Below are 141,970 nucleotides of genomic sequence, written 5' to 3'. Positions count from 1 at the left end.
GACATCACTTAAGTAGTACTGTGTGGGAGATTTCATGGGCAGCTATTACCAGCACTGCCTCATGATTTCTTCTGCCTCACCAGCTTTTAGTCTGGATGTTGGCAGAGGAAAAAAATTAGTATTCATATTTCCTTTCTCCATTTTATTGAGATCCGCCCTTGCACCGTATCTTTTCCCTTTTCCTGCAGATCTGACAAAGAACTTCTGCTCATTAATAGCAACAGCCTCAGGACGCCAAAGTCCCAAGGCTACAATTTATTCAGCAAACCCCTTCACCACAATGTCTGAAAGGATCCTGGATGCTTAAATGCAAGAGGATCTGATTATACCAGACACCTTATTGCCACCTAGTAACTGGTGGGCATTCATTCCATCTTGCTGGTGTTGAGCAGTCCTTCCCATAAAATATAAACTTATGTAGTGTGTATGTGTGTTAGCTAGGACTCAATAAGGAATTTCCCCTCACTCATGGAAATCCAGAGCTTGCATTCATCTCACTCACCTCACGCAGAGCAAAAATTCAAGCTCGTAAATCAGAAACCTTGTCCCTATCTCTCTGGGTCGTCGGTGGAGAGAAAGAAGCATAGGACAATCTGTTATATATCAGTGCAACACTGATATAATCCCCTGGCACAGCCCTGCTGTTTTCAGAACCTCGAGTACATGCATCTACAAATCAGTAGGCTAAATTCGAAATTAATGCCAGGTTAAGCATCTGGAGAGATGACCCTGTCCTATGTTTAATACACATGCATTGACAACGACTTTCAGTCCACAGAGTTCAAATGGATCTTCACAGAGCAATGAAATGCATTGTCATAGTACTTAGCAAACGCAGCTCAACTGTTTTATTTCACATGACTGTCCCCCAAAGACAGAAAATACATGCACACTTATTTTCTTTATTTGACAAGTCTTTAATTAGAAAATCAGTCTTTTCTTTATTATAAAATTTCACAGGCTGATAAATCTTGGTAGGTTATAGAGAGAGTATTTTTTCCATGAACCTAATATAAAAGTTAAAATAAATAACAGCATTCATCAGATTATCTCTCCCCCCACACTAGGTTACCTACTACAAAAACCCCTATAATAATCAATTTTTATTTTTAAATCATAGATGTATATTGCAGTCTTTTATGACCCAAAAGGATGACATTAATATTTGATGATTTATTGATTATTTTCTGTGACTGACTGGCAGGAGTGGCAATGCAGCAGGCTTGGACCTAAACCCATACATGGCATTTTTGTGTTCTAACCTCAACAAAAACAACTATCAGCAGGGGAGCACGCAGTCAAATGTAATGATTATAACACTGCCTTTTAAAAAAAAATATCCAAGTATTAATTAGCTTTTAAACACTAAAATCGATTACACAGTAAAGCTTGTGATTTTACATACAGTGCTGGTGTGTTATCTATGGGGTGTGGGCATGCCTATGAACCAGGACTCTCCAGCTGAACACCGTAGGGCTTCCATTCACATGAGGCTGGCATGAAAAGACTTCGCTTAAAGGTGCAAGACTGTAACCTGGACATTTTTATAAAACTGCATTAAATGACATGATCACTACTTAACTGAACCATGCACTGACATGCGAGGGTAGTAGAAAAAAGCCTAAATTTTGTTTACAGTATGTTTACAAAGCAGCTGCTTCTCTGGAAAGAAGCGTCCGAGCAATGAAATGAAATCTCATGTGAAAAATGAATATACAGTATCTACATTAACTTACGTTTCTCATTAAAATTATGAACAGTTTATCATTCATATCTAATTCATAGAACAGAGACTAAAGTCTCAGATTTTGTGTCTATTTTGCATAGTCCATTTAATACCCGGTATTTTCTTGCTTGCATGATTAGTGTCTTAGAGAAACAGTTAAATAAATACACAATCATTTACATAATGTCACAGTTTATTTAAAGCATTTTGAAGCTGAAACCATGAAAAGAGGACTGTGTAAATTACTTGGCAAACTGCACATAATTTATTACTACACTGAGTAAGTATATTGCACTGTCTAAACCAGTCACTGTTAAATTACCAACTTTTAGACACTGTCCATTATTTTCTGTGGTTTTGCCCCCACCCCCCATCCCCCCCAAGCTACAAATAAATATACAGCTTTCAGGCTGGATTTTAATGGAATCCCTACTGAAAATAATTAATTATTGTCACCCCAAGGTCAGGATCAGCAATGAATACAACAATAATGTAGTCCTTGTTGTTAGACACTTCATTGCTGATTCCCCTGTACGTATCCGTACCTCTTCTGGGGTGCATTTGTCAACACATTCTCAGATTTTACTCTCAGCAGGCTTGCTCCAAAAAGCACACTGACGCTCATCAAAATACTCTTCTTGTTGCTAGGCTTCAGGCAGGTCTGTCCATGTGCCTCATCCTAACCTTTGTAGTTTTCCTGCTACTCCTGGGAATAAGTTTTGCTAAATATTTGGCTGTACCCATTGTTCTGTTGGCTGCCATCCTCAGAGGAGACGTACTCCAAAGAAATCCCTTCAGAATTAGAGGACTTACTCACCTCACCTCACCTCTCCAATGTCAATGTCTATGCCTGAACTAGACCTCCCAAGCTTCCTTCCTCATCAACAGAAAGAAGTAGGTACTTTTAGGGCACAAACCATTTCTCCCATTTTTTTCACCTTTGTTAGGATACAGTGGGTTGTGCCGAGGAAATGCCTACTTCTGTCTCTTGGCCAAACATGGGCTCTAAAAATATCCTTATTTTGGTCAGAAGAATCCCAAACTCTCATATTGGACTCTTGGTTCATACTTAATATTCTTGGGTTGCAAGTTTTAAAAGCAGTCATTGTTTACTTGTCAACTCTGATCAAGGCCAGGCAAAGTTTAACTGCAGAAGTCAGTGAGGTTGTTTAGCTCAAACATACTGAAAAGTCTTATTTTAACATTTTTCAGGAAACTGCCACCTTGAAATTCTACATAGGTTCCTAAGCACATCATTTGCTGGAGGCTGAATTTGTCTTAGCTAAGAAAATACAGTTGGGTAGGAGATTCCATCAAGAAAATAGAATGAATTTGGGATCTCTTTTTGCTAACTAATCACTACCAAAAGAACATTATGGTGTGCAGGTGGTTTGGCTAAACACATGGATGCATTTGAAGCTCTTCCACATGTTTCAAAATGCTGAATGTTTCATAACTAAAAGTACTGTATACTTAAAAAAAATGTAAGATAGACACATCTTACAGATTGGAACTTTTGATATTAATGAGACTGAATTTTGGGCTTCGTCGTGCTGGTGTTCGATTTCAAACATGAAATTGAAGAGTTTTGAGTTCAGAAGGTAACTTCACATAATAAATGCAACATAGTCTCCCTTCCTAAGTCATGTCCTGAAATTCAAAAAGAACAAGGAAAGGTCAAAATAAAATAGATCAGAAAGCATGACATTATCTCCTCTTTGTCCTGAAAATACCACAACAGCTGAATGGATATTGGGAATGATTTGGACTCACTGGTTAGTGGAAACGATATTACCCTGGGGATTATGCTAGCATTTGTCCTTGTATTGCTGTTCAGTCTATCTACATCTGTATAAAAGGTTGTGGTCACTTATATTTCAGTCAAGTAATACCAACAATTTTTGGAAATAGCCCACTCTTGTCCTCTCTGCAGCTGATGCAAAACCTGCTGAAGTCAACAGGAATATTTCCAATGGTTTCAGGAGGCTGTGGATCGGTCCCCAGTGCAACCAAGTGGAATACAAATCATGACAGAATGAGCAGTAAGTGGGAGTCTGTGTCCAAAATGACTCCAGTCTTAAAAGCTATCATGTAACTAATCCTCTCATAAGCTTTCCAGGACTTAAAACATTTGATGGTCATATATTCTAGTGATGGCCATGGCATGAAAGCACGCATAGAGCCTCATAAACTGCTGCTCAACAAGGACTAGACACCCTATCCTTGCGAGAGTACAATCTAAATGATTTTCCTGAAACACTGGACATTTTAATGCTCAGTGGTAATTAATATCAGGAGATGCTGAAAACACAGAAAGAGAATATGAGGGGTTCCTCCTTTAAGATGTGCATTGAATGATTCTGCTTGAATGATGCATGAGATGTCACATTTTGCAATGTATGTGCTGAGAAAGCAGAACCATTTGCTGATTCATACTGTAAATTTTCATCTTCACGGAGCATGAGCTAAACTCTGGGTCATGAGCTAGTAGAATCTATCATTTGATTACAAACAGCTGTTTAAATGTATACATATACATATACAAAGTAAATGAACCATTTATTTACATTTGGCAATAAACCATGAGGTTGCTCACCCATTATTTATCCCTGCAGTGGAAAACAAGAATAGGGATCTTAAATTTCACTGAAACTTCTCTTGCTTGTGCTGTACAACACTGTGTTCTGAAACAAAATCCCTCGTGTCCCTCCTCCCTCACATTCTGATCCACAGCAATCAGCAAAACTTCTGTGCAGACAGGAAAACACATGCCACTCCTTGACCAGGCTTTCAAGCAGAGAAGAAATGGCATCTTGCTCCTTTATTTTTGCTTTTTTTTTTTTCTTCTTCAGTATTTTGTTGAGCATGGTCTAATTCCACTTGTCACAAGAGAAAACCTAAGACAATTATAAAAGTAAAAGGGAGATGTGATGGTTGAATCTCTGCTCTCCCCCCAAGTAAATCCATTGTAAATCTGTTAACTTCAATTTTACGAATACTGGGGCGACATCACTGAAGTAGTGCTGTGTGGGAGATTTCATGGGCAGCTATTACCAGCACTGCCTCATTATTTCTTCTGCCTCACTCTGTGTGTCTTTACCCATCTGCCCTCCTCAGTGTTGTAGCTGCCTTGCTGCAGTCTTTGGGTTTTTTTTATTAGTTTCAAGAAAGCCTAGACAGCAAAGCCTTATGAGCTCTGCTGCACAACTAATGATTCAACACAAACCAGTTTGTATTCTTTGGAAAATGCTGTCTTATCAAAACTTGCTTTCTTACAAATTGAGTGAGCAGTTGGATTTTAGTATTGCTATTGTTATTTACTATGCAGTAATTATTATCATTATTTTTGTTTTTAAATCCTGAAAGATGCGGGTTTATAAATGTTTATAAATGTATAAAATGCTATAAATTTCGGTGTGTTTGAAATGAGATGCAACATTTTAATATTTCTGCCTCACAATATTTTGTTGCAGTTTGTTGAACTTACTGGAATTCAGTTCTTGTCCTTGGGACACTAAACTATATTTCCCTCTCATGTCACACTGCCTCCTCTTAGGCATGATAGTTTCAGTATCCTGACTGGCTACCTTTCCCACAATACCAACAAGATTCACCTGGGATCCAATGCTCCTGTGACCCCTTTCTTACAGGGGATTTATAGATACACCACCTTGGCATCTCACAAGATGTGCCGTTTGGCTGTAGAGCCTGGCCAATACATGGTACAAATTTGTACAATAACTCTTACAATGCAGTAAAAATCATCAGCAAATGGGGTTTAACGCTCAGCTGATGTGGAGGAGATGGGTTCCTGCATGTAATTTGGGAAATCTTATCGGCTCTGCTCATGGTTAAGAACCTTGACTAGAGCAGAAACTCCACTGTTGCCTCGAGAACTTGACAACAGCTCAGCCAAAGAGTCTTCCCACCTGTGGCCACGCTATTCAGTATGCGATCTTTGTTCAAACTTTGCACAGAGAAAACTTCGTAGGTTGTGTTGCTGAGTGCAACGTGATGTAAGACATACCTGCAATAAATTAAAAACTTGGCTCTTGGCACTTCTTTACACAAAGGATTGGCCTTGACTGTGCAAATACACATGCAAGACATTTACACACCCCTCTCAGGGCAAGAGACGTTTGCACTGCCAGCAGATAAATGACTGTACCCTTCTTTGCAGAAAAAAAAAAAGTTTTTGACAGCTACCAAGGCAAACCCGCTTTGTTGAGGAGAACTCTGTTTCAGAGTTAAGCAGAGTATTCATACATGGCTCTGCTTACAGCCATGCAAGAGAGTTCATGCAAATGTGGCACCATGGGCAATGTGCAAAAGCGGAGGGATGTGCATGTTGAGGAGCACATGAATACCTTTCAAAAAGGTGTAATCTCTCACAGGACAAAATAGTTTGGTGTACTCAGCCCAACTTGTACAACTCCTTCAAGAAGCTGCTCATGAAGATTCACAGTCTAACAATGCCCTCTTATTCTGTTGCTATCTACTGTATCTTCCTTCACCTCTTCAATACACTCTTTATCTAGCATTAGATACTGCATTATCTAGCATTTCACGCTTTCTCTCTGCTCTGGGTACATCAAGGCATCATGTTTCTAGACTGTCAGTCCATCAGTTTTCACAACTACTAAGATCACATAAAAAGAAGGAAATTTCTGATATGCTGTCATCCAAAGCATCAGATCTGGCTCTTCACACATTCTAGAACTTTTGAATTCTTTTGTTCCTATTGATCTTAAAGAAACTAATATTATCTGGACATAAACCAAGAGCAGTACACCACATCAGAAGTTTTCTCTCTGCCATTCCTGATGAGCCTGTCGATGTATTTATTGTGTCGTCAGATTTCTGAGGTCCCTGTGGTCTGCACAGTCCCCTCACTTTTCAAATATTTTTGTGTATGATGGAAAAATATATTCTTGATAGTGGCTGTTGGCGTAGAACTAGTTTTTCTCTTTTGCTTTATCTAATAAAAAAGTAAGCTATTTTGCTTTGTTCTGCTTAAACTTTATTGAGTTTCAGGTCACTGAAAAATTTACTCCATTTCTTGGCTTGCTCAGCTAAAAGGTATTCAGTGACTTGACATTCTTTGTTCTGTTCTTTTTTATGTGGCTTTCAGATTTTGACGTCAAACATTCAGATCCAATTGCTCACAAACTTAGAAGTCAGAGGCACAGATCATATGAGGGCACAGTTTTACACCTAATCCCAAATTCTGCAGTGAGTGAAACCAAATCCCCAGGCCCAGACTTCATCAACTTGGGAATGCTCTAAATGCCAGTATGGTTGCGATTCACTTCGCAGGTAAGTGACTCCGTAATTTCAAGGTGTAATCCAAAGTTCATGCCTGCATGCTGGGAGCTTTTATGTCATCCGTGAGATCTCTGAAACAATTCCTGATGACCTGAGACATGTCAGGACAGTGCAGGCCACCTGCAGAACAGAGAGGTGGAGGGTAACGTGCTACCTTGCTACCTGAATATTAAAAACCTTGTGTTTGTAGGGGTTCTCTGCTTTAGCTAACACAAGAGGGGCTTTTGTAAAGAGAATTTAATTCCTCCTCAACTCTGCATGCCCCTTGCCTTTGCTCCACTTACATGCAATTTCCATAGACATGTTCTATCCATTTGCCAAAGCATTTTCATTTTGAGCAGTTAGGCTGCAATGTAATCAGGTTTAATGTTTTTGCTGGGATTTATCTTCCAGAGTACAGACCTACTGTTTCTGAGTAGCTGATCATGGAAGTGGGTCGGATTGGGTAGAGCTCTACATAATGTGACTGACTTCAGTGAGTCTGTGTCTGGATCTAGGGAACAGGATTGAGCTTTTCCTTCCCATTAAGTCAAGGTAGAGGGCTGAGACATCAATGGAATTCCACCAAGATTTTTTAAAAAGCCTCTTTAAGCTGACTTTACCTACCTCAGTAGTGGAACCTATACCTTACATTATTAAAAAGGAATGAATTTTGAAAAATTAATGCATTTTCCACTGGCATTGCTTCCCATTTCCTTCTGCAACACACTCTTCAAAAGCAGTCAGACTAATTTGGTCTATTTCCGTTTTATTTCTAGGCAATTTCACATTTTTGGGGTTCTCCCATTAACACTAAAATGGCCAAGATATTCAAGCATATCTAAGGATTTTTAAGTCCTTGATTAGATAGCCCTTACTGGGTACAAAAGTGGTGAAAGTATAAGCTCTGAAAACTGGGCTTCTTGAAGCTCTCAGTCTGGGGTGCTCCACTAATGAGGCAATCTCAAAGGTGCTCTGCAGCCAGGCTTTTCAAAGACTTTAGAATGATAAAAGTATGTTTCTGCTAGATTTTTAAAAGCTAAGCAGTAAGCCCCAATGGGAGCTGAGCACCTTCTTTAGGTATCTCTTAAAAAAATCTACCTAATTTCCTGACTTTTGTAGATATTGGCCACCTTGGGTCATTAGTCTTTTATGGAGGTTGCTTATACTTTTGGCAGTATTTCAAGGGGGGTTCTGTTACATTACAACTTCTATTTTGGTTCAGCCACAACTATTTTTAGCAAGTCAACACATGAATCACATTTACAGGAACCAGCTGTCAAGGGACAGCTTGTTAGGCTTTATGAGCAGGAGATCCCTTACACTTCTGCAAACTTCAGAGAATTATTCCTCTGGGAATTCCTCAGAAAAATTAAAAATAGAAACTTGTCTAATTGAGAAGATAAGTGCAAATTTATGCTAAGGAGATGAGCTATTTATAACAGGACGGCCAAGATGCCATGGAAAAACTGTGCTGTTTATGAGCCTTGTTGTTAAATGTCCCAATAAAGTCTTAAAGAAAGAAGGACCACCTATGTCTGAATGCCAGGGGGTGAATTAAATGCTTGAAAAATGAGAAAATAATAATGTACAGAAGTACACAAAAATCATATCCTACCAAGCTGTCAGTTGTTACCAATTATACTCTTTTTGTTTTGAGGCTTTTCCATTATAAGGATGTCAGAAAGAATTATGAAGTCACCCTTATTTGTATTCCATCTCTGTACAAATTGATTTGGGGAAGATTTTTAATGTTCCAGCATGTTATAGACAGAAATGGATACCCTTTCATTTAGAAAGTTGCCTCATCTCTGCAGCTAAATATGGATGGGAAATATGTACCAGTGCAACTGCATTTTTATGATCACAGTTTTAACCCTAATTTACAGCAATAGCCAAATCATTGCTGTTAGCAGGAAAGCTGATTTCAATGAAAGACTAATTATTTTGCCTGGTGGATGTAGCACAGTACCTCCCAGATGCATCTCTGAACTGCCTGTAAATATCAAAACTTGAATTTAGTGTCATTCAGAGCTCTCAGAGGTCAAGCCCTGCTCTCTGTTGACCTAAAAGCCAAGGACAATGTTGTGAATGAGCCTAAGCATTACTAACCATATCACGTACTGTAAGAGATGTTCTTAGTGTTGCCTTTCTTACTTCCAGTCATATTTCATAACTGATCACATAGGATATGCCTTGGGGGAAAGGGGAAAAGAAGGCTGAGACAGTAAAATGAAGTATGCAGCTCACCTACTGAGCTAGGGAGTTGAAACAACCTATACATCTCCATCCATCACAAGCCTGTGACATTTTCCAGAGAGCACAGGGGTTATGTGGGAAGGGGTGACTTGACTGGTTTGGGGTGTTTGAACCTCTGTGTAGGAGGGAAAGACAGATAGGAAGTCTGTAGAAGGCACCAGGAAAGTGGAGATATAAACCAAGACTACAGCCAGACTGGGAGCATGGGTCTGAAAAATGGCGATGGGAAATGTCTTGGTTTGAACTGGGGGAAAAGAGGGGGACTTTGTGAGCCAGAGAAGCTGCTTCCTCCTGCTGGGAGGCAGTGTCTGTCACATGCCTCATAGGTGAAAGAGGAGGACACTGAAGAAATAGCTGAATTCTTTATCAATTCCTCCTGCCAACAGAAATGACTACAACCTCCAAAATTTGGATAATTACTAGGAAGAGGAAGAAAAAAAGCCCTGAAGCTCTAAAGATAGATCTACTCCTCTCAATTTCTATTAATCTTTTTGTTGACTGGTGTTAGACATTATATATGTAGAAAGGGAGTGAGTTTTCCCTTGCCTTTTGCAGTTGTAGATTTACTAATATTCTGAGGGCTGTGGACTCCTTCGGAGATGCTCTCTTTTAAGATGTACTCTGAGAAAATGATGAAGACTGTGAACTTCCAGCCATTTTTTGAGAGATATTTGCAAGCATCTTTGGAAGAAAATGCTGCATAACTCTGAAATCCTCTTTTCTGAAAATGCTAGACCCTGGAGAGGTTTTCTAGAGTAGCAGTTCTGTATTTTCACAGGTGCATATTTTATTGACTAGTCCTATGAGAACAGATGCTTAGCAGTATTTTTCAGGGATTTGTTCAAACTTGTTTCTGCTGACACCATTACCTTCAAACATAAATAATTGTTCCTTAATAATTCCTATCATGACTTTGAGCTGACACAAGAAAGCATTGGCTTCCCAAAATTGCATGGCCTGTTGGCACAGAAGGAACTAAGCAAGTCAGGTAAAATTTGAGCTGGTCCACACACACACTCAAGGGAGCCTATTTTCCCAACTACTTAGAACAGACTGTGATATGTACAGTTCAACAGAACAGAGGCAGAGAGATATGAGCCATATTCACCTTATCTGCAGATAGAAGAAATATGAGCCTGATGTATATGATCATTTATAAGTCATAAGCTTCAAATGTATAGTCGTAGTTACTCAGTCATTATCTTTGACATTATTTCCTTAGGAAGAAAACCCCTTAGATACAAGTTTTCAAGTCTGTCTGAAAGTCCAGTAAAACAGGCTCTAGCATCACCTGAACTGAAAGGAAGGCACTTCAACAAATTCTGATTTGTTCTGAGTTATTTCTTCAATTTTATCATCTGTACCCAGAAACATCTAGTCTTCTAACAAGAAGCCAAGAAAAACAGCAGCATGGCTATGATGTGATTGCTTCTTTGCATTGCTAAATTTCATTTTTAGCTTTACAGGTTTTTTTCCTCAAAAAAGAACAAAGCAAATCCCATTTGCAACTGGTCTTTATTGCTGCCTCAGAAGGAATTAAATATCCAGCTACTTACAGTTCAATAAACTCCCCAAATCCTCCATGAACAAAATGAACAAAGCTGTTAAGCCCATGCTTCTCTCCCACAGACACCAGTGAGATGTGAGTCTGTGCTTGAAAGATATGAGCAAAACTGGGAATATTTACACTTGTAAAGCTATGCTGGGTTACAGATACCAGTGCTACTTGTAGAGGATCTGCCTAAAGATACTAGTTTGGTTTGGAAAATGACATAGTTGTATTGGTGTGATGTTGCTCACATGATAGTCTTATTTCTGAGCAGGAGTGATGAGCTCCAGCACTGTGCCATGCTGACACAGCTTTGTATCTATGCTTGCAAAGCTGCTTTCTCATCATTGCAGCACTACTCAGCATACAAGGACTCTCTGCAAGGCTCTAAGTTTGCACTGATTGTGGATTCAGTAAATATATTCCCTTGCACAGCGTAGGATGAGTCTAGGTAAACTATGCTTATATTAGTCAGTGTTGTTCTACTTTATGCCCTGATTTGGCTATTTCCAGCTTTGTCAAACTTGTATCTAAGGCCAAGTCATTGCGGCTAAAGTCATAAGCAGCAAACCAATTGGCCATGCAGTAAAGAAGATGTTTCAGGACCTTGGCATCAAGTTTTGATAACTATGAAGAGTTACTCCAGGGAAGCAGCAGTGCTGGGAAGCCCCTGAGAGCAGCTGCAGGAGCTTTCACGGAGTGCAGGGAAAAAGCTGCTGTAAGCTGTGATACGGCACTGATTGCAAGAAGTAACAACTGCTTTGAGAGACTGAGCTGCTCTACTTGCTCCTTCAGCCCAAGGGGACTGAAGGCTTTGCACACCACATCAGTGATTAAGCTCTTAAAATGCCATGGATCTGGAAATGGAGGAGCAATGATTGCCTTGGCTCTTTCCTTCCAGCCTCTCAGTACTCTGGTATCCAGTTCTCCCAAATCACACCAACAAGAGCATGTATAGGGTGAAAGTAAAGGGCTCATGCCCTGGATCTTGAACTCAGTATTTCTGTGTTCCCTTCTCAAGAACCAGCTGGGTTTCCAATCTCTTCAGCTGAAGAGTGAAGGAGATTGCAATCGTTCTGAATGAAAATGTAGTAGACGCCCAATAAAAGCACAAAAGAAGTGGATAACATCCAGAAGAGAGATGACCTCCTTGTCAATCACGGTTCAAGAAGCATTATGGGATTCCAATTTAATGTGATGAAATGTCATCACAGACATGAAATTCTAAAGCTATCACTCAATGATTATAATTACCCCATGGCAAACTGCTGTGAATACTAAAGGAAGTATAAAAGGTGAAAATTCTCTTAATTAGCAAAGATGCAGAAAACGTGTGAGACTGACTCATGGCTGGGAAGGCTCCAATTAACCTGGCCCAGATTGAGATGATTAGGAGGGCAGCTCCACTTGTGTGAAGAATGTAAAAGCTGCTAGTATGCTATTAGGTCTTTATTTTTCCTATCCTAGGCCTGTTCTTCAGTGCTACCTCCAGGCACATCATCTGTTAACATAAAATCGTTTCTTGAACTGGCTGCTGAAAAACAGACCTAAATCCAGCAAGCCCTGATGTTACCCTGCAAACCTTTTCAGATATTAAGTGTTTGAATGACTCTGATCTGTACAGCAAATTTTTCTGCCTGGATGTCACACAGTCCTGTTCAAGCTGTTGTTCTATACTGTTGCAGGAAAGTTAGACCAAAAGGATTGGTAGAATTACCACCGCAGTCTTTCCATATAATGGCATTTTGTGGTCACACCACCTCACACTGATCATTGCATTGTGGTTGAAAACCTGCTTAGCCTGGATTGATCTTACACCTAACAAATTCAGTGGCTGCTTCTCACGGACTTCAGTGAAGGAAGATCAGGCCACTTGCTTCAGATTCAGACCAGGGCAGTACTGACCTGTCCTGTCCTGCCAACCACTGCACAAAACCCTACTGCTGCAGTGTCACAGTTTAACCCCAGCTGGCAACTAAGTACCACCCAGCCGAAACCGGGACGTGCAATGCGTGTGAGAGCCACAGTTTAATGAAGTTTTAACAGCAATAGCATAGTTACTACTGATAATGGGGGCAACAGGCGTTTCTGCACAAGTCAGTGACTCAGGTATTTACTTGGCTTCTCAGAACTGTTTTGTTTACATCCCATACTCTAAAACTCAGCTGTGTCTGTACGAGCTGCAGTCATATCTCTGCGATGCATCTTAGGAAAAAACACGAAGTAGTTGTATTCTTTTAAAGGAGAAATGGAGAAATAGCCATCAGCACAACTGCAGCGTTCCCAAGTCAAATGCAGATTACAGCTAGAAATCTAAATGTGATCATGAATGAGGTGGGCAGAGTAAAATACGCTAACCTCTTTCCCTATTTCTATTGCTTCTACATGCACCCAAAATCAGCCAGGATATAGGTCAGCTCCTTGCAGATGATACATTTCTTATAGCAGCACCACCAACAATATTTCTGAAACATTTCGTCTGCTGAAAAGAAACTATGCCAAACCTTTAGGCTGCAGGACCATGTACATGGTTTTGTTGCATGCCATGAGCTCGTAGAAAATTCAAATGCTCACAACTACTGCATCATTTCTCTGTATGCTGCCATGAAAATACCACCCGTATTTCACACTATACACTGATTTCTGATGTGCATGGGAGAGAATCAACAACTCAGAAGAGATCTGAAGCCCATCAATCAACACACCACCAAAATCCATACAAATCTAATGTTGAGAGTACAAGGCAGTTATTTTCAGGAATAACAACAATGAAAATAGATATCTTTTTGGCAGAATTAAAACTAAAAAGTCAATCTCTATTAAAAAAAAGTAATTATTTGAAATTGGTGGCAGTTTAACTTTAGTAGGTCCAAAATTATCTATTGTTTTTTTTATGTTCAAATCCATGTTACCTTTTGTTTCTCACAAAGAATTGATTTGCATTTACTTTTAGTTTTTTAAAAAAATACAAATAAAAATAAATGGAACTATATTATTGTTATTTTTAGACAAAACCTGGATAAATTCTGAAATGAGAACTGCAGTTTTCAGTATGAATTGAGCAAAGACTAGAAGTACGCTGTTACAAAAGATGAGTCTATAGGTTGGAACAACTGTCTTTATCACTGGAGGGCAGTATAAGTACCAATATAAGCTAAAATAGCAAAACCCCAATATCTTCAGCTAAGTGACTTTATCTATTAGAACAGTAATTGCTGCTTCTTTATAGGGACCAGCTACAAACAAAAGATCCTGCAGACAGCAGGTCAGACCTGCCACTGAAAGACAGAAAGGCAGTTTTCTTGACATCAATTTGTCTTTATTGTTAAATTTTCCCAGACCAGACCCAACTAGGGAGGAAGAGAAAATTTCCATGGCCAGAAAGCTTCTGGAAGTGATATTTGTTTGCAAAATTTGTATTGAGTGTTGTTGTGGCTTAACCCCAGCCAGCAACTAAGTACCGCAACGGTTGTGTACTCACTCCCCTGCACCCCAATGGGATGGGGAGGAGAACTGGAAAAAAGTAAAACTCGTGGGTTGAGCTAAAAACACTTTAATAATTGAAATAAAGTAAAATAATATAACTTGTATTGAAAAAGGCAATAACAAAAAGAAAAAAAAGAGAGCAATAAAATCAAAGAGGTATAACCGATGCCCAATACGGTTGCCCATCATCTGCTGAGCGATGCCCATCCAGTCCCCGAGCAGCGATCAGCCCCTCCCGCCCAGCTCCCCCAGTTTATATACTGGGTGTGACCGTCTGTGCTATGGAATATCCCTTTGGCCAGCTCGGGGCAGCTGTCCTGGCTCTGCTCCCTCCCGGCTCCTTGTGCCCCCCCTCGCTGGCAGAGCGTGGGGAACTGGAAAGCCCTTGGCTTAGGGTGAGCACGACTGAGCAACAACTGAGCCATCCCTGTGTTATCAGCGTGGTTCTCATGCTCAGTCCAAAACACAGCGCTGGGCCAGCTACTGGGGAGAAAGTTAACTCTATCCCAGCTGAAACCTGGACAAACTTTTCTCTAATTCTTATAGCAAATATATTTGCACAAGCCCTCATCATGTTATGGCTGCTATGAATGCAGTCCTGAACCTTTGGGGTATCTCTCTTATAGCCAGGTGTACACTACCTTTGTTTCTTGGACCTCAGCAGAGTTTAAGGGCTTGCTGGTTGAAATGAGACTAATTTTTTCATTTGGAATACGCACAGAGAACTTTGTCAAACTTTTCTATATCCTCAGCAATGAAGAAGAGAATTCCATGCCACAGTTCTCTGCTACCTTTTCTTAATCATAGCAATCTATGAACTTTCTGGACTAGCCATTCCTTAGAAAACAGTGAAAAAAGCACTTTAATTCTCTAGGCTACTGCTGTCACTGTGGGTCAAATCTGCATCATCCCTCATGGAAATGACACTAGCAGAGAATCAACACAAGTAGAATTGGCAGCACCTAGAACTAGCTGCCCTAGTTCAGGGCAGATGAAATACTGTTGACTTTTTCTGGTTTCATGCAAAGCCAGAGCCTCTGAGGCAACAGTAGCTCTCTGCTTCACTCATCATGGCTGGTGTGACCATCTAGTCCCAAGTGTAAGTAGCTATGATACAATCAAGGAAAACTCTTTTATGTTTTCACTTCAAAAAAATCTGTTGGAAGAATAATGGGGAAAATCGTGTACTTTACACCAGATTAGTTAAAACAAAAAAAGAACTGGAAGAAAAAGGAAGAAACTCTTATGGCAATGTTAGCAAATTGGTTGGTTAAACATTTCTGATACAACCACATGAAGTCAGACACAGAAACTTGAGGACAAAGACCTCAATGAGTGAGGAAGTGTGCTTCACTTGCAGCTATACCGTTCAGGCTGACTTATATCAGCTGAGATTCTTGTCTGTTACATGCAGGAACTATTCTGATAAGCTAATTATCTTGATTTCCAGAAGAACCTGCACAGTGGATTGAAAAGAGGGCATCTGACATGGGACCAGCACTGATCTGTTGCTACAGCTGAATATCCATTGTGCATGTTGCAGTGTTTGATAGTCCTGAATTTCTAGGCAGAAGTTGGTAAATTGCTGTAGTATTGCTAGTGATTTGCAACATGAGCTGCACAATTTTGATGACAAAAAATATTTCAACTGAAGTAATTTCATGCTTCTTGGAGTTCTGCTGAACATCTTCAGTATTATTCTATTGGCATTTGTTTTTTGCACTCGATATTACCTGAGTTTAGCGGTGGAGATGTTTGCAGCTCAAAGACGAAACAGAGCTACGATCACCACGTGAGATGACAACTAGCCACTTTCACCAAAGAGAGTTTCCTCAGCAACAACTAGCAGAGGTAGTTTTTTAATAGTGTTCTTTTTTCAGTGCCTTTTGGGTCCAATAGTTGGAAAACTCGCCTGGGGAAATGGTGATTGATTTAGAAATGGAAAACAAGTGTAACTGTGGAACATAGCCTGACAAAGATGGACAGGCCTGCATCCTGGGTCAGATGACCTCTCCAGTATGACTGACAAGGTTGTTCCATCTGATCCTGCACCATCCTCTCCTTTTTATTTGAAGGGAAAACAGGTCCATGGGTAAGGATAGACTTAGTCCAGTAGGTTCCTTCTAGACAGGGTACCAAGGACCAGGACTTCAGGATACAGCCAGAGACTTCAAGGCAAAACCCAAAGGTTACCAGTTGCACTTGATGGGAGAAATGTGAATGAATGTGAAATATGTGATTTAATGTGTCCTTCTAAGCTTACTATTTACTCTAGGGCACGAAAGATGCTCATGATAGTACCACCACCATAAAGACCAAGGAAAGTGATAGCACAGAGGTGGGGGCAGATCTTATAGCTGTGGGGCAGTGCTGAGCACAGGTGGTCAGGTTCCTTTGGGCTTCCCAGACATTGTCAGAGAAATCCTGAGAAAACCATGCCCTATGCCTGTGCATTGGAAAGGCTTGACATCCCAACTCTACCACTGTGGGAAGAGGAGCTGAGAGCTGCCAGGGTTGTGGAGGAGAGAAGCCTGAATGTGAAGGTGAGGGACAGCTTAGTGAGAAAGGAGCTGTTGGTATGAGTGGTTGGTGAAGAAAGGAACTGGATTCTGTCCTATAGAGACCATTATCTAGTCAGCTCTCTCTGGGAAACTTAAACATTTGGTAGCATTTACCATAGCTTCAGGGCAGCTGAAAATTAAGTGAGGGACCATATGCCAGCTCAGTATTGCCAATTCCCTGACTCTGAGCCACTTTCCCAAACCCTGAAATGCCCTGCACCTCTGGTGAAGAAGGAGGTGCCAGTTCCTGGTGCTACCCAAGGTCTTAGCTCCACATTTGCTCTTAAATAAAAACCCTGTTCAATTCCTCTACAAATGAATGTAAGTTAACAGGTGCCTGACAAAATGATCCTGTAACGTGCATTAATAGTGAATATCTTTCTCTTAAAGAAAGGGAAAATTCTAATATTTAAGAGTAATATATTTTATTGAAGATTTCAGTCTTTCAAAGACATAAGTATTTGGTATAGAATTTCAAGCTTAGTAAAAGGCTGTTATACAAATATGGTCATGGCACAATCTTGAAAAATATTAACAGTTTTCAGCAACAAGGGAGCCTTACGAGGGAGGAAAATCAATATTGATTACGGTGTTTATTTGTAGCATTGTAAAGTTGCCTACACCTGAGAAATCCCAGTAATTAAACACCTGATGCTAAATTCATACAAAAAAAAAAAAAAGAAAAAAGGTTAAGCAAATTCTGCAACTTAAAGGGAGATAGAAAAGCTGACCATTACAAGCTCAAAAAAAAAAAAAAAAAAAAAAAAGAACAAGCATTACATTAAAATAGAGTGCAAATGGATGTAAGTAACAGTTGGAAAAATGGCCTTCATCTTCCCTACAGTACTTGCTTCATGCAGTCCTTTTTGCAGTAACTTTTGGCGGCTCACAGCTGCACTGTTGGTAATGCTCCAGTCACTGGGATGCAGTTACAATGAACAGAGATGCCTTGGAGGGATTAGTCTGACCCCACTTCAGATGGGTGCTGTCAAGTGTATGAACGAGTTATCCCAGGCGGTTCCCCAGCTCTGGTAGCTGCGGTCAGATGCGTGCAAGGGCCCTTGTCCTACAGTAGCTGAGCTAGATGGTTGCAGTACCTGTTTCTCTCCTTTGGCTATAGCTTAAGAGGGGAAGCCTTTGATATCTGATTTTTACATGTCCCTTTCCATCTGGTCATGTACTTGCATAAAGTATTGGCTACAGACATCAACAGAAGGCTTATTTCATGAAAAGACACTACTTGTCATCAGGCTTTTAAATGCTTATAGTGTCTGTGTTTCTATTGAGCTTATATTTTAGGGCAAAGTTTTAAAAAAAATCATTGTTCTTGGTAAAAAACAGATCAGTAAACTGAACCTTTTTAAGGATGTTCAGGAAGTGTCTGGCTTAAGACCCTCTGTCTCCTTTTCAGATTAGAATATCTGGTTATCCCAGTCCTCAGACTGTCAAAGACTTACGGGCATGTAGTTATATACATGCTGACGGCTCTACTGAAGCCAATGGGATTATTCACAATGTTTATGGCTTGGCAATTGCATCTGTTTTTGCAGGAGTAGCGACCTGGTTTCTTTTCCTAGTGTACATAAACATTGCTCACAAGATGCAGCCCAAGGACATGTATAGTGTGATTCTCCACTTCTGCCCCATTCCTGTCACCATTCACATTTAATTTAATTAAAATGCAACAGGTGATGTCATGGCAAGTTTTACACTAGGCATAAAGCCTTTTTTTTTTTTTTTAATTGGCAAAGCTGATCAAGCAATTCCTCTCTTATCTGTAATAGAGACACATCCAGCACTTCTTCAGCATATCTCTTCAAAGAAGTAATGAGTTACATTAAATGAAAGGTTTCATTTTTTTCTTTTAGAAATGAGCTTTAACACCATAAAATACTATATTTTCATTCTGAGTCAAATAAGTTGTTATTTTTCCAGGAAAATTGCTCAGCAAGGTTTTGTTCTTGTTGTATGACTGTAACAAATCACTAAAATGTCCCTGAGATGTCTCGCATCAGGGAAATTGAAACCCTGAAAAATATATGTGCTTGGCACAGTCTTTCTACATATTGTGAAATGGCTATTATAATTGTAGGATTTAGTATGTTATGGGGAAAAGCCTTTTTCTTTTAAGGCCTCTTTTTCTGCAAAGCTCATATTTAACTTGAAGCACAGAGGTAAGTGCATCCTTATTTAGCTCAATACTTAAACACATGCTTAAATTTAAAGGTGTCCCAGTCCATGAGACATAAGAATTTGATTGAACTAAATAATTTACTTGAGTGCTTTGCCAGATTATGATCTTCAGAAGTAAAATACCAGTATGAACATAGGCTGCATGGGTGTCTGAAATTTTAACTTTGCTAGCAAACCAAGCAATGCTAGGATTGCTCTGTGACCCAAAGGAGGCTGATGTGGTCTGTCGATGTCCATAACTATTAAACATTCCTGCAGTGTAAAACCCAGGTGACTGTAAACAAGCTGCCTGCTGCGAATGGTCCCTAGGCCGTGCCAGTACCCAGACTGTGCCCAGGAATTGCTGGGGAAAGAGCTGGATTTCTGGACCAAAATTGTGCCAGGGACTTCCCTAGGTATTTAATAGTTTTGAAGATTAAATTCCAGTACCTTTGTCATTACAAAACCTAGAATCACCTCTAACAGTAACTGCCTTGCCCTTAAGTGGTTGCACCCAGTTCTGTGCTTCAGCTGACTTTATCCTGCCCAGGACTTTGGTCAGATTTCACGGTGCTGTTCAGCTGCAATTTCTATACACGTGGCTCTCCGAGGTAGTGAGAAGAGAATGAATTCTTGTTCAGGGCTAGATACTGTCACTGTTTAGGCTTTCACAGCTAGATGAGTGCTCTCTGAATTTCTCACATAGGTACAATAACTGCAGCTAGCCTGGTACCCTGGTCACTCTTTGTTTTTCCACATTATGGTACAAAGCTGACCTGGCCACAGAACCAAATTTTCCAACTGCCTCGTTCTTCTCTTTCAGTAGAGGCAAAATCACCCCCCCCACAAATCTTACATATTTAGTGTTTGGGTCTACACATTGGGAATGAGGACCTGTGTTTGAATAGGTACATTCTAACACTGCTGCTGTGCCAGATGCTGCAAAATCTCCCTGGAGGCGGAGTTGAAACCAGTGAGGTTTCCCCCAAAAGAAAGTCTGCTTCTGGCAGATAGGATGTTTTCGTAGGTCAGGGATTAACTTCAGTGTGATAAATGAGAAAAAAATTCAGTCCTTACTGATGAAAGGAAATAAGATTAGAGAAGTATCATGCCAGAATTGCAAAAGAAACAGAAAAAAAGAAAAAAAAAAAAAGAATAATGCTTTGGACCAAGATTTTTCTATTCCTGGAGGCTTTAATTCTCTATTCAATTAATACGTCTATTCAAATTGCCATGTAAAAAATTTCTCTCCATGACTAAACCTAAAATATTTCATGTCCTATTCTCAAGTGGCTTGTTGAAAGAAAAGTGATACTGTTTGTCCTTTACAGAGGAACTCAGGGCGACATCCAATATACAGCTGGGAAACTGAGAAGCAATCTTAAAGGAGAAGGCTGCCATGCTGCCTTACCTTGGGAAACATCCCTTCTCCAGCAAAATCTGTGCTAATCCATTCATGATTTTAGCACATAAGCAGGATGGACTCTGAGGTGTGCTCAGGAGAACCATACAGCTGCTACTGCCAAAATAGTGGTGTTGCAAGTAATTAATGGGGAGACCGCTGTCAACCTGTGTTAGAAATACTGCCTGGAGTATCCAGCAGGCTGATGCAGAGGGGGTGAAGTTAAGCACAACACCGTTGAGGTACCGATAAGTTTTCTCTAGTTAAGGCTGTATCAGCATTTCCACTAGAATTCTTGTTTCCAGAGGCTTGTATAATTCAGCCTGGAAAATGTGCTCTGAACAGAAACTTGGCACAAAATGTTCCAAACAGGGGCAGTATTTTCTTTTTGAGGGTGTGAAGAAATGACCGTTTATTTTTGTTGCTGAGACACAAAAGCAGCAAAAAGCTAGTCATTTCTATGATAAAAGCATGCTGGAAAGAGGAATGCTTGCAGTAAAAAGAACCAGAAAGAGTAGATTATGAGATAAAAAGTGCAGAAAAATGGAAATTTAGGCTTAATTATTTTCTGAGTTTTCTTACAGACACTTTTCTGTCTGAAGAAAGTTTTTAGTTATTTGGGTGCTGTTATAAATTAGGTGGTTCTGTACCAGATGCACTTTGATGCATCCAAGCATCTTCCATTTATTTCAACAGGGTTATGCTCTTAGGGTTTTCAAAAATAAATAGGAAAATTTTGAAGAGGTTGAGAGCACACACAGAAGATTAAAGTACAAAATCAGTTGAGCTGTAAAGGAAAGATAGCCTCAGGGTACGGGAAAGAGAAACTTTATTTTCTTTAATGAGGAAGCAGGAAGAAAATGAGAATAGTGTTGTGGGCACATCAGTATGTCAGAGAGGAAACAAAACAAGCAAGGAAAGATGAATTTCAGAACTGCTTCACATTTACTTGTTTTCAGCAGGATTTTGATTGCCTGTCTGGGCAAGAAGGCCAGATCCCTACATTTGGCCTGAAAACCCACAACCCATCTCAACCTTGTGGTTAAGCAATGGCATTTCGCACCAATATGGGTAGGATGAACATCCAGGTTTCACAATGGATCCTTTTCTTTTTAGCCATGAAGGAGGTAGAAACAGCTGGGGAGGAGAAGACCTTGAAAATTAAAAGGAAAAGCTTTCAGAAAAGTTTCTCCTACTTGACTGATGTGTCAGAAGAAACAATTGCACCTCTCCAGTGCTGGGCAGGTGACGTGATTTGTGGGGCTCTGTAGTGGTAAATGGGGATCTCTCAAAGAACACTTCTGAAAAAATCCCTAAAGTCTTCTTGGTCAGAGGTGTATGACTGTGAGCTGCTGTGATCCCAAATTCTGGGGAAGCCATGAATGCAGACACTCAGTACCAGGCAGGTACATCTAGTACCTCCAGGAGGTGATGGTGTGTTGCTGCTCATAAGAAGGCAGAAAGCAAACAATGGGGGGCGTGCAACACCTGTGTGTGCAGCGTGGTGTGCACCTTTTAGCTCTCATTCACGCCTCTTCACCAGCTCTGAATCTCCTCCCCAAGGGTCTGTGAAACTAAGACAGGATCCCTTTCTTGCTGTACATGGAAAACAGGTCATGGAGGGGCTCATGCCAAGGAGCACAATCTACACTTACTTGGTCTGTGACATCGCTTTATGCAAAACTGCAGTGAGAAGAAGCATTTTAGCTGATGGATTCTTCCCATATTTAGTTTCCTTCCCTGTTCTTGCTTGTGTAAGATAGTATGGAAGAAGAATCAAAGTTTTAACTGTCTATAATATCATTACAGCACCCTCTAAACAATGTTTCACTTCGTTTCCACTTCACCTTAATCTTCTGAGATAGCGTGAACAGAATTTTTTATTTAAAGCCTTGTTGGTTTTAGATAACGCAGCAGGATAAGCTACCTGTTTGTGAAGAATCCCTTTCCCCCAACACTACAATGTGTCTCTTGCTCACTAACTGCCTAACTTTGCTTCCTTTCAGTGTTTCCTAGGACATCAAATGAGAGCTTGAGGTACTCAAAAAACTAGTGTTGCAATGAAAAAGAACGTCTTAAAGTTTATAATTACAGAGAAATTAATCAAAGAGACTTAGCATGGTACTTGCATAAAGACAATAAGCCAAGCTCTTGTCATAGTGAAATATAGAATAACTCCATTGAAATAAATCTTAATTATGGTAGAGTCACTACTCAGTGTGACTTAATTAAGAGTAGAGGAGTGAAAGCCTTTTGGGAGAAAAGAACACTGATTACACAACTACTTTACTGCATATTTCTTCCCCCCCTGCCCAGTTCTTTTCCTTCCTACTGGAGACAATTTAAAACCTAGAGCTGTTCAAATGAACTCAAATAGATATTAGCATGTGGCAGATTACATCCTAAATAGGAATTGTTTGAAGTAAAAGGCTGAGAACAATAACCCTGAAGATAATCTCTAATTTATACATGCAAGGTGCCATGCATCCATACCTATCTTGGCCATAAAGAGTGTGTTGCTTTGTTAGGTAGTAAATTTATGAAACATCAAGTACTGGACTACAGAGGTGAAAACTCAACTCTAATAAAAAAGACAGAGGAATAGATTAATTAAGGTAAAAATAGCCTGCATGGGAAAGTGTAAAGAAAAATATTACAGAAAGAAAATATACCTTCACTGCAGCCTCCTGAATGCAGCATGCAACAATGGCTGTATAGACAGATATATTGTACAACAAGCACATCAACAATGTAAGCAGTTCATTCGTCATGACTTCACTTCTTACCAGATGGCAAGCATGCAAAGCCAGATATATCATGGCAATAAATCTGTTGACTTCAACAGAGTTATCTCAACAATGAATTTAAACCAATATACCTTGAGGGATGAAACCAAACCAAGTAGGAAATGCAGACAGGGTTCTTGACAGCTTATGCAGACCATATATAAAACCAGGCATTAAAGGAATAGGTACAATGTCCCAGGGGACTTGTGGTAGCTGGAAAAAAAGTGTGCAATGAACATCCAATATGCATCATGTATCAGAGTATCAAATTGCTTTGCATGGGCTATGTCCTTTCTTCACAGGTGCTAATGTAGCTCCGGTTGAGCTGAACAGGTGCTGCAGAGAAGGGTAGAATTTTTTGAAAGGGACTGAAAGCAATAAGCAAAAAGAGGAGAAGGAATTAAAAAACATGGAATCCTCATCCCCAAATAATTCCAGTGTGAACTGAATTATAGAAGAAAATAATATTTTTGTTTGTTTGTTTGTCTTGAGATGAAAGTTTTCCTTGCTCCACAGAGACTGTCGTATCTGCAGGAGCAACAGCTGCAATGGCCTTCCTTGGTGGATCTGGAAAATGGTTGATAAATAAAGTAATAAAGCTACATCCATGGAAGATCTGGTTTGTTTTCTGCTCTGCTTCCACGTTGACACAGAAATAAAAAACCCCTTCTAGTCCCAGAGTGTATTCTATATATCTCATGTTTAGTATATACAAGTGCTACTGCCCATGCATGATATTGCCAGAGAAGCTAGTTCGACATCTCATCAAACTCTAGCTCATTTGTGTGAGCCCACCTTCAATGTTGACGTCTTCTGATGTCTTAGCTCACCATTCTCTGCTAAGGGAATTCCAGTGGCAATTTTTGAACGATCTGTTCTGTGTAAAAGCCTCACAAACCCAACAAAATTTGTGCAGTTACTCCTGGGATTTATCCTTAAAACAGATGCTTGGGAGGCAAAATTCTAAATTTTTTTTCTTTCCTTTTTCATTTCATATTTGGTAATTGTAAGTGGGGCTGATCCCACCCAATCTGGGTGAGTCTGCATTGCCTGTGTTTGTCTCAGCTAATGTTGCTGAGCTTCCTTTATCACCGATGGACAGAAATATGCATTTTTTGAAGGTGTGACTCATTTACTCCTAATGTAACCTGTAAAATGGGTCAGAAGTGTCTGTCCCTCTCCTACGGCCATAAAGGAAGTTCAGATATAAATATCTACATTGTCAATGTCCAAAGGTAGATTAGATGAGTCCTGGCTTTGATGGCTTTTGAAAATGCTACTTTCTTCAATACAAGGCATGACAGAGATCCCTGGGATACATCTGGGCAGTACAAAAGAAGACGAGCAACTTCCTCTGTGACACCTCTTGAAGTGATACCCAAGGGTCACAGTGCTGTAAACAGTCCAGGTTTTGCATGGACAGTGGAGGAGATGTAAAAATAGGTATGGAAAGCCTGACATTCATATCCAACTGTTCTAAAAAGGATGGATATTGCACAATGTGTTCAAGATGCAAATCAAGGTCAGTAAGTACTTCCCAACCAGAGACACATCTAAGCCATAACCCAACACTAAAACATCCCCACTCCGAAATCTTACTAAGCTATTTAGATCTCAGTTTTACAGTTGGCCCTTGCATATCTTGGGTCAAAGCAGTAACCTTGATCTAGCTACACCTGAAGTTTAGATCTGGGTTCAAACTTTGGAAGCTTTGCTTATCTAAAAAGTTCATCTTTACCCAAGACCTGTTGCACACAAAAGGTTCCTTGAACAGTCAACAGCTTTGACCACTCCTAAAACACAGAGGTCATTTTTGGCAAATGGTAATGGCAAAGTACAGAAAGTATAGAGAAGAGGTGAAACTGCATTCCTTGGAAATAGAAGCAGCTAATGAATGTTAGAACTGGCATTCAAATGGCTTTTTGTACTGCAGGTGATTTTTTTCTGACTCCCCCTAACCAGAAACAGTAGGAAGAGGTGAGACATGTCACATAATAAAGAATCGACTTCTTGCAGAGAGCTTTGTAGTAAAACATATGTACACACCCTCATTAGCAAACTCTGCAGGTTTGAGACTGAGTTAACCAGCCACAAATAGACATGTATACACATTTTGGAAGGCAAACAGCTTCCAGACATCTTTTAAAGGTACCCACAAGTAATACAAAGTAGACATAAACACTTCATATAGTGATATCTTTACATAGTGTCCTCATGGATACTATATATTCAGGAAGACATTGCTCATGTAGGTGATGCTATTCCATATTCCAGAGAGTAGAAAGCAAGCCCTTTTAAAATACTGAAAGGAGAGATGGACATGGCAAGCTCCAGTGCAGAACTGGGCCAAGAGCAAACCGAAATGGCTAGACCTGTTTTCAACCCTTCTCTTGGGCTACTAAGCTGTGTAGTTTACAAAGCAGAGACAGCCATTCATAGCTCTTTACAGTACGATTTCTAGTGTCACATTGTAACTGCGAAATTACGGCACTCTCCCATGAAATTTCAATGGCCATAACAAAGCTTTATGTTGCAGATGATCAACACTCAAATATTTAGGAATATTAATAACAAAGACATTTCGCCTTCCCCTCCCCTTCCCACAGGGGACCGATCTGTCTTTTTACAACTAGGGGTTGATTCAGCCCTGTGCAAACCCTAACAAGCTCTTTTTTTTGTGTGTCTGTGGCAAGTATTTGACTGACATTTTGCTTAAAGAAGGGGAAAATCCCACTTCTTGCAGCATATTGCAGGGACCAGCAAACATATCCCTTTGCCTGTTGGACCAAATATATAATGATAACACGGTGCGGGTGCTCCAGAGCTGACTCAGCTGTTACACGATCGCGTTGTGCCTGTGATACGCAATCCATCATTATGTTTAAAGTGCCTGCTTGATTAATATTCAGTATTTAATGTCAACACTGAGAAATCACAATTCAAATGTGTTACACTTCAGGAACTGCAAATACTGCTGCAGCGGTAATGGCCTGGGTTAGTTTCATGAGATCTGTCAGATCAAGGGGAATTTCACGATTCAGAAATACCGGAATCTATGTATGGTATTAATTACCAGCTGTGACCTGGAGATAAAGGTCGTGTGTCACATTTAAAGAAACTAAATGTTAAATTCCCAAATGGCTATGATTCTTTCTTCTTCTCTATAAACAGTACCTCTATCCCTTAGCAGTGTAGCTTTGCCATCCATATTCACAATAACACTCTAATTGTGGTGTTACAGATATACATGGTATACTAGAACTGGGAAGTACTTTGGCTTAGATTGTTTTAAACATTTACTTCCCACGTGCATAGGTTTCATCTTAACCAACTTGATCAAGAAAATAAGAAAAAAATACCATGGCATTTTTTATCTCTTTTGGTCTCGTTCCCTCTTTTCATTTGATTTTTTTTCCCCATGGACAATTTTATCAAACAAATCTGCCTTTCCCCCTACTGTTTACTTAATGGTAACTCTCTTTGTAACCTTTGCTTCAGTACTACATACAACAGATCAAGCAATACCCATCAGAGCTACAGTTTGAGATTCAGGAACACTTAATGGCCAACAGACTCTTCCCTGGTGGAGAATGAGGATTCAAAGCAAACATTTGAGATTATTTTTACTTTCATTATTTTTGTTAAAAAAAGTTTGCACCTTGATGTGTCATGAATACCCCTTCTTGATCTTCCTTTGCCTTGTCAGACCTGGCCAGCACAAGCAGCTGAGATCTTTGCTCTATTTTCCCTGCATCTCTGTGCAACGCTTTTTTAAAAAGAGAATATACTATTATTTTTTTCTAATCCTTTCAGACTGCTGTAACATGATCAGGATTCTCCTGAATCTCTATGCATTCGATCTCTTCTCGTTCCTTCCTTTTGGCTCGTTTCTTTTTCTTGTGGTGCTTTTTGGAAGGTGGGAAAAAGGTTAGAAAGACGGGCAAAATAACAAAACAGTGCAGAAGTGTGCAACTGCCGGCAAGCAGCAAGCATTTGAACAGTGTGAAGGTCAAGTTTGAAGGCACAAAGAGAAGGGGGACCAACCCAATAAGAAAAGAAGAAACGTTCTGCAAAATGGCTGTCCCATGCTCTTGGAGTGAATTCTTTATACACTGAGTTCGGGTGTGCTCAGTAGCTAGTACAAATGTATAAAGCAGGGGTGCACAGTGATCTATGGCAAAATTCAAAGTGTAGATAAGGCACAGTATAGAAATGCAATCCATGTCTACATTCCATAAGGTCATCAAGCCAAGGACACCCAGTTCTATTGAGGTGACACTGAGAATTAACCAGAAATTTCCCAGAGGATGGATAACCAGGAAAAAGGTCAGTATTAACACCAGCAGGATGCCAAAACCAGAAATCAGGACAGGCATAGTTACTGATAAACCATAGTGGTCCATGAAAACAAAAGTAGGATTGAACACTATGAACTTGATGCTCTGTATAAGAGACAGTGGCCTTAGCTTCTCCAACAATTCTACCGCTTCCCTCTGTGTGTTTTCACTAGTCCTGGCAACCAGGTACAAACGAGAAGCAATTATGTTGTTCTCATCTCCAGCTTTGGAGAAAATGATGTCATTTTTGAAGTGCTGGAATTCTGGCTTTTTTAAAAAGGAGCTCTGGAGGATGCTGATAAAGTCACTTTTGTTGGTTGCACTGATGTTACCCACGCGAAGGTACTGGTAATACTGTTCAATCCAGGACACTGTATTGAACCCCTGGCTTAGTGTTTTTAGGTCTTCTTGCACAGTGCCATTCCAGTACTCCAGAGGTTCGTAAATGTAGAAACCTATCACTGGGCTGTAGTTGCTGAAATACTTTTGCTGTATGAGGGCATAGGAAACGCTTGGAGACTCACTGGCAAGAAGGTTGATAATGTTGGCTCCATCATTAATCTGTAAGCACCCCATAAAGGAGAAAGAGGCATAGATGAGATACAGTATCACCACAAATGGCTTGACATAGATGTTGGTAATCCACTCATTGTAATGCTCTCGGAGGAAATGCTGGATAAAGTGATGCTGGTACGGGTTGGTCTCATGATGAGAAGTATGCTGATGCCCGTCGTTCATCATGGTCTGGAACCACACAGGTTTCCGGTCCAGGTATTCTGCTGAAGGGATTTTACAGCAGAAGATGCTGTGGTAACGGTTCTGCTCCAACTGGCCAGCAAAGACCAGACAGGAGCCAAAGAAGGAGAAGATATAGAAGTAGTTCAACAGGATGGAGACACACATGTTCTGGCAAAAGACTTTTACAGCTTCAATGTTGGTGAAAGGGCTTGCACCCATGCCGAAGGCTATGAAATACAAAGAGCTTGTCATTGTGTAGGAGACCATGACATCTGAGTAGGCATCTGCTACTCTGTCCTTGAATGGCAGATTCTCTCTGGTTCGACGCCATCCTGAAAGAAGTTCAAACACTCCTTTTGTTCCATGACCTGAAATGAGAAAACAAAGTATATACATGTTCATGTATAAAGGGGGTGCCATTGTCCTCCAGGTTTTTCATCCTCCAGCAGTCAAAAAATTTTGTCAGCTAAGTTTTGTTACAATTTTGTCACTAGTTAAACAAACAGATAATTGTGAAGTGTCTGTCTAAAGCTACATATCAGAATTCATATGCAGGTGCTTAAATTAACAGCCTGATACTGTTGAACTCTGTGCTCAGAAATTAAGTGATGAAATACCCTTTAAAAGACACTCATTGATTTTAATGTTCATTGAGTTACTTCCCAAACAGACTGCATATATAGGACAAAGGAGAACATGAAGTTGAGTTCAAGTCTGGGGTTCATTCTTGAGATTCCTTGTGGCATCCTACTACATCTTTCAAGGTTTTAGGGATTCAGTTTGAAACATTTACAAAAGCAAGTAACATCATCTTCCAGAGAGTACAAAATAAAGGCATTATTTGAGAAATTAGTAGATCTGACTAAGAAAGGGACATATTGGTTCTTCATGCTGAACAAAGGAAAGAATACACTGCCATTAAGTACAAATAACCACAATAATTTGTATGATGGTTCTCTACCCACTGAGTGACATTGGAATTCCTCAGTGACAGTAAACAAGTTGCCACACTATATGAAAGCCGGCATGCTGGTGGTAATGATAGAGTCCAGTACTGGCTAAATCATTGGTTCATATTGTCTAGAAAACATATGGGTTGGTTTTTCATTATTCTGTCTCCTGTCTCTTTCTCTCTCTCAGCTAGCCATATCTCCTCCTGGTGAGAAGGAATTCCCTTAGCTCACACGAGAGGACATTCAGAAAAGTCAGATGTGGTCAGTGCTCCATTACAGGTCCTTACTTTACATTCCACCCTGAGAAGTATTTTAGGGGTATGATTTTTAATAAATTAAACCTTCATAGTCTTACTTTCATTTTGCTCATCACAGTCACAGACCAGGAAGTCTACAGCTATTAAACTTTGGGACAGAATTATAAAGTTGAAGCTAATCTTACTGGAAAAGGTGTAATAAGTAAAAGTTATTTATTATGTATACTTATTGATATAAATGTGTCAAATATATATATACACATATTCTTTTATTTCCCATTAGAGTATTTGAAGTTGGGGGGAAATATAAAATCTGACAATATAAAACATGTCCAAAAGAATGTGGCTTCCAAATAAAAAATTTAGTCAAAAATTAAAAATGGTTTTGGTTTGGGTTTGGATGAGAAAGTGGAAATTTCTCTGCACTTTGGATCAAGTCCTGGAAAAACTTCTGGAAAATATAAGGAAACACACTATTGAGCCGAGAAAACAGCAGAAGCGGATTGCAGATGCTCCTGCCTCTGTGTGCCTTTGCTCTCTGCAGCAGGAGAATTACATGCAACAAAGCATGCACGAAGGTAATTTTCTTGTAACAAAACCAGAAATATGACAACAGGATGTTTGCAAATAATCAAGTGTGTAACAGTGAACAAAAATTCTATTGAGTTTGTCTTTTGATTAAAATTATTTGGATTCATACAGCTGCTTATGTTGCCCAAAGCAGACTCCTGACAGCAATTCCGGAGAGGGAAAATTACAGGATAAAGTGTCAATTTCTGTGAATGTTACCTGTTTTACTGCAAATCGGTGTCCCCAGTGAAAAGTAAACATACAATATTATAGAAGTCTTCCAGTTAGCAAAAAACCTGTGTGGAAATGCTGCTCTCCTATGAATCAGCGTCTTGGTTCAGGAGGGACCTTAAATTCCCTAGTAGATTTAGGGTGAGTCTATTCAAGTTCTGAAGGCACAGCTGTCTTGTACACCGACACTTTTGGACATTGAGCAGGAAGAATTGGCTCCTTGGGCTGAATAAAGCTGCAGAATCCAGTGACTTGGATGCAGTTCTATATTATGCTTAATGCAAATGTGTAAAGTACCCTGCAGGGTGTGGACCAGGTTAGCTGGTCATCACTTCCAGTGTCAATGTCCTGGTAGGGCTTAATTGAATGGTATAGGAATCATAGAATAGTTTAGGTTAGAAAAGACCGTTAAGATCATTGAGTCCAACCATTAACCCAGCACTGCCAAGCCCACCACTAAACCATGTCCCTAAGCACCACAGCTACATGTCTTTTAAATACCTCCAGGGTTGGTGACTAAACCACCTTGCTTGACAGCCTGGTCCAGTGCTTGACAACCCTTTCAGTGAAGATGTTTTTGCTAATTTCCAATCTAAACATCCCCTGGTGCAACTTGAAGATGTTTCCTCTTGTCCTGTCACTTGTTATCTGGGAGAAGAGACTAACACCCACCTTGCTACAACATCCTCTCAGGGAGCTGTGGGGAGTGATAAGGTCCCCCTAGAGCCTCCTCTTCCCCAGGTTAAACACCCCCAGTTCTCTCAGCTGCTCCTCATCAGACTTGTGCTCCAGACCCCTCACCAGACCTGCTGCCCATCTCTGGACACACTCCAGCACCTCAGTGAGTGTGTTTCATTCTCTTTTGGGGACAGTCGAGTAAAATGATCTCCCTCAGATGTCTGTACCACTCCCTCCCCATCTACTAATTGATTTTGGATGGTTCTTTTCCAGACATTTTTGAGAAAGGTCTCTAATGTAGAACTTCACAACTTAAAACTTGTTCGAATGCCATATTTCCATAACACCGCTCTTTCCAAGCCAGCTCCTGACCTCATTCTTGCCCCGTCTGTTCCAACTTTAGGCACCCCTCTTCTTTCTCTTGTACTTGCTTTTCCCCCTTCTCTTATGAGGGAGGCTGAGGGGCTGAGTAGCAGCACAGGATTTCTGTTTCTATTGCTGGTGGCATTCCTCCCATCTCCCCATCCCGTCAAGCCTCTTCCATTGAGGACAGAGTGATCATACTGAGCAGAGATGCTGTTTTCCACCTCAGTCTCCTCTCTTCCACTTACTGTCCCACGTACCCTGGTGTGGTCTAAGACAAAGGGAATCCTTGGTCTACGGACCTCCCATTGGAAGCACTAATTTAGTGTCTAGCTGGGACTTTGAGAACATCTTTCCTAACTTTTATCTTCTGCCTTTAACAACATGATGGGAGCCACATTGGGTCCTACTAAGAATTGCTCTACCTCTATCTAGTTGACCTGACAAAGTGCAGGGATAGATTTTCGAGAAGAAGGTGTTGGAGACAGGACACATATAGAGTAATTATTTTCCATTTCAGCCTCTGAGGTGTTTGCCTTCTAGTCAAAAGGCTTGCCAAAACCAGAGGCTGCATTTGCGACATCCTGTTTGCATGCACTGAGGGTCCTTTATTCATCCATTTCTGAATGCACCTCCTGCTACCAGGAGCTTTATAACTTTACTACTTGCTGAATGAAGGAAGGGCTTGCTTTTTTTTTTTTTTTTTTTTTTTTTTGTTTCAGACTCTCAGTTAGTAAAACTTTATGGCTGAACTAATTAAAATGTGAATCTGTTGGCATGAACAGTGTCTTTAATAAAACTTGTTCCGTACATGTGTTCTTTGATCCTGGGATCTCCCATCTGAATAATACCAGTGCTTGTCACCCTGCGGGCACCTCTCCTTGACCACACATCTACAGTTAGGTGCATGTTCCCTTGGTGGCTGTCCAATATGCATGTGCTAATTTGCCATCTGAATGTTGCCAATAAAATAAAGAATAGAAACATAGAATGGCTTGGATTGGAAAGAACCTTAAAGATCATCTGGTTCCAACCCCCCTGCCATGGGCAGGGACACCTTCCACTAGAGCAGGTTGCTCAAAGACCCATCCAGCCTGGCCTTGAGCGCTGCCAGGGATGGGGTATCCACAGCTGCTCTGGGCAATCTGTGCTGTTGCCTCACCACCCTCACAGCAAAGGATTCTTTCTTAATATCTAATCTAAATCTACCTTCTTTCAGTTTAAAACCATTCCCCCATGTCCTATAGCTGAAGTTCTGCCTTCTACCTCCTCTGGGAGGTACTGATCTGGGATTTTTTCCTCTTTCCAGGTATGAATTTTCACTGAGTTTCTGGGATTGCAGTAGTCTCTGAGATCTTTATTCCTCTTCTAGATGTGACTGAAATGGGTCCATTGTTTCACAGGCTGTTGTTATACAGGCTGCAAACAGGGATGGACTGGTGGGTGGTGTAGGGGTTGGAGGATGTCTCAGGCATAGTAATCATGAGAGGACAGAGTTTTGGATTCTTGGAGCAGTAAGGAGAGGAACCAGAAGAACCGCTACCTTGGGCTTCTAGAGGGCTGACTTTGGCCTGTTTATCTACTGTTTATCTCATTTGTCTCCCCACCTATAAGGTTATGTTCACAGCTGCATCTTTACCATGTTTTTGTTGCTATTGATTTTAGCATATCACATTCTCAGTGATGAGTACCTGGGTGCATTTATCTTAGGGTAGGTATGTAATGACTAACAGAAAGGGGTTTTATTGTGAAACATGGTATGCAAAGACTAACCAAGAATATACACTCATGTGTATGCACAAAGATTGTTAATACTGCAAGTTAAAATACTGTAATTCAACTGTAGGCTTTTTTTTTTCCTAATAAAAAAAAAAAAGTAGTATCTTAAGGGAATAAAATACTGATGTTTGTAACTTCTTTGAGGATGAAAATTGACACTGACTTTCTTATGATTACTATTATTATTGTTATACAAACGTAAAATTGCCACTGCTGCCTGCTTTTACAGATAACTTCAGCTCTATCATAGAAATACAGGAATTGGGGAATAGAGTGCAGTAATTTCCTTGCTGCCACAAGAAGAAATATTTGCCTGACTGGTTTTCCCACATCATTACTCATACCAAGTTTTCCAGTCAACGTCTGTTATTCTTCCCAGATAAGAAGGTCTATTCCCCTTTCCCAAATAGGACACAAGTCTATTTTTTTTCTGAACATGTTCTGACATTTCTGATGATTCAGACAGCACAGTCACTCTATAAAATTCTATTCCTTCAGCTTCATCACTGATGTCACTGACAACATTGACAGTGGAGTTAAGTTCACTGTGCAGTGAAGGTTCACAGGGTCTTTGGCTCTGGGTCAAAACTGACAAATTTCTCTTGGTACTAACATGACATGACTGAAGTACAGCAATTTTTTATTTGCCAGACAGGCAATGGCCTATGACTATTTAAGAAAAAAGAGATGACACAAAATTATTATTCCATTACATGTGAGGTTAGGAGAGCAAATAAGGGAGGATGCAGAGAGGGTGGAAATATATAATGCTTTTTCTGCCTCAAATTTCAAAATAAAAGGTTAGTTATGACTAGGTATTTAAAATAAGTTTGAAAAGGATAGGGATAGAAATGAGAAGAGTAAAATAACAGATTAAAGACCACTTGATTCAGGTAAATTTATTCACCTGATATAATATGGAAGAGTCTGGAGAAATGAATCAATTAAAAGCTAAGCAAAGCAATCTGTGAACTACAAGCAGTCACCTCAGAGAATGAATGTAGATGGGATGGTCCAAGAAAAATGGACACAGAAAGCACAGTATCTGTTTTCACAGGCAGTGTTCCCCAGGGCTCAGCACTGGGGCCAGTCTTGTGTAATATCTTTATTGATGATCTGAACAAGGGGATTGAGTGCACGCTCAGTCAGCTTGCAGTCAACACCGAGTTGGACAGGAGTGTATATCTGCTGGAGGGTAGGAAGGCTCTGCAGAGGGATCTGGGCAGGCTGGATCCATGGGCTGAAGCCAACTGTATGAGGTTCAACCAGGGTCAGTGCCAGGTCCTGCCCCTGGGTCACAGCAACCCCAGGCAGCGCTACAGGCTGGGGGCAGGGGGCTGGGAAGGTGCCTGGTGGGAAAGGGCCTGGGGGTGCTGGTCAGCAGCCGGCTGGGCATGAGCCAGCTGTGTGCCCAGGTGGCCCAGGTGGCCATCAGCATCCTGGCTGGTATCCGAAAGAGTGTGGCCATCAGGAGCAGGGCAGTGCCCGTCCCCCTGCGCTGGGCACTGGTGAGGACGCCCCTGGACCCCTGTGTTCAGCTTTGGGCCCCTCACTGCAGGGGGACGTGGAGGGGCTGGAGCGTGTCCAGAGCCGGGCAGGGGGCTGGGGCAGGGGCTGGGGCACAGGGCTGATGAGGAGCGGCTGAGGGACCTGGGGGGGGTTCAGCCTGGGGAAGAGGAGGCTCAGGGGGGACCTGATCGCTCTCTACACCTACCTGAGAGGGGATTGTAGGCAGGGCGTTGGTCTCTTCTCTAAGTAAGAAGTGATAGCACAAGAGGAAATGTCCTCACGTTTTAACGGTGTAGGTTTAGTTTGGATAATATGAAAAATGTCTTCACTGAAAGGGTTGTCAAGCACTGGACCAGGCTGCCCAGCGAGGTGGTTGGTATTTAAAAGACATGTAGCTGTGGCACTTAGAGACATGGTTTAGTGATGGACTTGGCAGTGCTGACTTAATGGTTGGACTTAATGATCTCAAAAGTCTTTTCCAACCTAAATGATTCTACCTTCAATAAGAAGAGAGAAGACAACCTGCAGAATTCAATGTCCATCAGCTTAGTTCCTATCTCAAAAGATAACAGAATAAGTAATTGCCAATCCATTTACCATCACTGAGAGGATAGGAAGGTGATCATAAAAATCTGATATAGATTGATCAAAAACAAATAATCTCAAGTTGATCTAATTTCTTGCTTTGAAAAGTAAGTAGTTTAATGGGAAGAAGGGGAAGGCAGCAGGCTATCTATCTCAGTAAGGCTTTTAATATCTCTACTGGATTTAGCTAGTTTTTTAATTCTATTGTACTTAGTATTCTGATAAGCAAATTAAGGGAATATTAGCTAGAGGAAAATGTGGGGTGGGGAATATGTATTCAACTGGTTGAATGTGTGCACATAATAGAGTTGTTTCCAGTAAGCTATCAATTTTCATAGGGACATTTTAAGAGAGGTTGCATCAAAGGTTCATCTTTGGATCTGGTTCATTTTGATATTGTCCATTAATGATATGGACACTTGTGGAATTTGTGTGCGAGGCTAAACTGTGGAGTTCAAGCCCTCCGTAGAGCAAGACTTTAAATTTGGAGAAGCAGTCAGAAATCAATCAGATGAAATTTAATGAAGATAAATGCAAGACACTTTGTGTTAGGAAATCAAATTAAAGAAATGCATGATAAGGAATAAGGGGTGAAGGAGAAGTGAGACAAAAGATTGTTTAGAGGATATGGGTAACTTCAAAGGGAGTAAGTAAAAAATATTCTGTTACAACATGTAAAAAGCTGAATTAGCAGAAATAACATAAAAATTTGGAGGCAACAATTTTGCTTACTCTAGTGTGATGGAGGCATAAACTGTAGCACTGGGTTTTTTTGAATTTTTTGTAGAATCTTAGAATGATTTGGGTTGGAAGGGACCTTTAAAGACCATATAGTTTCACCCCCCACCCCACCCTGCTGCTGTGGACAGAAACATAAAAAAATATATATTGGAAAACTTAGGGTGAACACCTTGGGGAATTAAAGCAGCAAACAATAGCCTGTTTGTGAAATATGAAAAGCACAAAGAAAAGCTGAGTGAGTTGGCATTTTCCCCCATATAGACTGGAATGCCAATGAGGGCTCAATAACATTCAGCATGAAAAAAGTTATTATGAAAAGGACAGCAATCAATTCTTTCTCATTTCTACTGGGAGGAGGACAAGGAATCATTGGTTTCATTTGCAGAAAAAAACCCATTTAGGTTAGATATCAGAAAAAACCAAAGCTTTCCTCTAAGGTTCCTTAAATATTGGAACACACTGTCTAAGGAGGTCATAAAGTCTTATTTATTGCAAGTCTAAAGGTTATATTAATAAATGTTAATGGAAGTGCTAGGTTAGTCCGGTCTTAGTGCAGTGAGGTGGATCCTATGCAGATTCCTGAGGTCTCTTACTTTTGTACCATCGTACCTAACTTTGACTTAAGATGCTTAAGATTACTTAAGCATGAAAGAAAACCAGTCTGCCTTCTGTTTTGTCTTAACCAAAGCACGCCTGTTCAGCGTTTATCTGTTGTTTCCGCCACATCCTATCAACTTCTTGGGATAGGAATTTGTTCTGCATTTATCACTCACCATAGTGTCCACAGAGACCCTAGGCTGAAGTCGCTAGGTGCTGCTGGAAGGAGGGTCTGGCTACTGCTGGGTTTGTGAACTTTCTAGGAAGGAAGACCAGCATGACTCTGTACTTTTTTGGGTCAAGATATAAAGAGGAGGGTTTGCTGTTCAAACATTCAGTGTGATGTTATCCTTGTTGTCTATGCTATATCTCCAATTAAGAAAAACAACAACTTAGAAGCAAGTGCCATAGCGTGACTTTACTCAACATTTCTGCACTAAGAAACCCTATACTAAGAAACCCTGTACTATATTCAGTTTTCACTAACAGCCACATCTGTGATCTTATAACATATAAAGAAGATGCAAGGTCAGCTTTCTTTTAAATCATAATGATGGGCAGTAAGTGTATTTTTACATTGAAATTCTTTGCTGTGAATCTAGTGGAAATAACATTTCCATTATTTTATGTATAAAAACAACCTATAACTCCTTGAGGGGGTAATCACATTTTTGTTCACCTGGGAATAGACAGAGCACATGGAGATTTTTTTTTCTTCTTTAGCACCAGAAAGGCCAATTTATCTCCTGGAAAAACTGTGCTTGTTCTGTCTAATCAATGCCCCATGATAACAGGGGCCGCAGCCATTAGTAGCGTATTGACATGACCTATTCTCTGTCTGATTAAATGTTTTAACACACTACAGTTTATTTAGGTGAAACCTAACAGCCCGCAGTATTCAGAAAGTGAGGCTGTGATCTAATATTCTCTTCTGGCCTTAAAATTTATGAAACTGAACTTATTAAGGTTTATTGATTTGAAAATACACCCTGTTTTAGATAGGCTTACACAATCACTTTTTGACAGAGGAGGAACTTTGCATCTCACCAACAGTGCCATGTAGGATGCATTTGTTGTGCTTAATCACTACTATTAGTATCCCCGCTTACATTTAGAAAAATGAAGCATAGAGATTAAGCAAATTAATCACTGTCGTCAAGGACCATCCACATCTCAGAAGAGAAGCAGCAATAGAATGATTAAACTACTTCTTCATGAAGAGTTAGTAAATCCTTGGTGTCCTTGATGCAGAAGGCAAAGAGGATTTGAAGAGTGGTGATACCTTGGGCAGCATTAGGATATACAAGGAAATGTGTACCTTAGTTCCGTAAAGGTAAATCCCAGCAAAGTGTGTCTGGGTAAGAAGTTGACCTTGACTACAAGGCTGAGTACAGCTTCCCACCTTGGTTCAGGATGAAGGGAAGATAGAATATATTTTTTAAAACTAACTTAAATTATAGATAGGAAAAGAATGGTTTTAATTTTATATTCTCTAGGTACCTGCAAAATGACTGTAATTAAATGGTTTGCATACTTGGATCATTGACCATTTCTTCTTTATTTAGTTTTCCCTGAGCTGGTGTGCTGTTTTAGTGGTAACTAGGGTAACTGAAGGCATCTGATGAGGCAGATGAGGGACTAAATCACTCTCACAGTGGTCAGTGGTTTACTTTTTCTCCTGAACCTCAGTGCAAGTGAAGTAGGACCTCATCCTACTAGTAAGATTCCTGGGATGGTTCAGGATTTGGGGATAGAGGGTCTAACTGTGGAAGCTGTGCACTCTTGACTAGCTTTGTCCAAAGGGAGGAGTTTCCTTGAGCCATAGGGATTATCAGTGATATTACAGTATTTACATCTTCTGAATGTCACAGAGCTTACAGCAAGGAATATGTAAAGTCCAGCCAAAATCTGCTGATGAATCTCCTGCAGAAATTTTGTTTTCATTAAACACATGATTCTTTATCTTATTTGATACACAGCATTTTGTGACATTAAAAAGCATCTAAGCAGAAAAATTAAATCATTTCTAGGTACATTCTGCTTGTGATGCCACAGCATACACATTTTTTTCGTGAAACAGATTTATGCAGACATGCTGACAGAGGGGTTTACACCCTGCTGTGATGTTTCACCTTGAAAAGTATGTGGGTTATTTTAAGTAACAGATCACTATCATAATCAATTGGCTAATTTACAGAGCTGGGTTTTGTAGCAGGAGTGTTTAACCAAGTGCAATGAAACCTCAGCCAGGTGAACCACATGCTTTTAGTGACAAGGACCTTAGGGAAATCTCCAGTGCTACACAAGGGATTTTGATATTGCTAGATTTTAGCCCTTTGGACAAGCACAGCAAATACACTTAAAGCTATCACAAGTACCATAAACTAAGTCAGTGATGCTTAATAGATATTTCAATTTCATTTAAAAATATTTCTGCCAGCCTATGGCCACTTTGCAGGCCTGAACACATTAGTGACCTTCAGCCCTCAAGTTTTGGTGTATCCCCATTACAATGTGAACCCCGTTAAAAAAGTAGTGCATCATGAGGCATTTCTGTTAAACACACAGACTATGGCTGTTGCCTTCATGTGTGCTCCAAATGGTTGCATTTATTTCTGCTCGCATAAACACTTTGAAAGCCTTTTAAATAATTCTGGGAATTACTGATGAGACCAAAACATAAAAATGTTAGTCTCCGCATGGGTGTTTTGGTGGAGCCTGGCAGACAGCAACCCTGTCAGCGTCTGAGGCTGAAAAGCAGTGAGGAAAGAGGCAAACATTTGATTCTGTCTGGTGTTTGCTGTATAATGGCAATTCAGAAGAGCTCAGAATCAGCCTAACACTGCTCCCATAAAATATTGCCAATTTTTCAACCACAGCCAGCTGACCTCCCTGAAGTCACTACAGCAGGAGACATTGACTACTTTAGCCTAAGGTAACCTATCTGCATGACTCTCCCAATGAAACACCCTTCTCTCCACCTAGAGAGAGGTGGATTCTAGATGCTAGAAAGGGACTGAGACTTTTAGCCAAGGAACCTGACTTTTGGACTGCTAAAATTACATGAGATTAATCCCATCTTCTGTCTGCACCATGTTTTCTTAAATCTTTCCGTTGCAGAAAGAAGTGTATATAGAAACATAAGCCTGCAGAAGAAGAAAATGGTGTAACGATGTAGCAGTCATAGCAGAGTCCCTCTGTTAATTTTCCTTCTAAGATTCTAAGGAACGTCAATCTGTAAATTACATTAATGCCAGTCTCTTGGAAATATCGATGAAAAGCGACAGTTCACTTGCTCTGTTGGTCTCCTTTCTTTTATGTACTCTCTTCAGTTAACCAGCTCCACTGTCCTTGACAGCTCCCTCACTCTACATTTTCCCGTTCACCTCAAAATAAATGTTGTCCCAAACAACATACAGCAGCCCAGACATGAACATGAGCAAGCAATTATGGGAACCAGGCTAAATTGCATGGTCATCATTTACTTACATGACACATCCCTTCAGCACATCCTCAATCTTTCATCAGTTTCTGTTTCTCATTTTGCAGACTCTCCAAGGCAAACAGTTACCGCTGTTTGCACAGAGACCAGCATAATGACACCTTGATCTTGATTTGAATTAAGAATAATTAATTCTAGCATGAATTTGGCATGTCTGATTTTGAATCTTATCCAGTTTGATATTGACATGGACTTTCTAGAGCTTCACTTATAGCACCCCTGGGTAGAAGCCCAGGTGAGCACTGGAGATGAGCCAAAGACCTGCTAGTCTAGACACAAACATATTTCTAACCGAACCGTAGTGACACCGCTTTGTATTCAAGGTTTGTTTGCTAGAGTTCATTTTAAGGTCAAATCTTGCAATGTTCATGCCTAGAAGCTCCTCTTCTTCTTGTTAGAAGGAACTGAAATATTAAATAGCAGTTCCCCCCCCCCCCCCCCGCCCGCAATGCATTGAAACAGAGCTGAACATGGAGAATGCTTCAACGGATGTGATTACTCATCAGGCTGCACACCTCATTATGTGAGATTTATGTTTGAGCTAACATATACTGCTTGCAAATTGTATATAATGTTGGAATCCTGCTTAGTTTTCTGCTGTGCTTAGCAATGAATTAAAATGCTTTTTGCTGTTTCTCATCTAAGCGTTTTAATGAACATTGTAAACAAGGATTGCACATATGGAAATTGCTATTCATTGATAGGAGTTTAAGTGACATATAGAAGACGAGAATGAATTTAAATCAAGCTATTAATGAATGTATTATGTAATCATTTATGCTAAAAGCATAGGATGGATTTGTGACACTGATCAGAACACTTTGTTTATCACCTGGATTTGATAATCCAGTAACATCTGAAAGAAAATCAGATGAATAAGGGACTAGTGAGTCTCAAGAAAGGAAAATGCTTTGATCAAATGTGGATCCTGGCATCCAGAAAAAATAATCTATACTTGAATCATTACAGAAACGGTAAGTTTGGTCATTTGCTACTTTCTGGCAGAGGATAAATAGTTGGAGAAGCAACTAAAAGGTGTGAAAGAATACATGTCTGAAAAATTACTGGTGCATTTGTAAGCTGGAGCAAAATAAAAGAGTGCATGAGCATTTGAAGAAAATGGGACAAGTTTCTGGAGTTACCCATGAGGGAAGTGTACAACATTTTCAGCAGTGGGACACACTTTTACCTCTCAGTGACAAGATGCATTTGTCTGCCCAGTCTGAAGTTTCATCTGCAGGATGCGAGAGTGTAACAAGCAATATGCAGGAAAAAGTTCCCCCTTCCCATTCCCCAGTGAAGTCAGTCATCTGACCAGCCAACATCCCCTTGCTTGAACAGCTGGAAACTCTCCTGGACAAAGCTTTGTGGGGATTTATCTCCCTTTGAAAGGGATATAGTCTGTCTGATAGTGGCTATTTCTCATACACCCCCAAATGCTAATGGGGCACGATCATTTCACACTGGTTGAAGATCTGGTCCTGTGGTTACCTCGGTTTGTCGGGTTTGTAATACATTAAAGAGCACAAGTACTGCATCTTGGCTGAAGTAGTTCATTTTCCATTGCTACCCCAGGGCCAGGTTGTAGCTGACAAAAGCAGGGCTAACTTCTATCTCAGCAATTATGCAGGTCAAGTCCATTCTTTCTCTGATAATTTCTATCTGGAAATTACTCCAACCAGTGCCACCGTGGTGCAGAGCATAGCATGCTTGCTTTTCACTTGGCCACTAGGGGTTTCCATCTAACCTACTCGATGTAAAAACACCCCTTTTCTGCAGCGAGGAGATAGCTCCAGACCAAAGGGAATGAACCTATCTGCTGGCAGGGTGATATTTTTAACAGTCTTGTTAGTGCAGGATTTGCTGACACTTGTTTACTTCTGAAAAGGGATGGGGAAGCAGAGCAGGAGACAACGTTAGCCTTTCGCTTCTGTTTGCTGGGAGTGCAGGAAATACGAGGGACTGACTCAGCAATTTGAAAAATAGGTATTGAATCTTCCTTTCCCATCCCCAAAAGCCCAGGTTCTGCATTGCATAAGAAGGTGGAGGAAGGCTGCTCTGCTGCCCTTGCCAAGCCCCGGACGGCGCTCGGGCAGGAGGCGTTCAGTGCACTGCAGTGCTGGGCTGCCCGCGCCCCGCTGCAGCACCACGGCGCTGCCTCAGCTCATCCCACTGGTGGGACCGCTCAGGTGGGGCTGCATCCTCCCGTCTGGCTGCAAGGCCCAGGCAGCTGCCAAGCAGCTGATGCAGCGCTGTGGCTGCTGCCCTATGCTGCAATCCACAAGCTGTGGCTGCTCACACAGTACCGCCCTGGGGGAGCAACAGCCCTCTCCCATATTCCCAGCTTGTCCCCGTGAATTTATCCTGGGGATCACAGGTTGAAGATCCAGGGTGAGTAGGTTACATACATACCATTTATCAAACAGCAGTGCCAGGGAATGCTGTGGATGCAGGAAATCATTCACCCAAGATGCCAAATGGTTATAATGGTCTCTGCATGGGCAAAAGCCTGTCCTTGGACCAAAGTTTCATCTCATTAGACAAAGAGTGAAAAACAAAATGAACCAGAGAGAAGAAAGGACTTCTCCAAAAGACTGGAATAAAAGCCTGCTCCTTACGTTTCATTATGCAGCTCTACTGAAAAATTACAACTGCAACATATTGATGCTATGCTTGCTGCTCCACGACCCTCAGCTAGGCTCATCAAAATTGTTCAAAAACCTGTGACACTAAGACGGACCATTCAGGCAGTTAGGAGGACTTGCATATGTTCGTGGAGGAAAGCTGCATGGAAAGGGTCATTAAAGTCACAGACAACACATTTGGAGGTGGAAGCCAGTGAGCCAAGAAGCAGCTAGAGCCTGGGGGAGTGTTTGGGAAAGCATGACTTTACACATGACCTGTTGAAATCCTCATTTTTAAAGCACTTGCCATTGGCTACAATCAGAGATAGGATGCTCAGCTAGATAAACCCTTTAGCCTGAATCAGTCTGAATGCTTTTATGTCCCTATGTATTCATGGGGCTGATCGCATTGAAGTCCATATGCAAGTGGAGAATGAATTAAAGCTGTGCAACTCTTCCAGCTCTTAATTCTGGCATTTAAGTTTTTGACTTTACTAATTTAATCTTATAGTAACACCATTTACAAACCTGTCTTTGCGTTGATACAAAACTTGCCTCATTCACTGCATGGTCTCAGATTCTATTTACCTTCACCATTTGTACACAGCACTGATTACAAATTGATTATTTTGCCATGGGTTGACACAGCAGCGCATGCGTTAGTCCCCACAGGCACTACATGCATTAATGAATATCATGACCTCTGTGAGATTGTTATGGGTATTACACAAATTTTATGGCAGAGAAATTGAGGCAAAAAGAAAACTAATTTTAAAATATCACCAAGATTCAGCAATGAGAGCTCAGCATTGACCAGGCCTTGCTGTTCTCATGTAACACAGGAATTGTATGGCAATTTGTATGCTTAAAGCCTGATATCAACCAATATATGCATATATCACACTTTGGGGATTCATACCTTGGGTGTTAGGCCAAGACACAGAAGAAGCAAGCAATGCAAACTAATAGGCGCCTGCTAAAATATGTTGCTTTCCAAATTTTGAAGATAGCACATCTTTTTCTGCAAGTCCTAGACTGCTTTCCTTGCTGCTTTTCAACCTTTTCAGGAGACAGGGCTACCACAACAACTGCCTCCTTCCTTGTGTGGCTCTGATCCCCCTGGATCACTGGCCAGAGGACCCCGTGAAGAGATTGAATTTGAGCAACAACATCTTTCCCAGTTTTGTGGTGCATGGCCTCATCTTCAAGCTGCTTCTCATAAAACCTGATGAAATGGTTGTAAATAAAGCCCAAGATGAATTTTCTTTTCATGGCAAAACTCCCACAGACATCTGATATGCCCAGTGTTGGCATGAGAAATATGAGTGGGCTGGCTTGTGCAGGACTTAAAAAAAGCCTTTCCCTGTTAGCAGCACTTAGCAGCTCATTAATGTATCTGAAACCTGACCTTTAGCAGCCTGTCCCAGAGGGGTATAATTAAGCTTTTCACTCAATTATTATGCTGGCTAAACTCACCATAGTCTCAAAAAAAAAAAAAAAAAAAAAAAGAGAAACCTTTCTGGTTTGGCGGGGGTGGTATCCTTTTTCTGAGGATACCAGAAGCGGTGAGCCAGCTGGCTGGCCACCCTTTTCCCATTATTATTTTGAATATCTGTAATTTCAGATGTGAATAGTTTTGAACATGAAATTAGTCTGAATGTGTACTTTCCTAATACCTCCAGGACAGCTGGATAGGCAGTGCTTTCTCTACAGAGGGATGACAGATGACAGAGGTCATTGGAGATTCTTAATCTGCATCCATTCTAATGAATTAAATATTTCTAGTATTAATTTTCTGTCATGGAGGGCAGCTGATGCAATGTAAGTATCACTATGCTATTTACTCCTTTAGCCTCCGAAATAGAATGCCCACCTCGAAACCCTAATTTGCCCCTGGGAATTATTTGGGAAAGCGCCATGGACAGGGCAAAAGCATGTCAGGGAGCATGCAGACAATTTAATACCATATAGACAGTCAGAGCCCTGGCCTGGTTCTGTTTTCTAGCAAAGGCTTTAGCCAAAGGGTGATGCTGCTCTACCACCACTCACGCACAAGGATCGTATGAAAGCTCAATTTTCTAGTTCTGTTGAGGCACCTAACTTTCATGTTTGTATCTATAAACATGGGTGGGGGCAGTCTTTATCGCTTTTTGGACATGGAAGAAAGCACAACATGCTAATTCAGTTTATAATATTTTTATAGGGATGGCTACATCAATTGAAGGTACCTTATAGCTCTACTGGGAGGGAGAGGGGCTTGCCTTACTTTATAGGATAACTGACACAATAGTGTATCACTAGTGCCGGCTTTAGGACCTTCAAACCCTTGGCTGTTCTGAGCCCGTCACCCCCACTCAACTTTACTGTGTGTATTCGTTATTTCGCTGACCATTAAAATAGCAGTTTTTCATGGTAATAAGAACTCAGGAGATGATCTCTCCCTCTTTTTTCATGTGATGTGCTGATTCAGCTAACCTTCTTCTCTAAAAAGTCTGACGAACAGGAGATTACCCAGTGCTGTGAAAGAAAAAGGGAGAACGAGGAAGCTGCTGCATCAAGCTTCTTCAGCCCTTCTGGTTTTAGTGCTTTTGATACACTGTAAAACGCTGTGTTGTCAGTCATTGCAATGGGAGTAAGGCAGAGATAACCTGAACCCAGGCTACAGGCCACACTGAATTGCTTGATAGATTTAACTGAGAGGTGTAAAAAATCTGAAAAGCAGCAGCCTGTTAATCTCTTATCAAAAGAGTGTTTTGCCTGCTAAACTCAGAAGAAAGAAAATTATAATCTACACCAGAAGCAAGGTGATGATGGTTCTTAGTGAATCACTTATCTCACGGTATGCTTCTTTTTATTACTTTTCTGTCAGCAAAGCGTTGTGAGTAGCATTTCACGATGTGCTCTCAGTACATTGAATTTACTCAGAAAGGCAAATAACAGTAAATATAAAATGTACAAACTACATGTATAAATCACTGCAATTTAAATGTGGGACAGGATGCAAAGTTATGTTTTGTTTTAGAAAGATATTTTAAAATTGCTTGCCTCCTACAGGAACCTATATATCAGTTTATTTTAGATTATTGCGCCTGAGAATGTTGACCATTCATCCAAACAACGACATCGCAAATTGCTGTTTCCCTTCAGTTTTAAAGAACTAAAAGTGATTTTATATATTGTCATGAGTTATCATTACAAGGCTGAGCCAGAAATTTTTAGTTTCAGCCTATATCTCTCAAGCTGATAAATGATTGCTATAATAGTGTTTGCATTCATAAGGCTCCAGCTGCATTGTACAAACTTAAAAGATTGCTAAATACAAATGAGAGCACTAGGGAAAAAGTTAAAAATGTAACAGCAAGGAGTATTAAAATTCATTTTCTTACAATAACATTATCTGGGGTTAGTAAAATGTACCCTGTGTCTTCCAAAGTGTATTTTTCAAGAGAGGGAGTAAGTAACCAAGTGTGTACCCATAAAAAAATTACTACATAATCTGCATTTTGAAACCTCTTTTGAGATATAAACTTATTTTTACATATGTCATATTAATATTCAATATATTTTCCTGTTAAATGGGTAGGTGAAAGCTTCATGTAGCTGTGCTCTCACTATACACAGAGTTCTGCTGTGTTAGCACCAGGTTACTGCAGCCCTGTTTTGTTTTCTCAGGACTTGCAGCAGCACCCAGGATTCCTCTTAACAGCTCCAGTTTCTGGTGTCCCAGGACTGCGTAAGAATCCTGACCCTCAGCTGCGCAAAATGAAGTTTTCTACACTCTTAGTTTGCAAAGAAAGCCCCCCAGTTCTGAAACCAGACTACCAGGAGAGCAGAAAAGAGCCACAAATATTACTTTCTCTTTCTCCCTTCTCTTTCCCTTTGCCACTCGCTGAAATTTAAAGTCAATTTCATAGTGAATTCTGCTGCAAAACTTTTACCTTATTGAACATTTTTCTGGGTAGTTAACTGTTTTGTAAGTGCTTCTCATGCTTCTAGATAAATTGCAGTAATTATCTTCTTTCTAATTAGCGACTCTACTGTCTTAAAAGTTGTCTACGGAATGTAAGAGGTCTCCTTCTTTTAATGTTGTTGTTTGGTTGGGTTTTTTTCTTCCCCGAATGATGGTTAAGCAGTGAACCAAACAGCTTCATCTCAGCTGCTACAATTTTGGCTGGTAATGCCTCACCGAACCCATATAAAAAGTTTATTAGTTTTATAGGGTACTGTTCTCAGTGATGGGGATTCACCTCACTGAGTAGAGGCTACGGGTTTCCCCAGTGCCTCCTTCCTGGGCAAGCAGGAAAGGAGCTTTTCTCTTGCTTCCTCTGTTCCCAAACACCTGCTGACTGGCCAGCGTGCCCATACCTGCCAGCCACAGTGCTCTTCTCTAAGCCAACCACATTTGCCATGGGTCACTCACCATTCCACAGGAAAACAGGGGAAGGAGGTCTGTGGACTAAAGACAGGATTTGGAACAAGATGTTTGGGAGAGATTCTGGGAACGAACAATTTTAAAAGGTCATATTCAACCTGGTGGAGACAACACATGGCTGATTTTGCTGCTGCGGCTGTTTCTGCCATTGGCAGTGTCATAGGAAAACAGTTACTGCTGGAGGTGACCTTGCTCTGGAAGAGCTGTTGTCAGCTCTAGCCTGTGTCACCAGCACAGGTTGTGGTGGTTATAGGTCAGCCCCCTGACAATGAAGTGTCAGGGTTGGCTTGCTTTCCTCCCCTAGGCTCCTCATTTCTGCTCCCTCTTTTCTCTTTGGAAAGAGTCCTGCCCTTAGAGGAGAAATGGAGAGTGCATTAAATCATGACGTTTCTGGAAAAATGTATTTATGAGAAACAAGAATGTGTCTGAAGCTGATGGTACAAAGAAAATTTTAAGGGATAAGGGAAAGAGCTCGGGGTGTTCTAGTGTCAGGGTCTAAGGAACTCAGGAAGACTTTGGAGTACTATGGGAAAAGGTAGAGAAGAGAAAGTACTTGGGGAGGGTTAGGAGGATTGTGGAAAGGTGTGAAGCTGACCCAGAAGTGCAGGGGGCACAGTCACAGTTATCTGTGTGTGCAGTGATGTGAAGCTGTTCTTCTGTGCTTCATACTGGGACGTCCCAGCGCAGTAGTCATCGGCTCTTCTTCCTGCAAACTGCTCCATACCAGAACATGTTTCCAAATGGGAGTGTTTCTGACCTGATCTTTTCAGACTTCCCGTTATTTGCAGTCCAGCTTACTTCAGTCCTCCAAGCTGCTTCCATAGGTAGTACAATCCACAGTGAATAGAGAACTCAATATGACTATGCCTGTGCTGGTGAAGAAATGAAATCAGGGATCATTCCCTGGTCTGGAGGCCAGCTGCACAAACAGGTCAATCTTAACACTAAATCTCTCTTTTCAGACTGAATGGCTGTCTCTAAATAGTTCCCAACTCTCAATCAATGTCTGATAATTGGTTAGGAATATGGGAGTTGTCCCTGACCAAAAGCATGCCAAGGACTCTGCAACTGTACAAAGGATCAGCTGTCCTGCCCTGCCTGCCCTCTGGCACTGTGATTTTGCTAGTATAGATGCAGCTTGAAGGTCATCCCAAGGATATATATTCCATGTAAACACTCCGAGCAGATCTCTTTCAGCTGATCTCTCTTTCCTGTGTAACTTTAGGTGTTTGTCTGAGGTGTCTAATCATTCCAAGCTCCCTCATTCCCAGAGGAATCATAGAATAGTTCGGGTTGGAAGGGACCTTTAAAGGCCATCTAGTCCAACCCCCCTGCCATGGGCAGGGTCTTCTTCAACCAGATCAGGTTGCTTAGAACTCCATCCAACCTGACCTTGAACATTTCCAGGGATGGGCATCTACCATCTCTGTGGGCTACTTGTTCCAGTGTTTCACCACCCTCATCATAAAAAATTTCTTCCTTATACCTACCCTAAATCTACCCTTTTTTAGTTTAAAACCATTACCCCTTGTCCTATCACAACACAACCTTGCTAAAAATTTTGTCCCCATCTTTCTTATAAGCCAGCCCCTATTGCAGGCTGCTATAAAGTCTCCCCAGAGCCTTCTCTTCTCCCGGCTGAACAACCCCAACTCTCTCAACCTTTCCTCATAGGAGAGGTGCTCCAACTGTCTGGTTGTTGTTATGGCCCTCTTCTGGATTCGCTCCAACAAGTCCGTGTCTTTTGTGCACTGAGGGGCCCAGAGTTGGATGCAGCACTGCAGGGTGTGTGTGTGTGTGTGTGTCTCACCAGAGCAGAGCAGAGGGAAGGATCACCCCCCCCTTGACCTGCTGGCCATGCTGTTTTTGACATAGCCCAGGATACTGCTGGCTTCCTGGGCTGTGAGTGCACATTGCCAGGCCACATGCAGCTCCTCATCTACCAGTATCCCCACATCCTTCCGGGCAGGGCTGCTCTCAATCCATTTATCCCCAGTGTGTATTGATACCAGGTGTTGCCCTAACACAGGTGCAGGACCCTGCGCTTGTTAAACCTCATGAGGTTCACATGGGCCTCAGTTCTCACTGTGCCACTTTTCCAGCAGCATAAGAGCCTGTGAGAACGATACCTCCTGTAGCTGGAGTAAGAAGGCTTTGTCAGCAGATTCCCCTTGATCAGGCAGCATGTAGTAAACACCAGCCACAAGGTTCCCTTTGTTGCCTCGCTCTCTAATTCTTACCCGTAAGCTTTCAACCTGCTCATGGTTATTCTTCAGAGACAACTCTTCACAATCTATCAATTTCTTGATGTACAAGGCAACCCCTTCGATCCTCCTTCCTCACCTGTCCCTTCTGAACAGCCTGCAGTCATCAATAGTCACACTCCAGTCATGGAATTCATCTCATCAAATTTCAGTAGTAGCTTTCTAGCAACGTGGTGGCTTCCAACTCCTCCTGTTTGTGGCCCATGCTGTGTGCATTGGGACGCATTTCAGCTGGGCTGTCGACTATGTCACCTCCTTGGAGGAACACGCCTTAATTCCTTTGAGGTATTTCACCAGTGTTTCCCAGTAGGTTCCTGTTACCTCAGGAGCCCCTGGCTCATCTCTGTAAGGCTTCAGGTGTACCCAGTATGACTCAGAGCAACAAGCTGTAGGTCCTTGTTAGGACCCCATCCCTCTAACCTTGGCATATCATCCCACAGCTTGTCACAGGCAGGCCTAATATTATCCCCCTCTCCTTTCAAGTCTAGGACAACTTAGCTTGTCTGTCTGGAGATTTACAGGCATCTGTCTCCTTCCATTGACTTTGAGGGAGCTCAAGAAGACAGAGCTTCAGATGTAGACAATTCAGTTATGTCAGGTGGGATGAGTCCAGGTGTGTGTAAAGACCAAGATTATCTCTTAGGAGCTGGCTCATTTGGTGAGGCAGAGATTTGTACCGAAGCCAGGAAGGTGGCTGGCAAGGATGGACTTCCACACCATGAAGTGATCAGACAGGTTGTCACATTTTGGCTGTTATGTATTGAGGTTGTTTCCATGGAGTGTTCTGAGACCTTGTAAAAATACGGGCTGATATGAACAGAAAGTTGTTGTGGACTTGACTTATTACTGTGAGGAGTTCTGCCTTCTCCCTGCCAACAATAACTAGAAGAGATGCCCTTGCATAGTCAAGAGAGTAATATCTGATTAGCAGGGAATAAAACCATGGCATCAGCAGATCATACAAATGTTATGGTTGTAAACTGCCAAGAAGCCTGTCATCAATTAATTTTCTCACAAACCATTCTACAGAAAATTCTTTGCCTTTGGCACTAGCAGAGTGATGGCAGGTTTTATTACTTCTGGAACAGCAGAAGGGGAGCTGATGTGTCCAAACAGGCTTGCCAGCAGCCCAGATGAAGGCAGGGTATGGTCATATATCTCCTCTCTGTCTGCTTCCTGGGCTTTCAGGTATGGACTAAGTAGAAGAGAAAACAAAGTGCTCTTCATATTGGCCCTTTTATGTCTTTTTCTCTTTCTTTTAGCATAGGAGATTAAGAAACCTTTGTTTCACACGTTTGTTCAGGTGTAATGTTCTTCTCCAGTGTCTACTCACTGGTAGAAGGGTCTCAGTGTCCCCTGGCCCTTGGTGTGCCCCACTGCAGTGGTGCTTGCAGCTTGGCAGGAACCCAGTCCCAGCCTTGCAGTGAATGATTGCACTTCTGTGACCCAGCTTTTTGCCTGCAAATGCAAAAGGCTTAATGCTGGTCAGTTAGCCCTGAGCTTGCCTTAAACAGATGACAAATTTCTGATGGAAATCACAAGTTTTTTTGTTCAAAGTAAGTAATGATTTTAAATTCTTGGGTTACAAGGTGAAGACTCTAACCTAAAAAGTACGGGTATAGAAGTTACTTAAGGCAAGGGTCATGTTTTGGCTATTTCACATTGGTTAGCTGTGGAACTTGTGCACACAGTAATTTACTCCACCACCAGTATCCCTCGAAGAAAGACCTTGGAGACATCTTCTAACCTTCACAGGAATAGTTTGACTTGAATATCTACTAGAAGATGCAGCTAATCAAAATGAGCTAGCTGCAAACTTTTTTATTGTGGTTATACTCGGCAGTTTTTATCACTGCTCTTGAAATATCCCATCATATCTCAATAGTCCTTTCCATCCACCTCTCATTTTCTGCTAATGAAGGGGAATTACTTTAGCCCTGTTTGTAAGTATTCAGCATCCATAGGAGTATTTCAAGCTTATTTGAAAGTAGATTTGGGACAATGAGAAATTTCTTCTATCCTTTTTAATCCAGGACTGAATTGTTGCCATTATATCTCACTGTATTTGCTGTCTTTTATTATAAAGTTTGGTTTTGGTTTGCTATAAATTTATGGAGTAAAAATGTAACCAGCTAATGGTTGGGTTGGTTTTTTTGTTGTTGTTTTGGTTTTGTTTGTTTTTTTTTTTTTGTAGAAACACATAATTCTTTCCATCGCTGCTCTTAGGAGCTGGCTTTAAAAGTGCCTTTTAAATGCAGAAACCAAGTGAGATGAGAAAAAGTGAGAGAACAGAGAATGACTGTCTTGTTTGGGGATTATGTCACTCATCTGGGACTGAATCCAGTGACAATTCGATCACTGATTCAACAAATATTGTCAGGGCAGACTAATGGTGCCTATCTAGGCACCATCTTCACTCCCAGTGCTACTATTGCAGGGTGATGCAAAGACTGCTGGACTGTGAATCATGTGGGCATTGATGCTTTCAGGGAGACAGGGGAATTAACCCTGAATCTGGATTTAAGCAAGTATAGATGCTTTTTCCATTGATTTGCTGACAGGAAGGGGATACTTTTCATCATTTGCTAATACTGGAGTTTTTTTCCTTTGCTTTGCTCTTTTCCCCAAGGGTCTAAAAAAGTGCTTTGATTCTGGCTGAATTGAACATTTTATGTCAAAGTAATTTTTTCAGCATTTTGGCAAGAAAGGGATGGAGAGTTAGATGCAAGGTTTTCAGACTGAGACTCCCACCTTGGACCTGAATTTTACAAATCCATTAAGAAGTTGTCCTATAGAAAATCCTTAGGTGCTTAAATGTAAGTTGATAGTCTTCAAAGAAACTTTGAAAAGAAGTTCAAAGAAATATTTAGAGAGAAGACTATAAGAAGATGACAGATATTTCTCTGTCAGAGAGAAGCCTCAGTAAACACTAACTTTCACATGAATTGTAAATGTTTTAATACATGCAGTCCTACTCTAACTTGTTACATGCTCAGCTTTTCCACATTTATTTTTCATTCCATAATTAAGTAAAACTGGAAACAATGAGCCTGATGTTCCCTTAGTTCCCACCTCCAGCTGTTTTCTCGGCAAGGTGGTACATGGTACAACCTGATATTTCTTGTTTATTCTTCAAAGACACCAAGCCAAAGATAAGCACCTGAACTTCCTCTTTAGACAAAAAGAAATAATTAATTGAACAAAAAGAAATAATTAATTGGATCTTAAAATAGGTGGGATAGATTGTCCTCTGGGGACACCTGCTTCACATCACTGACTATTGAGGGAGTCAAGAAATTTAATTTTCAGACTGCTAACTGTAAGGGAGAGAACATAGAGATTTTAGGCACTCATAACATTAAAAGGCAATTTAAAATGTATGTAGACATCTAAACTGGCTGATAGACATCTAAGTCATTTCTCCATCTACCTCAAAGTAATTTTTTAAAATCTCGCTATGTAAGCATGTGTAGATGTATTAACACTTGTCAGTTTTCCCTTAGACACTTTGGAAATTAGATTTATGCTCAACCTCACAAATGTCACCCCACCAATTTTCCTGAGAACTAAAACAGCTGAGGAAGTATTGACAATCTATATACTGAGAAAAATGAGTGCACCAGTTTAGTATTTATACATCTTCCTAGCTGCTGAAATCTTTACTGGAAGCCAACTTATAGCCCAGTGCAGGTTTCATGTAATGAAATATTATGACTAGGAGTCCATACTGAAAAGTCCACCGTGATAGTAGGGGGGCGGGGAGGGGGGAACTTGAACACTGTAGACATTTACCTTATCACACCTTTAGCAGAAAAGCATTAAGAGTGAAACCTTGGGCTTTCAAAAGTACTGGTCGGTGATTTTCCTATTAAATCCTAAGGACTTTGGATCTTTGCAAGTCATTTTACTGAAAGCTTCTTTTTGCTCTAAAAGGTCTTTTGAATTTAGTGTTGTTTCTGTAAATCAAGAGCCTGATCCATATCGGTTTTACAATAGTGTAGTTTCATGATCACGGCATTCTGAGTACCCATGTAAGTGTCGGGGAAATCAGGTTCATAGCATCAGTGCAAAATGTGGTTAACTGGGAAATACTGGCCATGATAGGCACAGATACAGAAATGTGATTTGAGAAAGGGGAATTCCTCAAGGGCATGAGTAATTTCTCATGGTGGCAATACTTCCATCACAAATTCTGGTACGTATGCCTCATATCATTCTTGCCAAGGTACGACAATTACTGCCGGGTATCAATTAACAATATGACATTTTCCTAGGAAATGTACTACACATTAAACAGAGGCATTTGCCACATGCAAGATATAAAAAGCTCATGAAGAGGGACTAATGATCTGGCATCCGTTATTTATGGGAAAATGAAAATAAATACAGGAATCACTAAAATAAATCACTTGATATGTCTTTACATTAAATTTTATGCTTCTTCTCCATCAGAGTAGGATATCAGATTGGTTGGATGTGACCTGTTCTTGAAAAATAAACGTTAGCGGTTTCTTATCACCTTATTAACCTGCCAGTGTTTGCAGTTAATTGTTCAGCGATCTTCTTCTCTGTCTTTGTGACTTTCACAGGCAGGTTGCCTGGTCTATAAGCTTCTGGATCCCTCTTTTTTTTTTTTTTTTTTTGTTGCTATTTAAAGATAAGCATTATGTTTCCCTACTTTTCCTCTGGGGCCTGCCCTGGCCTTTGCAAGTTCTATTTTTTGCTAAAGTTTACAAGATCTCAGATAGTTTTTTTGTACCTTTGGAAAATAAATTTCATGAGACACTGATGGCTTGGAGACATTTATCTTACCTGACAATATACAGTTACCCAAAATCACTAGGGACTCCATTCAGACACCTAAACATAGGTGCCCAGGTCATGAGTGTTCAAGATATCCAAACATGTCTGACAGGCTACACACTTTTAGTAAATTGAGCTGAGTGCTGAAAGTGGAGTTCATTTGTTGATTCAGACACTCACAGAAAGGGGAAGGATTCAGATGCAGATTCAGGTACCTAAATTTCAGTATCTGCTGTGTAGGTACACACCTGGGAGGTAAGTGTTAACAATCTCATCATAGTTGTGGAAACCCTTTCAATAGTCAGTGAAATCTGTAAAAGTATTCAGCACAGCCTGAAGTGAACAAATATATCTGATCAACTGAAAAGCTCTCTTAACTAGTTTACTAGTTTGTTTACTAGTGATGAAATCAAGTTGTAGAAACATGGATATCCACTCTCCACATCCTTTTGATTTGGCAGCTGGAGGCTAGACAGGATATATCCCAGAGCTTCTTAAATAGCACAAGATACCTGCATGTAAGCAGCTGAATCCCACCTTTGACCTCTGTTGATACAATGGGAACCAAGAAGTAGGTGTCTTATGCCATTAAAGATGTCCTAGGGCAGCTGGCCTAGTGGGTTTCTACCTGTGATCAAAGAAAAGCATGAGTTTCCCATAGGTCTCCAAAGTAATGTCCCCTAGCATGATTCAAACAGCAGTAGACATTGCTTAAATAGCTGAATCAACTTATGTTGCACAAGATACAGAAACATCTACTCTTCCTGAGTACAATTCTTTTATCTTTTTTTTTTTTTTTTTCATTTTCCAGTATCATTTTTACTCTAATACTATTCCTCCATAGAGGAAGCTTATCTTTTCCAATAATCCTACTGTACCACTTACAGTTACAGTGATGCTAGGAAAGCCTGGTGGTACCATCCAAGCATCCAGGTCTTGTCTGTCATCCCCCAAGAGCCCAAAACCTGATTTTAATCAATCACCTTGGCACTCTCTTTGAAAGTCTATATTTTCAGATTGATCTAGATATTTTATTAGTGTTATGGTTGGTGACATTCTTACTCCACTTATTCCCACTGAGATCAAGCATGGGTTGTCAAGAAATACATGTTGTTAGGCTGGACCATTCACGACTCATGTACCAATGTGTACTATTGTGTAACTCCAGATTTATTTTCCTCTTGACTTAAGAGATAAGCTGTAAGCTTAACTCTAAGTTGTGATTACTTTATGTCATTATATAAAGTGATCAGAAATAATCCATGTAGTCATTTTCTGTTCTTTTGGTCTGCTTTGACTTCAGTTATTTGCCAATGATCACTTCAACGCCTATTTCCCATTGATTGTATCTCCTATATTCATGTATATTTAGGTTACCCAGCAAATATTCCCCTTTATCAGTGCTAGCTGTCACTCATTCTCACTATATTATCACCTCCTTTTGCAGCTTACAAATCTTTTTATATTTTATTGAAAATAGAGACAAGATAATTCTGAGCTGGTTCCATGCTGCGCTGAGGTATTCTTTTGGCCCTGTCATTACCTAGGTGTGCTACATGTTATTGAAGCCCAAATTCTTAAATCTGTGCTATAAAGTAATTTTCAGTGGGTACCTCTGTATCAGTACATTAAACGGCACCCTGGCATGGGCACTGCAAATCTATTTGCCATATTTCTGACTGTCAGAGAGGTCCCTGGCACAGGTTTGGTCTGGACCAGATAGCATTCTCACAAATAGTTCCCAGGCACAGTTTAGGATGTACTACAGGCCAGGAACCATTCCCAATAGGAAATTTGGATAGGGACGCTCTTTTGAAAGCTAGGAGAACTGAAACATATGGGTGTTGTCAGGTAATGCCAGCTGGCCTCCAGAATGAAAAATAAACAGTGGCACGGTACTGGTAACTGGTATGGATACAGCCGTTGCTTCCAGTAGTTAATAGATGCGTAAATACTTCAGAGAATGGGAATCCAAGACACAATTTTTTTTTTCTTTCTTGCTACATATAGATTCTAGTTAAAATAAAACAGACCATTTTCTTCCTTGAAATGTCTTTACAAAACATCAGGAGTGAGGTTCATCTGAACATGTCTAATGCTGAGCTAGCTGTTTAGACAGTCTTTTTAGTCCATGAAAGAGGAATGTTTTTAGGGGACAATTCATTTCAGCCTAGCAAGGCTTCTAAGTCAGGACAGATGAATTATGACCCAAGACTGCATATTTCATCCCATTAATTATAAAGGGAACCTACAACAACTGGCTCAGGGAACGAGCTCAGACAGCTGTACCGTGCAAAGCTTACTCTTTATTTCTTCTGACTTCGGGGAGTTTCAGCTTCAGGGAGTTTCATGATTTCAATTTTGCCTTCTAATTTGGTTTTTACAAAGCTTTTACTGCTCAGCAAGAGTTAGTTAGCATCATAATACTGAAACCAAGAGACTTAAACCAAATAAAACAAGCTCAAGATCAGCCTCCTGCCTTTCTGGTTTTCTGTGACAATAAATATTTTCTTCTGTGCAATTCCTTTTTTACCTTTCATTTAAAAAAATGGCTTTCATTTAGTTACCTTATTTCTTTCCTGTTTTTCTAGCTTACACTTTGCGCAGGAATGATGATCGATGTACATCTTATCTATTCTCCTTCAGGATTTTCCGTCTAATTTTTTACTGTCTTAATGATTTTGTGTTTCTGAGTCTGCCTAACAATTCTAAGGCCTTTCCAAATCATGCTTTTCTGTAGATGAAGAGCAAAGAGCTATAAGATACTAATAAACTTCTCCTGGGAGTAGTAAATTCAATCATGTATTAATAAGCACTCACTCTCAACTCACTCCTTGCCTTTAAGCCCTTGAATATTTCTTCCCTATTAGTCAACAGAGACTCCCAGACTATCTCAATTCAGTTGCTTGTTCAGACTGTCAGAATAAATAATTAACAGTAATTCTATGCTTTTTCTCCTTGTAACTGATTGGTAGAGGTGTCTTATGAATAAAAAAGCCTCTGAACTTTCATAAACTTCTAGGGTGTACAGGAACTAAACCCTGACTGTATCAGTGGGATAAAATATCCAAATACTTTTGAGGTTCTGGGGTTTTGTCACATTCACTTACCTTTCCTGGACTAAGTGACATTTCCTCTCTGACTTGAAGGCCTAGAGAAAATGTTTCTTTTATTCATGTGTTTTGCTTGCATGTTGCTGGGTGGGTAAACAGTTAACAGCTTTACAAGCTTAGACACGGCCCCTTGGCAGAATCTGAAAAACATGAATTCTTCTGCAAAGAGACTGCAGTATTCTGCAATGGATAAAGTTGTCAGTTATCCTTTAAAATAGAGGGGGAAGATGCAAATCTCATCTAATACCTGACTTTGCTTCCCTTGGTGAATTTTTCCCATTTGCTCACCTTCTTCTCCCTTGTGGGCCATGATTCTCCTTCAATGTCAAGAAATGGTCTTTGTGATTGCTCTCATACAGCTATCGTTGTCGGGCAATGGAATTCTGTGTAACTAACTCCTGCACAGGGTGCCATACAACCCCACAGCCCCTCTCCAGTTCTCCAACATCAGGTAAACCTCTAGAGGAGAAGCCTCATATAAAATTCTTTCCCTTTCAGGTGAAACTTTCCAATTTACACATCATTGTATTCCAACATTTATCAGATTAGCATTAAGAGTCCTGGAATGTTTACAGTCCCAGACCTGGAACCAGAGTGAATTGTTTCAACAGTTCTTGAATTGTGGGGATTCTTTGGCCATCAGGAAGCATTCACAGAAATAAAATCCTTCTTCCTGGAAGATCACACTTGAAGTATGGGCTTGATGTTGGAGAGGGAATCCTCCATGTGTAAATTTAATACTTAAGAAGAGGAAAATATTTATGATGAATATATGACAATGACTTGAGAAAGTACCAAGAACTGAAGCAGATAAAGTAGATAAAAAGTTAATATTTACATCAGTAGTTGTCAAGAAGGAAATACAAGTAAGTGTGGTTGGCTGGTTTGTTTATCTTGCCATGCTCCGTTTTATGACATATTGAACAACTGTGGAGGCAAGAACTAGATCTTTTGTTTCCAGAAGACTGGAATGATCCAGTGATTCAGTGGTTTATGGGCACTAGCTGAACATGTTTGGAAGTCGCTTTCAAAGCACTAGCAGGTACCAGGTTTCATAAGTGATTATTCTTTAGCCTATCCACTCATAGGTAATGTTCCCCACTGCTACCTGCTTTTCTCTACCATTGCAGCTCAGGGAAAATTAATACATTTGGACCATTTTTTTTTCCTCAAAAGCTAAGAAAGAATGTCCTCCTCTATTTCATTTCCCCTGGGTGTTCCCCTTCAGCTTGCATAATTAATTTCCTTACTGCAATACATTCTTAAATAAAATAGAATTAGGATAAGCTGTCAGTGCAAGAATAAGTTCTTAGTGCAACATGACTTTCTCCCAAGGTGACTTTAAAATAATATTGTATACCTTGTAGTAAACCCAGCATCTATCTTAACTAAGATGTCTGGAAGTGAAGTCTTTCAATCAATGTTCAGCAGGCATTTTCTGTTAGGGCAGCAAACATCGGCAGAGTCTTGCACACATCAAGAAGAACAGAAAGAGTAAATATAAATGGAAAAATTTAATTCAGAAAACTCAGGCTTTGCTTGATTTGCAACTATGGAAAAGAAGAGATGAAAGAATGTTATTTTTCTCATTCCTGTCTTTCCTAAGATGAGGTGGAGATACAAAGGAACACCATTTTTCACATCTTCTGCAAACATTTACTTTGATCCAAACCTGTAGTTGAGCTTGGAGACAATTTTACAGCATCTTATAGTGGTTGTATGCTTCAACATGAGTTCCAATCACAAAAGGTCACAGATTTACTGGAGCGGTTGGAGTGTGAGAGAAGGAGAGGTGATAATGGAGGTCCTACCAATACCATGGTACCACCTGCTGTATGCAATTTGTCACACAAGGCAGGCAACTTTTTGCAGCGTCTCTTGTGCTTTTCCCTTTTCCCACTCTGTTGGATCGGATTGCCAACATTTTCTTAAAAGAGGGGATAAGAAAGCCCCAAAGCATTTATCTTTCAGATATAACGTCAGCAAAACATATCGCAAGCTTTAATAAAAATGGGTTTGGAAAACATGCTTTTTGGATTTAAAGGTATTTTTATTTCACTATGTGTTCCTCTTGCAAAACAGATCTAGTTGTATTGGGTGAGAAGGTTTATACTGGAAACTAAGGCAGGATGCCACTCACATCAATTCATTTTTCTTTCTGTTGAGGTTACATTCTTGCACACTGAAGTATTCTAAATTCAGAAAGAACTCAAATTACCATGAGATACAATTTTTAACAATGACCATTAACTCTCAAAAGCCATAAAATATTGTCCAGAGACATCTGTCAGGATTAGAAATGCATTAACATAAGTTCTTTGTAACTCAAAGACTATAATATACGTTATTTGAAGAGATTCAAATGTGGGGGAAAGAAGAAGTTATCTTCTATGACCTTGATCTAAACAAAAATCTAATTGCAAAATAGCCAGGAGTATTCAGCTGCGATGCTGTGGTAGTGACACCAGTAATGTCGCTGGTTCAGAAATGTGAGGGCGTAGAGAACACGAAGAGCCTGAAGCATGAAAAAATATCAGCCCACTTTCTTTTCTTATGCACCTAAACAGATGTAGGTGAACACAGCAGATATGTTTCCACAAAATTATCTGCACACCCACAGCAAATCTCATTGGGAATAAGACTGCACAGTATTTCAAGAAGCTGTGCTTATAAAGAACAGGCTAGAATATCAGAGTCAGTGAGAAAAAGTTATTTTCTATCAGAAAGCTCATTTTTTGGTTAAGTTTTTCAAGGGATGTCTTAATTGTTTTACTGTTTCCAGATAACTAGAAACCACCAGATGTCTAGCAGTCAAAATGTGTTGTTTTTTTGCATAAAAACAAGTGTTTGCAGAAAAGCAGAGTCAATGGTTTTCTTTTGTTTTTGTCAAACAAGTGTTACCCCAGGGGGAAAGCATGTGCTTTCATTTAGAAATTCTTCAGCTAAGAATGCTTCCAAGAAATTATTTTCTGATCAGCTATGCTTTAGAAAGAAAAAGTGAGGAAATGTAAATGCAAATCCCCAAAACTGGCTTGCAAATGTCATAACGAAGCATGACTTTATGTCACACTTCCTCAGCTACTGCCTTGTGGTCTCAGAGAATCTAGAAGCGTCTGGAAATGGAGATGCCTCTACTGCAGTAATGGATCAGTTCCTAGTGGAGATAACGTTATAGACACCAAGGGTGTTTGGGAGTCATCTTCCCTGGATGATCAAGGGAAAGAAATCTAGTTCAAAGTGATCACTTCTCTGTGGTCACTGGAGAGAGAAAGGAGACCCTCCAGGTACCTAAGATAGGTACTTCTTTCTACTGAGAAATATTGAGAAGTGATTTGATGTTAATAATTATGCGTTACTTATTTTAAAATAGTATCCAAAGACTTAATCATGCTAGACAATACACAGGATATAAAGAGATTTTTTTCTCTCAAGTTCCCCATCCTGTTCCCTGTAACGACTGGTCTTCTTAGAGAGATTAATCTCCCAAAAGACTCTTTATGAAGACTGATGTGTGGGTGAGATCTGAAATTTTTAATCATTAGAAATCTTGCAGTTCAGAGCCTGAGAAAAAATGAATAGGCATAGTGTGGGCTTCAAGAGAGCTTTGTAAATGTTTGGATGTGAAACAAAAGTGGCTATATCAATAGTTAACATTTTTGAATTGTCAAAGTATTCCACAGAGCTTTGAAACTCCCTGTACATTGTTCGCCGTACAGCATGTATCTACAAGATTTTCCTCACCATGTTTCACAGGGCTGTCTAGATCTGCTGACTGAGAGTTCAAAATACATTAGTGAACTAAATAAAGCTCTCTGGAAAAGAAATAAAGAATTAAAATTATTTTTTTACTAGAAAAAGAAGTCAAAACGGCCCTAAACACAGAGCCACAAGCCAAGTCCATATAATAAATGGTAAGGTTGTTCTCAAACATCTCTACCACTTTAAGTTTCCCATTTCTCAGTGCCTGTGAAGTGTGACATTGCCTAAATATACTGCACATCATAAAATGTGAACATCACTCTAGACTCTAGGCTGTGATTCAGGAAAGCATCCCATTCAGGAAAATACTTGGGCATGTACTGACGTGATTGGATTTAAATGCATGTTTAAAGCTAAGCGTGAACAGAGATGGAGTTATGTCTGTGCTTAAATACTTTTCTGAATTGCCATCTCAATTATACTGTCTTAAACCCAAGTACATATGTTAAAATTTCTTAAATTACTTTGGATTCACTCCGGTATGAATAAGCTCCATTGGTTCAGCTTCATTTTATTCAAAGTAAATCTCCAGTCATCAAAGAAGTTGCACCGAGGGTGAGGTTATCCTGAAGGAAATTCAGGAAGGGGTGATTTTTTTTCTGTCACAGCTCTCAGGAAATATAAATACACTGTCATTTTTAGTAATTCTCTACAGAATTCTTCAAGCGTGCCTATGGTGGAAACTGGACATAAAACATTCATGCGAAACATCCTAGAGGAGCCCAAAACTATTTTCAAGCACATATAAAATGGCTGGGGTTTATTTTGCTTTAAAGACCCCTGAAAATAAAAACATTCAGTAGATAAGTTGGCCTATGTATATATCTCTCTACACTGGTCTATATATTTTTGTAGTATATACTGAGAAAAGTATTCCTTTGGTTTTTAAATATAGTAGATTTAGCTTCCTTACGAAATATTTGTTATGTTCCCTGTTCTTCTTTTGAGCGCATAGGGATTTTTCAACCTCGTTAAAATGTGCCATCTGCTAGAGACATCTGTTATAAAATTACAACATAAATTTATGTGCCTGCTTTATTCTTAGGAGAAACACCAATACCTTGAAGTTTAAAGAAAGTAACATGCTTTTGCAAACCAGTTTTCTTAAATTTTCTTTCCTCAATTAACACAATGTAAAAATGAGGCAAATTCTCACTAGTACGAAATAGAGAGAAATTAATTCCTCTTGCAAGGCCAGCTAAGATTATATGATTAGTCCCAACCCACTTTCCATTCCAGAAAAAGTGACAGTTTTGCTTGGCTCCTCAGAGTATCCAGTATGGCATAAATTAAAAAAAAAAAAAAAAAAAAAAAAAGACATAAATATTCTCAACTGTATAAAAGACTGCACCTTTACTAATATTGTTATTTGATTATACGACAGCCAAAGGCTTGTGCAGTTTTGCACTAAGGAAGACATTTTGCAGAAGCATGGTTCTTGCAAGACCAGATGTGTCAAAGTATATTCCATTGCATTTATACATTCTTCCATGGGAGATAAATAGCACCAGATCCACCACAGGATCTTAGAGAACATAAACCTACAAAGTTAACTGGAAGTATTCCTATTGTCATCAGTCAAATAGCTAATCCATAGATTTTTTTTTCCTTTTGGCAAAAACTGGCAACAAAGAAATAGATTAAAGTGATATATCATGGAATATTCCCTGGTGGTAGTGAATGATGCTGGATGCAATTATCACAGAAGTCTACTGCAAAGCTTAGATGAGTTTTTACTCTCATATTTTAGACTCCCAGGGTTCGGCTTCATTGCTCACAGTTGTACACAAGATTCAGTAATTCAAAAATAGAGCAAATAAAGTTTTGGATAGACTGAAGAATAAGAGATCACCTTCAGTTTCCCAGGCATGGTGGGGGCACTGTCTCTTTGTCAAGGAGATCATCTCTTTTCAACTTGTTTTCTCTCAGCTTGATCTGACTGTCTCTCAAAAACGCCATCAGCAAAACTCAACGGAATTATTATCATAGACAGAAGAAGTCACAATGAAAATTGTTATGAAAAGAAGACTCCAGTAACAAAAAGGAAGACAAGATCCAGATATTGTGTGACTAGTAATGGAGTAACTAGTTGTAGAACTGTGGAGGAATGAAAGCAGGTTAATTAGCATTGATAATATACAGCTGTGGGCTGGCTTCAGGGGAGGTGGGTTGGCTGATGTGGATAATGTGCAGCTGTGGCTGGTTCCTGCAAAGTAGTGAAATAGGTCTATGGGGTAGGGAAGAGGAGCATGGATGAAGAGGGACCTGGAAGAAGCAGAGGGAGAAAAAGCACCTCAGATGTAGGAGAGGCTCTGAGAGAAGAAGAGTGCCCAGATGAGGAGAGGATGGCTGGAAGATTAGCCCTGATAAGGAAGAATCTGGATGCAGCAGATGCAAGAAGCAGGGTGGACTGGCCTGAAGAGGTTGAAGAAAAAGCACGGACAGTAGGTGAACTTTTGAAACCTTGTGGGGGATGGGTGGCTGTGCCAGGGCAAGGTGTGAGAGCTACTCATTGAAGTCAACCTGGTATGTGATGGTAAAAGCCTTGTTGCAGCCAGCTAGTTTGGATAGTGCTGTGACAACTAGTGATGGCTAATGTTGAAAAAAAAACAGATCAAGCAAGAACTTCGTGCATTGCATGTTTTCAAAGAAAGGCTCATGCAGTTTAGATCAGCACTAGTCTAAGGGATGAGGAAGGTGCAATGTCTGTATAGCTTCTGCATGAAATATGGCATGCAGTTTTAGATTCTGCTTCTTGGCTTTGTCCCACCTATAAAGAGATGCCTACACTAGCAGTCAGTTGGACCGGTGCTCCTTATAATCACTGGGAAGATGTAAGGGCCTTTCCTGAGAAAAGGCTTTGTTCATTGCCTGGGTGCCAGGCTGCAGTGATTGTGCCTTAAAATGTAGTGAGGAAGCCACTAGCACTAAATCTGGTGCTCTGAGCTCACCTGCACATCAGTTCTGTGCCCACCTGTCTGCAATGAGGGGTGCCCAAAGCCTCCCACAGCTTCCCACAAGGAAGAAGAGACCTCCTCAGCTGAGCATGGAGGGAGTAAACAGCTCGGTGGAGTGTGAACTGGCTGCAAGGGTGCTTTGCTGCATGTAGGTGTATTCCAGGGCAGAGCTTGGGTGGATGAGTGATTGTATATAACTGGCACTTATGTATGCAATAAAGGATCTCACTTGAGGTCTGCACCTTCATATGCTACAGGAAGAGATAGATTGCTGAGATCAGAAATACCTGCTGGAGATCCCTCCTTCCCTTTGCCTGTAGAGAATGCTTTGGGCAAGCAGGCATCTTGGATGAAGTTAGGAGAGAGCTGGGGGAGCCTTAGGGCGCTTCAGTGAAAGGTGTCTAATGGACGGCATGATGCGTTTCCAGGAACATAACCATGAGCTGAAGGTGGTCTAATTCAGAGACAGTTCCTGACAACCTTCTGTCTTCAAAGCCCAGTCAAGGAAGAATTTTTCTATAATGTACGCTGAGGAAAATGAAAAATAAAGCAAAGGAAGTAAAATAATATCAGAAGAGTAGGGAGGGAATAATATCTGGTCATACCAACTTCAGGCTTGTAATTAACGTCACATTCTTTTTTCCCTATGCTGTGATAAAGTATTTAAGAGGTGCTTTTCTGTTTAAGGACTGTGTAATCATTGAAGGAGCAGGGTGCAATGCTGTGCCAGCAGAGATGAATGAGAAATGAACTTGTAACAGAAAAAAGAAATAAACTTCCCAGCATATGATTAGGATGTCGTGCATCCTCAGGCATGCTCTCTTACAGCCCAAGGACTGCAGGGGAGACGCTTGCACCAGCAGGTGCTGGAAATAGGGAAACATCCAAACAGTGATGACTGAAGTGTTTGGAGTTTTTTTTTCTTTACACAAGTGGTTATTATTTGTCAGTGTTACAAGCTATGAGGTGGGTGAGGAGCCTGGTACATGTGTTCCTGGTTGTCATCACCTCCAGATCACTAGAAGATGTTTCTATCTCTGTCTGAGCAACGTGGCCAGTTCTTAAACTTTCTCTTTCCCTTTGGCTTAGTCCTTTTCCTCTTTAGGCATGTTCCTTCTCTGTTTTGTTTTGGTTTTTTTTCTTCCCTTGGCAAAAGCCAGGTTTCCTTAGAGCTGCAATTACTGATGAACTTACAGAAACTGTACCTGCTGCTGAGGGCTTCTCCCTGCTCCTATACCCTCCTCATGACTGTTTTGACTCCCCATGGTCATATTACTTCCAGCTGCTCCTCCACCTGTTGCTTATTTTCCTTCTGTGTGACCCAGTGTAGTGGACTTGAACAACAAGATTTCAACCTACAGTTTTCAGAAGTTTTCACTCTCTTGGGAGTACCATCTCAAAAAAAAAAAATCTCCAGCTGCACTTTCCACAAGAGCCATGAATCTAGGGCTTACACCAAATTCAGTGGAGTTAAGGTAAGTAACAGCATGAGGAGGACAAAAGTGTTGTCTTTCATTCTTTTCTTGCTTTATTTACTTGGTTCCAGAAACGTAAGAATTTCTATTGTCAGCCCTGGAAGGGAGGTCACACCAGAAAAACCCAGTGGTGCCTTTTGTTACTCTGTCCTACAATGAAAACTGCCAGTGTCAGCTGCTTTTCCTCATGGAGGAAGGAAATCTTAGCACAGACCAATGCAATGTGGCAACAAACCAACCCTTCATGAAAAACCCCAGTCCTCGGCAAACCTGAAATAATACTCTCCCACCTCCTGGGAGTGGAGTGTGCACCAATACTGTACCAGACCTTCGACTCTCATCTGCTGAGGCTGTGAAATTCTCTTGGTTTAATCAGCCCAGAGAGCATGTTTTCCTACTTTGCCAGACCTCGGATTCAGCTGCAGAAAAAATCACAAGGCTCTTACAAATGAAACGAGACACTTGAATTCTCTCCTCAGAAATACAAACATATAAATATATACTTACTTCTATTTTAAGATCATTCTCTCATCTCATTGGGTAAAGTAACTGAATGCCAGCCTGATTAGAGAACTTCTGGCATCTAGCTGCAGTAAGTGTGTTAAGTTTATGGCAATTAGAGAGGAATCACGTTACTTTGCTCTTGAGCAGAGCTTAAGCTCAGGGATGCCTGGACTATTATTCCAAGAGGTGACTTTTAGAGTAACTTTAAGATGTCAGAGGAAGATATTCTAAAAAAAAAAAAAGAGGAGGATTCAAGTGATAAATTTCTGCTTTTTTTTTGTTCTTGTACATCTGTTTCCTGAAAGTAAGTTTCTTAAGTTACCAGCTATTCCTTATTCAATTCTGGAACCGACAGTTTGTTCTACTGCCTGTTTTTTCTGTATAATTTTCCTGCATTGTGGTTAGAAGATGAAGGTCACCAATACCTGGTAGTGATGCTACCTGCTTCAAATACAGACAGTGTTGATATGTGCTTGTGTCTGTGAGCCTGTTCTGTGTGAAGCAATGGACTCCATTGGTGCATCACCCAGGGCTAAAAAAAATGCTTAGGGAAAAATATTTGGGTAAAACAGCGGAACTCAATTAATTGTAAGATCACTGGACTGAGACTGATTTATGCTTGCTCTAACACACATTTGTGTGATACTTGGAACTGGAAATTTTTATATTGCTTCTTAAGAGCATCAGAATTTAAAGTGGGGAGAATGGAAATGTTGCTGCAGAACTTTGGGTCCCAATGTTGTATTATGGTTTCTGTGTTATTATCAACCTAATATCATACCAAAATCCACTGGGTTACACTTTTTTTTTTACCCTGATCTAGCCCTACTTTATAGTCTTTCTGGAAACTAGGCAATTTAGATCAAAATCTCAACGGTGCCCACAGGCAATTATTGGACTAAGCTCAGGGAGGCACTCAGAAAACAAGAGAATGTTGGTGATTACCCTTAGAATTGAGTTGAGACTTCTATCATCTGATTTCTCTCTGGGTTATGAGTTGGCATTTGTCCTCCCTTGCACAACGCAAGGGAAACTGAGGCTACCAGGACATCTTTCAATGAAGCCAAATACTTTTTAAAGCCTATGTTTGGAAGTCTCTTTATCTCTTATGAATTACGTACCATCAGGTTTACATGACATCTCATGAGAGGATTATCTCATGAGCTAAACACATCTCATTCTATTCTTGGCATAGTCACAGAAGAACGATAGTGTGGCACACCGGGTAATCTAGCCCACACTATGCCAGAGCCAAAAATCAGAAGATGTCCAGGTAAAAACACTGAGGGAAGCTCTCTCCATCCAAACAGGAAAATGTGGTCAGATGTTTATGATCTGGATGTCATCACAAGCACTTAGTGCTGGAGGTGGCAATTCTCTGCCCTCACAGGTACCCCTGGGTGAGATGTCTAAGCTGAGGACAGCCTTCTCCTTTGCAGCAAAGGAACAGCAGATGCCCTGTATCCTCCTGAGACCATAAAAGGGCCAATTGCCCTTTGTAGCTGCCACCTCCTCCCCACTGACTATAAAAGCAAGTCTGCATGAACAGTAAATAATTCAGGCATATCCCTGGTACACTCTAACACTGTTTCAGGGGAATGATCATTTCACGGTGCTGTCCAAAACTCCTTAATTCAGCACAGCCATTAAGTATGTGTTGAACACATTCTTGTTCATGAGTGTTTTAAATTTTTCATATTTAACATCAATATTAAATCTTTTCATAAACAGACAATTCCTTGAATTATGGCTATCTTGATGCAGATACTAATTGAAGTTAATAGGATTCCTACTGGCTTCTGTTGGTATTAAACTAAACTATACTTTTTGCAAGCTCTTTCAGGCAGATACTATCTTTTAATGACACTTATCTTTGTCCAACAAGTTAGAAATTTCAGTGTCTTGGTGATTTGTGGTTTCATTACTCCCCCCTCAACAATGGATCAAACAAGTCCCACCCCTCCTCTTCCCCCCAGCTTTGAATGGAGTGCTGTAGGATGTCAGGTAAAAGGGATGTAAAAATACATCCTTTGCCTGCTATAAACACAATGCATTTTTAAATTTGGAGGCAAATGGAAGATCAACTACTGCACAGGTGGGACTCATCTCACCGGCTTTAGAGGTCTGAAGGACTGATTATGCATCCAGTCTAAACTAGTTGTCAGAGTCCATCAACAGTCAATGGAGAGAGATAAGCACCTCACTGTACTAAGTAGTTAAAATATGTGAGCTTGATCGCTTTCTAGGGTACCTGCTTGTCACCAGCAATTATGAAGAGACAAGACGGCTTATTAGGTGGTAAGCCTAAGTTTTGAATAGCTAACATACACAGAATGAGGTTTTTATTAAGCATCTACCTCTCTCTGCCAGGTCCAGAGATAGCCACAGCTTTTCTGCCCTGCTCAGTTTGCTCTTTGAGCTTTAATATCATGTTAGTTGTTAAAATTCATTTTAGACACCAAGGTAAATAATCTTAAGAAAACTGCAAATGTATTAAACAGTGGATTAAAATCAAGCACAATTGCATGGATTAGATCAAATGCCCACGTGTTTTTATATATCTTACTCCCAATGATGGCTTTAAAAACAAAACCTAGACTTTAACAATTTTATTTTATAGCAGAAACTTTCCTTAGTGCTTGTGGTGACTCAGCACTCAAATTATCATATTTCAATATATGACCCAGTGTAATTGGGACAATATTTTTTTAAGCTGGTTGTTACTTTTATGCTGTAGCTGAGTCTCCAGAACTAGTAATTTATCTCCAGAGATGAGAGTTTTCCCTCTTTTCAGTAATAAATGGCTCATATGTTGTAGCTGCTACTTGAAGCAGCAGAGGCTGGAAGACTATAGACTGTTCTTTGGAAAGCTTTTTCCTGCCAAACCTCATTTCTGCAATGGCAGATGTCTGCATTTTAAGACCTAGTTTGTTTCATGGGTTTTGCGTTTAATGGAACTTTCTGTGCTTGCATGGAGCATGTGGGAGTTTTACAGAAGACCCTAAGGATTAAATTAATCTCTCCTAACTTCAGTCATGTGGAGTTTGGTGTATAATCTAAATTCGCTGTCCTTGGCTCCCTCTCTTCTCAACAAAGAGAGAGCAGAACATCAATGGGGATTTGAAACTATTTCCAACTCCCACCTTGGGATGGGAAGAAGCAATCCCTGCCCTGTCTGGCCACCTCAGGCTCAGTCTGGACAACTGACTGGCTTAAACTGGATGCCTTGGTTTTAAATTGCTAATGTTATGGAATATGCATTTCTGTATACATCTTTACATGGCAAATCAGATCCTCTGCTGCACAGGGCTTGGGAAGACCTTAGGGAAAATTGTCTAAGTTTTTTGGGTTTTGGGTTTGGGTTTTTTTTTTCTTGAGGCAGTATCTCCTGACAGATACATGGGTACAGAAACACCACGTGCACACTGACAGGAGGATAGGTAGGTTGAAAAAAGGCATCCTAACACAAGGGGACAAAGGAGTGACAGACAAAAAGTGGGAAGAAACACCATGGAGCACAGAAGGTGTGATGTAAAACAGAGGCAAAAGCAGCAGTACACCTGCTGCTTTCTGCCTCAATATTACTGACCTAGTTCTGGCTGGTGGTTTTCAAGGTTATATCCTCCCTTAGAGCAACGGTGCAGCAGAGCAAGCAGGGAAGAAGGTAAGAGATAGGAAACTCCAATATCATGCTCACCGTCTCTACTCATGGCCATGGGACAATGATGTGGGACCTCAAGCAGGTTGCTGCATTGCAGCTCTGGTACAGTAACAGGACCTTGGCAGTGGAGGAAGAAAGGTTTTACCTTCCTCAGGTCACACGACTGTTTGAACCATACCTTGGTTTAAAAGCTCTCTGTTCAACAGGAGAAAAACATCTGCTGGTGTGATCTGCAGTCAGCCCAGCCAACTTCATTACCTTATTAAAAATGGATTGATGCAAAACCTTTCCCCAGTGCTCATTCCAGCATCTATGTGGATGCAAAATATCATGCAAATGAGGTAATTAACTAGGTTTTGCTTCATTAATAGATAAATCAGAGCAATAAGAATCTTCCTAAACACTAGCTATGCAGTTCTCCAAAAATAGGACATCTAATGCAATTATTTTTATTAGATCTTTTGTATGTGATCACAGAGCATAAAAAGGAATTAGTTCAGTGTTTATTGTTATTAAAGAATCCCCCTAGCCTCTTTATTTCATTTGGCTCAAAATAGCAAAGCTACTATTGTAATTCATTAATTATCAGGCTCACATTTTAATTCATAAGTCAAAGATTCCTACTTTCAGCTTGTTCTTAGTTATACTGGAGTTAAGGGTATGTTGGAAGGACAGAAAGCTAAAGCTGAAATTATGGCCTCTTTGCTCATCTGAGTATTTTAATATATACTGAATACTAATCTGTATTTTTTAATATTCTATTTAAAACTAATAAGGATGAGTGAACCTCAGCTTTTGAGCGTAGACCTTCCATGGGGCTGATAGGCCAGATGAAGGAAGACACAGTAATATTTTGTAAGACATCTGGCTTCAGTTTCCTACCAGATCTACCAGTACAGTATCAGATCACTTAAAATTTGCCAGTTATACATTTGTGGTTGTATACTTAATGACATAAAACTGCTTGTAGAGGGCAATAGCATTTCAACTATTTTGTAATTTTGAAGTTCTTTCTGTATAATTATATTTTAGGCTAAACTGCTTTCATTACTGCTTCTATGCCACAGACTATGCTTATTGAACATGAAAGAAAGGAAAAAAATAATCCATAACTCCATCACATAGGTGAACTGTCAGTAAGGTGAAAAATAGGCATGAAAAGTATCCCAAAGTTAACTGCAATGTTAGGTCTCACCATAACTACAGTGTAATTGTAGTAGCTGTTCCTGAGAATACATCACTAATGCCTCTTCTTCTGCCAGAGTAGCAATTTATTTTTATGGAAAGATATTAAAAAATATTTTAACTGACATAAAGAAGAAACTTAAGTCATTAAAATTTCACCAGAATAGATAACAGGTTCAGGATGTGTGGTTATTTCTTTTGGGGTGGATTTTTTTTCTTTTTCTTTTTTTTTCTTCTCTCCTTAACCTCATCTTTAACTTCTTCACTCACTCAAGGACACCCTTTCATCTGAATGATTTCTCCCCACATTTTCTCCTTATTAGATAGATGTTCCGTTTTCTACAAGTGACAGCACAAGAGGAAATGGCCTCAAGTTGCACCAGGGGAGGTTTAGGTTGGAGCTTAGGAAAAACGTCTTTGCTGAAAGTATGGTCAAGCATTGCAACAGGCTGCCCAGGGAGGTGGTAGAATCACCATTCCTGGAAGTGTTTAAAAAAATATGTAGATGTGGTGCTTAGGGACATTGTTTAGTGGTGGACTCGGCAGTCCTGGCTTAATAGTTGACCTTAAATGTTTTTTCCAACCTAAATGTTAAGTTGATCTTAAATGTTTTTTCCAACCTAAATGGTTCTATGAAGTAGGTGTTACCAGCAGAAGAGCATAAAGGTGCTTATGGTTGCTCATTCTGTTCCAGGTTCAGTTCTCAGATCAAAAACCTAGTCAGTAATTTTCCAGGTGTTAACCTTCTTATCTACTCAAAATATGTTTAAAGGAGAAAATCTGGCTTCAATCCATATTTAGGTGGTAATTTTGGGGCTTTTTCTTACCTAAATACATTACAATGCTGGAGGATGAAACGGGATAAAACCTTATTGACAGTCTTGCAACGATGGCTGCTGTTTGCCATCCCAGATGGGCTGGCAGCCACTAAGACAAAAAATTAGAGTCTTTTCATAAAATCACTACATAACACAGGAACAGCTGTGCAAAGCTGCCTGCTGGTGTTTTCTGGGGAGGTAGTGTCATCTTCGCTGGTGTGAAAGCACATCACATCTGAACTGTATATTAAGGAGGAAAACACCGAATCAATAGCACTTTGATAACCGTAGTTAGTTATATAGTATACTGGTACTTTGGTAACCATGAAAGTATGTACCTGAGCCTTATCCTGCTTGTGACACTGGATACACTTCTGACTGCAGAAGTGTTCGCTTACAAAGGGTCAGGCCTTATATCTCACCCTTGGCATATTTCATTCCTATAAATGCTCATATTTAGCTGCAAAATGCCATATGCAAAATTTCTGGTAAGGTTTTTATATGATTTTCCTGCTCACATATGTGACAGTATATATTCTTTCAGTGCAAGCCTCTTCAGGATGTTGCTGGTCATATAACCCAGACAAGGTTAATTATCCTGTGACTTCAGCTAGCTGCTTGAACAGAAGGATGCTGGTATCAGCTAGGTTTTATTAAAATTATTTGCCATTGCTGTTGCTGCATGTCCAGTGAAGCTGGAGCCTGTAGCAATTCTGTTGGCACCATGGCTGATACTCTTGTTTGTTTACTTTTTCATTGAGCAGGAGTTTTCCTCTTTTTCTCCTTTATCAGCCAATGTCTGGTGTGTCTGAGGTATTTCCCGCAAGACTGACCTTCCCAATATCATTACGGCTCTCCTAAGAGGATATGTATATCCTTGCTTGTAGCTCATCGGGTGGGCATGTCTGGGTGCAATCCAGCAGATGAACAAGCTGCTTCCCTTCTTTATCCTCTTTCACCTTAAATGCTGAGCTGCACTTGAATGGAGGTCCCAGAGTGCACAGACATATACAGCATTAGTGTAGCTGTCTCAGACCTCTTGACAGAGTTTTGGTGGTGGTTCATGGCAAAACATGAAGCAAACGGCTACACCCCAGTGGTGCAGTGCACATTTACCTCTGCAGCAATTCCTCCTTAGCCAAGGAACTTGTGGCCTGACTTCAGCTGAGTTCAGTTGCATCTGTCTATCACAGATACATGCTTTCTAGTGAGATAAATTATTTCAATTGCAAGGATCAAGTTAGAAAGTAGTTTCAGTGGCTTGTTCTTCTCTCATCATGTGCTGATGGCAAGCCCTGGCTACCTTCCCAAACAGACATCTGGCAGCTGGGTGGCATAGTCCAAAGTCAGACCATGCAAGGAAGACACAAGGTCCATGTTAAATTTCTAAAACCAGGTCTCCTCTGTGACATTGGTCAAATCTTTCTGTTTTCCCTTCTCTCAGTCTCCAGAGTGAGTTTGTGTTGCAGGGTACTCGGGGCCTGGAATAGATCAAACGCAACAGGGCCACGCTACGAGCACAGAAATAATAAAAGCAGAAGCCAACAGCACATGTGGTGCAAGCTATTCCAGACAAATTAATTTCTGAGGCAATTCCATTGACTTTGACAGACTCATCCTGTGAATTCAGCCATGACAATGAGAAGCCAGGGAGAAAAGGGCATGATTTCTGCCATTTCCACACTGATTTATTGAGGAGAGTTTTGGAAAAGGGGAAGACTGATGGAGAGTAAAGTAGAAACGTCCCTTCTCCAACACACCACATACATATTTTGTCTTGCTGCAAAGCCAACAGTATTTTTTTTCCTAACAGAAAAATACAAAAACATCTTAGTCAAGTATTTGGAAGTATCTGACACACAGATCTCTCCTGTTTCATGATGCTTTTATTTCTCTGTGCATACCAGGATTAAACCAGCAAGTCTTTCCTGGTAGAGGCATCACGGATCTCCTCAGAGCTCCTTCCAGTCAATGGAGGTCCTGACTGTAGGCGTCTGGCTGCCTGTGACCAGACAAGATACTTAGAGCAGTGAGGAGAGCACACAGCAAGCTCGCTGCTCTGCACTTCAGGATACTGGACTTTGGTCTCTCCAGGTATCGGCTTGGTACAGTACCATGGGATAAAACCCTGGAGGGAAGAGGTGCCCAAGAAAGCTGCTTAATATTCAAGATCACCTCCTCTGACCTCAGGAGTGATGTGTTCCAACGAAGAGGAAGTGGGGCAAAACCACCAGGAAGCCTGCATGGATGAACAAGGAACTCCTGGACAAGTTCAAACACAGAAAGGAAGCCTACAGAGGGTGGAACAAGGATAGGTAGCCTGGGAGAAATACAGAGAAAATTTCCAAGCAGGCAGGGATCAGATTATAAAACTAAAGCCCTGATATAATTAAATCTGGCCAGGGATGTCAAGGGCAACAAGAAAAGCTTCTATAGGTACATCAGTGATAAGAAGAAGACTAGGAAAAATGTAGGCCCTCTCCAGAAGGCAACAGGAGACCTGGTTACCTGGGACATGTAGAAACCTGAGGTACTCAACAACATTTTTACCTCAGTCTTCACCACCAAGTGCTCCAGCCACACTGCCCAAGTCACAGAAGGCAAAGGCAGGGACTGGAAGAATGAAGAACACTCGCTGTAGAAGATCAGGTTTGAGACCATCTAAGGAACCTGAAGGTACACAAGTCCACGGGATGTGGTGAGGTGCATCTTCAGGTCCTGAGGAAGCTGGCAGATGAAGTTGCTAAGCCACTGTCCATCATATCTGAGAAATCTTGGCAGTCCAGTGAAGTTCCCATGGACTGGAAAAGGGGAAATATAGCCCCCATTTTTAAAAAGGGAAATAAGGAAGACTTGGGGAACTACAGGCCAGTCAGTCTCACCCCAGTGCCCGGCAAGATCATGGAGCAGATCCTCCTGGAAACTGTGCTAAGGCACATGGGAAATAAGGAGGTGATTGGTGACAGCCAACATGGCTTCACTGAGGGCAAATTTGTGCCTGACAAATTTGGTGGCTTTCTATGACAGTGTTACAGCATTGGTGGATAAGGGAAGAGCAACTGATGTCACCTACCTGGACTTACAAAACACTTGACATTGTCCCATGCAACATCCTTGTCTCTAAACTGGAGAGACATGGATGTGACAGATGGACCACTCAGTGGGTAAGGAACTGGCTCAATGGTCGCACTCAAAGAGTTGTGGTCAATGGCTCCATGTCAAAGCGGAGACCAATGATGAGTGGTGTTCCTCAGGTTGGTATTGGGACCTGTGCTGGCAATGCAGATGGTGGGATTGAGTGCATCCTCAGCAAGTTTTCTGATAACACCAAGCTGGGTGGTGCAGTTGGCACACTGGAGGGAAGGGATGCCATCCAGAGGCACCTTGACAGGCTTGAGAGGTGGGCCTGTGCAACCTTCATGAAGTTCAGCAAGGCCAGCTTCAAGGGTCCTGTGTGTGGGTTGGGGCAATTTCAAGCACAAATACAGGCTGGGTGGAGGATGGATATGAAGCAGCCCTGAGGAGAAGGAGTTGGGGGTGTCGGTCGATGAGAAAGTCAACATGGCCCAGCAATGTGTGCTGGCAGCCCAAAAGGCCAATTGTGTCCTGGGCTGCACTAAAAGCAGGGTGGCCAGCAGGTCAAGGGCGGTGATTCTCCCCCTTTACTCAGCTTTTGTGAGACCCCACCTGGAGTACTGTGTTCAGCTCTAGGGCCCCAGAATAAGAAGAGCATGGACCTGTTGGAGCGAGACCAGAGGAGGGCCATGAGTGCCTCTCCTACGAAGGCAGACTGAAGAGCTGGGATTGTTCAGCCTGCAGTAGAGCAGGCTCTGGGGAGACCTTGTTGCAGCCTTTCAATACTTAAAGGGGGCTGACAAGAAAACTGCAGAGGGACTTTTTATAAGGGTCTGTAGTGACAGGACAAGGGGCAATGGCTTTAAAGTGAAAGAGGGTAGATTTAGATTAGATATTAGGAAGAAATTCTTTACTGTGAGAGTGGTGCCCAGAGCAGCTGTGGATGCCCCATCCCTGGCAGCGCTCAAGGCCAGGCTGGAGAGGGCTTTGAGCAACCTGGGCTGCTGGAAGGTGTCCCTGCCCATGGCAGGGGGGTTGGAACTAGATGCTTTTTAAGGTCCCTCTAATACAAAGCATTCTATGATTCTGTGAAGATGGAGGTCTTAAAGACAAGTAACACATAAGAGCTGGACTCTGCCTGAAGAAGCATGAACAGACCCCACTTAGGCAATTAGCAACATAACTCCTGCAGCCCATGGCAGATTTTCACCCATTAAAATCCAAAAAGTAAAGGGCAGATGAGCAGTGTAGCCTAGCTCATTTCACCAATACTTTTTCTGAAGAGCAATAAGTTAATTTCTAAAGATGTAGGAAAAGGTGCCGAGATGCTGAGAGCCAAGTACCTTCTAGTCAGGTCCTTCAGTGCTCCTCACCATGGTACCACTCCCAGCCCCCCACAAGAAGCTGTGTTTTCCAAGATCCTGAGAGCTGGTGTGGGGAGACACTACAAACTAGCATGTGGGTGAGTGGGCAGCACGTATGCAGGGTTGCTGGGATGGCACTGGAAGCAAATTCTCCTTCTAGCCTTATTCACTGCTTGGATCCTCTGCCATTCTATGCCGGTAAGCTTAAGCCTTAGTTGTCACTTGGAAGATTATTGTGTTTGTGTTTGTTAACTGTGTTCTTTTAATAGTCAAAGAGGCAACAAGGAGACTATGGATTATGGTTCGACAAGGTCACCTTGCCTGGGGATTATCGGTGCATGCGGCATGCAGGTGGCACAGAGGGATTTACAAGGCTACTGACTCTAAGAAGAGGTAGTGAGGAAACACTGCTATCCTAATTATGTGGGAACCAAGGAAGAGATGTCCAAAGAGGTTAGAGGAGCCTCATGGTCACATGTCATATGCTTGATGCAAATAGGAATCAAATGCTGTAGCTGGAAATAGAGAAAACAAGAAAGACCACAGTTTGATGCTGAAGAGCCAAGGGCATGTAAGGTTGTGGGAAGAAAGGATGAAGAAAGAACATTTGATGAACTACATGGACCACAAGAATCCAGGGGTATAGGAGGCAAAAAAAAGTGGAAGAAAAATGTATGATTAGATGAATCTGCAGAAGCAGGGAAATGATACAGCAATATCTCTAGGACACTGTCAGCAGAAGTAAAAAACTGGCATAATAGGGATAAAAAGGAAAAAGCAACATAACTGCTTTATTTCTATTTCCCTTAAAAATTGCTCCCTTCTGCTAGTAATTCTAAACATAGACTGTGTAAAGCAGCAGTTTCTGATTTCCAGAAAATGCTAGGTTCCCAAATGATTTGGATATTGCCTTGATCTGTTATACTGGAAATTCAGCATCCGGCAGTAATCTGAGGAATGCAAGCTACCAAAAGAAAGCCATAAAGGGACAGCTGCAGTGGGAGAAAACTTTTAGTCTATTTCTGACCTGTGTTACAATCTGAGATACCACATATGGGCTTTACACTGTTGTGAAATCCAGACTGTGATTAGCACAGAACCAGGGAGCATGTTAAAAATCTTGTGCTACAACTGGGATCGAGAAGAGTTTGAATTTCAGCTCTTAGTGAGACTTCTTCCTTCACTGGATTTCATAAAGCAAACCTCCTCAGCCTCCTCATGACTGTACCAGTGTGACGGTTCTGACCATCTTCACTGAATTGCTGCCAGGTTGTATTGGAAAGACATCAAAGGGGGTGCCAAGGGACTCGGGATGTGAAGAGCTAATCATGATGCTGATCTTAGGAGATAGAGTACAGCAGTTGCTAACCACTGAAACGAGCTTTTATGTCTAGGCAAATGGCAAGATAAGTGTAAAGAGGAATACTGTTAACAAGGTACCAGATAAGGGAACTAGGTGAAATTAATCTCTATGCTGAGAGGCAACACTTGGTTTAATAGAGAGATGAGCATTTTTCTGGCTCTCTGTTGGGACTCTATACTAGTCCCAAGGTAGAAACACTGGGTGGGTTTGTGGAAAAGTAGTGTTGTTAAGTAATAGGAAAACAGAAACTAAGCAAAAAGATGCAGTAAGGCTTGATTAGAGAAAATCCTCGTGATGCAACATTTCACACAGTTGTACTGTTAGGTAAGTTCAAGCAAAATGTGACCAAAAGCCAGCGAACCATGAGAACGATAATAGCTTTCCAGTATTTTTCACACTTGTTGGATTTGTGTGAGTAAAAAGACATGCGGGCCTGGAAGAGTTTGCCAGATGAGTCACAGCTGCTCTGAAAAACCTAAAAGCTAGAAATGTTCTGGAACAAATGAAGAAAAAAGGAAAACCTTTGTGTATATCAAATGGGTCAATGGAGCTTGGACACTAGTCAAAATGTACTAATAAGGAAGTTTTTTGGAGGTGATTTTGGATTTTTGACGTGATGGTTGTAATGTGACAGTCTTACAAAATACTATTGTGTAATATGCAAAAATAACAGGGTGGATGTATTTATTATGAAGGTCTTGCAAAACAAAAGATATGTAACAGATATGAACATAAGATTATTCTGTAGGACTATTTGGTGAGTGAAGACATTTATATGAAGTTCCCTGAAGGTGGACATAGAATAGGAACAGTGGGATAAAGCTGAGAAGATGAAAGTTGATTGTCATGCAGACAGAAGGAAAAAAAATATGTTCTTCCATAACAGAAACTTCATAGGTTTTAAGACTAGGGAAAACTATTATAGGCACACGCCAAAACATTGTAACCTATCATTTCTGCATCAAAATCACAGTTTTTGAGGTATAGCTTGTAAGCAAAGAAATACAGTCCTAGTCTGAAAACTTTTAGTCATGCAGAAGCCATCAAGCCGTGAAAAATTGTCCCAGTGGTTAATTGCTTTCGGTGTAAAAGAATTCCATCTTCATTCTGGTATGTATGAAGTGGTTTTAACTTCAGCTTCCAGACACTGGATCTTGTTATGCCATCTCCACCTGCCCTATACAACTAACTGGCTGCTGTTGAAAACGACATGAACACTGTATTTCTCCCAATGAAGGACTCTGGTTTTGTAGTCTAGGAAGGGCTTAACAGTGCCACAGAGATACTGCGTACACAAGAGTCATCTACATTTTATCAGATGAATCCTACTCAAAATGCCAATTAACATCTTCCTAAAGTCATTCATCTAACCGATGTCAACTTCCTACTCTTTCTCTAACATGCATTTGCAATTTCATCCTCCGGTGTTAACACCAGCACACTGGGAATTCGTATTCAGTGCATTATCTCCTGTGATATCATTGTTTTTGCTTTCAGGGGATGCAGTTGCTCATCTTGCAAAAGTGAATACAATCCTTGTTTCTAGATGCATAATCTAGCACTTAACTGTGATGAAGCACATGTTGACAAAATAAGCCTGCTAGACGATGTGCTTGGGTGGAATTTTCATTATTTTTATCTGCCAAATCTCGCATTATCAGAGAATTTTACTACTGTTGATTTCTTTTTCACTCCAGAACATGGGGAAAGGTATTGGATAGTATAGAATATATTTTTTTTTGGCCTGATTATTTATGTCTTTCCAGCAAGAGGAGTGTGCATTTACAAATTAACATTTCATTATTACATTTAATATAAGCTACAGTGATTTAATGTAGTATGAATACAGGGATTAATCACAAAGTTGTGCAGGAGTAAATCAAATTACGATTGTCTGAGTATTCTACACCAACATGATTTCTTTTCTTGTGTAAACCTGAAATTAATTTGAAAAAACACCAGGTTTATTGAATAAGACCTATTTTCTATGATGTCATGGAAATAATTATTGCAACATTTAAAAAGTCACTTTATTGGGTAATATTTACTGATTATTTTCCAGATAAATATTTGATCTAGGTAGAGTGTTAAAATGCCTGTTGCCATCATATTTAACATAAAGGTTTTAGAAGATCAAGTTATTGGAACTTTTATACTTAAATCTTTCATCTACTAAAATGTTATTTTCTTTCCTGCATGTTTACAATTTAAAAAGCGAAAGGAACTCCTGGATGTTCTCCTTTTTTCATTTCCTCAGACCTGAATTTTTTCTTCCCCTTTTTCTCTATTTCTCTTGAGGAAAAATAAAATGAGGTTTTAGAGTGGAAAATAAAGAACTTGAAAATTATGAAAACTAGAAACAGTTTTCACTTCTATTTCCCAGGAAATAAAAAGTTTCCTACATTTGGACTGATAACATAATTTTTAGACTATTTCTTTTTCAAATGAATGTATGAGAAATAACTGTCTAATTTTGCTGACTTTTGGTGAAACCTGAATTGAAAACTGGAAGGTACTTGAACGTATCCAGAGGAAGGCAATGAAGCTGGTGAAAGGGCCGGAAGGAGTGTCCTGTGAGGAGTGGCTGAGGACTCTGGGTTTATCTGGTTTGGAGAAAAGGAGAGAGGCGACCTCATTGCTCCCCACAGCTTCCCGAGGGGGGAAGTGGGGAGGGAGGTGCTGAGCTCTTCTCCCTGGGATCCATTGATAGGACTTGATGGAATGGTTCAAAGCTGCACCAGAAGAGATTTAGACTGGATATTAGGAAACAATTCTTTCCTGAGAGATTCATCCAACTCTGAAATAAATTTACCAGAGAGGTTGTCAAGGCCCCAAACCTGTCAGTGTTTGAGAGGGATCTGGAAAATGTCCTGAATAACATGATTTAATTTTTGGTCAGCCCTGATGTCAGACAGTAGGACTCAATCATTGTTGTAAGTCCCTTCCAACTGAAAATTTTCTCTATTCTGTTCTGTTCTGCTCTATCCTGTTCTGTTCAGTTCTGTACCGTTCCATTCCAATTCTCTGAGGACTCTTTGAAATATAAATCCCAAATTCCTGACAGAGTCACAGAACAATAGAGGGATACTTTTAATTGTTAATTGTCCCTCCTCAGCAATCTAGGTGAGTGGGTAAAGGTCAGGTAAGGCTCAGTAACTTCACACCAATCCAGATGCCAGCAAGGGTCAATCTGGATTTTCTGACTATGGAAGCTAACCAGGGGCTACAAAATCTAAGGTCTTTGAGGGACTTGAGCAATTTCCTTGTGATTAAGCTCCTTGATGCCTTTGGCTACCTAGACAGTGGCAACCAAGTTTTAACTTGGCTGTAACAATTTACTTCCAGCTACATTTCTAGATTACAGCATCGGTTTACCTCTTCTTCTGTAAAATTCCTCTTCTTTTTAAGGAACTCCAAGAGAGAAATTGATATTTCTCTGTACATTGTTGGATACCAAAAGTTGTACATGAGCTGGGTGCCATGGCTTTGAGCAGATTTACCTTTCCCTAAACTGTAAAGTCTTCAAGGTAGTAGTTTTTCTCTCTGTGAACTTGATATTCCTATAAGTATTTGGGTTCAGCTTTTCAAAGAGTTTTCAGAGAATTTGGGTTCCAGGTGTCATTAAAAGGGAATCTAACATGGCCAAACCCATATAGCATGGCTTCATATGACAGATGATTAAATGGATAGGACCTGATCACCTTATGGAGGAGGCAATTATAAAATTATGAATGATAGGAGGAAGATCTCTAGGGAAGACACATTCACTCTCTCTTCCTACACAAGAACTAAGGTCATCAGTGGAACTAATGATAATTATGAGAATCTTAAAAAGGTTACTTTTTGCACAACATGGAGTTAAGCTGAACTTTTGGATACTATGAGTTCACATGGCAAAAAAGCAAAATCCTGGAGGAGTTGCTAAGTGCAGAGACATTATCTGTGACTCCATGAACCAGAGGGATAGTCTAGGAATGGGGCAATTGACCTGTCCTGCTGTTCTTTCCAACGTATCTGTTACCAGGCATTAGCAGAGATAGGGTATTCTGTTAGATGATGCCTTGGCCTGATTTGCCAGAGACATTTTTAGATTCCTTGTCCTAATGATATGAGAAATTACTCTAAAATTTAGAACAGGTACCCAAATTTTAGATGGTTAAAGTTAGCTGAGATGACACTTGCCTACTGAGCTTCACATTTAAAATATCCTAAGACTAAGATTTTGCAGTCACAAGAAGTTGGATTCAATGACCTAAAAAATCCTTTTAATTTCACCCATTTCTCAATACACCAAGCTCAGTAGAGGGGTACTAGGCTAAGTTTATCATCATGAAGAATATCATCTTTGTTTTGTCATGTAAAGTTAAACCAGTCCTCTCTATGAGAAAACAGAAAAAGTTCCTAACAACTTCGTAATAGATTTGTTGATAAGGGACCTTCAATATGACCTGTGCACTCCATTTGCCTCTTCAAGTTATCAGTGGACCCAGTTACACACACTGTTAAGGGAAAAGTCATAGAAGAACCTGATTTATGGGTTAAAAAAAATCTGGTTTTCAACATTTCTGTGATGCCTTCACATTTCCTTATTAAAGTCAAGTCAAACCATCCCCTCTAAGAGTTAAAAACCTTGCAATGCATTCCAATAAAGACATTAAATGGGACATTTGTGTCACTGACTAATGAAACTAAGGATACTTATATTTTCAAGTAACCATTGAATAAACTCCAAGGAAAATGTATCAATAGCTAAAATAAAAAGTTTTGTAAGGAATGCATTGTTTGCTGTGTGTTTTGCAATACAGTGTCAGGTCCCACGGAAGCAGCATGCAAATGTGACAGGGTCGGGTAGAAGAGGTCACAAAAGACAAGGAAAGGTCTCCTGGACCACTGACAATATTCTTGCAATCTAAAAGCTGACAAAGCATCTTTTCCAATTTGTGAGCAAAGCTCCTGAGTGGATGAGGTTTGATGATTTCATTGCTCTGAAAACTGAACCATGACTCTTTACTACATACACAGTTTTTTTACTTTTATGCTGTACATAAGGAAAATGGATTGATGTTTTTTCCTTGTTTTGTCCAGTGTTCTATGTTTATGTATGCATTTGGGTTTGTTTGTCTGTCCTTGACCACCAATTGCTATCGTACATCCTGGCCAGTTTCAAGAATTGCGGCAGAGCAGAAGAATTCAATCATAATAAATTTATTTTTTTTTAAATAGTCCCTAAAGAGATTCTATTACTTTCCCCTCAGGGAAAGAATAAGTGTATTAAAGGTCAAAATCCACGTAAGAGAGATCTTTTGAGACTTGCTTCATTAACTGTGTTTTTCAGAGCCTGAGTTCAAATAACCTAAGAAAGAGGTAGAACATCTGTATCTATGATTAGTAAAGCCTTCTCTCCCTCAACACCCTACCAAGGTTATTAATTTAAAAGCAGGCTAACCGCATGATAAAGTTCTTACCGTTTCTTAGCTCTGAGAGGAGAGATGTTGAAGGCCCACATAAGGGATTACAAAAGGTGCTGAGCTGTGCTTTGGCAGAGAGCTGAAGTCTAGGTGAGTCCAGCAGCTCTCACTCCTTAAAGTAATGCCTTGAATTTGACTGGAAGTGTGATGGGAGAGGTATTTACACTTTTTTTTTTTTTTTTTTTTTTTTCTTTTGCCTATTATATTCAGCTCTTGTACAGCCCCTACACTGCACTTTCTGGTAATGCTTTCAGTAGTGTAGCTAGCATCTCTCCTGTAGGGTCCTCTTCTCTTTCAGCTGCTCCCATGAGAAGACTGTGCATTAGAAGGGTTTTGATTTAGCTCTTTGCACAGTTTCTTTTTGCTGTGGTATCTACTGGCAGACAAAAGCACAAACAGGCTTTTATTGCCAGGGCTCCCAGTCTAGTTTCAGAAGGTTTAAATTGCTGTAATGAAAACTGCATGCTAAACTGGTTTGAGTTACTGTAGAAGGACAACAGGTTTTGTTGCTCTGCACTCACCATGCAGAACACCTCTTTGCCTTCGGCTTCTGCAGCTCTGTATCCTCTGTGGAGGATAATAGTTTCTCAACAGTAACAGTAAAAATATCAACTAGAAACTTAACGAAACCCAGAAATTTTCACCCACTAGGGTCTCACCGGGTGTGCAGTAATCTGCCTTTTGGTCCTCTTTATAAAGCAATGCAAGTGCTCCCTCTAGTAGATCATACCTGCAGTTTCTGAATTTAGGTAAGTTTGTAAAATGATATAGTATTGATTGGTTTCGTGGCTATGCTAGCAAAATAGTTTTCTTTATGTTCAGGGTATCAACAGCAATGGGGTTCGTACCACCAGGGAGAGCTACTGTGTAAAAGTTCTGTGGCAAATTTGCATTTGAATGTGGGTTGGGATGTATGGGTTGGGCAGGCGTGTGTCACATCAGGCTGTAAAGAAACAGTTTTCTTCCTTGGGCTTTAAGAATATAGAGTATGAGCAAAAAGTTTTCTGCTGCTGAAATACCATAGATTACTGCAAGAAAATGCAATGACAACATGCCAAGACGCAGCTACATGTTCTCGGGGAATACAGAATGATTTTAGAAGCTGCTGAGCCACATAACGTGGCCAGTGCATCCACCAGTGAAACAACCACGTCTGGGTAAAAACCAGCATCTGTTTAACAGAGCACCACCTGCTCAGTGCTCTGAGCCACCAGTGCTCGCCAGTGCTGTATCTAACCTGCATAGCAGGGGGAATTTGAAAAAGATAGAAATGCAATTATCCACGCTGAAATTCAGCCAAGACAGTGAGGACAGTATAGCCACTGTTGCTCTAAAGGGTACAAGAGTGGTAAAGATACAAAGGGTATCTCCTGCTCCTCGTACAGGTAGAATATGATCATAGAACAGGAGATTCATAAGGGTTTTGCTTTACAGCTGCATCTAAAGGACAAAACCAGAAAAAAAGAGCATCTTTAATGATCCAAAGCTGCAAGGGCCTGAGGTTTCCATTTCATTCAGTTGGTGGTACCACTTGCCGCCCTGTGCCTACATCTATTGCTGCTGCAGCTCTCACTACCGCTCTGAGCAACCAAAATAATATGTCCTGCTTCTTCTTGTGGTCATACAGGTGTGGATGAAACATGACCTGCTCTGCTGTGTCCAGCATGGCAAGTCACAGCTGTAATACCCAAGTATACCTTTGTCCGAAGGCCAGTGACACAGGTGTATCTCAAGGACATGGAAGATACTTCTGGAATAACACAGGCTGCCACTACTATTTGCTACCCATGGAGAGATAAGCCCTGAGCCCGTGTGGCTTCAGCATGCTGCACGTTATTGCAGGCAGTTATCCCACCAGAGAGAAGTCCCTTCGTGGGAAAGAAATGAAGTGAAAAAAGAGGATTGAAAATGGAAGGATCAAACTGAATTATTAAAACCTCAACTTGCTAGCAGTTGCACAAAGGATGTGCAAATGATACAATATCAAGTATGGTCTTTTTAGTTGGTTTTGTATTTGCAATAGGCTCTTTAAGACTTTAATTGTATTCAAAATTTGTTATATTGCAGATGAATATATCAGATAAATATTGATTTAGAACATTTGGCAAATGGTCTACTGAGTTCTGTATTCTTTCCCTAACTCTTCAGGGGAAAATTATCAGACTGAAAGAAGGCTGCTATGGGAGAATTTCTTCACAAGTGAAATTTCTTTGTACTCATTTTTGAACTGGGCTTTGAACATGGTCATTAATTTTTATACTTCTTCCCTACTATTATGTTTTAGTGTTGCAATGTTATTCAAAATAATGAAGATGTTTTAGCTAGCTGTGTGAAAATCCAACCCTTTCTGAGTCAGGCTGAATTTTGAGCCACAACCATATCTTGCAACAGTGAGTTCCAGGGGCTGTTTGCACACAAAATGTATTATAGGAGAAAGTAAATGCATTTGCTGCCTTTCATTTTTGCCTAAAAAACAGAGGCACAAGTTTGGATTTCCCTAGAGAGGAACACAGTGTATAAGGTGAGCAGACAGCATGCTTGACAGAGCATAGGATCATTCGCTCTGTGCTTCCCCAGCTAGCAGAGCCCACCTTTCCTGCCCAGCAGGAAATAAAGGACAATGCAAGATTGCATTTTCCCACCACATGCCAAAAACATCTTCAGCCTATTCCACATCTGTTTTTTCCTGCAGATCCACAGTGCTCCAGCAGAGACCAGAAGCCACCATCAATCTTCCCGTACAGATGAAGCTCACAGGAACGTGTGAACTACAGTAAAATATCTGGGGAAAAAAGATCTGGTAGGAAATTATATCCAAGCTGAATTAAGCACAACCCTACATAGGAAATAGCCTAAAAGTATTTGCAAATACATAGATACTGTGAAAAATTACACTCCACAGGCAGGCCAGGCAGACTCTGAAGTTATAGGCATAACCTGCAGCAGCAAAAATATTAAGAAATACCTTTATAAATGTATGGCTGTTTAAACACTGGAACAAGCTGTCGAGGCAGGTTATGGAATTGCTAGCAATGGTGCTGTTCAAGGCTGGATTTGTCACTGCCCTATTAGGGATGATGTACGTGGAGCTAAATCATTTCTACCATGATGCAGCTCCTTTCCAGCCCAAATAAGCCAAATGTAAATGTGATGTGTATCAAAACATACTAAATACGAAGAATGAAACTCCTGCTAAATGAGATCAACACGCAGAAAAGGAGCATCCAATAAAGAACCTTCAATAACTCAGTCATAGGAATGAGCACTGCCATGAAAGAGCAGAAAAATGAAAGGAAGAGGTGTTCAGACAAATGTGTGAGGCATCAGAAAAGGAAACGTCTGTTACTATCTGTAAAGAATTTGTATATTAAGGATACTAAACATACATTTTTAAGTGCAAAAGAAACCATTCCTTTCAGCCTTAGACTTCTTAGCTCAAAACATACTCTCTTCTCTTATCAAACCACTTTTTTCAAAGGATTGTAGAAATGCTTGCAGCAAGTTAGAAGCAGCTCAAATGACAGCTACCAGTCTGTAAGCTGCAGCTGGAGAGCTGAGGAAGCTGTTTTAATAATAATAATAATAATAACAATAACAACAACAATAAAAGACAACTGTATTTCAAAACTTCACTTTGGAAAAATGAGTTAATAGAGTTCCTGCTAGAGTCAGAAGGAGGAACAGGTTAGCTGACTGTTCTCAAGCTACAAACCCAGCCAGTGCCTTTTGCATTTGCTCTGTCATTATGGAGGATCTGGTAGTGATGGTCTGTGCTTGGGCAATGGTCCAAGGATGAATGCTTCAGCCTGAGCTGAACCTCAGAATCACTGACTGAGTGGCAGACCTGCAGACCCACCTCCTGGGGTGGAGCAACTGCCCCAAGGGATTGGCACTGATAAGAGACCTTCTGGTAACTCTCTATGGGAAAAAAAGTGCTAGAATTCAATCTGTAAGGGATTCAGGTCTGTTTATGCATATATGCTGTGTATATGCATACATACATATATAAAACTTGGAGCGTATATATATAACCATAGGTGTTGAAAGTCTAAGGAGTCACCTTAAATTTGTCAGAGATGGATAGAACCTTGCAGAGATTAATGCAGCTCATCGCAAATATGTGCTAAATGATGGTCCAAATTACTTTGGAGTTGTGTATTTCTCTCTGTTAGCTGCAAAGGAAATTCAGATTGTGTGACTTAAGGGAGGAACACTCAGGACATCTGAAATTAGGTGCTACAAACCCTGTTAGGACCGAGACTGCTGTGTTTCTTCATGCATCCTTTTCTGCTGGACACGAGAAGGCCCAAAGGACCCAGGCAGAGATACCTGCATCTCACCTGTGTTTGAGAAGGGCAGCCCTAGTCCTGTTGTCTCTACCTAAGCATGACAGCTCCAGGACACAGTTGTAAGTGTAGCAAACCATCCCAGAAAGGCTTTGGTCTTCTACTCAAAATTCAGGAAAGACTGTTTTGGGGAAGTTAACCTTTCCTATAGAAATGAAAAAAACAACTCTCTGCAACTGGGAATAGACTTGTTAGAGAGTATACCAGGTTATGGGGAAATCAACCTTACAAATATGGAGAACGCCTAGGCCCATTCATATGAATTATTTATGTTGTGTGCCCATCGAAATAGGTCACTTTAAACATTTTTATATATTTCCATTTTTTTCTTCTGCTGCCTTGTGGATTTTTTTTTTTCGTTTGGGGTTTTTTGGGGGGTTATTTGTTGATGGGGGTTTTTTTGTTTGGTTTTTTTTTTGCTATTCCCACTGTAAAAGTCAAGAATGGCCACCATCTAATTAAGGCAAAGATACTTCTAAGTCCTTAGTGATCTGCTGAGTTAGTGAGGACATGAACTGCCATAACATCTAAAATGACAGATTTGCTCTATGTTTAAGGCATGGAGTGGTGGAATTTTATGTCGGCAGGTCTCTTTACTCTAAAGGGTCGTTCTCCTGCTTCTCGTACAGATAGGGTATGATCATAGAACTTGAGATTCATATGGGATTTGCTTTATGGCTGCATCAAAAGTCCAAAACCAAAGCCAGAGTCACTGCAGAAATATTTCTAAGTTGCAGCTGTAATCAGAAAGTCTAATGCTTGAAGCAAAGATTAGAAATGCTGTGATACTTCATGTACAGGTGAACTAGTGATAGCATGCACTTTAGTGCTCACATTTGCCTTCTGAGGTTTAAAAAAACCCGAACTTCCTCATCTGCACTAGGACTTTTTTCTGTAATTTCCCACAGCTCTACCACTAATGGTAATACTGTGACATCTCAAATTTGCTTAAAGGTGATCACCAGCCATTAGTTTAACAACTGCCATCCGAAGGAGGTTAGATGGCTTCTGTCTGAAATGCTAATAACTGCCTGGAGTCCTGTCTGCTTTTGCCTTGCTTCCTCCTTCCATTTGAATAACTCGGGGGAAGGGATAATGGGAATTTTAACAGAAAAGCCTGCACTGTTACAAACTCTGCCATCCATCTTGCAGTCTTACATCAGGCACGGGGTTACTGCTGGAAACAGGTAGCCTATTGCTTCCTAACATTTTTGTATCTTTTAACCAGACCACTACTAGCAGTATAGTTATTAGTCCTAGTAGTAATGATATTGCAATGTGTTGTAGGGCATCCGTTGAGCTGAGTGTTCTTTAAAGACTCAATGACAAATAATTGTTCCCATGAAGATTTTGGGGTCTCCATGGTCTGGACTTAAAAAGGGCAGGAAATATCTCTTATGTCTACTGCGAATCCAGCCTTCTAAGAAACACATACACTTTATGATACAAAAAGCATGATTAGACTCTAACTACACTGTAGTTACATTTTTAACATAAGATTTTCACTAATCTGTATAATGAGGTACTTCATGGACTGGCAAAAAATAATTACAGTGTAAAATGACATAACTAATATACCTGTATTTAAAAATATAGAGTCAGATCCTCAGCTGAGTTAAATCATAATCTCTCAGATGACATCAGTGTGGTTTCTGTGCATTAAAAAGCAAATCATGGGAGCAATAATATCTCAATTATGTAGTTAACCTTCTGGTTGTATTAATTAGTGATGATTAGGCATGGGAAACTGTAATTATGTCACGTACATAACATCCCTTTGAAATTGCATCGTGAATCTAAACACAAAAGGCAGGTGTGAACATCTACCCGTATCCATTTCTGATGTCTAGAACAAATCTGAAACTCAATTATTGGACCCTCTAGCCCCTATCTGAAACTCACCTGGTGGTGACAGCTCTGATGTTGTCAAACGTGCAGAAGAAATTGCAGTTTGCATTTGTCTCAGAAGAGTCATGCAAGGTAGAAGGTAGAACTGTCCCACAGCCTGATTTCACACAGTGGTTACTAAAAACTGACTTAAAAAAAAAAAAAAAAAAGACAAACAAAACACCTAGGTCCAGTCCAGTCCCTAAAGGAGGAAGCCCTGAAACTAAGAAGCACCTTTTCTCTAACTCACCACATTTGGCCATTTGTCTGGGGCATGAACAGCTAAAAATCAGCACCTCTTGCTCCTGTTTGCAGGAGCTTCTGGCAGCCAGAGCGTTATTTGCACAGGACCTTTCTGAAGAGTTGCTCCTCACTGAGTCCAAAAACACAGTGGTAGACGCTGTACTGGGGAAACTGGAATTCCTGAGGCAGAGGAAGACTGTGGTATCATGAAGAGGGAGTCAGAGCAAGCAGAATTTTTCACCACTGCCCTCATCCCTGGCTTAAGACTGAAGCTTTTCACCTTCAAGGATAAAGAAGAGAAAAGCCAATCTGAGCTAGTACTCTTCCCCCAGTATATCAGAGATGCTTTATTCCAGCAGAGTGTTCCCTCACAGCAGGACTACAGTAAATAATTAATGTCTAGGTCATTCAGTCCAAATTTAGAAAAAATATAAAACATTTCACTTTTAGATAGTCTTTTATCACCTACTGAAACCCCCAGAAGCTCTGCACTGCAAGAGGAGTGATAGACCTAAACATTCATTCAAGTCTGGGGTTACTCCTTTCATTCAGACAGCAGCATCCTGCCATCTCTGCAGGAAAAAGGACAAACTGCAGAAGAACATCACAGAATTTCCATTAAAATTAATCCTTTGAAAAGTGAATGTCAGAAGACACTGTATATTTTGACCAGACAAATATACTTTAAATGGACAGTTTGCAAATGTCAGGTTGAAGTGTTCCAAAGTTAGAAGCTGCTGGAATTAAGGTTGCCTGTGCATTCTGCGTAGTATTGCACTTGCAGGCACCTTCTGGCTGTTATTGGCTATTTTTTCCTTTTTTTTTTTTAGTCTAAATAACTTGACTTTAGAAGGCTGAATTGCAAATCTGGCATTTGTAATTCTGGGAAACCCCATCTTGCACACTTTTTCATCTATATTTGCTTAATTATTGTTTGATATATTATTTGCTTTCTGCTGTGCTAGCAGCATGGGACACTGGCACAACATGGGCCAGAGTTATGGACTGACCCACAGGACGGTCTTGGGATTTTCAATGGATCTACTCTAAGGTGTCAGATCTGTTGGCCGTAAATCAGGTTTAACAGAAAACGCTGTGCTGTGCACAGCCTGGGTCTGTAAGGCCCTAAGTATATCACGGGCAGAGCAAGGTCTTGTTAGCTGGCATGGTAATTGCAGGGACTAAAGGCACGTGGCACTTTGCAGGATGGCTTTGGCAAGACACACACCCTGGCTTTTAGCTCTCCCAACTGTAAAACTGTTGCCTAACGTTGAGCAGCAGCACTTCCCAGGCATTGCAAGCTGTTCCCTGATGGTATATCCAATTTGATCTGAGATCCTTGACTGAAATTTCTGTGGAAGGGTTACTTAAATGTTTTCTTTTTCAACTTGAAGTTCATTCAGTATAGTGTTATAGAAGCAATCCTTGCAAATATCTCACTTTAATAGAGGTTTTGTGGTGTTTTGTTTTGGTTTTTTTGTTTTTGTTTTTTTTTCTTTTCTTTTGCTCTTGGAAGTGGCTGTGACAAGAATGACAGCACAAAACACAACAGAAAGTTAGAAACATCACTTTCCTGAGACAGCACACAAAGTCCTGGCTTACCACCATCCTGACGGGAAACCGAGCCTCTCTGCCTTCAGACTCCCACCCCTGTCTCACCCTGGGGCTGCAGGGATTGTATAAACTGAGCGCAGTGTTACTGCCATTTGGACTGATGCTCCTGGCCCGTATGGATGCTGGTGCTTTTTGAGGTCAGCGCAAAGATGAGCTTCACCTACAGGCACTGTCTAGGGCTCCTCGACAGGTCTCAAATTTGCCACTCCCAAGCAAAGAGTATGGGCTACCAATGCCTACAACCATCTAAAAAGAGACACTAGCAGAGGAATAAACAATTGAGGGAAGGTGCTTTCATCATGTCAGTATTTTTTGTGCTTTTTTCTCAACTTGCTGCACAAGCAAGGCAGTGCTGTTTGCCCCTACCCTTTGATACACACCTCCTGACACCCAAGAAAAAGGTTGCCGCGATCTGATAACACACAGGAGCCTCCTTTTCCCCGCTGTCATCCTTTCCTCCGTTCAGCCCCACAGATCTCTTTTTTTCCTAAGCCCGCACACTTTGCTCAGGTTGGGATCCATCCCTGTCACAACCCAGCATGTCCTCTGCTCCTCCTGCTGGCATTCTTCCCCCTCTCAGCACTTTCTTTCCATCAAGTCCTCTTACACTGCAAAGCCTGCAGAGCATCTGAAGAGTTGGCATGGGACAGACTGCGACAGGGGCCATTGCCACAATTTCACAGCGCAGGTGACAGAACTAGAGGCTTCGGCACGGCTTTGTTTACCAGCATGAAAGAGGCTGAACCAATCATGGAATTCCCTGGGGTCTTTTACCTCACTCTCCCCTTTCCCTTCTGGAGTCTTGACCATCTACCCCATGCCACTCCTTCCCACCTTAGCCAGCTGCTCCAGAGGTGCAGGACTGACGAGGCTACGGCTCAGCCCCCTTGGTTAGTGACACAAACACATTATCAGGGGACAGACACCACAGGAGGCAGGGAGCTGGGGGTGTGTGCATATACCTACAGGAATTTTCTTAAGGGGAAGAGCAAGAAAATGTCATTTCTTAAGAAGCTGAGGTTTTTAAGAAAAATACAAGACCCTTCTCCAAACCTTGACTCTAGCTCATGGCTTTGCATATTTAGGTATCTCTCACTGTAGCACAGGACTTGAGTTTGAGCACTAGAAGCATGAATGAGATTTAAGAAATTAACCATAAAAATGCAGAGTTCTGTCCACAGATAAGTTTTCCTGCCATCAAAAAAACAGGGGTTTGGGTTTGGCCCGCCACTGCTGAGATTTTGCATCGAGGCATTGCTGGGGTTCAGACTCACAATATGGTGAAACTCTGACAAACTGGGATGTGATTGCACCCAGCAGCGCTGCCTCAGCAAGCCGTTTTAGGCGTGCTTCCCTCTTTCTTTCCAACGTACCTTCCCAGCAAACTCATGAACCACACAAGAGGCACTAAAAAGTGTTTGGAACAGAAATGGGAACAGAAGGAATGAAAGCAATTCTGCTAAAAGAGCTGGATTTTGTGTTTGTTCTTATTCTGCACCTTCCCCTGCCTGGGTGTGACACAAAGGAAATCTCTGCAGCTGATCTGGGACTCCGCAAACCGAGGGATTATGCGCTACAGATACTGACAGGCCCCTTTGCTTACAGCCTGGCAAACACCACAACAGTAATCTCCTCTCTGAGATAAGGACCATCAATCTTACTCTTACACCAAGCTGCTCCCCTCTGCCCCTCACACAGAGCTGGAGGAGAAGCCCTCTGCCGGGAAGGATGCTAAAATCTTTCCTTCCCCAGTGCCCTCCTGTTTTAACTTACTCTTTCCGCTGGCCTCCCATCAAAGTCGGGTCAACACATATCCATTTTCTGTGCTGAGCTGACTAGTTTTCAATAACAATTTCTCCTTCATTTCGTAACAGAGATCAATAAAACTGCCCCTCTCTCACTCTGGCTGAGATTCCAGCAGCATCATTTGCTCTTTATTGTTGCTACTGCTTTGGGTTTTTTCCTTTTCCTTTTTTTTTTTTTTTTCTCCTTTTTTTTCTTTTTTTTTCTTTTCTTTTTATGGCAAGGCACAGATCAATTTAACAAGATGAAAATGACTTAGACTTACTTTCACTCAAGGTAAAATCTGCACTTTTATAACCAGGATATAATTCACAATCCTGTCATTAAACTCTGTTAATCCTATTATTATGAAGATAAATAATTACCCATAGCGAAGAAAGGGATTCCCAACAGAGTAGAATTATATTTTCCATCAGTAATGAAAAATATCCCTGCCGCAGTGACACTGGAAATACAGATAGTGAGTACTCCCAAGAGTCCCAGGAAAGGTTTGCTACGAAGGCAGTCCTTCATGGAGCTCGAGAGGGTAGCAGTCAGGAGAATCAGCATCAGGCTCACCAAAATCTTGCCCCTGGCCAAGAGACTGGTCTGGTGGAAGTCCTTCCAGAGGCTGAAGGATGCCAATGAGTAGAGCTGTAGATCTTGGTGATCCAGCTGCATCTTGTGCATCAGTTTACAGAATTCGCTCTCCCATTTCTCCCCAATGAGGTCCTGGGTGACAGAGCCATACGTTTGGAGGTAGTAAGTGATTTGGATGGCTCTGGCTGACTTGACTCTCTGGTCCTTGCTGTTTGGCACTTCCATGACCCCTCCGAGCTGGTGGCCAATAAAACTGCTCCTGCCATCCTGAGAGAGAAAGTAAAAAAAGACGAGCATGCGGTTATGTTGTGTAAGAGGTGATACAGTGCTATCGTTCAACTCCACCTTCCTCTCACAAGGCATGCCGAGCTCCACTCAAAGGCCACTGCAGTCAACGGGAGTAGTGCCATTCACTTCAGTGGGCTTTGGGATGCATCCCTGTTGCCTGCCACAACTCTACTGCTTACTCATTAGAGACTCATTTGCAATGCTGTGTTGCAGCTCAGGGACTGCTTAGATACGCATTGTGGTCCCAGATGTTCGGGGACCGAAGTGTAGCATGCAAGCTCCTCACCCCACGGCAGGGGTCGCTTCCCTGCGTTCTAACTGTGACAAATCTCCAGCTACTGAATTACGAGCTGTTTGAGATTAGGATCAATTTCTGGAAGAATTGTGATTTTCCTGACACTTTGGAAATGTTTTTAAAGAAGTTGGAAAATGTACAGAAAATGAGGCCTGGTTCCTCAGTATACAGATGTCAACGCAGACGATCCACCAAGTTTAATAGCTGCTCTGGCTCTAGAAAAATATAATTGAAATTGGACTTTTTGATTTGTTTATTTGAGATTTCATTAATTTATATCAGTGGCACAGAGAAAAGAACCTACCTTACACCTCAGGATTTGTTTTTTATATTTCAAGAACATAGACCTTTCTCTGGTCTCACTTATTTTTTTGGTATGGGCTAGGACATACAAAACTCCATGACAATTAGTAAAGGACACATCAGGTGCATTCAGGATCAGCCCGTGTCTGTTTACAAGACCAGAGCATTTTTTTGGGGGTAGGGTTATCTGGTCTCATTTAGATGGTGGAGGGGTTTTTTTGGTTTTGTTGGGTTGGGTTTTTTTTTGTTTTGTTGTTGTTGTTTAAGAAAGATTTTGAAAGAAAGGTCCTGTAAGGAAGGTCCTTGCTTTTAAGCCACTGGTTATTCTAGCTCTCTAGAATAACTTTGGTGTGCCCCTTTCAAGACAGGGGAAGCTTGTGTGGATTTAGAAGATCAAACCCAGTTGCAAACTGAGGAAGAAGACTCAGTAGATTGGATAAAAATGTCCTAGCACAAGTAATCTCTTTGATCAAAAAACTCTAAACCTGGGGATTAAATGTCTGTTGCACACCAAATAACATTTTACTTTGCCCCGTCCCGTAAATTAGGTTATAAGTTTTTAGATTTCTTTCCTCTTCTATTTAATAAAAACAGAACATTCTCAACCAGTTAATGTATAAAACATGTTGCAGCAGTGAGTTCACATGAAATAATGCATCCGCTGTGGGAATGAGCTGACTGATAGCCTGAATTTGGGAGATGCTCTGCCCTACACACCCTTGGAAGCAGTCATCTGTGAAAGGCCAGAAGAGCGGGGACACTTTTAACATCTATTACATCCAACATTAACCATTTCTAGAAACACTTGTGCTGCACACAGGTTGTTATCTGAAATTGTCAGATCTGTTCATCGTAATGATCCCATCCTAAGGAAAAATCAATGAAGCAAGGTACCAGGCTTTACAAAACATAGATGTCTTCTGGCATGTCTGCTCATAGAATAAATAAATACCAGAAATTGAACAACAGCACTGAAAATGTTTTTTATACTCACCTTGCTTGTCTCCGGTATGCAAAGGGGGTAATCCCCCCACAGAAATTTCTGCCCATGGCCCGCTTTCAGGGGAGGAGCTCACGCTGTTTTCAGCGTTTGCCTGCCACAGTCCAGGGAAAGTGACAAAGTGCTTTTCAGAAGTTCATTTTTTCCCTATTCCCAGTTGTTATTTCCCACAGAAATAACGACTTCTGGCAAGGTATCCTGGCACAAGCTGACATGAAAGGTGATTTGCAGTCTAATGCCAGCTTCTCAAATCACCTGAAGCCTCATTGCAAATGTCATAGAAGCAGAGACAGCAAGCGCAGAGGGGCAGCTGGTGCCGTCTGGCTCCAAAAAATCCTTGTCTTTGGCATTTCATGTTAGAATCCTGTTTAGAGTTATTATTCCAATTTTTTTTTTTTCTTTCCGAGGAGGGGGTCACAGCTAACACACACAAAAGGTACGTTACCAATCTGGTAATTAAGGTTGAGCAATGCAGTCCCTGCTCACATCAGGTGCAACTTCTTGGTAAAAACCCCCTTTGGCACTGCTTTGAAATTTTAGGGAGAAATGTCCTATCTCCTCAGTATATATGTAGTGTTGACATTCAAACATTTTCAGCCACTGCAGGATACTTTAGCAGCACAGCTCCAGACCCAGACAATGGACTGTAATTCAGGTTTCATTGATTCACTATGCAGCACACAAGGCAAGGTTACGGGAAACTTTGTGATGACCATCTGCCTTCCTCTTGGAAAGGTGCACCGAACGATGGCAGCATTTCAAAAGAGGCAACAGATCAGGCACAAATAAATCATGTTCTGCCATATCTCCCATGAAACCGAAGATAACGGCTATTTGTTACACTGATGTACAATAGGGCACCCAGCTCATATGTCAGCAAAACAGAGAGCGAGCTTTCAGATGGCATCGAGGAAATCAAAGATGCTGAATTGCTTTGAGGTCATTTTGTCCATCCCTTTCCTTCCAAAGGCAGATTGCTTCCTATCTGCCCAAGGTTTTGCCTCGACTGCTTTTATAGCACGCAAACACAAACCTGCCACCACAGCATTTGGGGAAATGGGGCGTTTTTCTAATACAGCTCGTACTTTTTGCCAAACACTCTAGAGAGATAATGGCCCTGTTGTGCTAGGCAGGGCTGTCACAGCAATGCTTACAATCTCAGCAAGATAGACAGGAGAAAGACGGGGAAAAAGAGTGCCTTTCACCTCCTTTTTGCAGGTGGAGGCTGATGTGTGGGAAAATGAAGATCGAGTGCTGCCAACATGACTTTCAGCATCTCCCAGAGGCCCCCAAGCCAGGGACCTAACTACCTCTGGATGTCTCATGGGTGCTTCAGGGAGTTATTTGCCTTCCCATGTTCTCTGTTGTCATCCAGGACCACCTTGGTGAAAGAAGATGTGAACAGCTAAACTCCTGGGCTAAGCCTAAGCTTTGGGAAACAAAATGAAGCCACAATGACTTGCACAAATAAGGCCTAAAGACCAGGCAGATTTTGAACAAGATCTCTCATTCTGCCTAGTTCTTCAATGAAAAAAAGCACTTTCTGCTATTAATTAGCACATCCTTCCTGGTATACACCTACATGATGTCATTTTTAATTTCACAACAATGGTTTCATGCTTCAGACTACACATCCCTTTACAGATTTACATGCATATGTCGCCACTCTTTGACCTTATACACAGATAAACAAACCAGGAAAATCGAGTAATAACAATAGTTATTGGTTGTACACCCACATGTAACCACAGGATCTACAACATAAGATGATAACTGTCTTTAGCAAGGTCACTAGCATGGCTGGAGCCTGAACTTCAGATTCCCAGGCTGTGTCTATGTGCTTTTCTTTTTTTTTTTTTTTAAATGTCTAATGAAAACTTCACAGTGTCTGTTCTCCCAGAGGACAAAAAGGGTCGTGGCCCATCCCGATGGCAGCTAATTCTCTCCAGATCTGAGCATCTTTAAAAGTGGTGTGAAATATAGACTGCTGGCTGGGGCCTGTGATATTTGATCTTAAACATGGGCCAAAGCAAAAATCTTTGATTTGATGGATATTATTAAATTGTTTTTTCTGTACTCCCCTCTCTTTTCTAGATGCCTCAAAGTCATTTGATAGATTTAGAGTTTGAAAGGGAGAAGGATGAGAACTAAGGGTTCTCAGAGGAGAGAGAGATGACAGATGTGGGCAGCGTTATTCTTCTTTTCCTCCAGCATGATGGACTTTACTGCCTGTGCTTATGCAAACCTGGCCTTGCATGTGATTGAAAACCCAAACTCCTTGTCCATTCAGCAGTAAAAATCACTAATGGTGAATGGATGGATGCAGAATAAACCCCTCCCATATTTCAGGCTAGCAGCTTGTCAGTGAAGGATGCTGGGACCATTAATATCTTAAAAAGACGTGTAAATGTCATGGGGATGTTTGGCTTGCTCCAGAGCTGAGTGCGGGATCTCTCAGGTTAAACAAAACCAGCTGCTCCTGCTGAGCTAAATATCTTTTGCTGGTGCTAATGTAGGCATAGATCTCTCTGCATGCAGCCCAGAGGGATACTAGCAATACTCCCTTACTGCTAAATTACCTGGGACCTTTTCTGTTTCCTTAATAATTTCAGCGTGGCTGCTGCAGCCCCAGCTCCCATCCCAGGGGTTCTGTGTGTCACTGCCCACTGCCATGCCAGCCCTGGGCAGGACACCTTCTCCTCCCTGCTTCCAATGGCACCATCCTCCACTGACTTCTCTCTCATGGGAAAAACAGAGGGTTTAAAATATTTTTGAGATGTCATGGCTTCTGCCTTCCCAGCGCCCTGCTCAGTAGAGGTTAGGGCTGGTGAGAGGTTTAGAAGTCATTTCAGATCACTGGCAAGGAGGAGAGGAGCCCTTGTGCCCTACTGCGAGATCATTTTAATTCAAGTACATTCGCAGGACCTTTGCCAGCAAATTCATCTCTATTTTTATTTTTCTTTAACTGCTACATCTTATCAACTGGAGTGATGGATAATTATCAAGCTACATTATAGAAATGTTAGGATAAAGCATGCAATCCTGGTTAAACTCTATTTTGTCTTAAAAGCTTAAAAATGTTCAACAGAGGGCAACCAGGAATGCCTATCAAAAATATATTGTGTGATAAACATCTTAATAAGATCAATGCAGTTGTTTGTCCTCGTGGTAAGGACATTCCTACTCTACCAAACGTAGGTTAAATAAAGTATTACACTAAAATCCACAAAGGTTAGGATGAAGTCAGTTGCTTTAATTCACCTAAGGTTTTCAAGGTAAAAAAAATAAAATAAAAACAAAATTAAATCCCTTTTCCTTTAAGGTTTAACATATAGAGTTGTTCCTGCCTGCCTTCAACCTCACTGTAAAACTCTGGAGGGATCTTTCTCTCCCCAAACCACCGCGATTTCCCTGTCCCTCATATAGTTATCCATGGAGACCTTATATCAGTCACTCCCTACTGCACAGCTACCAATTAGCAAGAATTCCTGAAGCATGCCTTTCAAATGGTCCCACGTATCGCTGATTTATGTCAGCATAGCAGTTCTCCTGCCCTCAGAGCTGTGTAGGTGCTCTTGCACACCCACCAGACTGTTTGCTGTGCTTGTCCCGGTGCAGTCATTCCGTATGGCTCAGCAATGGAGAGGGAGCCCAGGGCAAGCAAGCCCCCAGTGCAATGCATTTGAGGTAAAACTGCACGGGGGGGGGGAGGGTTCGCTGGGATCAGGGACACAGCAATGGCCACGTGGTCTGTTCACTCAGCAAAAATAAAAGGTATGAAGGTGGCCATAAGAAGCTATCCAGGAAATAATCCTGTAGCTCTCTTGCAATAAAGACCAATTCAGTTATTTCCAGCTATCTGGCAATGATGAGGTTCAGCTCACCAGTCAGTCAAGCAAATTTGTTTTATAGTCCCTGGGAAGAGCGAGGCACACCCATAGGACAACCTTCCCCATCCTAAGGTACAGGTCAAACCCAGACATGACCCCTGCAGTTGCCTGTCTCCCTGTTTACAGCAGAGCCACAATATTACTGAAGACTTGTTCCTAGCTTTTATCAGGCTAAAAAAGTTAGGATATATTAACCCACCTTCAGTGACAGGTGCAAACACAAAACTAGCCGAGCTGTCTTGTCCTTCCTGGCTCACATTAGTCCCTTCACAGGCATGTCCTGCAGGTTAACAAACATACAGACCTTGAGCTGCCTCCCAGTAAAATCAAGGATCACTAGTGTGATTTTTAAGTAAGGGAGATCTATACCCAGAACACCTGAAAGGCAGCCAGAACCACCTGGCACCTCATTCTGATGAGTCCAGGACTGTGATCCTTGCCCTTATTGCTTTGGGTTTCTAGTTTTTGATCTGGTAATTCGAAAAGAGACAAGAACAGAAGAAAAGTATTTCAAGAGACTCAAATACTCTAGGATTAATAACAGAGAATGAGAGAAATGTTCCTAACACAGATTTATTCCTTCCAAATAAATCAAATTTTGGAGGAATTCATAAGGGTGCAATAGCAAAATGTGATTGTTATTAGAGAGCTCTTTGAGGAGGAGCTTCTGGTGCTGGACATGCTGTATTTCTGAGTGGTCCTTCCTACTTTGTGTCTTCAGTATCACTCTGATTTTCACAGTTTTCACAGAATCACAGAATGGTTTGGGGGACCTTTAAAGGTCATCTAGTCCACCCCCCTGCCATGGGCAGGGACATCTTCAACCAGATCAGGTTGCTTAGAGCCCCATCCAAGCTGACCTTGAATGTTTCCAGGGATGGGGCATCTACCACCTCTCCTGGGCAACCTGTGCCAGTGTTTCACCACCCTCAGCTGGGCATCTCTGTCAAGAGAGAGCAAGGACAGAAGGAAAGTAGAAAAGGCCATACCTTTGCCTTCTGCTTCCCCTGCACATCCCTCAGGAATGAAAATACAAGATAAACCCTCTCCATCCCAGACCAGCTTACTCCACACCAAACCTTCCCTCCTAGATTATCTTTCACCTTTACATCTTTTCAAGCCTCCTTTATTCTTTGTCCTATCTTCAAGCTCCTCATTGCTCAACTGACCCCTTCATTCTCAAGGTCATATTCCTAATTGTTCTATCTCAGATCCCATCCCAGTTCTTCTGAGAAAAGAGGGATAGATTTGCTGCCCAGTTTACTCCCAGCACAGCTTTGTCCTCAGTTGTCCTAAGCAGGACCTGTGTGCCCAAGGACACAGTGGTGTCCCTGAAGCTGCTGAGCAATACCCATATTGGCTGTGGTTACACACCTGCCCTAGGTGGGGAAGGGTGTTGCAGGAAGATGTTATCGTTGGGGTTAAAGACAGCACAAAGGGGACTGCAAGCACTGGGGACGTCACTTTGCAGTATGGCTAGCCTATCTGCCACCTTCTTCTCTCCTCTCCATCAGGAGCAGGGTCACAGGCACAGCAGTGAAATGGCTTTAGCACAGATGGTTCAGACAGGTGAAGTGGTGGCTGCAGCCCAGCCCCACGAGATGGATCCAGGGGTGAAGGGTGCAGCTTGCTTTGGATGCTCAGCAGCCTGGGGACTGCTGGGATGGTTTTACTCAGGAGGACAGGGAGGTCGGTAGCTCAGCATAACTTGCTGTTTAGTGGCACAGGTTCACCTTCCACAGGAGACTTGTGTCAGCAGGGTTTCTCAAGTCATAGGCAAGCCTGGGTGTGTAAATCTACCAGGTCAGGTCTTAAAATATCTCTGTCCTTTTGTTTCCAGAAGGCACAGAACCACAGCTCTCTCCCCACCATATACTGTCTTCTGAGTTCGTGCTCTGCCCTAACCAGGACCAAAAGCCCTCGAGGCAGTCACCTTGGGTTCAGCCCTCTGCTTTCCGCAGCCTGCCTCTGCCCTGGTATCATAGGGCAAAACATCAGGCTGCATCTGGCCCCTAAATCCCACAGGATGAAGGATGATGGTAAAAATAATCACCGCGGATGAGAACAGTTTCCCCTGCCCATCCATAATGAGTTCCTGTCCGAGTGATGGCTGTGGACAAAGCAAGCAGGTGGGAAGTGTGCTTGGGGGGTGGGGGGGTGGGTTGTGTGACAAGGAAGTGGTCAATGATACAATAGAAGTGGAGTTTGTTGTGACTGTAAAAAAAAAAATAAATTGGAGCAATGGAGTGGGGTGCCCTAAAGAGACTGGAAATGTGAAAAGGAGGGATGTGGGAGGGAGAAAGTACAGGGAAAGGGGTAATGAAACAGCAGTTCTTATTGCACCCTGACAACCCAGAAAGAGGGCAGGAGAAGGCAGGTAGGAGCAAAGTTGCTTTGACATCCTCCTGCAAACAGCAGAGCTGTGTCTCCCGTGCCCTGTGCTGCCGTGCCAGTGGCAGCAGATGAACACAGCCCTGCTCGGGAGCCACTGCACTGCAGTCCCTGCTTCAGCGCTTGCTGCTTTCCCATCCCCCTCCAGCATCCCTCCTTCCCGCCCCTCCGCAGGACCCCAGGCCCCACCGTAACATCGAGCAAAGTAGCATTAACTCAGGGCTGGGCTTAGCCACCCTAAACTGACCTCCCCCGCCCCCCCCGCAACAGACCAACAGAAGAACAAGAAATTTCAAGCATTTCCACCCCAAAAGTCACACTTCGGGCTGGGAACATGGGTTATTTCTTCCTGCTGGCATCTCTTTGCTCCTGGGCATTTGGCTTGCCAGCCCTGCACGGCAATACTGTGTTTCCCTAGACCTGTGTGTAGGGATCTGTACAGCTCAAGAGGATTAAAACCCCATCCCCAGCACTGGGGGTCTCCCCAGTGCCCTGATTACTGGAGGTTTTTGAATGGGGCTATATTTCCCCACCTGCAGTGTTTGCAGGCCAGGTCCAGATCCTGGCAGTTTGATCCTGCTAACCAAGAGCTTCACACTAAGGCATGGGGATTTCCTCAAAAACTGGTATTCTATCCCAGGACCTCTATGTTTCACATCACCAAGGAGAACAGAGTTTATATTTTTCATCTATTCAAATCCTGCTTTATACAAGACTTTTGTAAGGAGGTGCCACAGGGCTTTAGGAGGGGAAATCCACACTCCTGCATTGCATGGTACAGTTGTGGCCCCTCACCTGTGCAAACTGGGACACCATCTAGAGCTCTGTCAGGTGCTAAACCATGAAGAATACCCAGTTTCAACTAAAAAAAGTTGTGCTTGTCTCCATGGTCTTGTGCACAGCTACTATACATCCTGAAGGATTTTGTTTGTGCCAAAAGGAAACGTAGGAATGAATCACTAAGGAGACAGCAGTGCCTCAAGGGAGATGCACCGAACCCCAATGTATGGATATATGCATTTAAACACTCACACTCACGTATGCAGGCATGTGTATGGAGAACACATGTACCATCTCTCGTATTTGGCAAACTCTAGAAAACTCTAGCACGAATACTTTATATTAATGAATACTCCATATTAATTCTGAATCCATCCACAGCTCAAGCTCAGTGTTAAAACTGTTCAAAGAAAAGGAATAAAATGAAAACCAGCATAAAAAGACAAGAAATGGTTTTTCACTGCAGGCCAGTGCTCCATCTAGCCCAATTTCCAGTCTCTCTGCATTTCTAAAGCATCACACATCAAGACACTGTCTTCCATAACATAGCTGGAAGACACCTTTGGGAGTCGCATTGTGGATTTTCCAGCTCTTCAACAAAAAAAAAAAAAAAAAAAAAGTGAAACCAGCTGCTGTGAAGGGGGAGAAAGAATGCAACTGTTCATTTTTTAACAAAGAAATCCTTCTCCCAAATGCCGGGATTTGAATGAAATTGGCAAAAAGAAGGAAGCAAGATTAATGAATTAAAGCTCTCTGGTGTCCTAGAGAAATCCAAGAGAGTTTATTATCTCAAGAGGGTCATGGCTTTCTCCAGATGGAAGTAAACAAGACAATATTGCACCAGAATGTTTTCTGCCTCTTGTGAATGTCTAATCTTAAAGCTTTCTTGAAGTCCATGGAGCTATAGGCTAAACAAGGACCTAATTCCTTAAGTAAAATAAAAAGCAGAAAATGCTAAAAATCAAGAAAACCTCCTTTCTTTTCTTCTTTCCATATCAACAGAATTAAAAAGCCATAAAACTGTTTGAAAAACCTCCCCATCCACTTCAAATGCGCAAGCTGAAGGGTTTGGGGGGGACGAGGATGGGACCCAAGGATTTTCCCTAAGAGGAGATCCTAAAAAGGGAGCACACATTTTCACTGACAGGTCTGTAGTCCCTCTTGCTTTGTGTGGATCCCACTGTGTACCTCTTCTAATTGTTTCACCTACACTGCTTGAAGTCCAATTCACACACACACAAAAAAGGAAGAAAACCTGCCAAGAAGAAGAAGGAATTGGATTTGCCTGGTTTTATTACTCCATCTAAAGGAAATGTTAAAAAATAAACAGCAGAGAATAAAAAGCAAGGAGTAAAGCGGATCCACAGGAATCATTTAAGCTCTAACAATCTAAAGTTTCAATAATGACACAGAAAAGGGTGCTTTTTTCTTTTTAAATTATGTTTTATTTTGGCAAGCATCTCTTTAATTTTCTCTTGTCTCCGCTCTTCCTGGTCTCTCTAGGGACCAGCAGCCAAACTACTGAAATGCTGCAATAATGTTTTTTCAAAGGCAAGAAGGAAAGAAATAATGGAGAATCAGACAGAGCCACGCATGACATGGCAAGATTTTGAGGGCTGGCGTGGTTTGAAGGCTAAGTTCCAGCTAAGCAGTTTGCAGGCTTAACTAAGCCCAGCCTTCAAACACAAGGCACTGTTGTGCTCTTACCCAAGTCCTGTCAGGAGCTCCCACTCTCGTGGTGCTCAATAAGACATAACAAGGCACTGAGCAAAACAGATACACTTAAGAACACTTAACACTTCCAGCTGAAAATTCCTCCTTTTTAAGAGATAATCAGATTTCCCACCTTTTTTTTTTTAATCTCAAATTTGGCATCGTGAAGCAATTTCTCTGCCCCGAAGCATCCCCCCCTTCCCTCCAGCATACGTTGGTTTTTAATGAGTTTGGCCATTTGTGAGCTGGAGAGAGCCAAAAAAATGTCTGATTTCAGATGTTTTTCCTTTTTTATTGTAACAATGGACCAGAATCTGGAAAGGGGGAGTGGGAATGAGGCATTTAAGTTGGCCTATATTTATGCATTAAAATATAACTGAAACTGGGGTTCTGGATCTGCATATGAGAAAGCTAACTCCCACTGAAGGTACTTTTGAATTCAGTAGGTTCAAAGGGATTTTTCACCCCCTTATATGAACCATCAGCAGGTAGTTTTTGCATTTGTAAAACCTGTCTCGAGATCACCTTGTAACATGTGCCCTTCATGACAAAATCTTATGTTCTCAGTAGCCCACAGAGATGAAGATGCTGTCACGTGGGATTCTCTAACAGATTTTTGGTAATTCTTATGCCAGTCAAAAAAGTAAAACTCTTGGCAGCATCTCTGCTTTGGGCTTCTCATTATCTCCCGCTGCTGGAGAGCTCTTCCACTGGAAGTTTGCTATCATTACAAAGGCTGGCGTTTCTTTATTATTTTAGCCATCCACTGTGGGAGAGCATGTCTCATGCTGCCTCAGCTGGCACAGAGCATATTTGCAATGATAAACAAGTGTTAAACAATAGCGTGCGACAGCCTGAAAATTTTGCATCAGCCCAAACCCTCCATCTAGAGATGAACATGTGAGAGATCCCACGCTGGGATCAATTCATCTTGATGCAGCCTTTGTGCTGCAGAGACCTGGGAGAACCCACACAAGGTATGGCAGACACTGAGGTCTCTGTTCAGACCATAATCACTGGTCACCAGTGAGGTTCTGGCATGGCTCAGGATCCCACTGCGCAAGGTGCTGTGCAAACACACAACTGGAGAAGCTGCCCACGTTCCAGAGATCTTCCCATCTGATGCTGGAGTTTCTTTAGTCACTTTATTTCACAGTATGAACTGGGGATGCCGCCAAAGGAGAGGTCCCTTCCCTCTCCTTCCTCAGCCCGCACCTCCTCCCTGCCAAGCTCAGGAGCAGCAGTTCATGCGGCATGTGGTGAAATGGATTGGAGTTATAATCCAGGTTTATGCAAACTCAATGGGAAGCAAAAAAGAAAAAAAAAAGAAAAAAAAAAAGAGGTAATCCCTTCCTTGCCGCCAGCTGGCAGAGGGTTTCTCTAATTCCTGTGCTCAAACCCCATAGTCAGGTGGTGGTGTGAGCTATGCAACACCTGAACAGCTTCATCCTCAAGGTGGCTGTATTTCACGGCTGAGTATTTGTCCTTTCGTGTGAGTACACAGCAGCTATTAACTTCAAGCAGAGTTTCTGATTTGGATGTGCCTTTTCAGCCAGAACAAGGCTCAAAACATGAAAAGTCAGAATTTAAACTCTGAGGTCCTGAGCCCAGGCTGCCTAACCAAACTCGACAGGGTGGAACTGCCAGGAGTACCAGGCTGCCTGCTCCAGGAGGAGAGAAAAAGGGGGGCACCTCCGGAGGGCAATTTGATCTCCAATGGATTGAATCTCATTCTTAGGGTTTTTAGTCCTCCTAGAGCCCACAGTGACACAAACCCTGATTTAAGTACCTTCATTAAATGCATAAAGTTAGGTTATAGATATGCTTAGATTTATAAGTTAATGTGCTATTATGAAGAATGAGTTCAAGATGCTAGGTAAGGTGGATATTTAGTTGCTGTGTATAAGAACTTCTGAAGAAATGTAGTATATTCGTTGTAAAGAATAATAATAATAACAACAACCACCACCTTTTCAACTTATCTGAGATATTTCCCTGCAAGACATCAACATTCCCCCCCCCCCCCCAAACAGACATTTTACAGTTACTTTAATGTAATACATGGTTTAAAAAAGAAGGCTTATCAAAGTCCCCTGGAGTGCAAAGTGATCTTTCAATTTATGTAAGTATAACCTATTTGAAAAGATTTTGGTTCTGGCAGACAGGAAGGATTGGACTTTTAGTTTTAAAATAAAAGTGCTGTAGGTGATGGGACCTTGTGGTATCTAACCACCTTTGGATATCAAACAAAAAAAATATTTAGGGAAAAATTCTGATAAATCAAGCCAAAGAGTATCTGATGGTAAACCACTTCCAGATGATAGAAACTCAGCATTTGTCTCCTGAGTACTCTGTAAAATCTCAGTCTCCCTGCTGCAATAAACTGTCAATATCTGGCAATCTATTTTGCAGGAGGATGGCATTTAATTCCGGTTCCTTCAGTGGAAGATAATTCCTTATTCAGATTAATGTATTTTAGTTCTTTTGCAACTGCCTAATAATAATTTCCAAAAAAAGTTTTTCAAAACCCTGTCAGAGATTTGGTGTGAGACACAGCTGCAGTGGACTCAAGAAAAAGCCTTGATTTTCCCTGTGAAATTATTACGAGAAGTTTCTTCTCACGTCAGTGCAAAAGCGGGTTATACCCTAGGTCATTTGGAAATGCTTCACCTGACAGGTCTTTTCTATAAAGACCTCCAGATTTAGCGTATTTCCATCCTTGTGGAAGTTTCATGGAACTTTGGGTTGGTTTTTTGTTTTGTTGGGGGGGGGGTTGGTGGTTTGAAATAAATGCATGGTGGGATTCAGCTCACCCAATTTTAACCATTTGAAAGGTAAATGCATAATATAAACATTCTTTCTCTTATCCATGATGCCTCTGAAGGGTGAGTTCATCCCCTCCTAATGCAGTTGCTTAGAAAAAGTGAAATACATTGCTTCTGGAGGTTCACCCTTCTCTCCTTTGATTGCATATTGGGGCCAGTTCAGATTAGATGTTAAACACTAAAAGGGCTCAAATTAGAAAAAATAAATCCATCTAAATCCATCTGTGGGATGAATATTCCCATCGTGACTCTGTATGAACATCCACAAACTGCTACGTCACGGACCCTTGGTGGCAGGGCAGGGTCACAGCCTGACTGCAGACCAGATTAGGTACCATTCACAGCAGTACATGCCCTGACGTTGTGGATGTTTGTCAAGAAGGGGAGAAGAAATGGCCCGACTTCACAATCCATTACAAACATCACCAGCCTGTGCCTAGAGGCTTGGTCTGCAATCACACTCAAGTTGGACAAAAAAAAAAAAAAAAGTAGAAATGATCCAGCTGAATATTTTGTAACTATCCAGCTCAACTGAGTTATTAGGACTATCGGATATGAAAATTTTTCCCTGGCACAACCAGAATATAATTAATGAATGACAAAATTCAACAGGGACAAAGTGGAGCCAATTTTTGACATTAGGGTTATGAGGATACTTGAATTTGAAGTGCTAGGGAACAATCAGGTGATGCACAACATGGCCAAACAACTTCAAGGCTGGCCCATCCAAGACCCACACAGTCAGCTCAAGACTCTAGAAGACAACCAGTTTTGTTCTAGAAAGGCAATGAAAGGACTAAGAAAAAACAGCAATCTATCAAGGCTTCACTGATTATTTAACTGATCACCTACAGCCTCCAAAGCACTGTTCAAACTCAACGTACAGAGCTGTCTTTGTCCTGCAGAACTTGACCCGCAAGAAGGTGAAGGATGAAGGACAACATTGAGTAGTGAGATGTCCATACTTGCAAAGCAGTGTCAGAATCAGAAGTAAAACTAAGCGCCATTTCTGGGGGGTTGCAAAATCTCAACTTTAATAACAACATTCTCTTTGACCTTGGTCATATCATTTAAGCAGCACTACATCTTCAATTCAACATCGGCAAAACTCAGCTAACAGAAATCTGTTCCAAGGGAGGTACCTAGGTCTCCCTTTGGAGACCAGAATGCAACCAAAACTCCAGAAAATAGTTTTATTTTCTGTTTGGGTTTCTAACTGCTCTAGTTTTGCCTGTGTAAATTCTCTGACTCAGCTGCTGCCTTGTTTAATATTATCTGTGAATTTAATTCCTGTGCAATTCAATTCTACTTCCCAATAATTAATGGAGATGTTAGATGAGACCAGACCTAACACAAATTCTCCATATGCCTTCCATAAACTTGTTACATTATCATTTGCCACGAATCATCGTTTAAAATCTTTCAGCCGGTTTCCAACCCGCATGACTGATTTCCCATCCAAGCCAATCTGAATTAATTTTTCTAGTAGGATTTCCTCATAATCCTGCACAGGCCAGGGAATGGGCTAGACTGACCTTATAAACCTTTTGCATCTTTGACCTCTTGATGTTACATGTAAGAGGCACGAGGTTGCTCATAAAGCTCCAACAGCTCCCTGACTGAATTCTCCAGCAGCACCGCAGCACTTCTTTGTGATGGGAAAATCAATGTAAGGGAGAGAAGGATCCAAGTCGCAGCAGAATATGAATTCTGGAATACGTGGTCCTGCACCAAAACCACCATCCCACCCCCCAAACTGCTCATTCACAAAACAGCATCTGAAATGTTGCTCTTTCCGTCCGCTGTATCCTCATTGAAGATGCTATAGGAAAGACCCAGTTCAAACGGTTGAAGGGTGCACGTGAGTTCCTTTGAGTTTCATTCTGGGCTATCCTCTGTCCTGGTTCCCTTTTACTTAGCTGCTCTAATGCAAGTGAAAAAATATCCTATTCTGCCTTATTTTTCCTTGTAATTTTTGCTACTTTAAAGAGTAATTGGGTTTTCCACAAGAAAAGTATCAGAATCATTCCTAAAGGAGCTTTGTTCAGATCTGTTAAGTGGTGACAAATGGCCTGTTTTAACCTTCCTTTTGAGTTGATTATTCTGATGAAAAACCACTGAACATATGCAATTACAGTATTTGGCATTTATATAACACAAATTTCCCTTCAAGGATGTCCTCCTCTTTCTCCCACCTCCAAAATCTTGTACTAGGAGCAAGAAGATGGTAGAAGTTGTAAGGATACAAGCTTTATTCTTTTAGGAGAAAAAAATACCTTTTCTTTAAATTCTTCTCAAAAACAAAACAACCAATACTTTACGAGAGCAAGGGAGCTCTTACGCTTATCGAGCTTGTGAAATTTAATTTAGGGTGTATATTTAAAGCATAATACTTGTGCTAATCTTGAAGCCTGGGGAAAGAAAAGGTCAGAGAGATGTTTGTAAATATACAGAAACATTCATGTTTCTTTGCTGGTGTCCCAAATTTCTGTGCAATTTACAATAATAAATCTGTTGTGCATCAACTGGGTGACCCGTGGTTTTTATGTGCAGGTGGAAAATTGGTTTTGGACAGGAAAATAATGCTAGTTCACAAAGAAACACCGCTGGTAGAGCATTTACTGCCACACCTTCCAGTCAATCCTGAAGAGAAGTGGGTTTGCCTGCTGGATCCAAAAGTCTACCTAGTGCAATCTCTTTTGGAGGGTGTTTTGTACTTATCTGCAAATAAAACCTTAGTCAGTAGGATCAGAGACAAGAACATGAGCAAACTGAGTTATGGATTTTTAAGGAGAAAAATGCACATGAATATTTCCATGTTGCATCTGCTCAGCACTGGATTTGTTAATGTATTTTGTTAATGAATCAAAATCTACTCTAAGACACCATCCTGGAAAATGGTTAGGGAAAGGGTGATTTATGTTTCAGTCACAGGTCCCATCAAACAAGAGATTGCATTGCATAATGAAGTACTGCTAACAGCATCTTTCTTCTTAATGAACTGCAAATTGTTTTACAAACTAAACCTGCTTGGAAGACTGGAAGTGAGGATCCCTTGCCTATCAAAACGCTGCCTTGGTCTCCACTGAAAAACAGCATTAACAAGAGCCAGAGCACCCTGTTTGGGGGATACATACATTTGTGTCCACAGAGACTGGGTAGTGTCCTCAGCCAGGCAGGATCCTGCCCAGCAGAGCTGGTGGGGTGGCTTCATTTCTTTGTGATTTTCAAACCCGAGTGACTTCTCCTTCTCCAAAATTTGAACATGGCAAAATATTTCCTTTTAAAGTAACTCTTAAAATTCTCCTTTATTTTCCAATATAAAGTATACTGCGAGAGCAAAATATTTTGGAAATAATTTTGAAAGAATACTTTGACAGAACCATTTCAACAACAAAAAATGGAAGCATTTTCTTAAGGTCCTGTTATAATGAAACTGTGGGAATCTACCCTCCTCTTGTCTTCCTCCAAGACAAAATTAAGGCCAGGATATACGCTGTTTCACATATGCTTTTGATTTCAACTTCTGACAGGAAAAGATTCAGTTGAAATTTTATGGGCTGGCCCTACACAGAGCACAGTTAGTGCGTGATTTTGCACAGGTAGTATGTGATTAAGCGCAGAAGCAGCAAAATGCTCCATGGCCACCTCTGAATCGTAGCACCCTTTATGAAGCTGTTGACACAAGCGCAAAAATGCACCATGTATGTGGTAAGAATAACATCAGACTGACAATACTTGTGTAACACTGGTGGAAACAGCTATGCAAGGTGTAAGAAAAGCAAGACCCTGTCTTACCCAAGGGCAACTTTTCCGTCATGCTTAGGCACCTACCTGGGCACAAGTTTTACGTGCCCGCTGAACCAGTCCTATAGGTGATGTTTACGCTCCCTATATGTTGCAAGAGGATGCATGTTAGGTGTTTGGGCATCCCTGTGGTGGTATTCAATAGCACCTCCCAGGTGTCCCACGGACTGCACTAGGACATTTATTGTGGCAGACTGGCCCACGAGGAGCTTGATCTTTAATCCCAACTTGTGTACCCTAAGTAGATGGGCTGCATTACACTTAAAGTCTCTACCACGTGCATTGCCCTCAGAGGCGTGGGACGGGCCAGAAGAACAGCCCTTTGCCTCCTCAGATGCCCTCAGAGCAGACAAGCAGGCTTTAATACTTGTGCAATTGGTATTTTTAAAGAAGAATTATTCTGGGAGATGCCAAAACATTTGCCATCATATGTATTCAGGAAACATTATACACCTGTGGTGCCAAAGGACTTTTTCCATCTTGGTTATAGATCATTATCAGACCAAAACCTTTCTGCAATATTAGCCAAGTAGTTACATGCCAGCCTCACAGCTCACGATCCCCCCAGCAGCTCCCTGGCTGTGGTACCAGTTTGCTAGCAAGAGTGGACTGGAGGAGGGCATGTTTGGTGCCAAAACACAAAAAACAGAGAGAAGAGCTGAGCTGGCTGACTCATGACTGTGGGAGGGCTGTCTGATGTGTGCCAGGCCACTGCTGGGCATGTAGAACTGGCATTGTGGAGGAATTAGCCACCGATGTGTGAGCAGGGTTAAGGAGAAAAAAAAGCTTCAGAAACAAAATTTCTGTGCCATACCAGAGCTGCCCACCAACAAATTATTCTCTTTGCCCTTCAGCTGATTCCACAGTAATTCTTTTCAGCTGGAAATCCTCCCACTGCCACTACTTGCTAGTGTCATCAAAGATCTCCAAGCACTTCATGCAAAGCTCCTGCTCCCACATGGCCTCACCAGTGTAAAAGTGAGGCTGAATCACACCCCGTGAATCCCAGGCCTAGGGCAACGGCACGTGCCACTGCACGTGATCATCTCTGCAGTGCTCAGGAGCTTTGTCACTGCTCTCTGCCTTTGTCAGATGCCTCACAGCCCCGCTGCTGAGAACTTCCTTTACTATCTGTTCTCCACGTGAGCATCTTACACCTTGGTAGGTAGGAAAACAGAGAACAGGACTAATACAGTGAGCGACAGAGGTATAAAAGACTTTATAGCTTGCCTTTTCTGCCTCCCATTGCCTTCCCTTCTCTTTTCCATCACACACAGCTCCTGCTTTCCTACATTGTTGAAGACTTTGTTTCATCTGTGTCTGAAGCTGCTTTTCAGCGCCAGTGCCAGCCATGCACGGCATGTCTCGCTGTTTGCACTAGGAGGGTGCAATGGATGTGGGGTCTGCATAAATTAAAAGATTTCTGTATAAATGCAAGATCGTGATTTTACTAACTCAATTCACTCCTCTTGGAAAACCAGTCAGCAGGTTTTTCCACCGTGACTTCTGTAATAACAACTGTGCAGAGCTCCTCACCAGGGTCTTTTATTTCTTAATGGCTGAAAAGGTTTAATACAGGTTTTGTTCTTAGATTACTGTTTTCAAAATGTCTAGCACAATCTTACCTACATCACTGCTTACCAACAAAGATAGATATGTATGTAATATACATAATCACATATACATAAAGGACATTAAATAAATTAAGAACTTTCTGGACATATTTATTAATCTAATTGTGTCTTAAAGTTCCTCTCACTTCTGCCACAGAACATATATTTAATCAGTTAATGTTGGTTTAAAGATCTCCTCTCTGTAAAAGCATCTTCCTCTGGCTGGGAAGATGACACGTCCTCTTTACTAAGGCTTGTCAGTTGTATCCTCTTGCCTCGCTAGCATAGTGGTATCTGAATTTGTTTTAATTCTTGCTACAGATAGCAAGAATACGCATCCATTGTAAACCCAGAGAGAGAAGTTCAGAGCCTTCCAACAGCTCACACAGCCAGTACAGTAAGGGGCTCCAAAGACATTTTGTAAAGGTATAGGGATGGCTGAAATTAGAAGTTATGTCAACATAGAAACACCAAATATTTAGTAAAGGAAATAAAAAAACATTTTCTGTCCAGAAATTAGCTATTATAGGAAGATGGCAAAGTGCTACTGGACTTTCTACCTTTAGCAAGCGGTTGATATCCGCAGTTTGAGCAGTCACTACTAACTGAAGGGGCTTGCAGTTGTGTCTTCCTTTTCTCTCTGCCCAAACAACCTTCCAGTTACTTCTTTATTATTATTCACATCACAGCAAGGTCTCCAGAAGACCTAGCACTGCATAAAAGGCCATGTCCTCCAGCAAGTGCTGACTACCTAAAAAGCAGAATAGGTGCAAGGAAGAGGCATGAAGCAGCTGACCAAGGCCATCTGAGAGGTCAGTCGAGAATATTTTCTTTGCAGTCTTCTACATGGCCACTGCTCTCCACTGCTAGATGTGAAGGAATGAGCCCCACACTCAAGGAACCTGCTGTCTACAGCCATGGTAGGGTGAAAGTGGAATTTACCCCAATGACTGATAAGGAGAGTTAAGTTCATGCCTGAAGCAATGCAAAAAAAGCACCCTAAACCTCATCCCAGCTTTGACTGGTTTCTGCTGTCTTTCTGCTTTGATAGGTTTCCGCAGTCTTCGTGCTCTTTGTTTATGTTGGGATACCTTGTCCTGGTACAGGTTAACCTGGTTTCTTGTCCCTGGTGCAGTCAGGGCTCATAGCCTGGCCTTCCTCCTAGGAGTGTCTTAATGCTTGGTCTAGCACAGCTAAGAAAAAGATCTTTCCTAATGTACTAAGCAGAGGAAGGAGCAGAGAATTTTTCCTAAAAATGCAAGGATACACTTCATTTCTTGCCCACGTGGAGCAGACAGGCTGTCTAATCATGTCTGCAAGAGCTGACAGCTTCAGGGACATCTCCTAGCAAGGGCACAGCTAACCGGTCACAGGCACCAGCTCCACCAGCCCCTCCAGGAGCCCTTCCTAGTCCTGTCAGACAGCACAGAAACACAGCTGGAACAGCAAGAGGGTCTTTTCATTATTTTTTTCCCCAAAAAATAAGTTTTCTAACCTGTGAGTCAGAACAGGCTACTTGCTTTCAAACATTTTATGCTTGCTTTTGTGCTATGGAGCAGCTACTCTGAGCTCAGCCTGCCCAATCCTGTCTTGATCCGGAAGGCTGAGATGAAAACTATCTGCAGTCTCCAGCCTTCTTCTTCTGATCTTCTCCCTGCTCATATTTTATTATTTTGCTTTATCTTAGCAAAAACTTAGCAGCTTTTGCCAGCCACAGAGCACTTCACAGGACCTGAGCCACAGGCTTGGATTGGGACGGGTGGTATCCCAAATGGGTGCAAAGCCACATTGCCTCCAAGGAAGCGTCTGGTCCTTGGAGTCAGAGAACTCTTGTACTTGGACCAGCTTTACTGAAGGAATAATTAGTTTGTGGATATTATTGATAAGCAGATGCCTACTCTGATGTAGGTGGGCTGTGGTTTTCTATCCTCTCTGCCCTATGGAGCTGACCCATGCCTCAGGGGCATATAAAGAGGGATTAGTCTTAGAGCAGTGGGAAAGACTTCATAAATGCAAATGGAGCAGGACTCTAAAAGTACCTCTGTTAGTGTGAGAAAAGTTGAGAATCTGGCCCCTAGCAAATCTGCAGTTACAGGTTTCAAGATGCTAAATGAATACAAGCAACTTTTCTACTTAAGCAAGAAAGGATTCAATATCTAGCTGATGTGTTTATCACAAATGTGGTAATAGAGATGTCTCTTTTATTGGCTGCTATTTAGCCTAGTGTTCATAAATGACTGATATTTAATTAATCGAAAGCAGTATTACAAAATGCAGTCTGCTTTCAAAAGCTCATTTTAAGCACTGTTGTATTCATTCTGTTCTCAGAGAGATCTGTTCTAAATTATTATCTTTTCTTAGACAAACTTGTAAATAAACAGGAAAACAAACAGTAAAGGTGAAATACCTGAAAAAAATGCTTTCATGCCTTTTTTTTTCCCTCCAGGTAAGGACTGTGTCCAAAAATAATTTTCCTTCTTCGTAGTGATTTTTTTTTCCTGATAAGGACAGCAAATTTGCTGGGGTTATTGGTAAATCAGGGTCAAAACCCAATCTCCTTCCTCATATCTGATCATACACAAGAAATAAACCCCGTGTAATCAATAATACTGTCTATACCAATTAAAAAATGTGCCTTAGACCATACTCTGGCTCTGGGGGCAGAGGTACAATATATCCAAGCAGATACACTGCTATCCCCAGAACGGAGCAGATAGACCAACAAGGAATGAACCCATGCCCATGCTATCTGCGGAGTCATGCACAGGCACTGTCCTGGAAGTTTGGACAAAAATGATGCTGGGATTTGTCAAAACTTGCAATTTAACAGTATGATGACTAAAGGTCAGTGCTCAGTGTAGACTTGCCCAGTCTTTACAGTTAGGGTGCAGTCCAGACCCCAAGCACAGGAATATTGCTTTTTTGTCCTGGGCTAGGGAAAGCATAAGCAATCTTGCTCTAGGACGTATCTCAAAAGACTTCATCAAGACTTCACACATCCAGCATTGTTTTCCTGCTCCACCACGGTCTATCTGCATGACCTTGGGCAAGTCACTCTTCTGGCTGGGCTGCAGACTGCAGCGTAGCAAAGCAATAACCGTGAACAGGCTAGACAGTGTCCCCAAAGCATTGGGAGCAAGGCATTTTCCTACAGCCTGGTTCACCTGGCCTTTCAGAAGAGTAAACTAGCCTACAATGACCCCTGTGTTGCCAGAGTGAATTTTAAACCAGTCCAGGCATTTGAAACCCCACTGCAGTCTGCACTCTGAGTGTAAGTGCCATCTCTCTGCTCCTTCTCTGATGAGCGGAGAAACCAAGACTTTCTGACTTAGAGGGGCAGTGAAGATAGATGTATCCAAGGCTGTAAGCTTTCCCAAAACAACAGCAAGTTATGATTAAACAGTCATTACCCTTCACAGCCAGATTTTCTAAGCAAAAGCCAAGCAGTTTCAGTACATTTTGCAGCCCAATAACAGCTGTCTCAAAATTGGAGCATTTGCTGAAGCCTGCTCGCATGGTTCCCATGAAGTTCCCATGAAAGACCTGGCAAAAGCTCACCCACACCCAGGCTTCAGCCAGCCTCACCCGAGAGGAGTGAACCAATTTGATCTCTAGCGGGAGATGAGAAGAGGGACAAAGTGAGAGCAGTTCACCAGGATTGAAGGAAAGAAAAAACTGCAAGATGTTTTTGTCAATGATGGAGCAGAAGATAGGTTGGGACAGCTCAACATTGTCACTGTGGTTCCCAAACCAGTACAAGTTGACACTTGACTCGTGTCAGCTGTGAACTAAACACATCTGGGACACCTTCACAGTTTGGAAACTCATGGCTTGTCAACCCACCGTATTGTTCATAGAAGAACTTTATTCAATCTGAGGCCATTATTAAAAGACCAAGACAGAGAAAAATCTACCAGTATTGGTCAAGCAATGGGTCCTTTGAGAAAGTGAGGCAACCTAAAAGATACTGAAGGGTCTTTATGGTTTAACTGAGGAAGCTCCCAAGGTCAAGGACTGGTGAGCGTGATGAACATTGGCCCACATGGAATAAGGGCAGGCAGATTTGTCCCTCTTGTTTGCATTCCCATGAGGTCTAGCTCCTTTCTGCCATGACTCAAGTAAAAAGAAATTTAAAAACCTCAAGCCTACAGCCACAGGAATTGTGTCCCTTTGCTGAACATCCAGAAACTGATCTACCCTGGTGGGTGCAGTGTCTGGGATATTTTTGGTTGAACACATCTAGACACCCCAAAACATGCAACACAGGCCTGGGTTTCTACAGCCTTTGCTCAGATGTGCAGAGAGGGAGGTCAGAAAATAGCCTGGGAGCCTGCATTAAACCAAGATTTTGGCCATAGCTTGAGGGAGAGCAAGAAATGTTTGCTCACAGCTTCCTAACCCTTGGTAGATGGGACAACAGAGATGGCAGAGATGACCTAATGAATTAATCTAAACCAAGTAGTAATTTACTCCCAGCAGCTGAAGCCAAAGAGACCAGAGGAGGTGAGTTTCTAAGAACACACCATAGCTGAAGGCTGGCCAGGTTGAGGGCTGACCGTGGTCATACAAAAGTCTTTACTGTACCAGAAAAAGAAAAATTGTGGCAAAGCATGTTTCTCTTTCTCAGTGACACCAGGGCCTCTCCCTATCCACAGAAATGGGTTGTAAATGTTAGCTTTTCTCTTAAGTGTAGTCACAGATTTTGGCGGCTTTGCCTCCCTTCACTGAGAAGTGGGTAGAAAGCTGCCTGCTCTGTCCAACTTTAAACCTAGATACTTCAGCGCGTTTATTCCTTCATCCAGAAGATGATACACAACAACTACTTGGGGGATTGGAGGTGCCAGGCTGGTATTCGGCAGTGCTGAGAATCAGACATCAGTGCTTTGGGAAAACCTTTCTCTGTGTGAATTATCTACCCATCACTTTATTCCAATAAATCACTAATCAGACCATATTATTTTTTTCCTTTGCTTTTGTCTTTAATAAAGGAGAAGCTATAGGCACTTTCCTAGTAAAAAAAAAAAACAAAACAAAAACAAACAAAAAACAACCAAACAAAAAACCAACACATTGCAAGTGACCCCATCCTAGTTTCGCCAAGATCAGTTAGGGTTTCTCTACACAAGAAAATCAATCTGGATTGAAAGAGTAGAATGACTCTTTCTGTATAAAGATGGTTTATAATGATGTTAGTCTAGTTTATCAGTGTTTTCCACTGCACTAGCTGAATCTTGACTTTAGAAATAAGCAAAAGGCGAAGAAAGCAGTTTAATTCTGCAACAGCAGGATGGTCTTCACAGTGAACTAGAAGATAGAAGTTGTTCAGGGATATTTAATCCAGACTAACCCATGTTTCTGAGCATGCCTTGCACTCGGGACTCAGGTGCAGCAAGGACACCTTTTCCTTTCCACACACTCAAACAGCCACAACTCTGCACAAAGCAATTACTGTTAACACCTAGAGCAACAGAACCAAACCCCAGCTGTCCCACCTGGCCCTTTTACTGAAGCAAAAAGACCAATAAAAATCAATCTGTGTTTTCTCTTCAGTTTCTGGGGCAGAGACTGGCTTTACTTCTTTTTCCTGGCAAATGAACAGCAAGAAACAAATGGTAACTTCAGGATCTGGCTGGTACTTGTGAGAGCACTACCTCCCTCATCCTTGAGGATCTCTGTGAAAAAAGGGGGAGGGGGAACCCCAAAGACCCTCTCTGGTTTACAAGCAGGACCATACCCTCTTCCCTATGACCCGAGCCGTGAGTAACTAGTACGCTGGGGAGTTTGTTACAATCTGTTAAATAAATCCTGCCTCTGGTGCAATGCCCGGGGGAGCAAGCAGATATAGTAATTCACAGAAACTTCTTTCAGCAGCCACCTGCAAACTTTGCACTTTATTTGCCCATAGCAGGTTAGTCCTGGTGAACTGGATTGCTCTAGATGAGAGGGAAAGCAGATGAATGCTTTTGTGCCAGGGAAATACTCCTGGGATCATTTGTGCCAAATTGTTTATTTTTTTAATTGGAAGGACTGAAACTTCTCTCACCTTTTACCTTGTTTCCCCTTTTCTGGAAGCCTCTAGCTGATGGGATCTGTCCCAGAACTCCAGCTCATCCATCAGTGGCAGAGTTAATTATGTTCACACAGAGAAAAAAAATTCCACCTCCCTTCCCCTTCTTGCATGCAGGTAAAGGAAAAAAAGCAGGACACCTGAAATCGCTCCTGGCCCAAACCTCCTGCTGCTCCTATGGCACTCGCAGAGGCAGGGAGATACAGGAGCTCACTGTGCATTTGAGGAAAGCCTTTTCTGGCCACATTAGAGATCAATTGTCCCAGCACGGCAGCGGGGCTGGAAAAGGTGATCGTGAAAGCCCAGCTCCCAGCCCCTCGCCGACTTCCTGTCCCTTTTCCCCGATGTATGAACCCTCCAAGGCATTGCAAGGTCTCCCGGTCCGGAGGCTGTCCTCCACTCCCTGCTTCTCCTGGTCCGTTAGCGTACAGTCCCCCCACCCTCCCTTCTCGTACAGAACAATAGCAAGGCACCGGTTTCAGCTGCTTCCCGAGGAAAGCCCAGATCACACACATTTAGATATAGAGAGATAGATAGGATTATATTTCTCTTTGCTGTTTAGGACAAGAAATGAAGTGCTGCCTCTTTAATTGGCAAAAGCATGCAGTAAGAGCATACCTTTAATTTAGTGTTGGGATAGCTCACTTGCACCCTGGCTGTTGTCTTATTGGAGAGTGCAGCCTGCCTCAGATCCTCTAGCACTGAAATAATATCATCCAGCACGCATTTCTTATCCTGATTTCTCAACACACACAGATGGGAAAAAGTATAATTATAGCCTTTGTAGTTCACCTTCATTTCCAGCACGGCTCGGTGGATCTGCAGGATCACATCAGCCTGATGCAAAATATTGCCTCCGGGTTTGGAGAGGAGAATCACCCTGCCATACCTCCCCGGGGTGTGCAAGTCCGAATACAGCTGGCTTTTGGATTGATCGAGGGAGAAAAGGCTGCTGGCTAAGCTCCTCTCGATCTTGGCCAGGCTGTGGCTGGGGGCTACCAGGCTCTCCAGGTCAGTGTCAGGCTGGAAGCGGTTGAGCAGGCTGAAGCCGAAGATGATGGTCAGGACTGCGGGCACAGTGAGGAAAAACACCGGATGCCTGCTCACGAATAAGCCCAGCTTGTAGAAAAACGACTGGAGCCCTCTGTGTATCACCTGCCGCAGCATCCTCCACCAGATCCAGCCTGCAGATGCTCCTGGCCGTCTTAGAAAGCACATGTGACATGTGTAGCTCCTTACCCCTTCCTGTCAGTTTCCCTTTCTCTCTCCCTCTCTCTCTACTACTCCTTTAAAAGACTGCAGCAAGTTGCAGCAAGACAGCCAAATATTGATCAATGGGGTGTGTGTGTGTGTGTGTGTGCGTGTGCGTGTGCGTGTGTGTGTGTGTCGGGGGTGGAAGGGACGGGGCAGAGGAGGGAGGGGGGGAGGGGGGGGGTCCTTGCCTTGCTTTTTTTTTTTTTTCCTTCCCCCCGCTTCTTTCCACCCTCCCCCCCAGCCAACTAGCATCCCCCCCTCCCGGTGCCCCCCCTTTCGGCGGCGAGGCTCAGGCGTTGCACGGGGAGCGCTGCCGGCTCTGCAGTGCCCGCTCCGCGCAGCCCCGCGGCGGGCACCGGTTCTCGGGGCGGTGCACCGAGCGCCGGCAGCGCCCACCCACCCACACCCCCCCCGCAAAGCACCGCTGCTCCTTTCCGCCCTACACACACACACACGCGCGCCCGGAATTTGCCGGGGCGGGAGGATGATGCTGCATTTTAACATCCCCCCGACCCCACCGTGCCTCTCCCTCGCCGCGCCCCCCCCCCCCCCCCCCCCCCGCCCTGCTCCCCGCCGGCTGCCGGAGGAGGGAGAGCTTTGCTCGGAGACTTTGCGAAGCGCTTTCCCACAGCAGCAGCAGCAGCGGCAGCAGCCGCGCTCCGCTCTGGGTGCCCCGGTCCCGCGGCTGCTGCATCCCCCCGCCGCACCCAGCCCTGCCCCGGCCGCGCCGTGGCTGATGGCGGGGCCGGGGACCCGCACCGCTGCCAGCCCAGATGGCCACCTCTCCCCTTTCCTCCATCTGCAGCCCGCGGTCGCCCAGGCGGAGCTGCCCCGTGCTCCTACGAGGGGGACAGTGACTCCGGGAAAGGCTGGGGGTAAGGGGAGGGAAGGGGGACAGAACTGCTCCCCCCCTGCCGCCCGGCAGCCCGGCACCTCTCCCCCCCACCGCCAGCACCTCCCTGAGCAGTGACCCAAGAGAAGGGGGACTCCAGGGGCTCCTGACACCTCCAGCTGAAAAACAGCTTTTCCAAGCAAAGACACCAGCAGACCATTACATAAGAGAAGAAAAAATCTGCAGCTCCCCGGACCAAAGGAGAGCAGCAGAGAAATGCATGCATTTGCAGCAGGAGAGCTGCCCGCCAGCTCTCCAGGCAGCAAGCTCCGCTCCTCCAGGAGCTTCGGCCAGGACTGCGTGGGACAGCACGTCCAGCCCTAGCAGACCTGACAGCCCCTTGTCGGCAAGGCAGGAGAAAAGGCAGGCTTGCTTTGCAGGAGCTTTGGACTTAACCCTTCAGTCTAACTCACAAAACAAACCCCCAAAAATGTAGATCTCTGCTCTGTGTCCCCCCCCTCCACCAAACTCCTACTGTATTTTAGCTAGTTTTGTCAAGCAGAAATTGATTTATTTGGGACAGGACCAAGGACATTGTGCAAAGCCTGAGAGCAAGGTTCTTCCATAATAAACTCTCACAAAACGGGAGGAAGGAGAGTGGAAACTGGGGAGCTCAAGGCTGTCCGTTAGCACACTCTGTCCGATCCAGGACTAGGCAAAGAGCTGGCTATGGTCAGCTTGAACTAATTAGTAGTGTTTTGGAGAAAACCAGCATATTCGGCAATCCCTTTTGTTCCGACATCCCTGCGTGTTTGAAGGGGACATGCAGGGAAGCAGCCCCGTTCTCTGAGGGCTTTGGAGGGCTTGTGCTAGGTCGCAGGGACAGCAATTCCGACTGGGAAGCTGAGGTCCTGCTGAAGTGGGGAAATGTGAAATTCTTCTAAGGGATGCAACAGGGAGGCTGGGAGCATTGCGTTGGAAACCTAACCTGACTGAAATCAGTGGCTAAGGTTCACAACCACCCTGGTAAAACTAGTTTAATTTTTAGGTATTTGAATGGCTGCTGCAAGCACAGCACACCTTTCAAACTCAGGCTGCTTCTATTTAGTGGCCTAGATACTGCTGATCTGGAGGTGCTTGCAAATGAGCTGGAGCTTTTACAGGCAACAAGAAAGAGAGGTCGAAGGTGGGAAATTCAGTAGAAAAGGTCCGATCAGCCTCCTATTTGCTCATCTTTAAAGCATTGCCCATGGTGGAAATCTGCCTCAACAACCCCCAGAAATGCTAAGCTCCATTGGTACAAATTACAGCTCTTTGTCTATTTTATGGTGCACTTATGCCAATGGTTGAGTACTCCCAGTGAATAAAGTCTAAATGCACAGGCTTTATTGAGCCTTTGTACTTACACACATGAGACCTTGAGTGGGAAGTCGGAACCTGATTCCTCATTTCTACACACGCAGGCTTGTAATAGCCTTTGACAGAGTGTGTCACCGTACCTAAGCTATGGGTGGTGCTGGCAGGGATACCTTGTCACTGTGGGCTTCAACACAGGCTGCAGAAGCTCTGCCTGGAGCCTTTGTGTCCTTGGTACTTACTGTTTCTCTGGCTTATATGGTGTTGGTACCTGGCCTGGCAGCTGCAATCACTTCTCTTGGTTGCTGTGGCCTTGCCCAGTAAGCCTTCAACAGAGCTGATCATTACCCAGGAAGCCGGCCAGATCTTCCTGTTGACCACAGGAATTGTTCAGGACACAGAACAAGAAGTCTGTACGTCCCTAGAAGGAACAGGTTTCTCTAGTGCCTGAATAATATATGGCAAAGGATCAGTTTTTTCTGCAGCTTTTCCCAGGCTTGGAAAACTTCTGTCTGCCCAGGATGCTGCAGTGGAGCATTCAGTCACAGCATTCCTGAAGCACAGACCATGCAAAGAGAGGGCAAATAAATATGTACAATGACAGGTGTGACTGAGCACACGCTGCCTCCTTCCTGAGCAGGAAAATAAAGCAATATTGTCAAAGGGCACTGGCGGTTGGTCTTGCCTGTCCCTTGGAGTACCCAGTAACAAAGTGCAATTCAGCATTAGTGCCCCTGCAGGTAACGTGGATGATGAAGTGATCAATGCATTAGGTTGGTCATCTCAAATGGCAAAATCCATGGAGGATGTAAAGAGTCAGTTTGAAGTACATCTCAGAAACAAGCAGGGCATCAGCACCTTTTCTGAGAACAGTGTTGGGATATGCTGTTATATATATCCTCCCTGGTGTCATCCAATGAATCCTCTTTAAAGGGGAATAACCAACGTGTCAGGGATGCTAGCTGGGGGAACTGAATGATGGTTCACAGAGCCTGGAGCCCAGAGAAATAACACAACACAGAGAGATTTGAAACACTCAAATATTTGAAAAAGATTCAGCTTGGAAAAAATGCAACTGTATCTGGAGAAAATAATTGGACTTGCCTCTTGCCTACTCACAAAAGGAGAGACAGCTTTGGGAAAAAATGTTCTGGCACAAAAAAAAAAAAAAAAAAAAGGGATCACAGCACAGGAAAATGTAGATGTGGTTTTGGAAAAAAAACATCACATAGCAGAAAGTCAAAGCAATACACATTGACTTGCAGAGATACCTTAAAGCAGGTAGGGAATGGTCCCTCTGTGTTACCCTGGTGTGGTTGGACTGGGGACTGTGTTCAGCTCAGGTAAACCTGTTGATTGCTTAAATAAGAATTATTAATGGGCTCGAGGTGTTGGCATAGGTGCACTGATTAGGTACTGAAGGTAGAGCTGGGTGCCCAAGAGACAGATGGCCATACGCTTATTCACAAGAAAGTGAAGCTACAAACAGTCCTATTGACACAGTGATTTTAAGTTGTTACGGTTTAATAGCTGGGTGGATATAGTAAAAATTAATGGTACAAAAAGACATTAAGTAGTGAAAAAGCAGAGGAATAACTCAGAATAGCCACAGGGGCTGTGAATATAAGGGTAAATAAAACAGACTTCAGATCAACTAGCGGTTCACGTTCACACACTTAGAAGATTTTGTACTTCAAATTGGGAAAGAAAAACTCTGGTGTGATAGTTTGTATTTTAGAAATGTGGATTTTAAGAGAAACTCCCTTAGCAGCTCTCGTTTAAGTTCTGAACTTCCTCAAACTGCAGAGCTAGCACTACACAGGAGCCAGGCACGGAGGGCAGGGGTGGAAAGGGGGAGACAGACAGGATCTGTGCATGGTGCTGGGGGATGAGAGCAACGGAGAAAGGGTGTAAGACCTGGGGTGACCCTTCAGGGGAAAAACACCCCAGACTCTCGTTACTGTGGCTGTATTTGCTGTTTTGTTCTTGTGCTATGTGGTGGTTTTGAAAACCGATGAGTAAACCCTGCCAGCTGCAGAAATGGAGGGTGTGAAACACTGAGGCGCCTTGTGCCTTCAAGGGAGGGTGTCAGGTGCAGTAGGAGCAGAAACCTGCACCCATTGACTTTGGAGATTTTAAACAGAAAAACCTTAGACAGACTGAAGAAAAGCATGGGCAGTCAGGCTGCTAGAAAAGACCAAGTGTGTTGCAGTGGTAATAACAAAAGGAGTAGATACTAAAGAGTATTTTATTATCTTATTAAAGTATATAAAGTATCTTATTAAATGTTAAAGAGCCTTTGGAACTCTTGCATGGGAGGAAGCAAGTATCAGATCCTTTACGTATTGCTATATTTTCAAATGTCCAGCTCTATTATATAAGATTTATTCTCCCAACTAGGTGTTGTTTCCTTAGGTAGCTGCAGGGCAGTTGGTGAAGTTGCTAAAATACTGCTCACACAAGTAAAGACTGCCGAGCCAGAGTTTTCAAAGGGTTAATATTTGTTGAATAAAATTAATTTATATTTTCACATATGAAAAACAGATTTTGAAAAATATTTGGCATAAACCCACTGTTTTATTCTATATTTAGCAGATTGTTTCGTCTCTTGCACAACAAACAAGTTTTTTTTAGTTTTGAAAAGCAAAAACAGTCAGTTCAAAAATCAAGCTTTTAGGAACACATTTTAAATACCTTTTTTTGTGATTAATTCTGCAAATCTTTCTAAATTCCAGTTTCTCAGCAAAAATTGGAAACCTTCTTGGAAATTTATTAGAAAGAAATAAGCATGTTTTGCTGCTGTTTAGGTGGTTTTATTTTTGTTGGAAAAATATACTTGCCATTTTCTAAGCAAATATAGCTAATTCACACTATTATGTGATAAAAGCCTCCAGTGTTAGCAAGGAGCTGTGAGATCCGTGACAAGTAAAAGCACCATAAAATGCGTAATGCTAATGTATGATATTTCTTGAGAGGACTGAAAAATTAAACTGCTGAAAGAAGACAGCTTGCAAAGATAACTGGGAGCAGCAGGCAGTTAAGTAATATGTTTTGTGTGGGTAGGGAGGTTAAGTTGTGGTTTTGTTTTCTTTTGTGAGAGAGAAAATATTGATTCAGCTGGAGAAAATGGAAATGACTGAGGAAGCTACCTCAGATGAGTGAAAAAAAATCAAACAAATATGCTCCCATATGTGTTTCTCCTTATTACTTCTGCAAAAATTAAACCCTGTCTTTTCAGCTCTTGTTACTGTGCTTCCTGCTATCGTAAAAGGCTAACAATGAATATTTGTTTCTTCCATCACCATATGTCTTTATTTTCATGTCCCTGCCTATTTGGAAAAGTACTTTGAAAACAAAGTTGTCTGCTACAACCCATCTCTAGGTGGAGATCTCTGGAACTGTGAATTATACCTGCTACCCGGGTCCTCCCTTAAGGGCTTGATACCAAGACCTTATCTGTCCTGTGGGTTTTCAAGCTGACTGGGGAAGCTACTACAATGTATTTTTAATGCTAGGGATCTAAAGGAAGCTGGAAAAGACACTCCTAAATACAGGAATCCCAGTAAGCAAAGAAATGGTCTTTGGTCTGACAATGTCTTGGATACTTGCCTTATGTTATTTCACCTTCTCATTGGGAACGGAGGGTAGCAGTGTTATTTAGCCCAAGTCAGAGGGTGGTGCCATACAGCAGCATTATTTTCTGTTTTGAAAGGCGGGTCCAGAACAGAAAGGCATTATTATAGGTCTTGTAGAAGAGACCACCTTCATAAGATGTCCTCCAAAGAGGCTTCCTGCTTCTCCTTTATCACAGGCCGCCTCTGATAATTTTGCCAGCCTTAGCCTGCCTTCTCAGAGATGGCCTGAGATGGCCTTTGCTGCGAGTCCTCTGAGGACAGGGCTGAATGCAGGAAGAGAAGCTGCTACAGAAACAGATAAGAAGGAGCAAAGTGCAGTCAGCTTCCAGATTTTATTTCTTTAGACTGACATGAAATCAAGAGGTATGCAATAAATCTCACCTAGCAGTTTAGTTGGCTGTTTCATGACGTGAAAGGCATGGTGGTTTCGAAAACAGGTAAAAAGGAGCATGAAAACTTATTAACTTATTACATAGGAAAAGTCTCAAGATAAAGTACTTTATTATTCTTAAAAGCTGCATTGCCTTAAGATATTTATAATAGGGACCCAGAAAACCTGTTTCACGAAGGTAAAACCTACATGGTTATGTGCCTCTGCAAGTTGTCTCAGTCCAGATTCTTTCTTTCTGTCTTTTAAAGAGTATTAAAAAAAATGAAAAAAATGAATTTTAAAAGAAAAACACACACACACACAAACCACGACCAAACCCCCCAAAACCCCACCACCAACAAAACAAAAAAACATCCCTAAAAATAAACTGAAAACCAGTGGGACAGTGGCTGCAGGAGGGTGAAGCATTTGAATGTTACCTGCAGGGGATCTGGTGCCGTTCCTGTCTCTGCCACATTGTTCCTGTAGGATAATACTCAAACGGCTCAGACCCAGCAAGGCTGTAAGTCTCCTGTCCACTCGGGATCACCAGGTGATCCCGAAAAAAATAATTATGGCGAATGACTGAATGGTCCCAGCCACAGTTGTGGTGGGTGTTGAGGTGTGGATGTGACTGTCCTACTAAACCAAGCAGTGCCAGGGCCCATGTTCTAGCCCTGGGGCCACCTGGCCCAGCCTGGCTGTGTCTATAGCGTTAAAGTATCTCAGCCTGTGGAGCAGGGTAGCTGCATCCAGACCGACGGCTCGGAACGGTCCCTGGCTGGTGCTGGGTCCCGACCCACACTCAGGAATGTGCTGGGAAAGTGCTGATTGTTTGAGGCCAAATCATTCCAGGCACCATGCTAAAAACTGAAGAACACAGATGATTGCATTCCAGTGTTTGGGAATGTTCCCTGGCACCATTCAATCTACTGACTGAAGGAATTATAGGATAGGATTTGCCTAATCAAATGTAGGTGCCTACGTCTGAGGCAGCTGTCTGGGTCTATCCCAGACAATGTATAACCAGCAAAGAGAAATGCTTGGGCATGATTTCTCTTACCATGTGAGATCTACTTATCATTAAGTGGATGCCTAATAATGGTCACATGGATTGTACCATAAAAAGCTATATTAGAATACACTAACTGTAAGAAGAACCCAGAAAGACTAGGTCATTACATTATGAGCAATGTAGACCGGTATAGACAATGCAAATTAATTATTCTCCAAAATTAAGTATTGTAGACAGTGCTAGAAGCAAAACCGGGCAAAAATCTGTGGCAGAGCAAAGATCCAATCTTAAACCCATAAACAATCCCTGAACGATCTTTTCCTATATTTTATTAAGCTTCTATCTTCCTACGCTTCCTCAGCACCTCACCTTTATCTTCTGGCTGCTTTCACAAGATGTGACTAAGTCTGTGTATATCTGAATATATGGGGGCCTGATTCTGTTTGCAGGTCCCTTGGCAGCAATGTAAGAGCAATCATAACAATTTGCATTTATACACTTCCTTCCACCTGATAGCCTCCGAGTGCTTTACAAATACTGATTGATTATGTCTCACATTACTCCTGTGGGATGGCTATAAAATAGAAAAATAGATGAGTGGATTATGAATGACTGGAACTGAGAGACAGGCAAAGAGAAAAGCAAAGCATACTCTTAGAAAATAGAAGGACCATTATTTCTCCATAAAATCAGGAACTCAGTGATTTTGTCCCCATTTACACCAGCTGGAAATTCAGTTTTCATGCCGTAAATTCCTGGCAAAATGTGATTTTAATTCAGGACATGTCTTGGCCTTAATGAAAACTCTGCACGCTCTTAACTTTTGACACAGTAGTACACACTATATAAAGATGGTTCTTGTGTGTAGTATCAGATTTTTGTTGCACTAATTTAATGAACTTAATAGCAAGAAAGGCTGCTTAGCCAACATCTGTGAGGGAACAGTAGACAGTCCATTATCAGTAGAGACTATAGATTTATATAGGCCAAGTGGCTTCACAGGGGATGCGATCCAGTTTATCTGACTCGGTGTCAAGTTCCTTCCAAAAGATAAGCTGCATTTCCCAGGGTGGTCAGTGGAGATAGGCAGGGTACTCTGGAGGCCTCCAAGGAGAGATCTTGCCTGCCTACATTTAATCACCTAAAATTAGATAAAGCAGATCTTCCTTTCAAGGCCTGCTGGGCACCTGTCATCACTGCTTGCCTGGGAACTTAGGTACTTACTGTAGGACTGCTCTGACAGGAGCCAAAAATCCCCGTGTTGCTTAGAGGTCAACTCAGGCAGGCAGGATCCCTCCTAAGGAAAAGATACATTAGGAAAACCACATGCAAGTGTTGGGGTGGCAGCGAAAGGCAAAAAATTGTGTCCTTCAATGAAGACTCATCTCCCTGCCCTATTTGCTAGCTTGCTCTCTGCATAGGTTGCAGTTCCCTTCCTGACACACCTCTGCTCGTGTTGAGCCATTCACGCGCTAAACTCCGAGAATCCTCCTCCCCACTCCTCCTCGTCATCAGAGACATAACCTTGTCTGGGATCCACTCACTGAGCGATGTGTACCGCTGTGCACTGCTGCTCCATTCCCTGCATTATTTAGCATGCTGACAGCCTCTGTGTTATCTGCAAATATTACCAATGGTGACTGCAAACTGCCTTCCAGAAATATGGGATAGCAACAGACCTAGCAACAGTCTATGCAGAACCCTACTAAGAGCATCCTCTTTCCATCACTGTTTCCCATTGACAAACCCTTTTGCAGGCTTGAGAATGATCCTGTTCTTAATCTCCTTAACATGTGCCTTATTGATATTATGTGGAGCTAATCTTTTAGTCAAAATGTTATGCAGAAGAAAGTCAAACGCCATGCAGAAGTCTAAATAGATTATACCTTTGTTGTTACCTTAATTAGCCAGCCTTGGAAAATCATCAACTATTTAAATTGCATTTGTTTTATAAGACATGTTGTCTGTAAAATTTTGGTGACTTGTATTAATTAATGATATTCCCTATTATTTATTCTTTATTAATTCTGTATTGATTTTGCTTTTTTTTCCTCTGTATTGGTTGTGCTATTGATGTTATACTGGCTTTCTCAGGAGATCTCGTTCATCATTTGTAATTATTGGCACACATCAGCAGGCTTCCCACCCTTTGGAACATCCCCTGGATTCTGTTCCTTTGGAAAATACTTTCTAGATACTCTTGGGCATGAAAGTTGCCTCAGCCTGCAAACCTCCCTGTGTTTTAAGACTTAGCCTCTCTAGGTTTTTTTGTGATTGTGTTAAGTAGCTTTGTCAAACCCAGGGGTGTAATTTCAGACAACTTCTACAGGAGAAGAGGAATACAGAGGAAAGGAGAGAGTTAGCACCTGCAGAAAAAATGCTCCAGTCGCAAATGAGCCTGTTAGTTTTGAAATGGGAGAATTAGCACAGAGAGCTAGAATAGTGGGAAGTTCGACAGGCAATTATGACCTGACCTGAACAGCACCTACACACAGGAATTTTAACACTGTTGCTTCAGACTTAGACCACCTTGCTACACACATGCTTCCCACCTCTCCTCCTTCTCTTCCCTTCCACCTGTGCATCTAGTGGTTCTCTGAAATCATCTGCTTTAACCAGATTTTTCTGCCTGTGGTGAATCCTAGCCCTTGCCAAAGACCTCGGGTTTCTAAGAGCTGCTGTGCACGAGGACAGTCCTCCCTCACAGCCCACATCACTCGCAAGAATCTAGTCCTATTGGCCAGGGGAAGGGAAACCTCTGATGGTTCAGATCATCCCCTGAGGAAGTGGACACTGCTGTACATCAAACTCATTAACATTTTCTTAGACTGGATTATCTTCATCCTTTACCAAGATGTGTATCTTAATAAACCGCTTCTCTGCCTTACTTGTTGAAAGCCTTAACAAGGCTTGAATATTTAATAGCATTTTTGCTTCCATTTCCAGCAAGAAGGTTAAGTGTAATTAAATCAGATGGCTAAAAAATGAATGTCGGAAACAAAGGAATAAAAATCAAAGTAGAATGAAAAATAGAAGAGGTTGTAGAGAACACATATTAAATTGGATTCTCGGACAATTTATGGAAAAATTTCTCTGTGTTATCATCAGGTGTCTGTGAACTCCTAGAAGTCAGATGAGGTCCTGGAAGACAGGAAACAACTAATACAGTGGACATTTTAGAAAAGGGAGTAGGAGGAATAGGAAGCCAAAGGATACTGACCAGCCAGCCAACCAGGCATAATGAAACAATGGCTACCTGAAAGCTCACAGAGAGAGATGAGCAGAGGTGTCATTTTGTTAAGGAAATAAAAGTGTCAATTCCTTCTTCAGCGGGCTTCAAGACAGGTAGGAAGCAGTAGTTAAATATTTGACTCTAGGATGTCTGCTGACGCTGTTTCGTACTGTTTTCTCAGAAATTGGAGAAAGATGATCCTGATAAAACTGAAGTAAGGCGGGTGAAAAACTGGTTAGAAAATGACTGCCTGAAAACAACTATGATTGGTTCATTTTCCAAATGGATGTACCGTGACAGATTTTTCAATACTTTCTTTGATCGGGTATTGCTGAATATTTTGTATTATGCCGGTGATGAAACAGGGAGTATGAGCGTTACACTTGCACATGGGATCAAACGGGGCGAGGGCTGAAGAGACCGGAGAATATAATAGAAATAGGAAGACATGCATGCAGTTCAACTAAATGCACATTTGCACACTCAGATAATAATCACCTTAAGAGAGGGTGTCTTAAGACATGGAATGTCTGGATTAATAGGTATTTTTTAATAAAAGAGGGTGTTTACTGTATCACAATCTGGATATGTTTCAACAAAATCAGGCAGTTTCCAAAACAGCCAAATGTCGTAAGGGATGTGTCACTGACAGACGTCACATAAACCTTCAACACTTTAAGGCCTGACACAGTTCAGCCTCAGTGTTGCCGCAAGTTATAGAGATGAACCAGAAATATAACTTGATTTGGCCAGTGTAATGTATGGTCCATACTTGAAGTTTTAATTCAGAGAACATGATTCAAGGACCAGATGCTAAAGATCGTATCTCAGTGTTGTTTCATGATATCCAGTCTACCCTCAGCCTTAATTTCTACCTATTGGCCAAGAAAGGTCACCTCTGTTTCAGTTGTATAAGCAACAGAAATGGTCCTTCAACATGAGAAACCATAAGGAGACAAGGTAAGTCCTGTGTTTTCATAGTGTGGCCATCCCTTTTCTCCCACCCCAAAGCAGACATCAATCATCACTGCCTCTGTACCCCTCAAGTTGCAGAAACCCCTGCCATTGCAATAGGGCCCTCTTCCTCTCTGCCTTGCAAATTCAGATCCATACAATAGCAAGTTTCAGGAATCAGTGCCCCCTTCTCTCATACCATTTACCCAAGAAACAGCTGCAAAACACATCAGACTGACTTCATGACAAGCAGGTTCCGCTGCAAGGGGTGAGATAGCATACCTTATCGCAGCACTCTTCAAACTATCAAGCTACAACAAGGACTTTTACCATCTCATACCAGCAATACTCTTCATACAATCCCTCTGCTGCCTTCTCCTCACCTCATCCAGACCCCACACTCTCTCTCTGCTCTTGCTTCTTCCTCTCTCCACCTCTCCCTCATCTGCTCTGTCTTCATTGGCTCTCAACCACTTAACAGAACCAGCCACAGCTGCACCTTATCTACATCAGCCAACCCACTGCCCCTGAAGCCAGCCCACAGCTGTATATTATCAATGCTAATTAACCCAGCTTCATTCCACTACAATACCTCAACAAACCATGAATTGATGCTTCGATCAGTATTTTTCCTCCTGTGTTCTTTGCTGAATGTAATTGTTGGATTTGACTTCAAGATTCTGTCATCATCAGAATGAAAATGAGTGTCTGAGCAACTCACTACGTCAGAAACCTCATAGTTTGGTATTAATGGCTTTTAATTAAGTTGCAACAATTAAAACTTTTCAAAAGAAAATTCATCTCTGTTTAAATATTTCTGGTTCTACCTCCTGTGAAGTCAAGTTGCCCAGCTGAAATGTCAGTGGCTGTGCAACCCATTAGGTGCCTCTTTCACCTTTGCTGAGCTGTTCCAGTTACACGCTGTGCCATGGTGAAAGACTATGAAGTAGAATTTCAGTAAACTAATTGCACAGGGCTCTGCTATAAGCTGACCTGATTGCCCTCTCTTTGCTGTGAATGGCTTTCTCTTGCCAAAAGGAGAAAAATAGGTTGTCTTTTAGGAATCCCATGCCAAGATCATGAAGTATTTTGCATATTAGGACAACTTACGGAATGTTATGTGATACTCTGAGAATATGACACTCCTTCCCCTTCCCAAGTATTTATGACATTCCTTCACAATCCAAAACTGTCTTCCCTCTTCACACTTCTCAGTCCTTCATGTTTAACTTATTTACTTTCCTTCTCAGACAGTACTGCTCTCTTTAAGGAAAATATTCCTTGCAGTAGGCACGTGCAAAGGCAAAGAACAAAGGGCACGTAATGGTCTTCTGCAAATATATGGAAAGCAGATATAAAAAAATATAAAAAAGGAAAAAATAATGTGTTTTGCATGTCCTTGGTAACTAGGGTAGCATGTAATAAACTTCAGCAAGCAGGTTGTGGGATATTGCACTGAAACCTTCTAACACAGAGAACAGACAAGCACTTACTGACTAGAGAAGTGGTCCAGTCTCCAACACGGGAAGGTTTTGTGAGTCTGCTACAAGTTTCCTAGTAGTCCCTGATATGAAGTTCCTCCTAATGGAGGAGTGTGGTTGCAAAATGCAAAAGTCATCAGCTGTGAAGCAGATCCTATTTCTCCAGTCTCACCCTCCTCAGAGACAAAACCAAAAAACCCAAAACAAACAACAACAAAAAAACCACAAAACAAACAACAACAAAAAAACCACAAAACAAACTAACAAACAAACAAACAAAAAAAAACCACCAAAAAAAAGGAAATCCCAGATGGTACTTTTTTTCCTAAAAAAAAAAAAAAAAAGAAAGAGAAAGAAAAAACATTCATAATATATATATATGCTCTTATAGTTGTCTTCAGTTCTTCAGTGGTTGGCAGAATCTGGGACACTCTTTTGCAAATATTGGATATTCTTTATTTATGTGCATTTACATAAGAAAATACACAGAATAACCCAAAACAGAATCATAAAATCATAGAATAGTTTAAGTTGGAAAAGACCTTTCCATCTTGGACTTCCATCAAGTCCAGCTGTTAACACTGCCAAGTCCACCACTAAACCATGTCCATACGTGCCACATCTATGTGTCTCTTAAATACCTCCAGGGATGGTGACTCAGCCACCTCCCTGGGCAGCCTGTTCCAACGCTTGACAACCCTTTCAGTGAAGAAATGTTTCCTATTATCCAATCTAAACCTCCCCTGGCACAACTTGAGGCCATTTCCTCTTGTCCAACCTTATTTAGGTTCTGTATTTTTTAATTTCTGTTTTGCTGAAAAAGCGTGAATGACAAATTTCTTATTTTCTAAAGATGTAATTAACTTCTGCTCCCCCTACACAGTAAGTGCCAAAAGGCTTTCACATGGATCCAGGAATTTAATTAAAGTACAGAAACCAAGGTTTTTAAAAATCTTTTTTATTAGTTAAATAAATTTTTTTTAAATGTCCAAGATGCATAAGTGGAGTTGGAGAGCTTTTAACAACAAGTTTTGCATCTAGGATGAAGTTAAACTATAATCTGTACAAACAAATTTAAAAGATCGCTTCAGAGCTCCACAAGACATTACCATAGCAGTACAGTAGCAGATCTCATCCTTCCAGACAGGAATAAAGAATTTTCCCACTTTTCTGATTCCCAGTCGATTTCTTCACTTTGAACATGCCAGCACCTAAACAAGCTGACTATATGAGGGGTATAAACAGAAAATACTCGGCACTGACACAGGGCTTAGTGACAAATCACATGAATTTAGCTCTTTAACAAATTCCACTTCCTGCTGCTTGCTCAATGGTTTTTACAGGTTAAATGGTTTCACATTTTTATAACTTTGGTAAGTACCCTGAACTGCTTGAAATTGTTTTAATTTAAATGATTTATATAAATGGCAGTAGCTATATATTCCACTTCTAGCTTATCCTAAGTAGATTAACAGAGGTGTCAGAATTTAAAATTAAATATTAAGGACACTTATTATTGAAAGAAAAACATAATTTTAAATCCCACCATTTCATCTGATATAATTGATTTTTAGCATTTTATTATCTATCAATTTTTCCTGTGATTTCAGTTTACACAGTGTATTTTGTATTGCAATATTGAAATAATATGCAATAAGAAGTCATGGAATTCATTTATGGGACAGGTTACAACTCACCTAGCATTAGCTATTTAAAGATGTGCCTAGTCTCATCTAGTTAGGTCGGTCCCTTAATAATCATCAAAAAGATGTCTTCACCAGGAGATTCGTCTCAGACTTATCTTAGAACTTTGTTAGATGGGGATGAAATAACCTTTGGATGTGACTATCTGTCTCCAGGGACTATTGATGGCTCCTTGATGGTCAGTTCAGACCAGATCCCTAACCTTCAGATGGCTGAAGTCAGGTAAGGTGAATGTTTTCTTAGAGACTATGAGGCTCATTTGCATTGTCAGCTACCATCATGCCTCCAGATCATCTACCAAAGACATCATTCCTTGCAATGGGGCTGAAAACCCTGTCAGGAAGGGCATGGGAGCTTCCCTCTGGGCAGGAACTGTGGAATGTTTGGGTAAGTCTGTCCCCATTCTGTATTGATGTTAATTAACAAGACTCTGTGGACAGATGCAATTGCAATTCACAGCAGGCACAAAGGGCTACATCTATCTACCATGAAATAATCCTGAAACAGCCTCATCAGGACAGCCTGGCACTTTCCCTTGGTTCCCAGATCAATCTTTCCCCTGGAAGTGCATTTTTCACACACCGACCATTGGATGTTCTGGCATTCCTAGGCAATACACGAGTTAAAGCCCAGGCTGCTGTCCAGGGGCTATTAGGGCTCATCTTCAAATGAGCTCTCCTCTTGGTGAGTTTTTCTTTATCTTGGGTGTTTTTCTTTCAGTCCTAAAGAAAGAAGGAGTAAAAACTGTTAATGCAATGCTATTGCCTCAGGAGAAGGTGGAGCAGCCTCAAGAAAACCAGTAGAGGAGGAGAAAGAAAGGGACCAGTGGGAAGTGTGAAGGTTAATACTGTGCCCTTGGTATTCTCTGCACATGAAAGCTGCCAAGAGTTTCCTTTGTCATGCTTCTTTTTCTGGAGGCCTTTTGACTTCACTTAGTTGGTGAATGGAAAGCTGCACACAAAATAAATAATGTTTGCGAGACCAAATGTCGCCACAGCATTCTTCTTGCATGATGGTCTTGACTTCTCAGTGTATTCTCCTTTGGAAACCCCGTTTTCACCCCATTTCAGATACTCCAGCTTGTTTCCTTTCAGATACATTCTCCAGACCCATGCCAGTGTGGCTTGTTCATGATATCTTACCCACTAGCAGTTCTGAATTTTGTTATATGCAGCAGCAAATAAAAGCACAAGCAACTCCTTTTCCATGTCTCTTTTCTGTTCAGAAATGTGAAAGATTTCTTCTAATTCCAGACGGTGACATCTTTTGGGGCAGAGATTGTTTTTACTGGTCCATTCCATAAAACACATAGTTACTGCTGAATAACAACAACAACCAACAACAAAAGATGAGTGAACAATGCATAATGCTCATCTGAGGAAACAGAAGTCAAGGTAAGAGGTGACACTGGATTTACTCAGCCCACCTCTATTAGCAATGCGGACATAAATGAAGATACCTGTTATCCTCTTCTAGAAGCTTGTGGCCATTGTACCTGCACAAATACATACCTGCCTGACTGACCACAACCCTCATGTGCCCCCTCTAAAGACCCATTTAATGCTCATCTCTGCCAAGCTGATACAGATGCCAGCAGGGATCAATTTTTTTCCCCTTGGTTCCTCCATCTGTGCCCCCCTTCATGGAAGTGAAGATGATTTAACACCAAGGAGAACTTTATGGCTGGGAGGCAAACACCTACTGGAAGAGACGGATGGATTTCTGTTCATCTGAAGCACACGTATCAGTGATGCAGAGCAATGCAGCTCCACAATACGGACATATGTTGAGGTGAGCTAATGAGTTGCTGGAGCCGTCAGGCTGAACAGGCTTGTGATTGGCCTTGTAGACAGCTCATTCCTGACTGTTCTTTATTCATTTAGTATAATGGAAATAAAGAAATTGAAACAGGATGGTCTGACAGGATAATAGGCTTGTGATGCTTTGAAAATAAACATCTACCTCCGTCTTGACATTTATTATCTATAAACTGCTTGGCTTCTTTTTGGCAGTTTTATTGTGTCAGGAGACCATTATCCTGTCACAGTACTGTACTGCACTGACATTATCTCTTAGGCAAATTTTGGCATTGAATTTACAGTTCTGTGGGTATTTCCAGCCTTACACCACTGAAGGCTTGAAGCAAGGTAGGGCAGATCTTGGAACACACAGGTGGTGATTCGTAGGATGCACCAGCTCACGTACCTGGTAAAGAAGAGTGGGTGCTGGAGGGAAAAGTCTTGGCAACGGGATAAACAGGAGGCCTGTTTCCCTCCTGGTACTGGAGCAGGGCTTGGTACATACGCAAAGAACACGGGACAAGCTGTCACTGCAGAATCACAGCCTCCCAGTGGGTGCTGGTAATTATTTTACTGTGCCTGGAAACAAAGTAAGAGACTAACCTGGTTATACCATGCACCTTATGGGACATTATCACCCTAAGCATATGCCCAGTAATGAAATTTTTAAATAGAACGTAAACAAAACCCAGCATTAATTTGTATCAATTTACTTCTCATGAAGTAAAGACTCTAAGAGTGGCTAGATAAGGTTACTGACAAAACCAACCCCACGTGAAAATTATGTTCATTCTGCCATAGTGTTTTGTAGTGTTTCCAGTGACAAACAAACAAACAAAAAATCTTTCAAATGCACTTATCAAATTTTGGATTGAGCGAAAAGGCACTGTTTATAGTTTGCTGACACCTCAAGAAATATGTGCTTCCTGGAAGAAACTACGGTTTCTCAATGTCTCAAACATATTGTTTTAGGGGTAGTGATAACTCCTCTACTTAAAGAACCTGTAAGAACCACTCCTCTTGTTAGCCTAACTAATGATTTCTCACATTATAATAAAAAACAACCTATGAAACGCAGAGACTTTTGCAGTCAATTAATAAAATTCACAGACTTACTTCCCAGGATAGAGAGCTGATCAAAATGTTCCAATGCTAAGAGCCTGTAGCAGCATTTTGACCAACTAGTTCAACGTAATTTATAAAACGCACCATAGCTCCCATACAGCAACTCCCACCTTCTTCATAATCTGACATGTAGCTTTGCAAGACTGTTCCCTCTCTAGTTTTACCACTTTTATTTAGTCTTTACCTGCAGCCTAGGTTTCCTGCTCCTGTCACCCTCCATAATTCAAGCATAGAGGCTTCCTGTGAGCCTTCACCCGGAGAACAGAAGTCCTACCTTTGGGATTTTGATGTTCGTTAGAAGCAGAGGCAATATTTTTAGTTTTAGTTAGAAAGCTGCTTCCTACTGAGGGACTGAAATTCTAGTGTAATGTGCAACCATGGTAAGGAGGCTATAGGTATTAATCTGGCAGCTTTACAGTCTCTTCTCTTTAGTTTCATGTTCCTTCCTGCCTGCAAAGATGGCAATCTTGCCATGCTTGCCTCCGCCATTTCTAGTTTCCAATACCTCAGATTTTGTTTGACCACCTCAAAATTGCTTATCTGTAGCTCCAGAAGGGGAAAGTTTGGCACAAAGGGCTTTGTGGTACTGCCTAGCTCTGAAACGTGCACAGTTCGTGAGGGATATCAGATAACACTTCGGTATAGCCACCGTAACAGACATAAAAATCCTGTTTTTCAATTACAAGGTAATTTATTTTTTCCCCTAATCTCCAGTTCTAAGTCCATAAGCTTTCTAAACAACATCCCTGTCGTTTTCTAAGTTTGGGACTGGTAGAGTTTTGAATGTTAGACTCATGGAATTGTCTTTTTACAAATAGCCATTTCATATAAAAACAACCCTTTTTTCAAGCTGTAGTGTCCTATTTTTCATAGCTTTCCTATTTTTAAGACAGTATTCCTTCTGTTTTCCTTCCCTTCTGAAGCACACTAAGGAGTCATGCTAATGTAGGAGTCAGATGTCAAAAAAACATCCCATGCCAAGGGAGGAAAAGGCTCCAAAACATATTTCCATGGAGAAGGCAAAATGCTACATGACCATGGTGCTCAAGGCTGCTATATGCATTCATCTATATTTCATCCACAGAAATCTCAAGCATTTTATTGATCTCAAAGTTTCAATTCCAGTGGTTTTCCGATATTTTTTCTTTTTTCCCCAGCCAGAAATTTTGCCCCAGGCAATTATCCCATCACCATCCTTTATCTGCCAAGAAGCTGGTGAAGTCAAGTAGCACATCTGTAATGATTAGGAATCAATTTGATTGATATGTTAGCCTGCCACAAGCATTTGCAAAAGCCCTCCTGTTACAAGATACTTTCATTTTGCGTGACAGTTCAGAATCTCAGTTGGTTTTTCTGGGCTCCCTCTGTGGTCACGGGAGAGGCAAACGGCCCATGGGGGAGCACAGTCCGTCTCGTCTCAAAATCAGTGGGATAAATAAATTATCCTCCAGAGGTAACATTTTCCTCCCTGGGACTGGAAAGAGCATCATGACATTGAGTGTAGCATGAGTCAAATCACTCTGCAAGTTGCTTGACAGTATCGACTAGGTTCCCACTGAGCATAATGGCAATTTAAAGGCTTTCATGAATCCACCTAGGTGTGGGGGCCAACACGTAGATGTCTGAAGCTGGAGCTGAGTAGCAGCCTCTGTGACAAGCTCTAAGAAGACCCCTGACTTTTAAAGAGCAAAGGTGGGTGAGGATAATCCTGCTCTGCACAGCAAACCCTGCCTGACTTGATACTTGGTTTTTTTCAGGCTAAGACTTTTTTTTCCTTCAGTGGGCTGCTGAACATTATGCAATCCTTCATTCTTTAATCGATTATCCTTTGTCCAAATTAATAGATCATCTGCAATTACTTCCATCAGCCAAAATTCTCCAAGACCAGAGAATTTACAACAAATACCTTTGCCTCATTGAAATGAGTCGGAGTTTCACCAGGGATTTCAACAGAGTCAGGATTTTACTTCAAAAATGTTGGGTATTTTTGAATATGCTGAGGCAATCTGATTTTTTATATTTTTTTTTCCCTTTTGGTAAATGTCTATCTTCAAAAGAGGATTCTGAAAACTTCCTTGCTTTCTTAACTCAGACCTGCCAAAAAAACGCTGGCTGCCATCCAACACTGAAACATATTCCCTTTCCTTCCTCCTTAACTTTCCAGTGGCATTAAAGATTATGTGCACTTAAAAAAAAGAAAAGAAAAAAAAGAAGCCTAATACATAATGCAAAACACAGCTGGTGGAGGAGGGTGTGCAAGAAAGCAATTTAGCTTTAGGCCACCATCTCTGCTTTCTTCTAAACTTTTTTGCATGACAGTCATATTAACACCAAATCTCACAGATCAATACATGTCAAAAAACATCAGATGCAAAATTATATGGGTATTTTAGCCAAAAACTTAAACTGTGATATGTTTTCATACCTTAGTGATGAGCATAACTGTAACAAATCACATGAGTTTGTCTTGTAATGGCAAGTGAAGATCAGGAAGATGTAAGACAGAAACAAAACCAAGGGAAGAGAACATCACCGCTTGAAATAAGTGTTGGGAAAAGGCACAAAGAATGTGAAAGATTTATTATTTTTTTTTACAACTGCTAAAAAATGAGCTTAATAAGCTCTATTAAAATGAAAGGGAACTAAAGCGAGAGATAAATAGGTGTGAGGTTTTGGTTTTGTTTTTTGGTTTTTTTTTTTATAACGAAGAAGGGATGTGTTTTGATATTCTTGGAGGCACAGATACTGTTCCTAGATTCAGTGTGTTTGAATGGTAGGAAGAATGAGCAGTTTAACCTGAAAACCATTCAGAAATTAAAAGAAAGATAGATTTCTGCAGCTAATACCAAAGCTGGTTAACATTTTTGACCGAAAACTACTTTTTTCTGTGGCATATGTGGCTTTGCTAAAATTAACATATAATCATATTGAATCACTGTTAATACAGACTGCCACAGGAATCTCTTTCTCTGAAGAAACTAATTCTTTATTGAAAAACACATTCTCTTGAAGAACTTACATGGCTTCAAAACTGCTGAGGAAAATACAAGTTTCCTTAGAGGAGGAAAATTTATCCAAAGATAGTCACCTCTATAGGCTAAGAAAGAATGAATCTATAGAACCTATAAACTCTGCAGCAGCAACTGCAGAAGTTAATAGCTCTGATGACAAAGATGGTTGAGCATATAAACTCTGCACAGCACTCCGATTAAAGCTGAGATGAGTTTCTCAAGTGCAATAATCTATAGTTTCAATCTCATTGAAAGGCCTCTCTAAAACACTACGGAAAGCATAGTTTACACATATTTAATCTGCATGATTAGGTTGCTACCAGAAAACTACCAGGGTTTGGTTTTAATAATCAGAATTAATACCATTACTGGTTCACAGAATAAAGTAGGTTCACAGGAGACACCTTCATCAGGGATATAGGCTGAGACCATGGGCCATGGATACAGGTCATTGCAGGAGAAAGAAGCAAGAAATGCTGGGAAATCGGATCTGTTGCAAGTATTCATTGAGCCTGGAGCAAGAAGTTTAGCCAAGCGAGAACATTTTCTCTTTTTTTTTGGTGGAGGACATAGTCTTTGCAAGCATTTGTAATAGCTTTTTGGACTCTGTGACTGAATAGCAATCATGAGGTTCCATCCTGAGGGAAATACTGAGATTTACACATTTGGAAACTCTTTTTCCAAATGTTTTGATCCAAAAGCAGGATAAAAATTTTAAATAAATTGTCATGTAACTCATAACTTTTTCAATGTGGAATTGTCACTTCATTGAGAAATGTTAAACCTAAATGACTTTTTCCTTCCCCCCCTCCCCCCCCTTTTTTTTTTTTTTAATTAAACTTTCTCAAACTGCAAATTTTATTCCTGTTTTCATGGCAAGGAACCATGTGCTACTACACCTCTGTCTTCACCCATTTTTTTAAAAAAGATTATTTTAATGTTATTAAAAATACCTTATGCTAGCAAGAATCAAGGAAAGCTTCAACCCTGTGTAAATGTGTTATACAGGCAAATTTCATCCCACAGAGACTCAGTCCCCCTATATAGTGATATTAATCTGTTCTCATGATAAAGTATTAAGGAATAACGGTAATATATGTATGCTAATACATTCAAATAAAGTTCATGTTACATCTTATTTTAATGAGGGATAAGCAAGGGCAGACTTTCTGAGCATCTTGATTCCATCTAATGTGCTGATCCTGATGTGCTGTGCCTGCATAAGGAACTTCAACAGCAAAGGGTTTGTGCCTCCAATAGGCCCAAGTGCCCAGGCTGTTGTACTCTGCAAATGGCACGAGGCTGTCCTTCCAGAGCCTTTCCAAGGATGAGGCTGAGGTGGAAACATTTGCTTTCCCACTGGTGTTAAAAGTCAATACTGATGGAGGACAACATGCCGCAGCACCTTCTGTGAGCAGATCTGAGCTCGTTCAGTGTCCACATCTCAAGCTGACAAGAAGCTGCATAGTCACGGTCAGGGAGAAACCAGCTCTGATGCTATATGGAGAAAAAAAGATATTGTAATTCAAAGTCATTTCATGCTGCCATTATTAATAATTTCTAGCCATTGCAGATTGTTGGCTGAATGAACCCATACCAGCCTGAAAAAGGCCATGAAATCAGCTACAAAACAAGCTGATTAAAAGCAGATTAATCGGGCATATCTCCAATCCAATGTATTTAAAGTAAAGCTCCTAGCAACTCCAGTGATATTTGGATTAATCCCCAAATAGTGTATTATTTTTCTGACGATGGTTACTAAGAATATTTCAGATGAGCAACTTAGAACCTAATATCTGGAATATCAT

At 41.5% G+C, this 141,970-nt stretch overlaps 1 protein-coding gene across 3 annotated transcripts; it reads right to left on the bottom strand.

Annotated features, from left to right (window-relative positions):
* Positions 1 to 27,054: 27,054 nt before the first annotated feature.
* Positions 27,055 to 119,612, bottom strand: PTCHD4 (patched domain containing 4). 3 transcript variants are annotated; one of them, XM_005239190.3, is made up of 3 exons: positions 119,013 to 119,612; positions 93,209 to 93,689; positions 27,055 to 28,688 (listed from the first exon to the last, which is right to left on the bottom strand). In XM_005239190.3, exons 1-3 carry the CDS (start codon positions 119,610 to 119,612, stop codon positions 27,055 to 27,057), a joined length of 2,715 nt encoding a protein of 904 aa, XP_005239247.2. The 3 variants fall into 3 exon arrangements, with proteins under 3 accessions (XP_005239247.2, XP_027644981.1, XP_055666737.1); XM_027789180.2 differs by having other exon boundaries at positions 119,187 to 119,612; XM_055810762.1 differs by lacking the exon at positions 27,055 to 28,688 and adding an exon at positions 59,422 to 59,513.
* Between the last annotated feature and the right edge of the window lie 22,358 nt (positions 119,613 to 141,970).

This window comes from Falco peregrinus, chromosome 7 (genome assembly GCF_023634155.1).
Source record: "Falco peregrinus isolate bFalPer1 chromosome 7, bFalPer1.pri, whole genome shotgun sequence".
NCBI lineage: Eukaryota > Metazoa > Chordata > Aves > Falconiformes > Falconidae > Falco > Falco peregrinus.
Note: the sequence above shows the minus strand (reverse complement) of the source record. Positions and strands in the feature narration are given on the sequence as shown.

Coding starts and splice junctions, on each gene's coding strand:
- PTCHD4 (XM_005239190.3), bottom strand. CDS start 119,612: ATGTGCTTTCTAAGACGGCCAGGAGCATCTGCAGGCTGGATCTGGTGG. Junction 93,690..119,012: donor ATCCCAACACTAAATTAAAG/GTATGCTCTTAC, acceptor TTTCTCTCTCAG/GATGGCAGGAGCAGTTTTAT. Junction 28,689..93,208: donor AATCCCTTTCTTCGCTATGG/GTAATTATTTAT, acceptor TTCTCATTTCAG/GTCATGGAACAAAAGGAGTG.